The sequence below is a fragment of the Antennarius striatus genome, chromosome 16, assembly GCF_040054535.1.
Source record: "Antennarius striatus isolate MH-2024 chromosome 16, ASM4005453v1, whole genome shotgun sequence".
Taxonomy (NCBI): Eukaryota; Metazoa; Chordata; class Actinopteri; order Lophiiformes; family Antennariidae; genus Antennarius; species Antennarius striatus.
In genome coordinates, this window is record NC_090791.1 from 6,049,307 (window position 1) to 6,188,520 (window position 139,214).

Consider the following 139,214-nt stretch of genomic DNA (forward strand, 5'->3'; position numbering starts at 1 on the left):
GGAGAGGTTAGGAAAGTGCCAGTAAGAAAGGTTGGGGGGGGGGGCAAGGAATTTATGTCCCAAAGTTATTTTTAAACCAAGAACAGGAACTCTACTGTTGACTTCCCAAACATTTAAATGGTATAAACGGAGTCAAGCTGAGAAAAACAGACGGCGAAGATAAACACAAATGGTAATACAGCTGTCGAGGGTGTCATCCCATATTTTACATCACTAATACATTCCTGTATACATGTGTTAGAATACAGGCTTTTCGTTTAAAATCATTCATTACAATGGGATTCGGCCAGTGAAGGAACCCCAAATTTCAGAGTAGGGTCAAGAGTCAAAGTTGGCCCAGAGAAAATATGTCATGTAATAAATTTTATACCCCCAACTATAAGTTTAAACCCTACATGCACCATAGGCTCAATAAAGGATGACATGCATTCAAGAATAGATTTGAAGCTCAACATAATCTGAATGAGAGTCAGTATGGTCATGAAAAAATGATGAATGCTGAACATTTAAAAAATAAAGATACAAGGAATATAAGATACCATAGCAGATAAATTACTGGGTCACCAGTGCTAATAAGCTTCTGGTTAAAGCCTTCTTAATAACAAAACACTTTTCCACCGGGTGTGCCAGTGTGCGGTCTTGCAAAGACTACACACCCATCAATTAAGGTCTCCTTTGTCTGAAGCTCAGCTTCATTAAGAGCTTCATGAATGGCTTCAGATCTGTGCAGCCAGGATGCAAACGGAGGCCGCCATTCTGAGAACGATCAGGTGCAGCAGTTACACTGATCCCAAGAAGTCGTTATCTGTCCGGACACGCACACTGGTTTACAGTTTTGTCTGCGTCACAGAATATCATTTCCACTTGACCTCTGACCCAGCTCATCAACATCTGTGACGAGGGAAGTCAGCCTAAGCACGCACTCCCGGCCCCGGCGCCCCTGATGGGGTCAAAAGAAACTGGGTCACCTGTACCCGTACGCATCTTTCTGATGCTACCCACCCCACCAACCACCCAAGGCTTGCAAGGTCACACCCTCCCATCTGGATGCCCCCCTTTCCTTCTGCGTCGTCCCCCTGCCCTCCCCTCCTAGGTGTCACAGAGAACACCCTTGTTCCAGCCTCTCGGCCTCTTTCCACCGGGACCCCTCAAAAATCCCAGATATCCCTGCAATTTCCGGTGCAATGTTTATTTGGTGGTGAGAGGGCTTGGGGGTGAGCTGCGTTGAAAAAAGAGCCTCACTCACAAACAGTTTGGGCTGCGTTTGTGGGTAAACATGTGCAGGAGGGGTTTGTGAAGCAACTGGTGTGAAGGACTGAGGCTCATGTGTTCTGGTCCTGACACAGAGATCCCACCTCAGCAGGGACACAGAGTACCACTCTGTTCAGGCCCCAACCGCCACAGCCCAATAAGCATACCCCCCCAATCCTCCAGTGTTCTCTGCACAGTGCCCTCTGCTGGAGATCTGAGGATATGAGACCACTGAGACCAAAACAAGGCCTGAAATAAACATCACTCTCAATAAGTATTAATGACTATATCAGTCAAACGTTGACGTATCAAAGTTAGTCCAGGAGATTCATGAAATGCAAGCAACACTTCACAAGATTTTAACTTTCTTGTCCAACATGACACACAGTTCCTTTCATCAACACAACACCTCATGATCAAACGTTGCAATTGCAATTATTTATCTGTATTACTTTAAGTTATTTGTACCTATTTTAAACATTTAGGCAAAACTATTATCATTTTGAGTTGATGAGTTGAATTTCTGTCAAAGACGGATCCACTGAAATTTGGAGTGGATCCAAATAATGTAATGGATCCTCTTTTTTTTTCTGGTTCTTTAACGTTTTGAAAACTTTGAAGGGAACTATTAACCATTATGATAACAGGCATTGTAGGACTGTTGGGCCTCAGTGAGGCCATGTGCTGCCTACAGTTCCCCTGGTAGTTTACAATATTTATGTATGACATTATTTAAATTATTTATATTTTAAGTGTTCAGATAGATAGATGTGTGAGCAAATGTGGTTGCGAGCACATGGTACCTCTGATCAAGGCTATTGGCAAGGTGGTTTGTGTTATCTGGTAGGCGGACCAGAGAGGGTGGGCTAGATCTGTTTTATTATGAGAGAGTTGAGGCGCAGGTGCATGTTGTAAAGAAGGACGGGTAAGGTTGAAACAAGGATAGGGAAGAGACTTTGGAGGGGAAAAACAACCACAGCAAACAACAGACAGTAAACAGGAGCACAGATAGATGCTAACAGCAAGGTTAGCCAATACAGGCAAACCTAGACAGATAGATAGATAGATAGATAGATAGATAGATAGATAGATAGATAGATAGATAGATAGATAGATAGATAGATAGATAGATAGATAGATAGATAGATAGATAGATAGATAGATAGATAGATAGATAGATAGATAGATTTCTATAATGACACAAATATCTGAAGCAAAACAATGAAGATTGATTGTAAAACGTTCAACCCTTTCTTAGTGTAATTTTTCTTCTTGTCCATATTTGTTGTGAGCTTGACAAATGATCTCCCTAATCTAGTGCAGTGGGTAAATGTACTTATTTGGATACTTTTACTGACTATAGATCCCTTAATATTGAAATAATACAGGAGTTTGACCCTTTTTTTAACCACATCTTCTAGGAATCAGCCCACCATGTACTTTCCTTTTTGACCATGCGATGGCGCTACTCGCAAAACCGCGATCATGACAAGTTATTAAACGACCTTCACAACGTAAAACACCAAAGAAGAAGCACCTCGTCGCTCCTTGAGGCCAAGATCAACGCTAGCCAAAAAAGGTGAACACAAAAAACGTTTTACATCGCTTATATTTCGTTTATAATTTACGGGATACTTGAAAATGTGATGGAAGTCAGTGTGGCTGGAGTTTTTGTGAGGCGCGACGACAGGAAGTGCCGTCAGTATGGGTTTGGAGGAAGAAAAGGACGAAGAGGACAAAGTTATACGTCACGTAAATGTTAACAGAGGAAGGAGCCGGTAGCTACGCAGCTAGCATAAGACACAGTGTAAACACCAACGGAGTCAGTGAGAAGCAGGCTGGATTTATTCAATTAGCACTGATAAGAACAGTTCTGACTGCAACACCTACTTTTAGAAGTACTATTATGTCAGAACGAGCTGCTGTTAAGAGCTGGGGGCCAGTTACAGGTTCTAAGATGGGATCTTCCTGTTAGCTTAAGTCGATAGACTTCTTAATAACAAAAACAGTGAGAAATTTGTCAGAAAAAATGCGACTTGTAATCACTGAGTTGAGTACAAGGTACTGTCGATGAACTTTAACCTTTATTATGTAACAAATTGTTTTAAAGAAAACTTGAAAGCCTCCATTAACTACAGTACGCACAAATCTAAAACAACTAATAATCTTTAATTTCAAGTCCTGAAGGGTGAATTCAAGCCCTCATTTTAACCACTGAAGTTATCATATGGAATTATATTTACATATTTTTCAACAAAGTATGGGTGTGGAGAGCATGGACATTTGCTGGTTCACCTTTTGCAACTTATTTCTTATACAATATAAATATTGTGCATTACCCTCGACACAAAGTCTGAATTTATAATAACCTTTATTGACTTTGATCTTTTTGTTCTTTTGTCTTGTAATTGACACAGATGGCTCAGAGATTTCTCTTGCGTAGAATTTGGACGCTTTCGACGAAAGATGTCCGTTGCCTCCCAGGATCCATTGCCATCACAGCCACCTCTTCTTTTTCCACATCCTTGAAGCCCCCTGCAGCCCGTGCGTCCTTCCTGTCCCCCTCACACACTGTGCCTTGCAGCCATCCGCACATCTTGCATCGTGGAGTATCTTTCAATGTTCAGGATGATGACGATTTCACAAAGAAAGTCCTCAACAGCGAGCTTCCTGTGCTAATTGACTTCCACGCACAGTGAGTACCTCAGGGACGGACAGCTGTAGATGACTTATGCCACATCACCTGGACAATCTGACTGTTAATGTATTTACACTGAGGCAATGCGAGGAAAAACCCAATGTTATATTTACGGTGCAGTAACAGTATGATAATCATCAATATATGGTATTTCTCTATTATTATTAATAATATTATTGGTATTATTATCAGTAGAGATATTTCCAGCATAAGCCTTTTTTATTATTCAGACTCTTTACGGTGGAATCAAGCGGTTATTTTTAAGTGGAGGTCTGAGTAAAAAATAAGTAAAATAAACTGTCTCATTTTTTAAAAAGAAATCAAAATAAAAAAGACATGTTTGAAGCTCCTGTTTCTATAAGGATTGAAGTTGAGCTTGGGCTCATTGAATGTACGGACAGCACGAATAAAGAAGAAATGTTCTTGCAGTGCCAGAGTTTTAAATGGAGAATTCTGTCTTAAGATAAAGTCCTACTGGGAACTAATGCACATAGACATTGTTTTTGCCACTTTTTTGCTCATGGTGTTATTTATTGTCTTTCAACAAGGAACTTAAACTAACAAATGTTGGTCTTTTTAAACCCACTTGTCAGAAGAATGTTCTTAGCTGAAAATTCTTTGTCAAAGAGTGGAATGTGACAGAAGAATCTTGATATTTCTTTTTCCCCACTGTTTTTACAAACTTTGTGTCAAAACTTGAAGACAAATTCTCATTTATATTTCAGATATGTTTGCAGGTAGCCTTCAAGATATATTCAACTTATGAACAATAGTAAATGTAAATGTTAAGTAATTACAGTTATGTAGGTACCGTGCTGGTTGAACCCTAAACTCTGCCTTCTCCTAACTGTCTCTTTTTAGCTGGTGTGGTCCCTGTAAGATCCTTGGGCCGAGGTTGGAGAAGGCTGTTCAAAAACAGAAAGGCCGTGTGACCATGGCAAAAGTTGACATCGACGAACACACAGACCTGGCACTCAAATACGGGGTGAATATTGTGTTGTTCTTTTCTTTGTATGAAAACTTTCTTCCAGGCCATAATTTGTGTCAACTTTGCCTTATAACCCGTCTCTTGGTCTCCTCTCAGGTGACTGCTGTCCCGACAGTCATTGGCATCAGGGGAGGTGAGGTCGTCGGCGAGTTTGTGGGGATTAAAGATGAGACTGACCTGGATTCGTTTGTCAGCAGAATCATTGGAAAATAAAGCAGCTGTTTGTACTCTGCCATTCACCACCGTTAACGGTTCTGTTTTATGTGATTGTGACACAGTAGGCTGCCCCTAGCTGCTGCTGTGAGCCCATTAAGCAACAGCCAAATGAAAAAATCGAACTTAACCCCAGCTGACAATCTTTCAAACACTCACGAACCATCCCAAGACATCATCCTTCTGCCGTTTCTGCTGTCTAGTGATGGTGATGTGCCTCCATTGCCAGTACATGCTGAGCTGCATTCTGCACTTGATATCTCATATATACTGACAGCTCAAAGGTTCTATCCTTATTTTCGAAGCAGCTGAGCCACTGTAAAGGTGTCTTATGAAAGTTTGTAGAATGGACGATACACCTCTAGACTGCATTAATACGTTTATAACTTGAGCGATGAGCGAATCTAGTTTTAGTGGTGGAGAGGATTTAAGTTCAGACCTTACATTATTGAATGAGATCTCTGACAGTGTTACTGTAGTTCAGGCTTTGACCACAGATTGGTGACATTTCTCAAGCAAAGCAATGGTTTACACGTCACGTCACACCTTTATGCCTAAGAGTGTGAGGAAGACGAAGTTCTGTCTGTTTCAGGGTGCAGATTGAGAAACTTCTGTCAAACAGGAATTGTGAGAATGGGTTGAAGCTTATTTACCAGAAATAGAACCCAGTGAAGTACAGAAATAAAGGAATTGAAAGATGTTTCTGATTTCAATTGTGCTTTTGTCTGTAGTTGGAAAAAAATTGTCTGGTGTGCTGCTCGATGTTGCTGAAGTTAAATTCCTGTCAGGTCAAAAACACAAAAATAATTTTTGTCCTCAATGATTCACAAATGAAAACCTTTTTTAATTTCTTATTAGCAAATGCAAAAGTTCCTATCAAACATGTTTTACATGGGCACCATGATTCACAAAAAAAAAATTGCAAATGCAGTTGTGTTCAAAATAATTCTGGTCCCACATCACTAGCAAGATAAATCACCGCAAGTAAGCTTTTAGATCAGGGGTGTCAAACTTATTTTCACCAAGGGCCATATTAGCATAAAGGCTGTTCTCGAGCAAGATGCAACTTACAGTATAAATGTAACTCAATGTAATGCAAAATAAATGCAACTACTGCTTAATGTTAAATCTGAATTTGTTAAGTATTCAAGTTACAAGGATCACAGTTGAACAGAAAAAATATTTGCTTGTTTCTCTATTATGACATAAATCCTTTTAATTTGTAATGTTTTTAAACCCACAGAACTCCGTCAGTCGAGGATCAAACTATCCAAGTGAAAAAGAAAAATGACATCAAACACAAGTTAGGACATTAACTTTGTTTAAAACGTTTTTCTCAAAGTTAAAATGGGCTTACTGAATTGTGAGAAATCTAGTTCTTGGTCAAAGCACACTTTTGACCTATTTATTTTTAGACACTCTTTATGTTCTTGTGGGCCACATGAAACGATGTGACGGGTCATATTTGGCCCCCAGGCCTTGAGTTTGACACGTGTTCTAGAATGTTTAGTAAAGGTGTAGGGATCCAGCAAACCCAACAGGAATGATGTACATGCTGCAGATTCTGTGAAAGAATCCGCAGCATGTGTTCATAAAAATAGTACTGCTGAGTTCAAAAATGATGTCATTGTTTATGTGGGGGGAAAAAAGAATGGTGTTAAACAAGTGGAACTTACTTGAAGATCAAGGCAACTGATGTTGTAGATGCTGGCTGTGCATTTGTCTTTGAAAAACAGTAAAATGGGTTGTTCAAGGCATTGTTCAGAAGAAGACTGTTCTTTGATTAAGAAGTGAATAAAAGAGGGGAAATCCTGTAAAGAAGTGTAAAAAACGGTAAGTGTTCAGGTAAAACGATATCAAACGCTTTGAATTGGCAACCAAAACCAGAAAGGCGGGAAATAAAAAGAAAACGACTATTTGAATGGATCAGAGAATAACCAAAATGGTAAAGGCGCAGCCAATTATCAGCTCCAGGCAAGCTACGAGCAAGGAGCCCCTGCAAAGACCCATTATCAAAAAACAGACTAAGGGCCACAGACTGTTTCTCAGACGACCCCCCAAACACCAAATTCAAGCCACAGAACAAAATGAAGACGGTTAAGCATGATGATGCAAGCATCATAATGGGGGGATGTTTCTCATATTATTGTATTGATCCCATTTATCAGGGATCGTGGATCAGTTTGAGTCCAGAATACTGGAAGTGGCCATGCTGTATACTGAAGAAATGCCTTTGAAATGTGTTCTGGACGTTCACTGGGCATTTCAAAAATCTTAACTTTTCTTGTTGTTTCAAAGAAGTTCTCAACAAAACAAGTTTGTTATAGTGTACTTCCATGCAGAGTGAGAACCTCACAGAGGAATGTCTTATCAACAGGTGGCACAAAGACGAGTCACCTAACTCATAATGATTTTTAAACCGTAGAGATCCAGATCACAGGGTTTTTTTTAAATTGCAAAATATTTGGGAAAACCTATTTTCATTCTGCAGAAGCTCATCACACACCGTCCTCAGACAGGCAGTAGGACTGCGTTTCTATCCAGGCTGCTTAGACTTTTATAGATAATGCAGAAGGAGAAGCACGGTGCAGACTGAGCTGATGTTGATGGGCTTTGGCTGAACCCTCTAGAGTATGGAACTTTTTTGTTCACAAATAAATGAAATGTTTTGCAAGCTCAAACCACTTTTTAAATAACTTTATTCTTATTAGCAAATGCAAAAGCTCCAATCACGTAAAACATGTTTTACAAAGGTACCATGACTCACAAAAAATGTATTTGCAAAGACATAAGCAACCGGCTAACATACAGTGCCTTAAAAAAAACAAAAACTTTTAATTTAATTTATTTTTTTCAATTTTTTTGTTTTTGCTTTTTTGTTAGTTAAATATTTCAGAAGGTCACAATTTTGGAAAAATTCATTCAAATGAACACAAAATGAATATTTCTTTGTATTAATTAAGGTAATTTTTTTTTATTGAAAACCTGTATCACCTGCATGAAATGGTAATCACTTAGGTTCTCATTTGCTCTTCTTTTTTTTAAAATGGTGTGATGTGTTGCTTTTTGACCTGTTTTATCCTACTACCATCTATCAGACAGATGTCATTTATGTGACTGAACCGGTCTGGGTGTGGTTACAAACACAACTCAGCTTTACAAAAAAATATGGCTTCATGATTTAACAGAGTGGAAATAAATTTTTCACATAAATACACATCTGGGGTTTTTTTATAGTACTAGTTCTTACATTGATCCTCGCTGATGCAATGTTAACATGTTTCAACAGAGAAGGAATGAAGCAATGAGCTGCTGGTATGAAGTTCATTCTACCAATCAAGTTTAAATCACACTAATGTTTGGGATGTTATTAACAAGTACTTGGTCAATATTGTGTTGTTCAGATAGATAGATAGATAGATAGATAGATAGATAGATAGATAGATAGATAGATAGATAGATAGATAGATAGATAGATAGATAGATAGATAGATAGATAGATAGATAGACAGCACTAACAGGACATATACTAAACTAAAATGTAAACAGTATAAAATAGAATAAAAAGTGAAAGTGAAGATAGCAGGAGGCCCACATGGTGGGTAAGGTACACCCTTCTTACATTGTAAGAAGGTTTTACCTTACTTAATGTACTTCTTACATTAATGTACATACTGTACTTAATGTACTTCTTACATTGTAATTATTGTGTATGTTCGTATATTTTGCCGCTCTAAAAAGAAACTACACGCCCATTGTCTGCTGCCTTTATATAATCGTCGTTCCTTGCTCCCCAGTCTCTACTTGTGTCGCTGACATTGACCTGAAACGACAATGAGCTCCAGCGGTGAAGTTATCGCCATCGAAAGTGAAGATCACTTCAATGATGTTCTCCACAAAAACCAGTTTGTTTTAGTGGAGTTCCGGGCAGAGTGAGTACCTCACAGAGGAATGTCTTATCAACAGGTGGCACAAAGACGACTCACCTAACTCATAATGAATGTGTGTGTGTGTGTGTGTGTGTGGGGGGGGGGTGCTTTTTAAACCGTAGGGATTCAGATCGCAGTTTTTTTTTAAATTGCAAAATATTTGGGAAAAACTATTTTTATCCTGCAGGGGCTCATCGCACTCTATACAGTCCTCAGACAGGCAGGAGGACTGTGTTTCTATCCAGGCTGCTTAGACTTTTATAGATAATCCAGAAGGAGAAGCATGGTGCAGACTGAGCTGATGTTGATGGGCTTTGGCTGTCAGTTTGACATTAACACTTCTTGATAGGGTTGAATGACCTGTGGCACCAATGAGGGTTGATATGATCAATGTTTTAAATTTTTAACTAGCTGATAATGATCCGCTTTAATAAACACTAACATCAGTTCTACCCATCTGTTCTCAGCTGGTGTGGTCCCTGCAGGATGATGGCTCAAGTAGTGGAGCAGGCTGCTGAATTTTTCAAAGACGATGTTGTCATTGTGAAGGTTGACTGTGACACATTCTCAAACCTGGCTCAAACTTACAACGTGAGTCATACTAATATTGATATCTGATTTGCTCAATGAACATAACTCACGGGAATTTAATCTGATGTGTTTTAAATGTTATGTTCTCTAATCTTGTTTTCTAACTCGTTATTTGTTTTTTGTTGTTTTTGTTTTTCCAGGTGATAAGTATTCCAACAGTCATAGCCTTCTCAGGCGGTCAAGTTGTCGGTAGGCGTGGGGGGTGTCTGCCTTCTGAAACGTTCAAGTCTTTTATCAACGAGATCATAGGCAAGAAGTAACAGCAATGAACCACTTAAATGATGCTCATTGTATGATCCTGGTGCAGTCATACTGTTGTAAACGTGAGTAAAGTGGAAAATAAACCTCTCTTCATGAAACATGAAACGTGTAGTTTATTGGAGACGCTTTAAGTTGGCGAGCTGACAGTTGTCCTGTAGTTCGGAGAGTTATCCGCTAGAGGGAGGCATTGCTACACTGTGAGTACCCATGCGTCACTTGGAACCGTCATACAATGGTGAGAAAGGACAAGAGAATGTGTGTGTGTGTGTGTGTGTGTGTGTGTGTGTGTGTGTGTGTGTGTGTGTGTGTGTGTGTGTGTGTGTGTGTGTGTGTGTGTGTGTGTGTGTGTGTGTGTGTGTGTGTGTGTGTGTGTGTGTGTATGTGTGTGTGTGTGTGTGCACGCGCGAATGGATGAATGCCAAGGGGATGAGAACTTGAATTTTAAAGCGGTTTTCAGTGAATAATGTTCCGTAAAGCTCCAACTTTCAGCATAGGCTCATTGTTTGAATGTAAACTTCTTCTTTTTTATTTCTATCTTCGGAATCAGCCACCATGTGTCTGATTTCATTTGTGCTTTTGTCTGTAGTTGAAAAAAAATGTCTTTGTTTTCCTGCTCGATGATGCTGAAGATAAAATTCCTGCCAGGTCAAAAACACACAAAACCTATTTTATAAGCCCTCAACGATTCACGAATAAATGGCATGTTTTATAAACTCAAACCATATTTAAAAAATATATATATATTAGCAAATTAAAAAGCTATCAAATAAAACATGTTTTACAAGGGCACCATGATTCACAAAAAACTGATTTGCAAACACAAAAGCAACTGGCAACATACGGTGCCTAGAAAAAAAAAATTGCCCCTGGATTTGTTTGTCACAGTTAAATTATTCAGAATATCAAAATGAAATATTTAAAAATCAAAATTCAAGTGAACACAAAATGAATATTTCTTTAAATTAAAGTAAATTTGTTGTAGAAAACTTATATCACCTGCATCAAATGGTAATTAGCACCTTAACCTACTTGCTGGTTTTAATGGTGGAGCCATGTGTTGCTTTATGAGGTGTTTTTACTACTTCTATCAGACAGATTCCGTCTATGTGAATGAACAGGTATGGGTGTGGTTACAAACACTGAACTCAGCCTTACAAAGAAATAGAGATTCATGATTTAAAAAATGGGGAATTAATTCTTCACAAAATATACATTTTAACAGTACTATTTTTTTTTGTAGTAGTAGTAGTTCTTACATGGCTCCTATCTCTGATGCAATATGAACATGTTTCAACAGAGAAGGAATGAAGCAATGAGATGCAGGAATGAAGTTCCTTTTACCAATCAAGTTTAAATCTTTGGACACAACTGTTTGAGTTGGGGGTTTTTTTAACAAGTTCTTGATAATTAGTGTGTGTTGTTCTGCTAATGTTTGTTCCTTGTCAGCTAGGTCATCCTTGTAGTTGAATCCGGTTTTTCCTGCTCCACTATGCGTTATTGCATCAGTTTTTTATTTTGTGCCGTTCTTAAAAGAAACTACACGCCCATTGTCTGTTGCCTTTATATAGTCGTCTTCCTCTATGATTGTAGGATTGTGTCGCTCCTTTCTTTATACCAGTCTCTGCCAGTGTCACTGATATCGACCCCAAGATGAGCTCCAGCGGTGAAGTTATTGTCATCCATAGTGAGGAAGAATTCAAAACAAAAGTCCTCCAAAGCTCCAGTCTTGTCATAGTGGACTTCTATGCAGAGTGAGTACCCCACAGAGGAATGTCTGTAAGGGACTTTTCTTATCAACAGGTGGCACCAAGACGAGTCCAGGCTGTTTAGACTTCTTCCATGAAACTATTTTGTCAATAATCCAGAAGGAGAAACACGGTGTAAACTGAACTCTGCTGAAGAGCTGCTGATGATGGGCGTTGGCTTTCGGTTTGACACCAACACGTCTTGATAGACATTCAAGAAACTCTAGTGGATTGATTTGCTCAATGTTTTAAAAATCTTTAACACTGACATATGTTCTGCTCATGTGTTCTCAGATGGTGTGGCCCCTGCAGGCAGTTCAGTCCAGTATTAAGGAAGGCTGGGAAAATGTTCAAAGACGATGTTGTCATTGTGAAAGTTGACATTGACGAAGTCTCAACGCTGGCTGACACTTACAGTGTGAGTCATCGTAATATTGGTATCTGATTTAGTTTCAGTCAATGAACAGGAATTTAATCTGATGTGTTTTAAAGTTGCATTCACCAATCTTGTCTTCTAAGTCGTTATTCGTTTTGTTTTCAGGTGAGAAGCATTCCAACAGTCATAGTCTTCCAAGACGGTCAAATTGTCGAAAGAAAGGAGGGGGCTATGCCTGAACAGGCTTTGACGGCATTTATCCAGACGCGCATTGGCAAGAAGTAACAGCATTAAACCACTTAAATGATGCTGATTGTATGATCCTGGTGCAGTCATACTGTTGTAAACGTGAGCAAAATGGAAAATAAACCTCTCTCCACTGCGACAATACAACCTTGTAACATGAAACGTGTAGTTTATTGAAGGAGCTGACAGCGCTGAACGAGCTGACAGTTGTCCTGTAGTTCAGAGAGTTGTCCGCTAGATGGAGCCATTGCTACACTAAGTGCCCACACGTCAGTTCAAACCATCATACAACTAAGAAAGGACAAAAGAGTATGTGTGGGTGTGTCTGGGTGTCCTTGGTCAGTCAAGGGGGAAGAGAACTTGAAGTTTAAAGCTGTGGTTTTCAGTGAATATTGTAAAGCTCCAATTTTATTTTTTTTTAATGTAGAGGACTTTTTTTTAATTTTTATGTTCAGAATCCACCAAGACAGTTTGATTTTATTGCAGGATGAATTTGAAATTCTTGTCAGTTGACAAGGAAATTTTCAAATTAAAAGAAAAGGTTGCAAAATTTCAAAAGGCACCTTCCAGGGCAGGACAGATGTGCACATAAAATGTATTTTTAGTCACGCCTTGCTTCCAAAATGAGTTTTCACTTATAGCCATGGGCATGGAAAAAGTGGAAATAATAAATCTCCTTAAATAGCAAAAGTTAAGTGCTGGATTGTTGTATATAAAACGTTTCATAAAGTATCCAATAGAATTCGAGTTGTACTTCAGAATTATGTCAATATGTCAGGAAAATACGTCAGACGGATCAGACGGCGATCCAATATTTATACCCGTCCTCACTTTGTATGTGACAGTATGTTGGATACTCTAAAAAAAATTAATAAATTGGATCTAGCAGCTCCGTTCAACAAGGAGATTTAATGTTTTGAGGAAGTATGTACTCAGTGTACCTGTTTTACTGGGAAGTGCTGCAATCACTGTGTGTGTAATGTAGATATGAGGCCACCTCAGAAGAATGTGATCACATAAGGCTGAACAAAACAAGAGGACACCTGCGTCAAGACAGTCCCAATAGTCCTAATTTCAGCCTCCCCTCTTCTCTCACGACTCTGACTGAAAAACATGCCTGCTGCTGCCTGCCTTTCCATCGTGGGGTGTGATTACCGAGCCCACAGCCGACATAATCATAGCGAGGGCCTTTAGACTGCTTATTAAGCACACATCGTCCGACAACTTCCATCTGTACTTTTTGGATGAGATGATGTCAGATGAAGATGCCCTGAGGCAAACAGTGGTTTACTGAAGAGGAAAAATTCCATCAGCTTAACGTAAGCAGGTGTGTGACCCACATGTAAAACATCAAGTGTCACATGAAAGATGTTATTGCATAGTTTTGGGATCTCTGGGAATGCATGACAACACATTATGTCAATAATTTGCCACTTTTAACCCATTTTTACCTCTTGTGAGGATTCCTATGTGGTGGTGGGTGGTCCAAGCATATAATGAGTAAACAGATATTAACTTTCATCAACAACTGGGTTATGATTGCACTTTACTGGGTACTGGGTCTGTGATGAAGGCAGAGAATAAACCTTTTATTCTAAGATTGAATTCATTTTGACAAAGACAATGGTTACTGATAACGTTCTTTTTATTTAATACTACCAAAGCAGTCACTCACTGGCCTCAAGGCCTTCTGGTTTGAATTAATCTGCCTCATAGCCTCATCTTCCCCATGCTGTCTGCTCATACTCTTCATCAGCCTTCAGACAGGAAGGAGATGACTGGATGACGACGACAAGCTCCAAAGGTCCAGGAACAGTAACCCTACACCTCTTCCGCCAAAAACAATAGACCACACCTCCATCATTGCGCGCTCTCTCTCTCTCTCTCTCTTACTCAACTACTCTTGTGACCATATAAGGCAAAAAAAAGCCAGGGGAAGCCAGCTTCCCAGCACGCCGGCTGCTGCTGAAAACACTGAGCCGAGAGGCAGGGTTGCAGATTTCTTCTATGGTGACTCAATTTGCCATTATCAGAGTCTGGAACTGTTAATGGTTACTGTGTGTTTGTTTGAAATCAGATCATTTGTGGCTGATCCAAATTCTTTTGCCATGTGTGCTGAGGTTGGGGAACACGGGAGAGCAAGTAACTTCTAACAACATCCGTTCGGTGTTTACAGTAAATACATAGCTGTGTTTCTATTTGAAACATGCTGCACTCCACATTGTTAGGTCTCCATTTTGTTCCAGACACATACCAACCTGAGGCGTACAAAGCAGCCTCTGTTGCTGTGTGTACGCTTACCTGACCTCACCATACTGACGTTGCACATGTTAGACGTACTAAAGATGACGCCTGTTGAATAAGAAAAAGTTTTGTGCATTCTCCCTTTACTGGAAATTCCTGACTGTTCCAAGCCAACATGTGTCTTATCACTCCTTCCTGTGTACTAATTGCCACGGACAAGAGGAAACCAGGCAGACGGAAGCAGAGAGGACAACATTGAGGATAAAACGATTTAAAATCAGTGTAATCTCATTGTTTTGGTTACCTTAAAAGTTGTAGGTGCTAGATATTTATATACATAACGTTGCATAAATTATTTTTGGTAGCGTTTGTACATGACATACATAAATATATATAAAATGACACACATTCTCAAGCATCAATAGACACGAGTGACAAGGTGAAAGCGACTAGTGAGTTAACATGTCACCCTTTACACACGCCGTCATCGAACGAGGTCCGTTTCTCTCCGATTGGATGATATCATGACTTTACACACCCTGAGTCACAGACAGACACTCCCTGCTGCTATTACAGTCGACCGAAGGAAAAGAGAGGGAGACTAGGTCATGGTGAGAAGGAGAGGGAGGGAGATAGTGAGGTCAGAAGTGTCCATATTTGGTAATTCATGCCTGCGCTTTAATTCCACCATTCTGTCTGTACCATGCTGTTTGTTTTGTGTCTTTTGTTGTTTTGGACTATTGTGACAACCACAAGATTTTACTGTTGTTTGTGAAATGTGAAGCTGACATCTGATTTGAATTAAAATTTGTCCTCAGTGTGGCAGGTTGTCATTTTTTTTTCAACCCTATTCACCCCCCTCTTTGACGCTATTGGCATCTGTTGCTGCTCAGTTGACCTTTGACCTCTCAGTTGAAATTTTGTATATTTCCCATTCATCCAAGAGGAGGAGAGAAGGTGAGATTTATTGAATTTTCCGGGCAGCCATGCTGAATGTTCAATGTTTGGTCTGTCTACATGTGATGCCCAGCTGACAAACGTATAGGAAAACACACATACGCATTCCTTTCATAGTGACACATGGTGTACGTAAATCACATGTTGAACAGAAAATGGGATTCTCCAATATTTGTCAGAGGATGCCAGTCATGCCTGAGGCCCTGTTATGATGTGATCTGAGTGAATGGGTGTAAAAGTTGACTTTTGTGTTGTGTTTACGTCCCTGATAGAGATTTGCATCAGGTCTCGTCGAACACAAGAGCATCTGCTTTGCATTCTGGGTACCCCTCGTTAAATGAGGAAGGTAGGTCGTAACATGAAGGGGTCAAACTTTCACTTGTTTGACTGAATAACCTTTAGAATTCCACAAACTAGAGGTTTGCAACTTTTTCATCACTAAATATAGATCGTCTTGTTTTGTACAATGAAGAATAAGTAACATAATCTATACAATCTAGCTCTGACACACTCCCTCAGTGACTGAATATAATCATGTTATTTATTCTTAGCAGTGCCACATAAAGAAATAGCATCTCGATGCAGAATTAGATTAGTGTGAGTTGTTTGTCTTTCTAAAGATGGAGTTTTATGTAATATTTACTGAGAGGCCTCTTGCAAGAATATGAGATATGATTAGAACAAAGAAAATGGTTTTTAAAAAAGCATGATGTCATATTATATTTTGAATAAATATAATAGCCTTTTAAAGTGGTGTTGACATTTTAAATGTATTTCTTCCTTTTAAAGTAATTTTTCAAAAACTTTTTTGAACAGTTACCAGTTTAACCTCTTCTCTGTGACTTATTGAGTGATTTCAATGGTTAATAAATTTCTTGTTTTTCACTAAACTAAATAGACTAAAACATATACACACACACACACACACACACACACACACACACACACACACACACACACACACACACACACACACACACACACACAGTATTTTCCGCACTGTAAGGCGCACCTAAAACCTTTCAATTTTCCTTCAAGTTGAAAACTGTTCATTCTCTCTGCTGCTTATTTGTGGCTCAGTGCCTTCTGTTCCACTTGGCAAACCAGTCTCAGGTCTCATCTGAATCCTAGGAGAAAAACTGAAGTAAACATGTTTTGTTTATTTGTTCAGTTCCACCTCTGATTTTGGCAAATCTTCCCATCTCATCATCTATCATACCAGGCCCACTTTCTGTGTATCATGTCACCACCTCATCCTCTCTCATAAAAATACAACTTTTCTCATTTTGTACATTCAATTAACTATATTTTCCAGTTATTTCTTGCCTTGAATTTAATTTCAAGAAGAGCAGACAAAGGGATTCCCTCCACACCTGTCATCTTGGCTGCTTACACTTCATAAAACAAGCCAGCTCTTACTGAAGCGCCAATAAAAACACCTGCAAAGAGACAGGTGTATACCTCCATCTTATTAATGAGATCCTTCCCTGCAGCGGTTCCCACGCAGTATGAACATGCCTGCTCATGAATCTCGGCTTACCAGTTTTAGTGATAGGAGCCTGTTGTGCTGCACTGTATGTTGTCAGTTAACTTGAGCCGACTGTTTTTCTGAGAGAGACATTACTACATTTAAGGAAATACAAATGATCAATTGAAAATACAAAAATCCGAACATGTGAAATCATGAAACATAAATTTATTACAAAAAATTACATTCTAAAACACTTACTTCTCTGTGGAAATGTAGGAATTATTTTAGTCCAGACTTGAGTATTGTAATGTGTTCTTTATTTTGCACGTGTTGATGTGTATTGACGACAAACTAACTGCTTTCACCGGTTTGTCCATCCTGATACAGCCATCCCTTTTCATGAAGAAGAGGACGTGGACAAAAGAGATAGTGAATCATGAATAAAAAAAGGAGTGGTACATTGGCTGAAAACATCGCATAAGCCAAAGCACACAGAGCAGCTAATGATCTTTTTATCTTGCAAAGCTGTCTCTTGTGTTTGTCCCACATATGCTTACATTGAGCCATTACAGTAAAATATTCTTTGAGTCCTTTTAAGTTCTTCAAAGCGAGAATTAAATCCCATATCTGCTAATATCCACCCAGTCAGACAGTAAAACTTCATCAGTTTGTGACCCTGTTGTACTCTAGAATCACTTGCGTGGATGAAGAAAGTACATCAGAAAACACTCATAAAAAATAGTTATTAAAAATACTGTTTTTATAATATTGGAATGGGATTTGAGCAGAAATGCATTTGTTTTGAAGCAGACACTGCTCAGGTTGATCCTGTTGACACATGAGGAAGACCCTGGATGAAGCGTTCCATTCTGAGTGTGACGGGTACTTATATGGTAAAAAAAAATCCTTAGTATGCACATACCTTTCTCATTAAACGCAGCTTTATCTGTACCCCCTCCCTCTGTTCAACTCTTTCAAGTTCATTTTTTTCTGCGCTTTTTGCCCTGCCCAGTGGCAGGAACAATTTCTGTGATGCACGCCGGGAGGACAATATAATTGGTCGACAATGTGTCAATCATCAAAGCGTGGCTGCCATTGGCTGTAGGGGCGGTACAAAGCCACCGGGGCCCACCTTGCCCCAGACCGCACCCCTGCTCCCGCGGGTTCTGCAGCTTGTGAAATTAGGCGAACCAGTGAGCAGCTCGTGGAGAAGGGAGGGCAGACGGCAGCAAGGGGGAGTAAAAAATATAGAAAGACTGACTGAAGTAGAGAAAGGGTGGGAGGAAGTGAGCTCTGTAGTCCGAATTCAACGCGAAGCTGCTGTCGGCTGGAGAAGTTGGACTCAAGCGACGCTGACTGAGCCACCTGGTTGTTGTTAGCCACATCCTGAAAGGCGTCCTGCACCCCAAAAAAAACAAACAACAGGTATTATTTTTGAGTTATAGGTTTTTGTTCACCATGTTGTCTCAGGGGTGTGTTTCGTTACTCATTCAATCTGTCCGTCACTCCAGCAAGTGCAAGTGAACCAGGAAGCCCGTTTGCTAGTTCGCTCCTGCAACTTCAGCAACCGCACCGGGTGGGGCGGAACTTCCTTTGAACGGAGTTTTTGTATTTCAAAACAGGCCTCGTTTATCACGGTTAGCAAACATTTACACTCTTGTTCTCAACTTTGTGCGGCGCGCGAGACGGAGGTCGTGAAACGGAGCGCGAGCGCACGAGAGGAGCTGGAAGTCCTTTACGGTAGAGACAGGAAGTGATTCGCTTGAATGAGTTGCAGAGTCGGCCGGTGAGAACTTGAAGAGATTAAGTGTGCCCCAAACGTAAGAAAACTAAATTAATTGTGGATTATACTGCGGGGCCGTCTGGGGAACTGGTAAATGTGTGATTACTTGACGTTTGGGGTGAACTTCTCGGTTTGTAAGCGGTTAGAAACGGACGATGTGTGTGGCCGGTAACATGTCTGACTGCCGTCATGACGTCATGCGGGTTAGCGGTGGGCTGCGCGTTTCCGCCGAAGTTCGATTGAACCGTTGCACTTATTTCTATTCGGTCTGACTATCTTTATTCTTTAGTTTACCTTGAGCAGGTTTCAAGGGACCAATCCAAAAAAATTATTAATAATAATAAATTAACGATCTCCATTTGCCCTGTGATTTGGCTCACTAGCACAAACTTCATGACCCTCTTGATGAAACAAATGAATGGACAAACTTAAGTTGGAGTAATATGAATATTAGTAACATGTAAAATTGCTAAGGGTAACTTATACATGAACAGCGTTCATATTTGAAAAAATAGAGGAATCGAGAAATAATCATTTAAAAAGTTTGAACTCTTCATAAAATAAAGACTTTGGCATTTGGGTGTCTCTAAAGAACACTGTTCACAAAGTTTGACTTGTAGCGTACTTTGAGTGAAACTCTACAAAATTTGGAGATAATCAACAATACAGATAGCAATTTACAGATGTAAATAGGAACTGGTTGTTATATCATTAGCCCCATTCTAGCCAGTACGATTCCTGAAAAGTACACAGGAACGCCTGCTGAAAATGACCAGGCTTGTCCTGTAATTACAGTGCAGTGCAGAATTCTAACTAGACTGAGCATTTTTCATGTTGAATTTAGGGGAAATATTAAGCAAAGTTTAGAACATTTGGTTTACAATGTACGGGATATCTGTTGTGAACTTTATGGTGTAGTTCAGTTTTGAATCTCGGAGCTTTAATTTCGGAAAAATAAAATTCTGGGGGGAAAAAACTCGAGTCAAAACGGAGAGGTGGAAATATTCCTCTTACATGATGGACAGACATAAGTTAATGTTGAATACACAACCTAAACCAATGTAGCTGAATGACATGTGTGATTTTAAAGTGTAAAATGTTAAAATATTTTGAATTAAGGAATAAGGATGAAAACATATTTAAAGCAACATCAATTGATTAAAAAAAAAATCCTAGGTTACCGAGCCTTGATGAACTCAAGTTTAATATTTGCAGTCATTGCATGAAGGCTTGCAGGAAATTATGTATCCTTATACAGAAGCATTTCCTCTGGCAACACACTTGATATTTTCATTCCTAGGAGCAAATCTTGGACCAGTATTTTTGCAATCTCAAACTTTCCTCAGATCTGTCTCATTAGACATATTGAGGTTGCATCATTGTACCTCCACACAAATGCTGTGTTCAGTCAGCACAGTTCGTGCAGTTATGTTACATCACATTGTTTGCAGTCTCATGAGCAAACAAACTCTGGTATGCTCACACCATCTACTCATTTTAAATATGGCAATGTGTGCTGCTTAGTATTTGCAACAAATTTGAGGCATTGATCTCTATCCAACTCACCTGGGGCTCCTCCACCTAAACCCATTTGTGTACAGTAAGTGTTAGGTGTAATTTCACAGTAATCAGAAATATATGTCTGCATACATATAAACCATTATTTTGCAACTTTGCCATAGTTAATTGTGCAAACGATTGTAAAACTGGAAATTGAAACTACAGTAGCTGAAATGTTCAAACTGACAAGTGTGGTAGATCTAGATTTTGTCAAGCCTTTGATCGTGGGGAAATTTCTCTGAACAATGAACCCAGTCTGTCATGGAGCAGACCTTGTGTTATTGCTTTTGAAAGATGGATCTGTAAATACCTAGCCTTTTTAAAAAGATATTGGATGACTTGTGCTGTCTTATAATATTTTATTGTGTTTGAATCATGAATAAATCACGTTACATTGTGAAACAGTGCGTCTGGAGGCAAGTTGTTCTCTCATGGTTTCAGAGCCCCCTGCAGAGATCATTACTTTCCATCATTCATGTGTCAGCAATGTCCATACTCAAGGCCCTCTGGGAGAGTTTTTGTAAAGAAGGGTAGACAGATCTAGAATAGAAACGTGAACTGAGCACTGGTATGCAGTTATTCTGTATTCCCAAAGTTAAATAGATGCTTGATTTGTATTGAAGCACAGCAAAATGGATTATTTAAAGGCCCCCTGCTTTTGTCCACTGTATGCAACGCTGTATGGCCCACTGCAACCCATTGTTATCATCTGATCAAACATCAGGTGTTCATTTTTCGTAATGTGTGACCTTTGAATTAGATTTAGTGGGTCAGTTTTTTATGTCCACAGGGGAGAAAGGGAGGATGGCACAGGCAGGAAAAAAAACAAGAATCACCATATTTAATCTAGAACTGCAAACTTAAGCTGCTTTAGCAAGAGAATATTTAGAAGAATAGTTTACACAATTGTTTATGCACCAGTAGTCTCAGCTTTTATATATCTGTAAGATGGACAGTGTAAATTTTCTTTGCTGAATGCACGACTTGCGTGGTTTCTAATAATGTCACTCATGGATGTTGCTGATTACTGATGTTTTACAAAAATGCAAATCCTAGTTTCCAGGGCAGTACGCTGCTATTCATGTAGGTAAAACATTTCAATTCAGGTTAAGATTCTCCATTAACTGTGGCAGAGATGAACTCACCAGCTCTCAGTGTATAATTTTAATTTCGCTGTATTTAAAACTGGATGAAAATTCACTGGACTTTCCGTGATATGGTCAGCATCAAACACAAACATGCTAGATGTCAAGTCAACTTTTTTATTTTAGATTTTGTTTATCTCTCATGGTTTTTATGAACCACACAAAAAAGTTGCTTCAGTTAGACTAACTAAAATGGTCAACACAATGTCATACTGTATTTGGTATGGATTTTCTCAAATTTCACTGCTCCTTCTTTCTGCCATTTATATTCTTGGTGGTCTTTGTTCTGTATCTGCTCTCCTTCATTTCCCCTCCCCTTGCTCCTTTTCCTCTGCTTGTGTTTTTTTGGCACCAGCCCATCCTTTCCTTCATCCCCCTTCACAGTGCACACCTGTAAGGTTCAATAGAACCAAACAATACCAGGAAATGGTTGTGCTCTGACTTGGCTCTGACTTGTTGAGATGCCAAGGCTGTTGTGATAATTACGTGTTACCCAGATTATGCTTTCTGGTCAAAATGATGCAATGCTTAATAAATTACTAACCTGCAGTCTATCCCTCTCCTGGAGTTCCAGTTTAATGATTAGATATTTCTCATAAAATGGCTGAGAAAGCTCTAAAACGTGATTGTGAAAGAGTTTTTGTCATATTTGCAGTCGGCAGTTTTTGCAGTAATTGCCTAAATACGCCTCAGTGTAAATGCAGGGTATGCACATTAGAAGTAAACCCATACTCATCACATAATAACCCTAAAACAGAAAGGTGTTGATTGCTATAAAGCACAGCTGTATGCCTGTGTATGCCAGAAGATGGACTTTGTCCGTTACTGGGTGTGTGTGTTCTGCACACCTGGTATGCCTCCATAGAGAAGTTGATAGTACTTGGGAGATTGTGCAACATATTAACCAGACACTTTCAATTAATTTTCATTTGTTGTGCATTTGGAAACAGATTTGTGTTGGTCCAAATTTTATTGCACAAATGGTCAAGGTATGGGAGCTCCATGAATACAAAGTAAAGTTCAAATGCAATGGCCCTATAGCCTCCGTGATTGTCTCTGGAGTGTATGAGTTTGAGATAAAGTACATGAATTAAACAACCCACGCAATAAGAGGAAGACGGATATGTCAGTGCTGTATAGCATTAGGATGGTAAACGGTATGAAAATGCATAATCAGAAGTTAAGTACTGACAGATTTTCTTCAAAGTTAGATTCTGGCAGCATTCCCTAGAGAAATCTCGTTGTCAAACTGAATGTGCATCTTGACTCCCTTTAACATTCTTTCACTGCTAAATCGGCGATGCATGCTATCTAATGGCCAATACTGCAGGGGAGTTGTAGTAAAAGGTGCCAACTAGATTAATACCTTTTTTTTTCCCCAAAAAATACTTTGCCAGTAGTTCATTTTGTTTAATCGGAAAGTTGTTTGTTTGATAGCTGTGGAATTTGATCTATGACCCTGCAATGATGTGCTCATCAGGCCAATTTCCAACAAATTAAAATTAAATTAAAAATTTACTCCCGACATTTTGCTTAATATGTCCAGTGAGTTGAACCTCTGACCTCCATTCGACAAAACAATGTTAAAGCAAACTTTCTAAACAAACAAAGGAATAATATGTACATATGCTTGTCCAGCTGTGCATGGAAACCAGTTTTTCCCTCAGAAATGGCTCGGGTCAAGTCATCAGACATGGTTGTCCTTTTCTGATGGGTGCATGCTTGACCCGCAGTTCCTGTTTGTCTTTCTTGCTGACTCAGAGCATGCTCACAACATTTAGCTTTTTTGAAACATACCTATATTTAAGATATTTGGAGTTTGTGTGTTTGCTTGCTAGAAGTAGAAACGACCCATACTTTTCAAAAGTTCAACGACCTTAACATTCAGGAAATGTATTTACCTAAAGGTGATGGGTGCTCGTGAAGGAGTAATTAACAAATAGATGTAAGAAAATGTTTGGAACCATTTGGTAGTAAAACTTGTGGGTCTGAAGTACATAGCATAGGTTAGAAACTAGAATTGAAATCCAGTTATGGCAGGAATGTGGAAATTGATGCAAGTCTGTCATGCAGTGTGGTTGTATTCCAGCAAGGGCTTAATTTACTTCTTGGTCCACCGACCTACACAGCATGTGCTCCAGAAAACGCCACCTTCCCTCCTCCTAAAATGCATCACACATAACTAGTTCCACAAATGGCAAAATAGTTTTCGCAGTTTGTCATTTCCTCCCCTCTCTCTCCCTACCCAACTCTTTCCACTTTCAGAGGAGGAACAAGGCAAGTGGGAGAATCAGCTTATGAGCCCGGAAGGATGTTTGTCTGACCTGGTACCTTTTTTAGCCCCTCTTTGGCATCCATTTTCACAATTACAGCAGGCAACTTAATATTTGATACATCACTGGGCTGTGACAGAGATGAAAGTGGTAAAGCCAAGCACTAGAAATAGAAGTTCCAGTATTTCTTGGAGAGGGTAATACAAACACAGAAGCCCAATGGACCAGAGCACAACATGACATCGACAGTATGAGCGGGACAGCCGAGGACCAGGAGATGTGGCTCCACTTAAGTTAATTGGGATGTTGTGATGGGATGCTGTTATTGATTTTTCTGTCGTTCTATTAATATTCCTGTCAATGGGGCAGCCGACGCGGCACAGCTGGTCTGCAAGGCTTTGGCTGTGCACGATCATGCTGTGGTGGTTATCAACACCCCTGGTGCATACAGTAACTCTGGGAGAGGCAGTGAGGTGGAAAGGAATGAGAGGAAGTCTGACTGAAGGATGGATAGCAGGCCTTGGTTTTATAAAACCAAGGCTGACCTGCTTTCTAACTGGACAACTGGAACAGAAAGGCTGCGCCTCTTCTGTCCTCGTTCCTCCTCCGCCTCTTTCACAATGTCTTGGCTATTGCATTATTTCCTCTTTGTAACCACATTCTTTGCTGTGACTAAAATGGGCCTCCCCTCCTTTTTATGTTGTTTGTTCTTCCTTGTAAAAGTAAGCTGTTGTTTTGATAGGAGTCTGCTGTCTGTATTTAGATTTTTCACATTTTTAAATGATAATCCTTTAAAGATATCTCATTGAGCTCTCAAAGTTCAGGGATCTTTCCTGTGGGTTGGTGTTTTAGTTGACTTTACATCCTGCCAGATGCTTTCAGTTAATGATTAATCCTTATGAATGTTGACAAGCTAATCTCACCACAAATAGGTTTCAACAGATTAGACAGTGAATGCTGTCATGGTCTGGCAATGTTTCAGTGTGACAAGAAATCAAGGATGCGCAGTTTCTTCCAGGATTATGGAGTGCTTGGCAGTTAGTGTTAGGATTACGGTGCTTCAACCAAGGTTTTTTTGCATGAATGCAGCCTATCTTATCACAAAGTTATCTCTTGTATCTCTTGGCCTTCCAAAGGGATCGATTGGGCAGTTCGTTCTCCATTCCCTTGAATATAGAACAGCACTTGTAAAACTAGAATGACTGTTGAAGTAATTTTAGTCCTCATGCTGCTCTCTGGAGAGATTGACTTAAATGTGTCACTAAGCAATCTGTCTCAAATGTGAGACTGACATCAGCAAGATAATCATAACTGAAATGCTTTGAACAGGTAACTGTTTTCATCATAAGTTGTTTTTCAAGAAAAGAAAAAAAAGTCCCACTGAATGGGTTTCAAAAATCTCCATTGGTTTCTTGCTTTCATTGTTTTGTTTAAAGATTAACGAAATGTGAGTTTTGTTCTGCTCAGTTCCAAAAAAATTTTTCACCACTTGTCACATTTTATAAACGAAACTATAAATTTTGTAGATGAGAAGATTAAGTGATGATAGAAAGAATTTTCCATGACCTTAGTTCAACTGTCAGAAATGTATTATCATAGACCGTCTGATTTATAAATTGAAATGTAAACATATTACATTGTATTCTGTAATGTAGTTATGTTCTGTAGTGTAACGTAAAGAGCAAGCAATGCAACACCACAGGTTTGGGCAGGTTTAGCTCATCCTATTTCACTTTTTGTTTTGCCAAACAACAAAGCTGCAGGGTTTAGCAGGCATGGGTCATATTCAACCGTATGGGGCCGAATGATCCAAATGTGCTGCAATATTTGAACATGGACTCGGTGGAGCTGAAGATGCTCAGATCTGTTCAGTTCAGAGCAGCCACAAACGATTACTTTGAATAATCGTTAATCACAAATTATTTTTTGATTAGTCAACTAATCGGAACATACATCTGCTAACCCCGATTATCACCACTGTCCGTGTGTGTGTTAAGGACAGAAAGACAGAAGCAGACGTTTGGAGAACAAAGTTGTTTTTTTAAAAGACATGTTGATGATTTTAGTCAATATAATCGTAACTCAACTACTCTTGGCAGCCATAGCTATGGTACCGCTGTGCGGTAATGCTGATGGTCTCAGACTGGTGAAACACCTGGATGCACATGTGACCTACCAATGTAATGGTAGTAAGGAGATGGCAAAAACAGAAAGGCCAGAGAATCGAGTCCAAGAGATGGGAGATATAGTGGATAGAAGACAGAAATTTGTGGAATTCCTTTGCTCCGTGTCTCTCCCTGATAAAGGGTGAGTATGGCAGGAATGTGACCCTCAATAGGCTGGATAAACAGACGGGTGGGGGTGGAGGGGGTGTCTGAAGGCAGAAGGAGAGAGGAGCCAGCTGAGACGTATAGCAGTACAAATTTGCCCCACGTTCTGTTACAGGATGGGGTTGGGGTCCTGCATGAGTTTGGAAGCAGTGCGAGCAGTGATGGACGTCAGCTGTAGTGCAGCCTGACAGTGGTGATGGAAGACGGGGAAGGCAGGGGTCATGAGAAGAATGACGCTCTCTGCTCTCTTTCTCACAGATCAAGGTTAATGTGCTGGAACAGGCAGGGCTAACATGACCCTGTTAAGCTTTTCTCCTCCCAAGGGTCTGTCATCTTTTCAAAATAGCAGAGGTATTCATAGAGAGTTCTTTTTGTCAAATATTTAATTGAATTTGCATTTCCTTTATCAGAATTTGTTAGTGTGGCATCAATAAGTTTAACATGTTGTAAATTTCCCTTGGGGACAGATCAAATATTTTGAATTGAAGACATATGAAGCAGCAGCATATGACTACAAACTGCAGCACTGGTGGGCCAAAAAGGGTCCTTATTACATATTTGGTCCATCACTAGAGCCAGAAAAGTTTCATCATTCATTTGGGATGGATGCATGTTAGCTGCAAAAAGAAAAGTGCAATGGAGCCATTTTAAAGTGATCCGTATACACCAAAAGAAAACGTATAATTTTCCATCTGAAAACAAAGTATCATTATGTATTAGTGTAAATATTTAAACTATGGCATCACATCTAAACTAATGCACTACAATATGCATTATGCATTTTGAAGTTAGTTTAAAAGTGTCAGGTATGTATGAGAATATTCAAATTCAGTTGTCCACTTCCTTAAAACTTATTTCCATATTGAATAAGAAAAGTATTTTTTTTCCTGCATTGTTTTATTGTTGTACTTGAGTGCTTTGCTGTTCTGTGCATGAGAATTTGGCACCAGGACCTTGTCCCGCCGGACAACATTGCAATGTGAAATTATTTCCAGCTAATACATCGGTCATGATAAATTCAAGACGCGGCTGAACCTGACCTTTGCAGCATTTTCCCAAGTGTACATGAACAACAAGGCAAATGAGCCTCTTTGAGGCAGTTTTCCATTGTAAGGGAGGGAACACTGAGTCCAACAACCCTGATGGTTCTAGGAAAACGGTGTCATGCTTTGGAATGATAGAGATGCTAAAGTCTGGCGCCACGATGTTGGTGGCAACACATGTTCAGTTACTTGCCTTGAGCCTTTCTGCTTCAGCTTAAGCTGTGTTAGCTTAGTTCGATGACTTTCCTTGAAACTGGTAAGACATGTCTAGTGACTTTCTATATTGACTACACTGAATACTTATTGTTGACAGATGGTTTGTTGTGTTTTCAATGGGGTATTAGAAGGGCATGAGCAGAGGTTATCTATGTCTATCCCAGATATTGTGTACTAGCAGCGTGTGGCGTTTGATATTAAATGTTTGCACTAGGCATTTAATGTGAACTATTTGTTATGGTTCATTGCAAGCTTTATGAGTAGCTTAATATATTTGACAATTATCCTACGCCCAACTGGCTCATTGTTCATTTGTGGAGCATGTTGACTTTCTGAAAGTTTTCTAGCACACGTGCCTACTTGATGAATACTTGTCTCATTTCCAGGAGAGAAACCTTTGGGAAATATGGAGATCTGTACCTGCACTGTGACAGATTCTTTTAAAACATTAAAATAAGTGGAACTACAGAACACAAATTCAAATTTTGCTTCAAAGCTGATGCTAATGCTCCCTGCTTGCATGAGGTGTGAAGGCTGAGGTTTTCCTCGCAAAGGTTGGCTCAAACTTCAGAGAAAAACACAACTTGTATAGAAACTAATTTTAATTTGGTCCTGTGTCCAATGTCCTCATTAGTTCTTATCTTGTTTTGTTTTATTTAAGGAAGACAAATATTTTGGTCTAGTCAGCATCAGTGAAAAGTACTGACATTCTTTTCCAGGACATGAAGTTTAACAAAAAATCTTTTTTTGGGTCATTTCACTTTTATTTCACATCAGATTTAATCAGTACTGGTGAAACAGGTGTAATAGTTAGGAATACACCTTTTCAGAAAGTGCATGGTCTTTTGGTTTAAGGTTGAGATTCAGACATTGAACATGTTCTGATTTGCATATTACATTTGAACCACACCTGACTCCAAGCCAGCTAGACGGTCTTCTTACCTGTTCAGTGTTTGACTGCCTAGGCAAACTTCATCAGCGGAGACTCACAAACTAGTTGAACATAAACAAAGACATGCTCCGTCACGGGCTTGGCACCATTAAATAGGTCGTTGTTCGAGCACTCTGAAAAACTGGAGGAACGTGTGCTGAGAAATTAACTCTCTGATCTCACGCAAATGATTCTACCTCATTGTCCAGGTTGTTCAGCAGCTGGATTTGATCAATCATCCAGAGTTTGGCCAAAAACAAACATTCTACCTTATTCGACGTGGTCATGTTATGTCCACCTCACACATATTTAGGTCTGGTGGATCAGTCTTCCTGTTGTACATCTCGTCAGTGGTGAGCTTGGCATTCCTTAGTGTGTATCTATTTTCAGCTACCCTGCCTTTTCTGACATATTTAAACTATGCTAATTAAAGTACATGACTGTGAAACAGATCATCAAAATTTAAAAAAAGCAACTTGAATAAAGAAAACTTTTGAAATTATCTTGTCAAAAAGCAAGTGTTTCACCTAATACTTGAATAACCAGAAGGAATAATGTTGGCTCCTTAGAAACAAAGTGCCAAAATTAAATAATTAAAAATGGCAAAAAATTTTGTATCCAGGTTACCTTTCCAGTATGATAATAATTTTGAACATCTCATAGTTCTGTATGAAATACTCACAAAAATGAAAGAAATCAGGAGTGTCCAACATATTATCACAGGACTATAAAAGCTTGATTTAAGAAGTGAAGATGGGTAAGTATGATAGGATACCAAAGTAAATCAGGTTGCTATTTTGTAGTCTGGTGTCTGCGTGCCAGAATTGTCGATTTTCAGCTTCCCAGCTGTAACCTCAGAATTTCTTCTGTCTCTCTCTCTGAAACAGCCACAATGTCTGCCGCAGACCAATTCCTGTATGTGGACCGTAATCTGGTCACCAATCCACTGGCACAGGCTGACTGGGCCACCAAGAAGCTGGTATGGGTGCCGTCTGAGCGCCTGGGCTTTGAGGCTGGCTCCGTGAAGGAGGAGCATGGTGATGAGTGTTTGGTGGAACTGGCAGACTCTGGAAAGAAGGTCAGGGTGAACAAGGATGACATCCAGAAGATGAACCCACCCAAATTCAGCAAGGTGGAAGACATGGCTGAGCTCACCTGCCTGAATGAGGCCTCTGTGCTGCACAACCTGAAAGAGAGATACTACTCTGGGCTCATATATGTGAGTAAGAAAGTCATGAAGCAAAATATTTGCTCAAACAACTAATCAGATCAATTGTCTTGCTCCCATTGGGACGGTTGAAGTATATCTTTTTTACGATCTCTCCACTGTCTGGTACAAAATAATCTGCCTTGGTACGTCTGTAAACTGATGATCTAGTTCAACCTTGTAATTATTTCAATAGAGTTAATTGAGAAAAACCATTGTGTACAAATTGGCACTGCAGAGAGTATGTACCCATAAACATACTCCCATTTACTCATGGGAGTATCTTTCCTCCCCTTCGTCTTGTGTTTTTCTAGTCTTGTTTGCTCTTTGCTCTCCCTGTTTGTAGTTATCTTGTAAACGGGAAGCTGCAGGGAACAATGCAATCTAGAGGGGGAGATGTTTGGGCAGGGAGGGGCCTCAGAGTCCAGTTTTGCAGCAATGGACATGGAATGTAAATTGTGTTGTAACTGCTATTACTCCCATCATAGTTTATTTATCCCCACATCCTCAGTTGGGAGTACTTTCATCTCTTTTGGCTGTGTTGGTGTGACACGGTCACATCAACACGGTCATGCCCCTCCTCTGAGTGCCTCCGGGCTCTATAGTCTCTTAAGTTGACACACTCTCAAGGGAGGCCTGATGTACGACAGAGAGATTTGCCCCAGACTGATGTTGGAAGGGCAGCAGAGGAATGTAGCACAGGAGAAAAATCTGAATTATGGTAGGAGGAGAATCTTGTACAAACTAAATGATTCAATGGAGTCGATTAAAAGTAACAGTTTTAGTTTTTGCCTTCAGGCAGAAATAGTTTAACCTAATAGATCTGATAAATGGCTCCAAGAACCAGTTTGAAAAATATGAGGTTAACAATAAGTTTAAAACTGGGAAAGGGTGGGGCTAAGATTACATAACATAACAGGCCGTTAAGAAATTAGAATTCATGGGGAACCTTCAGCTCCAGTTGAGAATGAGAAATATTCTTCATGGTATTTAAACATGTTACACATAACATGCTGGACTACACTCAACATGTGTGCCAACATGTAGAGTTAATTTACCCCCCGACCCAAAAAAAAGTAAATTTTAGGATTTATACCTGTGTTTCGTGTGCTTCCATGTTAAAGTGTAAAAGCTTGTATTGTGACACCCCTGTTTGTTCCCCAGACGTACTCTGGTCTCTTCTGCGTTGTCATAAACCCCTACAAGAACCTGCCCATCTACTCTGAAGAAATTGTTGAAATGTACAAGGGCAAGAAGAGGCATGAAATGCCACCCCACATCTACGCCATCACTGACACATCCTATAGAAGCATGATGCAGGGTGAGTTGTTGTAGATCTGGCTTTTATGCACGAGCTGGTACAGAGAGAGTTTGTCCATTTTTAAATAAGATGGTTCCAAAAATTGCTGTAAGTTAGTTTGAACATGTCAGCAGGTGAAATAGATCCAGTGACTGTTGCACCCATGTGTTGTGCAGAAACAGTCCAACTAACAAACTGCTCCAAGGCTTACATTTGTGGTTTTAGAAAAATGTCCTGTGAAAAGTTCTACTTCCTAATCTAACGCAGGTTTCCTGTGTTTTACGTTTGTCTTTCTTTTTTGGACCTTTTTGTGTTGCTTCCTGTAAGAACTCTCCTCAGCTTGGCTGAGCTGTTTTTGAGGCATTTCTTGCTGAACATCGTTGTCAATGAATCACACCCATTGTCCCATTGGTGCTCTTTTTTCCCTGTTCTGTTTAAGCGTAGTGTTTAGACTGCATTATGGGAAACTAATTAGCCTCTTAGTCAGCACTCAGCAGCACCTCTTTTCAGAATCAGGAAGCCGGATTTTAATTTCCGGTCTGTAGCCACTGTACTTCCTGAATGCATTGACGTGATAACATTTGTTCACTTGACTGATACTTGCATATCTTCTCTGCAGATCGTGAAGACCAATCCATTCTTTGCACGTGAGTCAGGAACCCATGCATAGGGATTACATAACATTGCAGTCGCAGTTTTATTTGTCAAGTGTTGATTATTTTTCCTATGTTTTCGTTTAATTTCTCTAAATCATTTGTCTTTTTTGTTTTTCTAGAGGAGAGTCTGGTGCTGGTAAGACTGAGAACACCAAGAAAGTGATCCAGTATCTGGCTCATGTGGCCTCCTCTCACAAAACCAAGAAAGATCAGGTGACTATTGACTCGGTATAGTTCATCCTGCAAAGCTTTCTGTTATTCTATCATACCTTCCAAGTTATGCCTTTTATCTTACGATTCCCCCGTCATCTTTCACCTCACTCCCAGCTAGTTTTATATCATTCATTTTGGGGAGAAACCATCCTGAATCATCCAGTGCTTTTATTTTGCCGGCCTCAGCAGTCTTTCCTCGTGACGTATCAGTCTGATAGTGCAGGAATTACATTTTTAGTTTTAAATTGTTCATTTTCTGCTCATGTGTTGTACAGCTGCCCTCAAAGGAGGAGAAATGGTCCAGATAACATCCTGACAAGAGCAGAAAAACAGTCGTGCAAATTTTAAGATGTCTGACATTGACAATTTACATAGAACAGAAGGCCTAGGTCATTTGTGATGCAGTCGGTCTTGCTGATTTTTAAATAAAATTTTTTATCTAATCAGAAAGAAAACTTATGCTACCATTTAACCCCTATGAGACGTGTCAAACTACTGTACCTGCACTATTGACACTACTGTTTTTTATCCTGTGAACACTGATAGACGTGACACCGTGGAGTGTTATCAAAACGTCTCACGTCTTTTTTTTTTAAATTAAAAAATTTTTTTTTTGAGAATTTCATATTTTTCTCTTCCCATCAACAGAGCAGCTTGGTCCTGTCACATGTGAGTTAACTCTCTCCCTCCATTCACTCACTCTTACTCCCCCATCCGCTTCTGTCATCACCTTCCTCGTCCTCCCTCCCTTTCCCCTGGCTGGAGCACACTGTTATGGGATTCACTTTGTATGAAGGGCAGAGGTGACGTGTCTTGCCAGCCAAAAGGAAATATTGAGGAAGTTTATTTGCAGATCAGTGGCATCTGTGTGTGTTCCTGTGAAAAAGTCAACCAGACAATAGCAGGGTAAAAGTAGGGACCTGCTCTTGGGGGGGGGGGGGTTGTTTTGCATCATTTTGATCTGTATTGATATTTTGTCTGGTTGACATTTTCAGAATTTGTATTGCTAATGTTTGTACTGTCCACCTCAGTCTAAAGTTTGACTATGCTTTTCCGTTTTAAAATGCTTAGCTGTGTGCATTCATGAAAAATTACAAACGCAGTCAATACACTGCAAGTAGACATTTATGTCTACATAAATCCCAGTTTAGTCTCCTTAATATAAAGGGAAGTCAATGGTTTTCAGAGGTCCAGTGAGAAAACAGCATTCCAGATATAAATTAGCTAATTTTGGTAACTCAAGTCGTTGGAAAAAAGCTGATGCAGATGAACATTTGCACTGCAAAATGTTGACATCCAAAACCTCTAATCATGAAAATGTGCTTCAGTCATGAATCAAGATAGTGGCACCTTTGGGCTTTCTTTTGTTTTTCCCCGATGGACATGAGTGTTAATCAGCCACATGTGTTAAAGAATAGGACTATAATTCTGTTGTGTGGTTTGTATGTCTGTGCAGACACCTGACTGAAAGCCAGGTTGGGTTGATGGAAGAGGTTTAAAGTTGTGTTTGAAAGATGGTTTGTGCTTGGGGTTCACAAGTTATTCTACTCTGGTTAACAGGTGACGGGTTACTCTTGAGGGGTCATGAGGTCTCTGGGTGTTCCCATATTTTGGCACTAACATGATATTGTGTTGGGGAAAAAGGCTTTGGGTGTTTGTATGTATTGCTGCTGTGTGTATATGGCATTCCTCTTTTTATCACATTTTTAAGTGTATTGTATTCTCCATGTGTTCCTTCTCCTGAGGTGTAAGTATGTCAGTCACATTAACACATTTATTTAAAAGAAGCCAAATGTAGTCAGTCAGCAGTAGATCAGACGTTTTCACAATCCGCCAGAGTGAGTCAACAGTTTTAGAAAGTGATTAGGGTTTTAAGTCTGAGTCAGTGGTGTCTTCTTGGGCTCAGTAGCAAATGGGAAGTTGATAGTTGGCCTTGTTGTTCTCTATCTTTCCATCAGGGGGAGCTGGAGAAGCAACTGCTACAGGCTAACCCAATCCTGGAGGCGTTTGGAAATGCCAAGACAGTCAAAAATGACAACTCTTCTCGATTTGTAAGATGGTGTCACAATTTGTTATTCAGACTCCTTAAATGCCAGATTTCCAACAGTACAGTTTTTCATAACTGAAAGTAAATGTCCTCCCCTTCTAGGGAAAATTCATCAGGATCAACTTTGATGTCAACGGTTACATAGTTGGTGCCAATATTGAAACTTGTATCCTTGAAACCTTCAGTGTTTTTGTTTTTTTAGTTGGGATAATTAGGGATTTTGTCACAGACTAGAATCAGTGTTAGTAAAGTTATCCTTGACTGACTGATCACTAGACCTATTGGAGAAATCACGTGCCATTCGACAGGCCAAAGATGAAAGGACTTTTCATATGTTCTACTACCTACTCACCGGGGCTGGCGAAAAGTTGCGCAGTAAGTTATATTACAACAGTTTCTTTAAACCTGAGGATTTGGACAGTATTGACCACATATGATTTGTTTTAAAGGTGTCAGACTTACTCCCTGCAAAAATGTATAACCTACCTCACGTAGACCATGTTTTTCTCTCAGGTGAACTCCTCCTGGAAAATTACAATAACTACCGCTTCCTTTCCAATGGGAATGTTACAATTCCTGGACAACAGGACAAGGACTTGTTCATGGAGACTTTGGGGGCCATGCAAATCATGGGTATTTCAGAGGAAGAGCAGATGGGTAAGGTGGAGAGAAAAGTACTTTTTTGTCTTTTGAGTGCCTTTGAATCACCGTATATTGTATAAACTATGCTGATGCTTCTGTTTGTGCAGGCATGATGAAGGTAGTAGCCTCTGTTCTTCAGCTCGGCAACATGAATTTCAAGAAGGAACGCCACACAGACCAAGCTTCCATGCCTGATGACACAGGTTGGTCAGATCTTAACCAGAAGCCGGCTAGTCGGTATTGTGCTGCTGATAAACCAATCATGTGCAGTTACCAGCAGCAGGGAGACTTGTCAATTAATAACTTTCTCTCATGTCTTACAGCTGCCCAGAAGGTGAGCCACCTTATGGGCATGAATGTCACTGAATTCACCAGGGCCATCCTGTCACCCAGGATCAAGGTGGGCAGAGACTACGTCCAAAAGGCTCAGACCCAGGAGCAAGCAGAGTTTGCGGTGGAAGCCCTGGCCAAGGCCACATATGAGAGGATGTTCCGCTGGCTTGTCATGAGGATCAACAAAGCGCTGGACAAGACTAAGAGACAAGGAGCCTCTTTCATCGGCATTCTAGATATCGCTGGTTTTGAGATCTTTGAGGTAATCAAGTGAAGGGAAAGTGTATGTGATCTGTATGTACATGTTTTTATTTGAGCTGTTAAGTGTTCCTAAGCATTTGTCTCTTGTTTCCCACAGTTAAACTCCTTCGAGCAGCTGTGCATCAACTACACCAATGAGAAGCTGCAGCAGCTCTTCAATCACACCATGTTCATCCTGGAGCAGGAGGAATACCAGAGGGAGGGCATCGAGTGGAGCTTCATCGACTTCGGACTGGACCTGCAGCCCTGCATTGATCTCATTGAGAAACCTGTTAGTTTGGAAACCTTGCTCACCTGTTCCAACTTTAATTTTCCACTATATGAAAAGCATTTCTACTTCATGCAAGAATTTTTCTCTGGCTGTTTCTGCAGGCCAGTCCTCCTGGTATCCTGGCTTTGCTGGACGAGGAGTGCTGGTTCCCTAAAGCCACCGACAAAAGCTTTGTGGAGAAGGTTCTGCTGGAGCAGGGCTCTCACCCCAAGTTCTTTAAGCCGAAGAAACTGTCGGATGAAGCAGATTTTTGTATCATCCATTATGCTGGCAAGGTAAACATGAGTTTAGAAGGCAATTTCTTTAGTTTGGTCTGTCATGAAAACAACAACTTTTCTCACATCCATTTGTCTTGGTTTGACTTTACAATAACTTTAGATGACCTGAAGATACGAGAGTCACTTATGATTTCCTGTTTTGTGTTTTCCTCAGGTGGACTATAAAGCTGATGAGTGGCTGATGAAAAACATGGACCCCTTGAACGACAACGTGACTACCTTGCTCAACGCGTCCACTGACAAGTTTGTGTCTGAGCTCTGGAGGGATGGTGAGTTGAGGCAAATGTGGCGTTTGATGTGGGAATAAATTTCTTTTTGGCTTTCCTGTTCCTGTTTTTCATTACATGGTGTTTTTTTTCTCTCATTGTCTTGTGTGTGGACCTTTGTCTTCACCCTCTGAAATCCTACTTACTGTTTACGTCCATTTTTTCCTCTGTACGGTTCCATTTTTGTTATTTTGATTTGCTGGATCTCAGAGGTACAGAATTGTCAGAGAGCCTATTTTTATCTACGTTTTCCTATTCTGCACTCAGACTCAGGTGACAAGGTTTCTTTTTAATTTAGTTTTTCCATTTTAATCCTCATTTTGGTTGTCAACTTTCCAAAGTTTCTGTGAGTTATTTTGGTGTTTGGTTTTTTTTTTAAGCCAGCTGTGAGCAGTTACAAGATCTTCTGGTCATCTTACCACTGTATTCTTTGCCATTGAACTCTCCTTTTCTCCCTCTGTGTATTAGTGTTGTTTGGGGACTCCTGGTGTTGGTCATGTGTACTTCAGCGATGGGTATATACTGCATGGGTTTGGTCTTTTTGTTTTTTGATCACCACAAAAATTCATGCCCACTGCAACCGCCAAAGTTTGTCACCCTCCTGGCGCACATACACATTTAATGTAGCATTACACATAGTTTGCACTTCCAAGTACAAACTGGTAGTGTTACCAGCTGACCAGCCCTCTTCCACTCACTGCACTTTATAACTTTTTTTTTTTAAAGATGTGATGGTGTGTTATTTCCCCACGCTTCACTCACTTTTTGTGACTCCACTCTTACATCCGACTCTTCCCGTATTCACTCATTGTTTGTGGTGTTTTACTGGTCCTGATATCATGAACTTCTTCTACTCTCTCCTGGTCTTGTGTTTACCAGGAGGAAGTGGAATGACAAAGGTCATATTCATTCTCCCTTGTGACATGCATTTGGTTTGACTTTGCCTGGTTTGAGTACACAAATTATTAAATGAGAAGCTGGTAACTTCATACCTAATGTTTTCCTTTTTCTATTTTCCTCTCTATCTTTTGTCAGTGGACCGCATCGTGGTTCTGGATAAGGTAACTGGCATGACAGAGATGCAGAGTGGCATGAGGCCACGCAAGGGCATGTTCCGCACTGTGGGTCAGTTGTACAAAGAGCAGCTGTCGAAACTCATGGCCACCTTGAGGAACACAAACCCCAACTTTGTTCGATGCATCATCCCCAACCACGAGAAAAAGGTATTAGAAAAATGTCTGCCTCCAGGATGGTGTACAATTAACCATGGAATGAAACCTGTGTAGAAACATGTAAATGAAGATAGAAACACCTACTCTGCTTGGTGTGAAATTTACTCAAGCAACTCTACCGAATTGATCTGAACAGCAAATTTTGCCTTTTCCCAAGGCCGGTAAACTGGATCCCCACCTAGTTCTGGACCAGCTGAGGTGTAATGGTGTGTTAGAGGGCATCCGTATCTGCAGACAGGGTTTCCCCAACCGCATTGTCTTCCAGGAGTTCAGACAGAGGTAATAATTAAATCGTTTCTTGTCTGTTCCTTTTTCTTGCGTGCAGAAAAAACTAAAATCCTGTCTGCCCATTTCAAAGGTATGAAATCCTCACTCCTAACGCCATTCCCAAAGGCTTCATGGATGGAAAACAGGCCTGTGAGCTGATGGTGAGCCAGCCTCCACAAGTCTTCGCTTCCTGCATACTTGTCCATCGGCAGTGTGAATAATCATTTCCTGTCCTGTACTTCAGATCAGAAGCCTGGAGCTGGATCCCAACCTGTTCCGCATTGGGCAGAGTAAAGTGTTCTTCAGGGCAGGAGTCCTTGCTCATCTGGAAGAGGAGAGGGACATGAAGATCACAGACATCATCATTAGTTTCCAGGCCTGGTGCAGAGGTTATTTGGCCCGCAAGTAAGGGATCTTTCCTTTTTTCTGTGACTGATGTCTGTGTAGGTTCTCAGTTATCCAGGTCATGGTTATCCAAAGCTGTTTAAGTCAATCCTCTGGACGTTAGTTTTTGAAGACGTTCCGTCTTCAAAAACTTTAACGTCCATTGGATTGACTTGATCAGTCACAGAATCCAAAGCGGTTTTAAGATCCTGAAGGGTAGCTGATACATTTATCAGTATAATTTAAACTCAGGCTTGTTTTATGTGATGTAGTGAACTGTATTTGTAAGAAATCTACCTCATTGAATTCTTTATCCCTGAGGAAAATTTTCAAATGACTTGTTTATTGATGTCATAAGGATATCAACAACACGCTAAGTGTGACTGTTTGTCTATGATATTGTCTTGCAGGGCTTTTGCCAAGAGACAGCAGCAGCTGACTGCAATGAAGGTGATCCAGAGGAACTGTGCTGCTTATCTTAAACTCAGGAACTGGCAGTGGTGGAGGCTCTTCACTAAGGTGATCCTCAGTCTTCAACATGATGTCCACCAACGTTTTGTTTTTTTCTCCTCATCTCAAGCCCATTTTCATGTCGCAATATCTCTACACTTTTGTCCTCAGGTTAAGCCTTTGCTGCAAGTCAGCAGGCAGGAGGAAGAGATGCTGGCTAAGGATGAGGAGCTGAATAAAGTGAAGGAGAAGCACTTGTATGCTGAGCAGCAGCTCCGGGATATGGAGGAAAAGCAGCAGCAGGTAAACGTGGAGAGAATAGCTTTAAATCTTCAGTTCCATGTCAAGAAACTGGAACTCTGCCCTTTTACATCACATTTATTGAAGAGTGCAAAACATTTCATATTAAGTGGTGTAACATCTTGTTGCCCTGCTCGTAGATGAATGCCGAGAAGATGGCCTTGCAGGAACAACTTCAGGCAGAAACGGAACTGTGTGCTGAGGCTGAGGAGATGAGAGCCCGTCTGGCTGCCAAGAAGCAGGAGCTAGAGGAGATCCTTCATGACCTGGAGGCCCGGGTGGAGGAGGAGGAAGAGCGTGCTTCTCATCTGTTGTCAGAGAAAAAGAAAATGCAGCAAAATATTGGTGTAAGTATGAAAGGTTTACTCACTGTATACAGCCATAAAATTAAATACTGTAAAAGCAGATTTAATTTGCTTTTTACAGTGCAACTCATACAACAGTTTGATTTGGCTTCCCAACCCTACTTGCATTTATCTGTATGCAGGACTTGGAGCAGCAGCTGGATGAAGAGGAGGCAGCCAGACAGAAGCTCCAGCTGGAGAAGGTCACCTTGGAGGCCAAGATGAAGAAGATGGAAGAGGATGTTATGGTTACAGAGGATCAGAACAACAAGCTTAACAAGGTTAGGGTCAAATTAAGAGAGCTAGTAACTACATCTCTGCCTGCTTTAACAGCATCTCTCATTTTGCCATTTTTGAACACAGGAGAAAAAGTTGCTGGAGGACAGGATTTCTGAGTTCACCACCAACTTGTCAGAGGAGGAGGAGAAATCAAAGAGTCTGCAGAAACTCAAGACCAAACATGAAGCCATGATCACAGACCTGGAGGGTACGAGATCACCAGCATAACATTATAGAATGCATTGCTCCTAAACATGATGGGGTTTTCTCAACTTGATGCATGTTTTTAACTTTCCAACTTTCTTCCCCACCGTTAGACCGCTTGCGCAGAGAGGAGAAGGTGCGACAGGAGCTGGAAAAGAACCGGCGCAAGCTAGATGGTGACTTCACTGAGGTTCAGGACCAGATTGCTGAGCTCCGTGCCCAGATTGCTGAACTCCGTGCCCAACTTGCTGCAAAAGAGGAAGAGCTTCAGAAAGCTCTGGCAAGGTCTGTAAGAGTCATTACTTTACTAGTGTTACCCAGTCCATTAATCAGTGCTGGTATTACAAGTTATTTTTATCAAACCACGACAGATGACGACACTTTGGATCAGAACAAATTGCCCACACACATCTCTATGCGCTAATTTATGTTTACCTGCTTTTTCAAGGATTGAGGAGGAGGCGGCACAAAAGAACCTGGCCCAGAAGAAGATCCGTGAGCTTGAGGCACAGCTCTCTGAACTGCAGGAGGATTTAGAGCTGGAGAAGCAGGCCCGTATGAAGGCAGAGAAACATCGCCGGGACCTGGGAGAAGAGCTGGAGGCCCTCAAAACAGAACTGGAGGACACTCTGGACTCCACTGCTGCTCAGCAAGAACTAAGGTTGAAATTGCAATCTAAGAATGGCTACACCCGGACTTTGACTCTCAAATCATGCGTATTAATATTAACATATGTGCCTTCTGTTCAGGGCCAAGCGGGAGACGGAGATGGGCCAACTTAAGAAGACTTTGGAAGATGAGGCCAAGTTTCATGAGTACCAGGTGGCTGAAATGAGACAGAAACATTGCCAGGCCTTTGATGAGCTCAATGAGCAGCTAGAGCAAGCTAAGCGGGTAATTATAGACCTTTTCTAGCATTAATCCAACTGTTTTGATTTCTCCATAATCCATCTTTAATCATTAATACCTTTACCTGCAGAACAAAGCGTCCATGGAGAAGGCCAAACAGGCTGTTGAGTCAGAGAGGAACGAGCTCAACATTGAGGTGCAGACACTGATGCAGGGTAAAGGAGAGTCTGAGCATCGCAGGAAGAAGGCGGAGGGCCAGGTCCAAGAACTGCAAATCAAACTGGCAGAGACCGAACGCCAGAGGATGGAACTGGCTGAGAAACTGTCCAAAACACAGGTACAGCTATTTGGTTGGCACTAACAGCTACTTATATCGATTATTGCTGTCTGTTTGTTTTCATCTTCACATAGTTGGTCAGTGAAGAAAAGTTTTTTTGCTTTTAATCTTCCTATCTGAAGTGAAAGTGTCTTCTGTTAAGTGACTCATTTGTTGCTCTGTTTTCCACAGAATGAACTGGAAAGTGTGAACGTCATGCTCAGCGATGTGGAGGGCAAATCCATCAAGGCAACGAAAGACTGCAGTGCTGTGGAATCTCAGCTGCAGGACGTCCAGGTATGCCAAGATTCCTGCCTGTGTGGATCTACTTGGGTTCAAATATAGAGCAGTTGGTGATTAATGAGAGATTGATATGTTGGGTGGGAATTATGTAAATTTAAAAAATGTTACCTAGTTGAAAAGGATTTTGATAATTGACGATTTGTATTCACTGATACGAAGGTAATGAAACTGCATCCTTAACAGTTTAAAAATAATAACCCCTAACTTGATTTTAAAAATGTCAGATGATATATACAATTCTTCAGTTCTAAATATTAAACTGTCCAAATGGTCACATGATTCACCTTTACTTGTCCTTGCTTACAACAGGAACTCCTGCAGGAAGAGACACGTCAGAAACTGTCTCAAAGCACTCGTCTGCGGCAGATGGAGGATGAACACAACAACCTCCGAGAACAGTTGGAAGAGGAAGAAGAAGCAAAGAGAAACTTGGAGAAGCAGCTTGTAACCGTTCAGACTCAGGTAAGAACACGTGGAACAGGTGCTGACTTACTGTAGGAAATGCAGCGGAGCAGAAATCTTCCTCAGCCATGAATTGCTGATTGATGCCACCCTTTTACTTGCAGCTTAACGATTTGAGGAAGAAGGTTGAACAGGAAGCTGGTTTCCTGGAGAACGCCGAGGAAGGGAAGAAAAAGATTCAAAGGGACCTTGAGGGAACAAACATGCGTCTGGAGGAGAAATGTGCTGCTTATGAGAAGCTGGACAAAACCAAGACGCGTCTCCAGCAGGAGTTGGATGACATGATCATAGACCAGGATCATCTGCGACAGATTGTCTCCAACCTGGAGAAGAAGCAGAAGAAGTTTGACCAGGTTAAGATGGTGTCTTTATAGCTTGTTTAAATATCAAAGTGGGAGACTCTGATCTGTGAAACTTTTTCCTACGTAGATGCTGGCAGAGGAGAAGAACATCTCTGCTCGCTACGCAGAAGAACGTGACCGAGCTGAAGCTGATGCCCGCGAGAAGGAGACCCGCGCTCTGGCTTTAACCCGTGAACTGGACACTCTGATGGACATGAAGGAGGAACTGGACCGTAACAACAAACTGCTGCGGGCTGAAATGGAGGATCTGGTGTCCTCAAAGGATGATGTTGGCAAGAATGTAAGTCTGGAACATCTTTCCTTAAAAGATCGGCTGGTCTTGGTCACACCCGAGTTTCCCTCAAATCTTTTTACCTGTTCTCACAGGTCCACGAGCTGGAGAAGGCCAAGCGTTCTATGGAGCAGCAGCTGGAGGAGATGAAGACTCAGCTGGAGGAGCTGGAGGATGAGCTGCAGGCCACAGAGGATGCCAAACTGCGTCTGGAGGTCAACATGCAGGCCATGAAGGCCCAGTTTGACAGAGACCTGGCAGGGCGTGATGAGATGGGCGAGGAGAAGAAGAGGTCACTGATCAAACAGGTAGTTTTATGTAAACCTTTCAAAGAGATTGACGTTAACAATGCTGTCCTGCAGCTGCAAAATGTTTTGGTCTAGTCGATGCAAAGTGGCTGAAATGAATTGTGCACCGTTCAGGTCCGTGAGATGGAAATGGAGCTGGAGGATGAGAGGAAGCAGCGATCTGCAGCGGTGGCCGCACGGAAGAAGCTGGAGCTGGACATGAAGGAGCTGGAGGCAGGCATTGACATGTCCAACAAGACTCGAGACGAGGCCCTGAAACAGCTGAAGAAACTCCAAGTGAGTCACTGTTTGAACATCAGTTCAACAAAAATGCTGCACTCAAATCAACTCGGTGAAGTATCTCAGTGCTGACGGTGTGGTTTCTTCTCTTAGGCCCAGATGAAGGATCTGATCCGGGAGCTGGATGATACTCGCATGTCCAGAGAAGACATCCTTGCTCAAAGCAAGGAGGCTGAGAAGAAGCTGAAGGCCATGGAGGCTGACATGCTCCAGATGCAGGAGGTGAGCAACTTTTTCTCAACTGTATTCCCTCATTCCTGTTTTACATATAAGCTGACATATTATTCCTCCCTGCAGGAGCTGGCGGCTGCAGACAGAGTAAAGAGACAGTCTCAGCAGGAGAGAGACGAACTCCAGGATGAGATTAACAACCAAGCTGCCAAGAGGTAAGACAAGCAGTAGAACTGTCAGCTGTTGGCATCAGCTTTGAAAACACTGTTCTGTATCCAACTCTCATTCACACTTGTGTTCATCTTAGTGCTCAAGTCGCAGAGGAGAGGAGACGCCTGGAGGCTCGCATTGCTCAACTGGAGGAAGAGCTGGAAGAGGAGCAGTGCAACACTGAGCTGACCAATGACAGGCTGAAGAAGGCAATGCTGCAGGTCTGTGGAGATGAATCTTGCTGGTTACCGTATCGGTTTATACCAATAAGTTTATCCAGGTCGATTCTTTGAAGTTGTTGAATTTAAATGGGTGTAGTTAAGAGGCAGATTTTTGTTTTTATGTAGACTGACCAGATGAATGTGGAGCTGACAGCGGAGCGCAGCACCTCTCAGCGTGTGGAAGGCGCTCGTTCCCAGCTGGAGCGTCAGAACAAGGAGCTGAAACTGAAGCTGCAGGAGTTGGAGGGAACCATCAAGTCCAAGTACAAGGCCAATATGGCTACCCTGGAGGCAAAGATCGCTCAGCTGGAGGAGCAGCTGGACATGGAAACCAGGTGAAATCTCACTTTGCTACATTTCTGATGACTTTGTATTTTTTGCAGCTCATTGTGTTTACAGCACTAGTTAATTTTCAGATTATAAACACAAATATAATAATAAATCCAGTTGCTCTTTAATTATCCAATAATACTAACCCTACAACCATGTATGCCTCAGTTCAACAATAACAGGGGCCACATTTCTGCGTTATGAACACTTTTGCTGTGGATACCCTTGGATTAGACTCTTGAAGTTGACACTCGCTGGCAGCCTTTGGATTTTGTGCTTTTAGGCTGACGTCTGTTGTGCTTTTACTCAGGGAGAGGCAGGCTGCCACCAAACTTGTGAGGCGCACCGAGAAGAAACTGAAGGAGGTTATCCTGCAGGTGGATGATGAGAGACGCAACGCAGAGCAGCACAAGGACCAGGTCAGAGGTTTTCCTTCACCATCCTTGAACTGTCAGAGGACCGTTAAATTGGATAATCCTGCTAGTGAAATTCTTGTAGTGCCAAAAAATTTTTTCCCCCAAAACACTGGTATGAAATTTTGGGACTCGTCACCGGATCTACATCTTCCTCCACCTGTGTCACGTTATAGGTTGACAAGCTGAACTCCCGCATGAAGCAGCTGAAGCGTCAGCTTGAGGAGGCCGAGGAAGAGGCTCAGAGAGCGAACGCCAACCGAAGGAAGCTGCAGAGGGAGCTGGAGGACGCCACAGAGTGTGCAGACGCCATGAACCGTGAAGTCTCCACTCTGAAGAGCAAGCTCAGGTAGGAAGGACCGTAGATCTCCAGATTACCTACACAGATAATCACCCTATTGTACTGTGTATAACTGTACTGAGTCATTATTTTTTATATTTATATATTTTTTATTTCAGACGTGGTGACTTGCCTTTCCCCGTACGCCGCTTCCCCCGCACTGGCGTGGAAAGCGACGAGGAGAGCGAGCCAAAGAGCGAGACCTCTGAAACCAAGCCTGAATGAGCAGCGATGCCTGACTCTTTAGAACTGCATCACAAACAGACCCAAATTCACATATGAGCAAACATTACCGTACCTACTGAAGAGGGAGGAATACAAACACGAGAATATTGTTAGAGGTGAATTCAGCAGATTCCTCCAAGTTTAATCCCACCGTGGTCTTTTAAGGCTGACAGTCTATGCATTATAACTTTCACACATGCAGATGTTGATAAAGTGAGACAATCACCATAATTGCAAATACATGTTATGTTTGGGCCAAATATTTTTTCTTTGCATCTGTCAAATATTTTTATAAGGAAACATTCCAGTTATTGTAGTCCTAATTTAGGATCTATTTTTCTAATTGAAGAAAGTAAAGAGAAGTATACTTAAATGAAGACGGATTACTGGAAGGGGACCAAAGTAATATCTCAATCTATAGAATTGTGCTTTATGCAGATGATTTTATAATGGTTAAAAATGGAAGCGCTTCAAGTTTATTATACACTCGCTCTTGCCTATGTTTATACTCTGACGTGTATTCCATCAGTTATGCTGCAGTTAGTACTCACGACTACGCTTTTGACTTTAATGATTTGATGTACACACACTTCACGTGGAAATGTATAATTGGAGGCAGGATTAAAGTAACAATTGGAGACATGCTGACACACACTGAAGGTGTTTTGAAATTTTGCACTGAGATGAAACTTGGACATAAACCACTGCATTTGTGTGTTTCATTGAACCATTGACGGAGAAGCCTGGAGGTTTTGGAGAAATGTATTCATATAGTGAGCGCACAGACTGCTGACACACTTAAGGCCTTAAAAACAACTGCAACTTACTGGGCATGGTAGCTGGCATTTGTCAGGGTTTGTTGATTTTTACTTATTACATGTATGTTCATGTTCAAGGTGTAGTTTAAAGGGGGTTGTGGGGTATCTTTTTACTCACAGCACACACTGTATTTCCGAGCAATGCTTGTAGAGGGAGGAGTGGTTGAGTTTACCAGAAGGCAGGTTCATCATTGTAACCTACATACACTGCACTCTTGCTGATCAGGCTTCATATGAACATATGCTTTAATACATGGTCAGACATTGAGTAGATGTGTTGGATGAACAGCTGTCAGGATGATGTAAACCCCTTAAAGGCTACGCTCGGGGGCGACTTTTAGCTCACACTGCTGGGAAGTGAGAGGAATGTGTTGTTACTTTGGGGAAAAACAGCTCACAGTGCACTTAAAAAAACAAAACTGAAGGAAATCCAAAATGAAACTGTCCAAAAATTCCTCTATTTGTCAACACTTCTTGAATGGAAATCATGTTGTGACATTTTGGTATTATTGCAATTAAAGAGGCTTTCTAAACTGCAACGTGTTGTCCACCTGTGGTTTTTTTAAAATTTCATACTGAGGTTTGTTTTCAGGAGCTTTTAATGCTGAGAGTCTAAACTTGGAGGCTCTGAGGGTCAGATCATGTTTATGAACTTCCGTCTTGTCGCCAGCAGGGGGCAGGCAGACCTGAGGCAAGTTAGAACCGGTTTCACTGTGGGGGTCGTAAGTGGTAAACAAGGACGTGGAAATTTGGGTGAGAACTATTTATTAACCGTATTTTGTTGTTTTGCATCACACGTGGGTACCGAACTCTGCTTAAAGCAGACTAGAAACAAAATGACCAAGAAAACCAACGTGGATTAAAGAATAGAATGAGAAGCTGGCAATCATTATCTTCGACAACAATCTTGGATCACTTTTGTTAGGCCTGCAAAAACACAAGTTGACCGTCAACCCCCCCCATACTCGAATAGATGCCATCAGGTTTTTAAGAGGCAGAAGATGATGAAGGCTCCAGCGGACTTGTGATGATGTGAAATTATTTGTTTTACAATAGGAGTGTTTTAACTTTTCAAAGTAGAATTTGTTAACTTGTATTTTTATTTGAGGAAAATACACAGAAACGCACGAGGACGCTAAATTTATCGGTTATTCGCATGTCTTTATTTTTTCCATAGAAACATTTTAAAATGTTTTCTTGCGGGAGTTAATTCTGGGTGGGTTGAGCCAAAAGTTGTGCAAGCATCAGCTGCAGTGGGCTGGGTCGTTAGAGTACACTTAATTGGTTAATATTCACCTTTGTTCAGTCATTAGCCAATTAAAAGCCAAGGCTGCGTATATGGGCGGGAGCTTGTCACTGACGTCACAGGACGGAGCCGGAACCGGCCGGTTTGTTTGTCTGGAAGAGGAACAGAGGAACACGATATAGGCACACGTTTAACGACATCTGGGTTATTTTTAAGCAACTAATTTTTTTCGACGGAAGAACAAATTGACTGCGACAAAGCATTTACGTTTTACCTTTTTTTTCCTCACTGAAAACGTCTTCGAAAATTCAAGATTACTTGGGGATCAGGCATTCAGTGGGAAGAAGACTTGAGTCCAGGGTAAGCAACATAGGAACACACCTGAATTATGTTATGTCATCTTTTTTCAATTAATCTGAATTTTTTAATTCAGATATGCTTAATGCGTTGGTTTTGGGTTTTTTTTAATACATGTGATCTGACTTTTCCCAATGTGAAAAGTCAGATCACAAATCAGGTGATGTTTCTCCAGCTGAAATCACGAGTGGAGGAAAAGATCAAGTGGGTTGTAGTAAAAAAAAGACACAAGGATGGAAATTTAATGAATGAATTTGATCCTGGTTTTGCCTTCTTGCCCTCAATCTGAGCGCTGAAGGAGTTTCTGCTGTCATATTAAACACTGCAAGAATGAATGAAGGTGTCACTATTGTACTTTTGATAAGGAGCCAATATATCAATGACATTGTTCTTTGATTGTGATTGCGGGGTCGTTGCTGTTGCTGATGTTAACACAGAGATTTTCAAATTCAAAAATCTTGATTTGTCCCCAACAGGCAATTGAAGGCACATAAAACAGCAAATTTTAATACACAGGAAGCCAACACTAACACATACACAATAAACAGATATGTACACTGTAAAATGTGACTAACCAAAGCAAAAAGATCAGCAAAGCCAGGACTTTAAACCACAACGCTGCATTTAAAAGAGAAGACGTGGTGATACCACACATAAAGGAGCCCCTATTCTGAATGCATCCTTCCACATGACGCCAGAGCATCATGTCCTGCACAGAGACACGTTGCTGTAGTTCACATCTGCGTTCACGTGGAAGCTAGATACATCCTAATATGTAGCGCAGTGATCTTTGTTTCGTTAATGAGTAGCTGTGCGTTTGTGTCGTGGTCACAAATGGGAAACGGCGTGTAGGTCATGTGATCTGTGTAGTATATTTAACCTGCTGGGAGTCATTTGCTGCCTGATACAGACAGAAGGACCGTGAACGTAGCTCATCAGAATCAGAGGCCAATTCTTTCTGCTGTGTTTTGCTTTCGAAGGGGTGGAAACGTTCCAGACTAACAAAGACATCAAGAGGAAAAAGATCTTCCAAAACAGTCATGGACATATCGCGGGTGAGTTTCCAGTTTGAATTTTCTTTTTCTTATTGTAACAGTTTGAACACAAGGATCTTTCCCATTATGGCCTTTTGAAATTAAGTTGGGGCATCCTGTCTGATGATCACCGAGTATTGGTGAAAAAAGTGTTAAAATTCCCAGAGAAAAGTGACACTGGCAGGAGAGACGTGCTCTGAGGTGTCTCATTAAAGACAATGGAGAGTGACAGCAGGTGTCAGGGTGGGGGGGTTAGGGGGTAGGAACTGCCCTCCGATTAATGATCAGTGTGTTGGATTAACACAGTCACCTCTGGGTGAGCGGTAGGATTCATATTCTTCAGCAGACTGGCTGGTGCAACATGAAGTGCGCTCTTCATCAGTGCTCTTCATCGCATAAACACCAGTCTGACATTCAGCATCTATAGTAATACAGTACTATAATAATATAGTATGTGTGCTGCTGCTCAGGTGTACAGATGAAGATCTATTGTAAAATATCATTAACAGAACAAAGAGTTAACATCTTATAATAACTAGTTATTGTGGAATTCATGTTATCGGACATTAAACAGTTAACTGGGTCATTAATGCAGTAAGTAGCACAGTATGTACTATGTATGCACTATGTACTGTGACTGGTTGTATAACTACATACATTGAGCTGCTGGCTTATCAGTAGCGTCAGGAGCAGCTTGTCAAGAACGCTTTGATTACTTAACAGCGCATTTTATCAGGAATTGATTCATTTAAATAATTTGTGTGTACTCACACTTGCCACCAAAGTTCATACTATATTTATTCCTCCCCCCATAGACCTACCCAGCTGTCAAGGCTTTCCTGTGTGGCTCCTTCAGTGGGACATGTTCCACCCTACTTCTCCAACCTCTCGACCTGGTGAAGACCCGTCTGCAAACTTCACAGTCTTTGCAGAGTGGATTACATTCTGGGTGCGTGTGTGGACGCAAACACACACACTGTTATCTCTGCATTGATTGATTGCATCACACGCTTTCTTTTCATTGTGGCAGTTTGGAGTGTGACTTCCAAAATCTGCTTTAATAAATACCTGAGCCTCACTGAAAACCTCATATAGCACAAGCAGCTAATGATCCGGCATTTAAATCAGGTTCTGATTGCCTTTCTGTGTCCTGATTTCAACATTCTTCTTCCAGTATGGGCAGAGTTGGGATGGTGACTGTGCTCCAGAATGTGGTGAAGACAGAGAAGCTGCTGGGCCTGTGGAAAGGGATTTCACCGGTGAGTGCGTCTCTTAATCACAGTCCCTCCATCGTCATGTCTTATTTAAATTTTTGAGTTCGTATGAAACAATTTTCAGACTTCTGTCCCCTTCTCTGACTGTGCTGTCATCCATTCAATCCTCCAGTCCTTTGCTCGAACCATCCCAGGAGTGGGAATCTACTTCAGCACATATTACTCCCTGAAGAATCACTTCTTCCAGGACAGAAACCCGGGGGCTTTTGAGGCCGTGCTGCTGGGAGGGGGGGCACGGACTGTGGCCGGGGTCTGCATGCTGCCGGTCACCGTCATCAAGACACGCTTTGAGGTAAGCAAATGTTATTCATTATAGATGATACCAAAATGTTCCAGAGTTTTGGATGGTCAGGTTTGATCTTTTGGACCGGCGTCCATGTGATATGTTTTATATTTTTATATATTACTTTTTCTTTTCACTGTTATCTAGTGGCAGATTCGATTTTTTAAATTTTTTTATTTTACATGTAAAGGATGAGTAATTTCGTGAGTATTCTCTGCTAATAGGGCAGAAGACAAAGAGACAGAGCACAGGGCTGCTAATTATATTTCAGGGAGCTCTGTGTTAGTGAATTAGTGCAAAAAACAATATCCTTAGATGAAGTTTATTTTATATTCTTAGGAAATTCAGTATTTTATATCCTTTTCATGTGAGTGAATAACAACTTGAACGCTCATCTGTGTTATGTACGCGTCAAACCAAATGTATGTGTTTTTGTGTTTCAGTGCGGCATGTACAATTATGGCAGTGTGGCCGGGGCTCTGCGCAGTGTGTGTCAAACTGAAGGTCCTGCAGCGCTGTACTCGGGGCTGATGGCCACGCTCCTCAGAGACGTTCCTTTCTCCGCCGTCTACGTCATGTTCTACAGCCAGACCAAGGCCCTGTTGCCAAAAGGTAGGAGTACAGCCAAGGGCCATTCAGCAATTATCAACCATGCATGTAATTATTGACAATAATGAGTAGGATGTGATTGTGATCAAAGTCCTCCTGTCTGTCTTAAAGAAATCAGCCTGTCTCCCTCGGCCCCCCTGGCGATTTTCAGCTGTGGAATCTTGTCGGGAATATCGGCCTCCCTGATCACCCAGCCTGCCGATGTGGTCAAAACACATGTTCAAGTGAATCCACAGCTGAGAACAGCCGAGGCTATCAGATATATCTATTTGGTAACCATCACACTCCTTGTACCTGGATGAGTGACAGCATGGTTTTTTTACTCAGTTCAAAAGCTAATGTTTTAACATCTGGTGCCTTTCCCTCTCAGGAACATGGACTCCAGGGGTTCTTCAGAGGGGCAGTTCCACGGGTGCTGAGGAGGACCGTGATGTCCGCCCTGGCATGGACGGTGTATGAGGCGATGATGACTCGCATGGGGTTGAAGTCCTGAAGAGGAGAGCTGATGAGAAGCAAGGAGAGCTTGGAGCCAAGTGACCAGTGAGGAAACAGGATTGAGCTGATAAAGCACAGAGGAGCCTGAAGATGTCTTTAGGCAGAAGTGCAGACCGTTGAGAAGAGCAAGGGAATGCTCGTGGTCTAAATGACTAACATGCACATTAACAGAGAGGAGCGCAGGATTTGCTCCATGAGCAGGATTCTCAGAGTTATAGGTAAAGATCTAAAACTAGAGGTATGCTTTGTACCTGAGCAGAAATATTTTTTAATAGTAAAGGTATGCTGGGAAGTTCTGTGAGAAATGACTAACACATTAGGAATATTTCATGTTTATTTATTTATTTTAATTAATTTAGTTTTTCTTTTTGGACATGTTATTACAATAGACTTAAGACCTTCATCACATTTGCAACATAAACAACAACGTCCAAAAAAAAAAAAGGGCTGAAGCGCCATGTGGCTTACCCAGAATCAACAAAGACCTCTCATTGCAATATGTTGTCAATCAACTCATACATACAATTTAACATCTGATAAATTTTGGCCATATTGTTCTTTTAAACCATCCATTCTGTCCCGATAGATGTATGTGTCTGCACACATGTCTAGACAGGAATCAGCTGGAGTCCTTGTGTCTTTTTTTTAACAGTTGTGGATTTTATACATGAGATCTTATACAGTACTGCTGTGACACAAACAATGTATTTTATTTGGACCATTATAATACATGTGAACCACATTGATTTTATCACTGTAGAAATCCATAAATGCCTCTCCAATGACACAGTGTGTACTTATATTGTTATATTGCTTTTCTGAAATTTTAAAATGTGCATTTATTTTCTTGATGTGTGTTTGTATGTGAATATTTTGATCACTGTTAACATATTCTGCATTTTCAAAGACAATAAAAGTGACCAGTTTTATCTGCTTGGAATAGGAGGAACATGTTATTTTTTTGTGAATGACTCAAAAGAAAGTTGCCGCCTCACATGACCCCCTGGCTGACCTCTGAAAAGCGTCTGTGTCATGATATTCCCAAGCTGGACAGTTAATTAGTGCCCTACTTGTATGTGAGTGCAGCTACAGACTCTCAGCAGCATAAGATTTAATGGTTTCTGTTATCTTTATTGGTCTGATTGCAGTAGTGTAAACCGATATGCAGTATTCCTTCACAAAATTAGAATGACCAGTACAGAATGAGTAACCTCTCTATCCTTGGTGAAATATCTGATCCTGTACCTTGTCACTTTCCTCTGATTAACTGGATGGGAGATAAGAGTGACTTTCTGATGTCATTGTGGTGCAAGACTACCAAGCCCTTCCAAGTGATTAGAGATATATTGCTCAGCATATTGTGGCAGACAGCCGGAATGCAGAGGCCACAGACTGAAGCTGTCGTAAGAGAGCAGCAGTAACAGAGGTGAGGACCGTGGTTCGAAATGTTCAATAAAAGTAAAGTCTGTTGATGCCCGTGGTCTGAGTGAGAATAATAAGTCAATATTGGGATAATATCTGCAAGAAATGTTTTTGCATATTGGATGTTAACAACCTTGAACTCTCCCAGAATACAACTCTAAAAACAAGTGAAAGAGGACTTCAACCCCATTTAACCTAATTTTTGAGATCCATCTGCAACTGATCTTAAATGTTAAGTCTGAATCAACATTATTACTGTGGTCCTGTGTATTTGTCTGTTTCTGCTTGTTGCCCCACTTGTTGAATATGTATCTGACGTAATTTTAGAATTATCGTATAACTTCATGACTTTATTCTCAAATCGACCTGTCATTGAGTACATGTTGTGACCCTTTCCTGGAACTCTTTATCTCTCGCAAATATAGTTGCACCACCGGTCAGTCCTTCACCGAGAAGTCAGCGTCTCAGCATTATCTTAATATGGTCTTTCCATCTCCTTTGTCTTAATATGGGATCCTCATCCGACCAGGTGGCCGAATTGAAGCTAACTCGTCTCATGTCATTCTGACACATAGCAAGAGCACCTCCTAGTGGCGAACTTTACAAACTACCCACGTCGGTTGATAACCGACCAATCACATGCTTGGAAATTTCGTATAAATATTACGTCATTTCCTCCCAGCGCTCTCTTTTTCACCGTTTGGTTAGACCTCCATACGGCGTTGTTTCGTGGTGAGTGTCTTCCTGGCCGTATTTTGGTAGTAAACGTTCTTATAAAGTCAGATATTCGATATAATGACAGATGTAAACTAAATCATGGCGTAGGGCACGACAAATTTAATCTATCACGTCTTTATCATATGAAATTATCCCAAAGAACATGATGCTAACGTTATAGCTAGCTTCCTAGCTTTCGACACGCGCTCAACTCGGTGTGCCCCTTGCGCCTGATCAGAATTACGTGTTAAATGTTTCAATTGTAAATTTCCTGAAATCACAATTAGTTGTAATAGTAGGCAAGTTGTTTTAAAAATTGTTTGACGGCAGGGCGATGCGCCTTCAGAAGTCCGAAGGCCACTTAGTTATGCACGTTGGCCTTAGAGAGGGACGCCTAAGCCTTGTGAGCTAACGCTGTCGTGGATGAAACGTGTCCAAATCAATTCAAAAGTTATGACATTAAATAAATGTGATGTTGATTCATAGTTTACACGATTTAACTTGTTCATAAACCGGACATTTTTTGACAACTATTTTCCATCCTTTTCCCAGCTCTCCCATCTCACTCGTAACGCAGGGAAAGTGGTCACGATGTCCGGAGGTCTGGATGTCCTTCAAATGAAGGAGGAGGATGTGCAGAAGTTCCTGGCTGCAGGAACCCACCTGGGAGGCACCAACTTGGACTTCCAGATGGATCAGTACGTCTACAAGAGAAAAAGTGACGGTAAGGGAAAGCTGGTATAACAGTGTCATGTGAACCTATAGATTAAGTCCTTTTCATTACAATCATAATATACATCAAGAATTCCTTTTCATGGTATGGTCCTTTCTCAACCATCAGGTGTGTACATCATCAATCTGAAGAAAACCTGGGAGAAGCTGCTGCTGGCAGCCAGGGCTATTGTTGCCATTGAGAATCCAGCAGATGTGTGTGTCATCTCCTCCAGGAACACTGGGCAGGTAAATGTGTAAACTATCCTTTCATTGTACCGCAGTAAGAGCGGATTTACCCATTGGGAAATTGGATAATTGTCTATGATATGCACACTGTTAAAGCCGGGCACTGACGTCAGTGTTCCGGTGTCGGAAGTGTGCGAGAGTGAGTGGGCCGGGTTTTCGCTAACACCATGAGGACTGCTGTCCCATGACTGGGGTTTGATAGTGACCTGTGCCACAAGTGGATTTGTCATATTAGTATCCCTGTCTTAATATGTGTGTGATCTTAAATATATCTTGTTCTTCTTACCCACTCTAGAGAGCAGTGCTGAAGTTTGCCTCTGCTACCGGTGCCACCACCTTCCATGGTCGTTTCACCCCTGGTACATTCACCAATCAGATCCAAGCAGCTTTCAGGGAGCCCCGCCTGCTGATTGTAACTGACCCCCGTGCTGACCATCAGCCTCTGACAGAAGCTTCCTATGTGAACATCCCTACCATTGCCCTGTGCAACACTGATTCCCCACTGAGATACGTGGACATTGCCATTCCCTGCAACAACAAGGTGATCAAATGAACAGACTTACCTTTTTTTATCCATTCTTGCACACCGTTAGAGCCCGGCGCTGTCCTGTCTGTGTAGTGCGGGGTGTAGGATGTGTGCTAAATAATATTGCTAGACCTCTAGGCTCTCCTCTCTAAACCACACAGGGAAGGATATAGAAGTCTTGCAACAATATGGTTGTTTAGATCAACATTTTTGTAGCACAGGCAAGAAGATATCATAGTATATTTTACTGATTTATCAATGTGACTTTTGCAGGGTCACCACTCTGTGGGTCTGATGTGGTGGATGTTGGCCAGAGAAGTTCTCAGGATGAGGGGAACTATCTCCAGGGAGCACCCATGGGAGGTCATGCCTGACTTGTACTTCTACAGAGACCCAGAAGAGGTAAGACAGACTGCACCTTGAGAGATGTACACTGGCCTGTGTTTAGAGGGTACATCAGTTAATTTATGCTAACGCACATATTCTCAACACAGATCGAGAAGGAGGAGCAGGCTGCCGCTGAGAAGGCTGTTGGAAAGGAGGAGTTCCAGGGTGAATGGAGCGCCCCTGCAGCTGAGTTCACCCAGCCTGAGGTGGCCGACTGGTCCGAAGGTGTGGCTGTGCCATCTGTGCCCATCCAGCAGTTCCCTGCAGGTGTGTTGTCTTTGCACTAAAGTTTATCCTGATTTCGACCTGACATTTTTCACATATTGGTCACCTTACTCTGCCTCTTTTTTTTTTCAGCTGCCCCAGCTGTAAAAACAGGTAAGGTCTTTTTTGTTAGGCTCTATGGAATTTCAAATTGTGGGACAACAAACTTAATTGATTTCTTTCCCCTCCTGCAGAGGACTGGAGTAGTCAGCCTGCCACAGAGGATTGGTCCACTGCTCCCACTGCCCAGACATCTGACTGGGGCGGTGCTGCTTCTGATTGGAATTAAAGTGGCAAGGGCAACAATAAAGTGGTGGATTTTTTTACACCTGACTTTGTGTTTGCGTTTCATTTGATAGTTCAGTTCGCTTTTATGTTCCATTCAAATCAAATATGCAAAGATAGTTTGCTGCAGTCAGAATTGTACAAAGTAAAATACTTCCATTCAATGTTTGCAGCAGGAGAGAATTTGAAGTTTATGAACTCGAGCAAACGAACAAGCTGAAAAGCATTCAGATTACTATACTATAAATAGTGGAATATATGAATGAATGGACAGTAATGTCATGAAACAAGGTAAGCCTGCAGATGTACTGCTAGCTCTGCTGTCTGTACCAGGAGTTGCTATTGAGGACATGCTAACTACTTTCTTCAAAGGCCTTCAAAAATATCAGACTGAATTAAATGGCAAAAGTGTTCAATTAAAGACTATAGTTAACTGGAATTGTGCATGTCATAAAAGTTATCCAGTATTTTTGATGTATATTTAGTAAACTTTGACATCAGCATGTCATCACATGAATCAGGATGACAGCATTAATAATTATCACACTTGTAAACAAAAGGTCATATTTTAGAAATTGTAACCAAGACTTGTTTAGTATAATGCCTGGTTTCAAAACTTGTCAGGGGAACCATAAGAAAGGCAAAAGTAGATGGGATAAGCACTGAGAGCAAGTATGTCTTGTTTTTTTCCACACAAACATGAATCCCTGCTACTGCTGTACAGTGGGTTTCAGTGATTCCAAAAACTACAACCGCTATGTTTAAATCCAACAAATGACCCGTGACACTTGGTATTCATCTACTTAAATATGCGTTCTCTAAATAACAGCACCTTTTTTTATCATTTGAACCATTGTCATTGCAACAGCTCCCTCCATTTTGTTAGTTGATAACCTAAACATTCATTTTAACTCTGATCGTTTGATGTGGAGTAGCTCAGTCCACAAAGTCTTGGGCTGTGGATCATAGGGCGGCTGGTTCAAGGACCCATGTGGACCAAAAATTTCTGAGTATGACAACGTCAAGAACTCATATTACTCAGCCATTATAGCAAATGACAGGGTGCCCAGAGAGGAACTTTGGTATTGTATGAGGAAGTCTGGAGTGGCAGAGAAGTATGTTAGAGCGGTGCAGGACATGTATGAGGACTGTAAGACAGGGGTGAGGTGTGCTGAAGGTGTGACAGAGGAGTTCAAGGTGGAGGTGGGACTGCATCAGGGATCAGCTCTGAGCCCCTTCTTGTTTGTTATGGTGATGGACAGGCTGACAGACGAGGTTAGACAGGAATCTCCATGGACTATGATGTTTGCAGATGACATTGTGATCTGCAGTGAGAGCAGGGAACAGGTGGAGGAGAAGCTAGAGAGGTGGAGGTTTGTCCTGGAAAGGAGAGGAATGAAGGTTAGCCGCAGTAAGACAGAGTACATGTGTGTGAATGAGAGGGACCCAAGTGGAAGAGTGAGGTTACAGGGAGAAGAGATCAAGAAGGTGGAGGATTTTAAGTACTAAGGGTCAACAGTCCAGAGCAATGGAGAGTGTGGAAAAGAGGTGAAGATGGAGTACAGGCAGGATGGAACGGGTGGAGGAAAGTGTCAGGTGTGATGTGTGATAGAAGAGTTTCAGCTAAATGAAAGGAAAGGTGTACAAAACTGTGGTGAGACCATCAATGTTGTTTGGTCTAGAGACAGTGTCACTGAGGAAAAGAGCTGGAGGTAGCAGAGATGAAGATGCTGAGGTTCTCTTTGGGAGTGACCAGGAAGGATAGGATCAGGAATGAGTACATCAGAGGGACAGCACATGTTAGAGGTTTTGGAGATAAAGTCAGAGAGGCCAGACTGAGATGGTTTGGACATGTCCAGAGGAGAGATAGTGAATATATTGGTAGAAGGATGCTGAGTTTTGAACTGCCAGGCAGGAGGCCTAGAGGAAGACCAAAGAGGAGGTTTATGGATGTAGTGAAAGAGGACATGAAGGTAGTTGGGTTGAGAGAAGAGGATGCAGAAGACAGGGTTAGATGGAGGCAACTGATTCACTGTGGCGACCCCTGAAGGGAAAAGCCGAAAGGAAAAGAAGACATATCATTTTATGTAGTTATAATTATTATTAGTAATGAGAAAAACATCTTTAGCTTTAGGAATGATGGCGTTCATTTTTCTGAATTTACACACAACCACGGTCCTTAAATACCCCACACGTACAGTCATTTCCCCTTGTAGTGAAAGGAGGTGATGCGTTCAGGATCCGGACATCCCGCCTGTTCTGAACAATCAGCTTCACCACATTCGCGCTTGTTTGTCAGGTGGGCGTGCTCAAGCGCTCCTATTGGACGGACGTCGTTCCATTTCCTCCCCGGCTTCCGCTTTCTTTTCATACGCACGCCCAGCCACTGAATAATGATAATAATGATCAAGATGGCTACGACAGAATCATTCTTACGGTAGCTGTAGCTAACCACCAATTACATGGAAACACTCAAAACTGCGTTTTCTAGATTTTTAAGTCCCTCGTAGGTGACGGGGTCGGTGTCAGGGATATTACTACATGGATTAATAAGGGCTAGAAGGAGATAAACGTGATCGCGTTGTCTGGAGCACTCATTCTGAGGAAGCTAACTAGCACCCCCAGTAGCTAGCCGCACTAGTCGACCATCTCCGGGTTCAGCTTTCCAGCCAGCGGCGGCTTAGCGGAGTGCGCTCCCTTTTTTATTTTTGAGTGCCTGGACTCCAAATGGCCGAGCCGAGGAAAGTGCCGTTCGTCACCATCTCATCCTTCAACACCTCGCCGCCGACTCCGGAGTCCAGCAAGAAACGCCGCCGCGAAGATGAGGCCGCCGACATCACTTTTGGGAAAGATGGAGGTGGAAGTGCCGCCGCGATCGGGTCAGGAGGTGGAGGAGGTCTGTTCGGTAACACGAAAGCAGCCGATGCCAAGATCGAGGAGGCGAAACCCACCGTCCGCCTCAATCTCCCGCTGACCGAGCCAAACGAACGAGCGTCCGCTGAATTCAACTACGGGGAGCTGGTCAACTCAACTCTCACTCAGGTAGGAGAGGATCGGTTCGGATCCGCGGTGTCACCGGAAGGGCCTAACCCGGCATCGCTCCAGGACGGCCGCTGCGCCCGGTGCGCCGATGTCCCCCTCAGAGATGTTATTATTCTCAATAAAGAGTTTAAAGTTTGTTCATATTGCACTGATTCATATTGTCATTATATGGATTTACTTTATTTATCTGATAAAGAGTAGATAGATTCATGGAAGTGCTGCGTGAAGCGGGCTTTAGGATAAAATGTCAAGCTGCGATTATTTATGGTTGCAATTTCTCAAAATCTGGTTACTTGAGAGAGAAGAACATTTATGTGACAGATCCTGAGAGAATTTTAATTTTAGTCACTCCAGAAATAACAGCTGATCCTGTAAAACCCTCACTGTCTGGTGAACTTCATCTCAGTAGGATGTTACAGATGACTTATTGTCCCTGCTCACATCCCATCGGAAGACGTGTGTGAATAGAGTTGGTCAAGATTGATCACAAATACTTTGCATTGATAAGCAATTTTTACAGCTTTGATACTATTAATATAAATATATTTTATACGTATAAAATCGGTTGATTCATTCCCACGTCGTTGTACTCGTCCATCTTTTCCTCAGGTAAAGCATGCAGGTTCAACGGTCCCTAAAGGACTCACTCCCCCCCTTGACCCCAGTGACCCCTTTGCTGATGACGACAGGGAGAGGCGGGAGGTAGAAGAGCTGGCCAGGAAATTTGAGAGCAAATATGTGAGTGTTTGTAATCTCAGGAGATACATATATACTATGAAGGTGTTTTTAAAACTGTAACTGTGGAGGTCTAATGTGTATATTTGAAATGTTTGTGGTCGCTGCGTTTCCCTCTGTTTGCAGGGTGGAGCCCCAAAGAAGAAGAAAAAGGACAGAATGCAGGATCTCATTGATATCGGCTACGGCTACGATGAGACCGACCCTTTCATAGACAATTCAGAAGCTGTGAGTCCCTATTTTCCACACATTACTCATATATCATCATATATATTTATTAATACTAAAAATTAGTAATTATTTATAATCAATCCAAGGATCTTGTGACTTTTTATTTTTTTGTACTGAAACTGTTTGCAGGAATCAGGTGTAGTGTTGTCCACATGATCTTCATTTTATCACCACTAGCTACAACATTACATCCCCACACACATTAGATCCTAAATAGGACGTATAGTTTATTAACTTTAGGTTATGTTGCGTCATCACACTGAAAAAGTAACAGCATTTTATAGCATTACTTTTTTGAAGTTGTCTGTTGGTGGCTCATATGTTGGATTATTTTAAATAGTAACCCCCAAAAAAGTGGTTGTGTTTCTCGGCTCTGGCTGAAGGTTGGTGCAGCACGCCGCAGCAGAATGAAGATAACAGTAATTATACTTCTCTCTTGGTCTCAGTATGACGAGCTCGTTCCGGCCTCTCTCACCACAAAACATGGAGGTTTCTACATCAACACAGGAACACTGCAGTTCAGAGCAGCGTCAGACTCTGAGGAGGAAAATGCAGGGACGGAGGATAATCACTTCAAGGTAGGCTCTCTTAACAGTTAGTTAATTATTCATGCAGGCAAACTGTTCAGTCAGTAGTCAAATATATCAGTGTTATCAAAATGATGGTTGTATGACTCTACTGAACCAAAAGTTTGGCACCTCTGTGCAGAAAATTAAAGATGGTGAGGAGCGGGCGATGAAGAAACACAGGAAAAAGCCAGATGGTGGAATTCTGGAGGAGAAGAAACCCAGAAAAAATAAAGTACCAAAGCCCGGGTGAGCTCTCAGTTTGACTTCACTGGTTTCTCGGGTTTTTATTTAATGCGACGTCCAGACGTCGGTGTGACACTCAGGTTAGTGATGCAGACTTTCTTTCCATTGTGTCTCCCGGCAGAGTTTCAGCCCTGAATGTTCATCGGCCCGAAAAGAAGAAGAGGAAGAAGCTGATGAAGGATTCCATCCACCTGGCCAACATGCTGCGTCGCTTCACCAGAGAGAAGGAGGAGATGCGCAAGAAGAACCTGGTTCCAGTCGCTTTGCCACGACTCACCACCAAAGTGCCCAACGCCAACAGTGCACTCATCAACACCCACCCCAAGGCTGCTGGCAACCACGACTGCAACATGGCCGACCTGACATCCGACCCCGCCGTGATGTCACTGCTGGGCTCGGCCAATAACGACATCCTGCAGGACATGATGGGTGACCTGGACTTTGGGATGCTGGACTCTCCTCAGCCCTCAAGTCCAGTGCAGGGAGAGAATGGGTCATTTGGGATGGGGCCTAAAGCAGGGGCCAGCAGAGGGCCTCCGGGTAACGTGATGACGCCTCCTCCTCTCCCCTGTGGACTCCCAGGACCGCTCACCAAACGCATTGAAGACCTGAGAGCGGTACAAATTTTTTACATTCAGGTTTCAGATTAATAATTATTTTACTTTATTCAGATTCTCTGTTTGATTAGTTTGCAAATGTCACAAAGCACTGAAAAATATGTATCAAACTTTCCTAGAAAAAGTTAGTGAACTTTATTTTTTTTAAAAACTAATGGAGAATGTGAAACAAGTGAATGTTTTATAAGTTATTAAATGTTTAAAACGATAATCAGTGACCCTGATTCAGAAATGCGAGCAGGATCGTTCAGGCCTTTGCGTCTCACGCTTGTCTCTCTGTGCAGGCTTCCCGTCTGTTTGATGAAGAGGGCAGAAAGAAGTTCTTCACGTTGGACATGAACAACATCCTGCTGGAGTGAGGACCGTTTAGATCCATTTTTTGTCTGACTGGTGTGAATCCCCCCCCCCCCGATAAATGTCTGATGTCTCCCTGTTCTGTTCTGTTCCAGCATTGAGTTGCAGGTTCAGGAGCAGCCGCAAGAGGTGCGTTCGGCCGTCTACACTCACCTGGAGGCCTTTGTGCCCTGCAATAAAGAGGCTCTGCTCAAACGGCTGAAGAAACTCAGCCTCAACATTCAGGTGTGAGGGAGCATGGTTATTCTGAGACGCGAGGATAAGACAAAAAAAAAAGATGCTACTGAAAGTCAGACACAAAAAACCCCCCACACATTATACTAAAATAATTAACAACTGAGCCTTAGAAGTTGCCTCCTATTTCAGAGAGTCTGAGCTAAAGTCTTTGTTTCCGTTGCTGCTGCAGTCCTGCCTGCGTGCTCCTTATCTGCCTCTATATTTAGCGTCTGTGTGTGCCGCCCTGCATATCCGCGTTCGATTTCTGACCGTGATTTTCTGTCTGTTTCCTGTCACTCAGGACGACCGCCTACGAACGCCGTTACTGAAGCTGAAGCTGGCGGTTTGCAGCGTCATGCCGGAGCAGATCGCTCGCTACAACATGGACTGTATCGCCAAAGTGGCAAAGTAAGAGCGCACGGCGGTGGTCCTCATTTAGAATCGGAATATCACATATTTATATATCCATATATACTCCTGTGTGTGTGTGTGTGTGTGTGTGTGTTCCTCTGCTGACAGGCAGCAGTCGGAGGAGGGAGAGAAAAACGGCTCAGAGGACGACGATGAGGAGAAACCAGGGAAGAGGGTGATGGGGCCTCGAAAGAAGTTCCTCTGGGACGACAAACTCAGGTCGGTTCCACGGAGGAAAGCTCATTACTGTGTGTCACCTGGGGTGATTGAGTCCTCACTGTACCTGTGTGTGTGTGTGTGTGTGTGTGTGTGCGTGCGTGCTGTCCAGGACGTTGCTATGTAACCTGGTGCGGGTGAAGCTGAGCTGCTATGAGCTCGAAGGCAAGAACTCGCTGTCTCCTGAAGACTACCTGAAAGCCTTCCTGGAGACTGAAGTCCGGCCTCTGTGGCCTAAAGGCTGGATGCAGGCCAGGTGTGTGTCGGCAGGCGTTTGACCCCTACGACCTCAACTCGGTAAACTTCCTCCACGGTGACGTCTGTTAACATTTATGTCTGTCGGCAGGATACTGTTCAAAGAGAGCATCATGGCTCACGGCCATCTCACCGGCTACACGTGAGTCACGTGATCTGATATCCGCTGAATTCCGATTTGTCCAGCTTGTCCTCACTCGCTTCTTTGTCCTTTCAGAGCGAAGAAAAAGATGATCCCCCCTCCCAAGCCCAAGCCAAAGGTAACGCCAGAGATGGGTTTGTTAGTGATGTCACTGCGTTCGCTTAGGAACCCGTCGATGTTACGTGTCATAATCGTGTTTCTGTCACTCGTCCTTGCAGGAGTCCGTGTGGGTTCCGAGGCCGGTCCCCCCAGCGGGGGCCACCCCCTCTCCCGCAGCCCAGGTTTCCAAGCGACCGCCTCCGTCGCCGTCCGAACCCATCTGTCTGGATTCCCTCGACGACGATCTGAGGACTCCCTCCCTCGACTCCATCTCCCAGGCCCTGGCCATCCTCGGTAACGCCGCCAAGGGCCTCGCCCAGGGGGACAGCCCCCCCTCCCCGGACAGAGCCAAGCCCTCCAACAACCCCTCCTCTCTCCTTTCCACGCCGCTCCTCCAGCAGCAGAAGAAAAACTCCGTCAGCACTCCCAGCTCCGCCGCACCTCACTTCATCTCTACCTCTTCGTCTTCCTCCACCCCTCTGTCTCGGCCCCCCTCCATCAATCCGTCCCCTCTGCCCCTGGTGAGGGTGGATGGGATGGGGGTGATCAAGGGCTCGGTTCAGGCGCACAGACACTCGGTGCTGAACACTCAGAGGACTTTGGGTTCGGGTGTAGCTAAAACCAACATGCCTGCCTCGGCGTTATCTCCTAAGCCACGCCCACCGCCCACGGCGTCCCCGCTCGTGCCCCCCGGAGCAAAGATGGGCGTCTCTTCCCCCCCTTCTAGCCTCCTCAAAGGCAGCAATAATAACAAACCCAACAGCGGTGACACTCTCATCATCACGTCGTCTCAGTCCCGGCCACACGTCCTCACGTCCCCCTCACACCTGACCCCCAAAACCTTCCAGACGCCCCGCCTCCCCCAGATGCAACAGAATAAGTCGTCCCCGTCCACCCCCCTCTCTCAGGCGCTCGCCGGAGTTCAGCCCCAGCCTCAGTCTAACTTCATCACCCCTATGCATGCCACTCTGACAAAGTCCACGCACAGCAGCATCCCCCCCATCGTCAAACTCACGCCCCGCACCCCCAACCCCGCCGCCACCACGACAACCTCAGTGTCCCCCGCCGTCTCCCAAAGCCCCAGGTCTCAGGCAACCCCCTCCATCCACCACTACTCCCCCAAAAGCGCGGTAGGTTTCCGCCTGCCATTCTCAGGTGCCCAAGCAGGAGCGACCAAGCCGGGGCAAAGCGGCTACACACCCCCCAGCGGCCAGAAGACCCCCACCATCATCAACAACAACAGCACCACCAGCACCAGCCTTATTAACACCATATCCATAAGCAAGCATTCAGGATCCAGTGCCTCCCCCACCACGGCCTCTGCCAACGCAGGCCAGCGTCAGAGACCCGGGGGGGGGACAGCTCAGGGGGCCAAGCCGGTCGTGTCCGTCCCATCGTCGTCTGTCTCTTCTCAGATGTCACAGGTCAGTGCTGCCGGCCTGATCCCGGAACCATTAACAGGTGAAGGGGCATTATTGTATTTGTGTTCATCTTTTTCTCTCCGTGTTTCTGCTCAGGTCTCTGCTGGAGGCGGCAGCGGTCTGCTGGGCGCGCCCTCCACTCTTCCCCTGGGGTTCGGGATGCTGGGGGGCCTGGTGCCCGTGTCCCTGCCCTTCCAGTTCCCCTCGCTGCTAAACCTGCCCCAGCTGGGCGCAGCGGGCTCCAGCTCGACCGCCAGCGGCTCCGCAGCCAGTAGCAATGCAGCGTTCTCCACTCTGACTCAGAGTGAGTGACAAACACACACACACACACACACACACACACACACACACACACACACACACACACACACACACACACGTCTCCAGTCGGTGGCAGCTGCCAGATGTGGATTAGACCGGTGCCGTGTGCAGGATCCTCTGCTGTGTCGTGTTTTTTGGGCGTCTCTGTTAAAGCCTCGTTTTGTGTCGTCTCACAGCATCATGTTTGATCACCGTATCGTGTGTCCAACTGTGATTTCTCTCCCGTTTGACATGATTTCATTTTGTTTGCTTCATTTCCCCCCCAAATTTCTCTGGTTTTCTGCGCTCCTTTCAAAATTCTACCGATCCTGTGTTGTTTGCTTTCCTGTCACTCACGTTGTCTCCTACTTCTATCTGTACCCCCTCCTCCTGTTTGGCTGTCATGTTGCCTTCACACCATCCTGCTCCTTTTCTTTTTTGCCCCTTCTTTCCTCCCCCATCTCAATTGGCATCTGCCCCCCCTCCCCCATCCTTCCTCCTACTTGTTCCCCTGTCCTGTCTCCTCAGATCTGTATAAGAGTCTCCAGTCAGGGTCTCAGGTTGCTCTGCCTCCTCACTTGCAGCTCGCTTTCTCAGGTAATATCTGACCCCCCCCCTCCCCTCCAAAGCCTGCGCCACTTGCCCCTTCCCCCCACCCCCCTTTATCTCCTCTGATGTGTCTGGTGTGCTTTGTCGATGTTGTCCTGTTTGGTCTAGTCTCGTTCTGTTCTTCTGCTGGTGACCGCATGCCTTTTTATGTCATTTTATGTCGCCTCATCTCTGTGGCGTCTGACGACGTGTGTTACTCCTCTCCAGACGTTAGTCAGAGCCAGGGAGGAGACGCCAAGAGGAAGAATCTATGATTCAACCGGAACTCCACGCCCAGCGGCCGATCACCGATCGATGACGTGTCGGGACGAATCAGGATTGGAACGCGACCGACGGACAGAGCACTCAACAATCGGCTCGACTTTTCATGAATACCACAGTTAAAGTTAACTTTCTCAAGCAATTTCATAATTTTTTAAAATGCTATTCATAGAATCGCTAAATGACATTAGTTTGTCAATGTTTACAAGACAGACCTCTATCACTGTGGACAGGGAGAGTGAATGGATGGCTTCTTGGAGAGTGGCCGTGTGTGTGTGTGTGTGTGTGTGTGTGTATACGTGAGGCTTTGAGTCGGGTTAATGGGATTGAAGGTGTGCCTTTTGTACGTGTCCCTCTCTGATGCATGGTCAGTGTGTCTCTTTGGTGCTGTTTTTATCATGTAATTATCACTGATACCTGTAAGAAATGTAAACTGCAAATTGACTTTTGATCTTTTTTCAATGAGAGCTGTACAACTTTTCATTGTACATGAATTCTGGAATGAATTCCTTTCTGTACAGAACTGAACCTTAATTAAAAAATCCCTCCCTGACTCTCTTCACCCAGACCAGCTAATAAACGGAGGCACAGCACACATTGAAGGGGCAGTGTACAGTAGATTTAATGGGATAACTGGATTTAGCTGAGAAAGCAAATTCAAATATAACGGATATCAACACAACCCAGACATTAAAAATAAGAAAATATTTAATGATCATTAAGATGTTTCTGAAATACCTTTACACACCAGATCAAATCACCAGAGTCCAAACAAAGAAATAGGCAAAAAAAACAAACAAACCACAAATAGAAAAAGATCTCCTTCTACGCAGGTTGTGAGACTGAAGGATCGTTTGAACTGGCAGTCTGAGGTCTGGATCTGAATAACGCTGCTTCTCGTCCACCTTGTGGGACCTACTTGACTAGAGGTCTGGTCTTATCGTCATCGCCACACTGGTGGGCTTTATACTTTTTGACCTCAGCCATGTACTTTGACCAGGCATCGCTCTTGCCCGGTTCAGTCTGCTGTGGGGTAAAAAAGAAAAAAAGAAAAAGTTGATTACAGGTGCATCGAAAAGGACAAATTTCAAACCAGAGCCCACTCACCTCCCTGTCGTTTTTCTGCTTCTTGGCAACCACGCCGGTCTTTAGGAACACGCCACCTCTGCGCCTCCCCACCTGGGTTAGGGGATAGAAGACTGACACCGTTACAGGAGCCCTTGCTGACGTCATGCCAATGAAGGAGACTACACCAGAGCTGACCACCAGCCAAACCATCAGTGAGGAGCATCCCTAATCTGGACTGCTTTACAAACATCACATACTGCCAAGTGTTTTTAACAAACTACTGAAATACAGCAAAGTCAGTGGCATGTGTGTGTAAAAATGTTGGCCATTTACTAAAATGTAAAAATGTTGGCCTTTACTTCTATCTCATCTTACAACTGCTAAACCCCTTACAAAGCTCGTCACGGGAGGGGGCTTCTTTTCCACTGATGTCCCTTGATCGGTGGCTCTCGCTTCTCCACCTGTTTGCTGCAACTCCCTTTTCCTTTTCTCCTCCTCCATCTTTTTCTTGAACATCTCCATGAAGCTGCCGTCGTTGGCGAACACGTTCCCCCCGGGCGCCGGGGTTTGACTCGATGACGCCGCGGGGCTGTTGGAGGAGGACGGGGACGCGGGGCTCCCGCAGCTGGAGTCGCTGCTGCTGCTGCTGCTGCTGCTGCCGCAGCCGCTGGTTTGAGGGTTACTGTGAGCCCGTTTGGGATCCATGTCTCCTGGGCTTTATGTTCCTCCACAGAGTCCAGAGCCTGAAGGGTCCGAGTACAGGAAGGGGTGGCTTTGTTTCGAATGTAGCCTGCGATGAACACGGAAGCTGGAGCCCACCCGAAACTGAGCATTAAAAAAAAAAAAAAAGCTAGTTTATCAAAATGTACGCACAGTCCGCTTCGGAACAAGTCTTAGGGCGAAATGGAAGTAAAATACGACGGATGATCCGCGGCGTGACTTCTCTTTCGCAGACAAAAACAAAAGCAGGCGCTAGTTCGAGTGCTAGCAGCTAATGTGGCAGGCTAATGCTAGCTTTAGTAAGGCCGCTGCAGACAAACAAACTCAAGGTAAACCCTCGATCAAGCGTGGGTCGCGTTCAATTACGACAAGAAACAAAACGGTACTATACAGATCCAGTATATGCAGCAACAGACAACGGCAGCCGCAGATTTTACTGTCGATTATCCATGGCTTTCGCGATCCTTTACTCGCTAACGGCCATGTTGGTTTCCCAGCTGTGACGTCACAATATAGCTTTGTCTCCCCCTGGTGTAGCGGAAGTGGAACAGCATGTCATTAGAGGTTCCACGTAAAGAGCCACGTTTAATGGAACGTTGTCTATTGTGTTTAATCGACGTCAGTAAATCACATAACTTGTAATTGATTACCAAATTTTCGGAGTCTGGACTGGCAAGAGGAGGTGCCAGTTCACCTCCGTTATAAGCTGCTCATTGGGCGCACCAGGAGGTCGCTGCTCTCCACTCTACCTCCCCATCACTTGCATGCCTACAGTCCACTTGTGTGTGTTACGGGCCTGTACTCGCATATGCAGTATATACGCGTGTGACTACTGTTCTAGGATGGAAACAAAATTTTGGGATGGAACGTAAAGTTCATTTCTATATTATTTGAAATATAAAATTCAATTATGACAAGAAACTAAACGGTACTATACAGATCAAGTACCTGCAGCACAGACTAGGCTCCGTCCACACGCTACCGGAACTTTTTGAAAAAGCAACTTTTTTCACCCCGCATTGAAAAAGATTCGCGTCCACACGACAGCGTTTTCGAAAAAAATCTCTGTCCACACGTATCCGCATCAGTGCGTTGATCATGTTTATAACCAGAACAACAGGAGAGAGGACCGGGACGTGTAGAATTTCACGCCGTCATTAAATCACATACCTGGAGGACGACCTCCATCACAGAGTTCTCCACCAGTAGACGGCGCGTACCGGTCTGACCCGGAACTGGCGCCGGCGTCTTTGGCGAGGAACATGAATGAATGAATGAATGAATGAATGAATAAATAAACTTTATGACTCATAAAGAAAGAAACAGACGAAGAACTATTCAAACTCAGCATGTTCATCAACGCATCTTCAACGTGGAGCTGTTATACGTCAGAAACTAGCCGGTTTTAACTCCGTTTGTACATGTAGACACGGGTCACATGCATGACGTCACAGCGGGGAGCCGCAGCGACACGCCCCCCGGATACAAAAACTTGCGGATGCAGACAACCCAGACCCAGCGTTTTCAAAAAATGTCACCTTCGCCAGCGTTTTCAAAAAGTTGCGTTTTCGTTCCGAATATCTGCGTTGTCGTGTGGACGGAAGGCGTAACCGCAACAAAAAAGTTGAGTTTTTTCAAAAAGATCCGACATCGTGTGGAGGGGGCCTCTGACGTACGGAGATTTCACTGTCGATTGCTCATGTCTTCTACCCATGATCCTTTACTCACTATCTACTTTACTGATTTCCACCCTTCGCGCCATTAACTCCCTGGTGGTCTAGTGGTTAGGATTCGGCGCTCTCACCGCCGCGGCCCGGGTTCGATTCCCGGTCAGGGAATGATTTTTGGGGTGGCAGTAGCTCAGTTCCCTTAACTGGTGAACGGTGGGTTTCCGGCTCAAGACCCACATGGCCTCGAAAAAATTCAGATTACCGGTATGTGCCAATTAATTTTAAATTCAGTATGATTTTCAAAATAGAAAAACTTAAATTTTATATTTAATCTTAGACATGTTTAGTTTCAATCATATGCAGGGTTGCAGTGTTTTGCAAATAAAGACTTTTACATTTTATAGACTCCAAACTTTTGTTACCTGGTTTAAACTTGTTTTGACCATATATGGGTGTACATAAATTACAGAAATTGTTTTTCTGTAATTGAATATCAACCCATTTTACTAGTTCCTGTGAAAAAAAATAACTGTCTTCTATAATAGTTGCCTTTAAGTTGCCGGTTTATGGTCGGAGTAGACTCGAGTATGACAGGGTGGTATATTTTTTGCAGAAAACTATTTTAAATCAAATCCTAGGATACATTTTCTGAAGCTTCAAAGTTAGTAAAATTGAACAAAAAAAAATCTGTTTCTCGCATACAGTTTTTGAATATTCATTTTTGTTTGTTGTTTTACAAGATTTTATTTGGTGATTGTCATCTGGTCAAATTTAGCCAAACCAAATGAGACATGTTTGTAGAAAGCGGTGATAAACAATGATTTCACCAGTTTACTCAGCTGCTCAGGCCTTTGCACAAAGGACGTGAGATATGTGACTCATTGACATTTAGAGAGCAGAAGAATTCAAATGTCTCCATAATAGAGACCAAGATGATTTAATACGAGCCAATCCTTTCCCTCTCTGCTGGACATCTTTTAACACGTTAACGTAAAAAGCACACCAGACCTCTTATCTTCAGATCCCATTTATTCGTAGTGCAAAAGGTAGAACAACGAACTAATGTGTAACTTGCTTCAGATCCCTGTGTGAAGTAAACAATGCTCTCATCTACAAGACCAGTGGTAAAAACAAACAAAGTCAAAGAGAACCCCTTCAAACCATGCACATGTGGCACAAACACTAAACAGCATAAATATGAACTCAGTAGAAATCAGTAGCAAAATATATGCAAAGAACAGCAAGACTGGTCTGCAGAATTCAGCATCAACACTCCCAGGATGAAGTCAGTCACAAAACAGCAGCTTTGACATGGGACAGAATAAAAAGAACTACATCTGCTGAAAAGAAAAATCATCCAGCATTAAAGATAAAGACAGATGTAGAGTTAATAAATGTGTCACCTAGTTCAAGTAAGAATCTATACTCGCCTCTCACTCTTGTCAATTCCAGTTCATTTAAATGTAAATGAGGGTTAGCAGCAGTGAACAGCCAGCAGTCGGATTAGTGTTTTCATCAATATGGACTGAATACCATTATGTATTTGACAAAACATGAGGGCTTCAGTTGCTAAAATTCACATCAGTTAAAGTGTTGAGTGCAGTTACTTCCTGCCCACAACAAACACCCTGTTTCAATATTTGGGAAGAAGGAGAAAGAAAAAAAAAAGGCAACTTATAAAATCCTGCACAGTTAACACAGTCGTCTGATCATCAACCTGCAGTGTGATCTGTTCCTTCAGTCACATCTCAAATTAGACAGAAGGTATAGATGTCAAGATCTAAACATTGCTTCACAGGAAGTCTTCCTGTCTTCTGTGAGGCACTGGACAAACCCACCCCTCTAGGAAAAGTGCTTTGGCTTTTCTTGTGAAACTAGTTAGTTATGAAAATGAAGCTTAGAGAAAATAATTAAAGTGAATAGAAAGTGGAGTCAGCTTAAAGTCACTGACACAACCTCATAATTCATATCTTTTCAAGGTCCTTCATGTTAAAAGAAAAAGCTCACGTCAGAACAAAAAGACAAATAAAAACTGTTAAAACTCAAAATAAATGAACAAAACCAAGGAGCTGTGCTTTAAATAGTTACACAATAGAAACTGCAATACCTAACTAACCCTGACAAAATAGTTGACATTGCAGCCAATCATATAACAAAATATTTAAAAAGGGTTTGAACAAACAGGACAGAGTCCATGAGGCAAGGAAATTAAAAAGTCACCTTAAAAGGTGAGACAGCCTCCTCTCAGGCGCTTGCGACTCCTCTTCCTCTAAACAGACCTGTTTCCATCACCAAAGAGTTCAACACAGCAGTGGCTCCTCTGGAGCGCCACAAAGAGACGCTGTACCATTAACAGCCAGCTGGGAGCAGTAGCAGCACGATGAATACTCAGATTCAGTGAAGGCAAAGCGGTACGGGGAGCTCAGATGAGGTCTACTGGGGGTGAGTTCCCTACTCGTGTTTGCTCTCCGGCCTGGACGCTTTTATCTCGGATGATATCTTGTTAGGCCTCTCCTGGCGTTGGTGGACTGTCTTTGCTGAGCGAGGAAGGACATGGCCTGGTTAGAGGGAGCCAGCCTTTCTGCAGAAACCTTTTGATGCAACGCCATCCCCTGGAGAGGTGGACCGAAGGAATCAGGGTATAAACATCAGCAGAACCACCCCCCCCCCCAAAAAAATCATTTTTTTTAGCATTAATCTTCTGGCCTCAGTGCATTCCTACACTCACCATGTTGTACCAAGCGCTGATGATGAGCTTCTCCTCCTTGTCGTGTCTGACCCGGCTCTTCTCGAAGTCGTGCTGCACAACAGAGATAGAAAGTGACGCATTGGTACCTCTCAGGAGCTGGGGCAACCTAAACGGTCTCATGTCAGAGGTTCGTACCTCCAGGTGCTGGATTTTTCTCTCCTTCTCCGTCAGTTGGTTCTTCAGTGCCTGGATGTCAGGTGTTGCGTTCACTGGCTGCTTGGGATCCATAGTTTTGATCACCTGAAAACAAAGCACATAGGTGTAAAGATTTAAAGCCATCTTTTTTTAAACACTCAAAATCTGGACCCAGCGAAGAAACCTGGATAAATCGTAAACTGTTCTGCTCAGTGTCACCAGTTTGTCTCCACACACACTGATTCTCTTGTATCTAATCCACTCAGATCGATTCTCTCAGAGGCTTTGGTGCTGATATGACAGGTCAGATTCTGGACCAGTTGAAAATATGCAGATGTGGGTCTGACCGGTGCCAACAGTACGGGACTGGCCACAAAAACTACCCTCACAGGCTCACCAGTGGCTAGACATTAATCAGCTGTCAGCCTGGTGTGTCAGGGCCCGAAGTGAATCTGACTGAAGTGAAGAAATTAGTCAGACTTCACTCGGCTGAAAAACAAAAATACAAAGCAGCGCCCCAACAGCTACTCTGATGTGTAACATCAGAGATCGCCCTCACAGTCAAGACATTTCAGAGAGATCTGTTCAGGCGCTCTGACCGTTCTCGCCCTCTCCACGTAGAGTTTGTATCGCTCCTCCATCTGCTTCATGTCCTCATCCTTTTTCCGCAGGGTCTCCTGCAGCTCATCGATCTTCTTTGCCACTGAGAGGAAAACAATTGGGAAAAAGTGTTAAAAAAGAAAACAGGGAACGCTGGCAGGTGAGGGAACAGGCAGCCAGAGACGACCTACTGTTGCTGTCTGCTTTGGGCTCCAGATCGTCGATGACTTCTTTCTTCTTCTGGAGATCTGTGTGAGCTTCATGGAGCTTCTCCCTGCATCGATTGTACATTATGAGGGTGTGAATTCACCACGTTTGAAACCTACACACACCATTATTTTGAAGGAACACAATACTCACAAATGCTCCTCAAGTTTTTTCTTCAGTAAGGATGACTTTAAAGAAGAAGAAAAAAACATTTCATTAAGAGGGAACACACTAGGCTTCCTAACCGGCGTGCACGCACACACACACACACACACACACACACACACACATGCAGTACAAGCTGTGAAAGACCAGCTGTCAGAGTTTAATCATAGTCCAGTTGGGCAGAGGGTGGGCCGTACTTACGATGGCCTGATTTTGGCAGAGTTGATCAATGGGGGCAGGCGGGGAGAGACAGAGACAGACAGAGAGGGGCAGTGTTAACCATGAGTCACCACAGCAAACGGGTTAAATTCCCACACATGTATGAAAGGAGGAGAGCGAACTCAACAGTTCAACCACCACCTGCTTCCATGTTCTCTATGCGCCATGCAAAAACTTAACACCCCCAGAGCTGTACCGCTGCCTCCAAAGAGGCACGAGGTGAACCTTAACAGAATCAGGCAACTGCTTTTTGGGTTGCAGCTGATCTCTAGGTTTGCATAGATAAAAATAAGAAGCTATCTTTGTACAAGATGATCAGTTTGATTCACAAACATTTTCTCAGTCTTAGAAAAGTGATTTGTAATGAGGAGTTTCAACGACGGTGGAAAAAAGGGGCTGAGAGAAGGGAGGCCCCTCCACTCACGTCTTCGTTCCTGCTGTCCTGCTCCTGGAGGCTCCTCTGGAGCTCCTCCACCTGGGAACGCAGCTCTGAGATCTGATGCAGGTTCAGCCTTGAGGAGGGACACAGATGAAGAAGGGTTAACACAAAGGGCGCTAAAAGACCAAACGCGGGGTGAATCATCTGGAGGCGTTTCCAAGTCTTGTGCGGATCTCTTGGACATCTGCCTCAAGGAGCGCGTTGCCTGGCTGCTCGCGGCTTCCCTCCACTGAGCATGCTCAGTCCGCTCCTCTCCTCCTGTCACTGTTGTCGAGGATGCTTCCCACACCCTGAGCCTGTTGTTGCATGGACACACACACAGTCCACCCACATGTCCACATGCCCACAGGCATGCAAACACACAGTCAAGGGACAATCTGGCTCTCTGCTGTCTGTCCTCCAGTCCAGCCCACACAGCTCACTTCAGCACACAGTCCAGAGGGTGAGTTGACATTTAGGCAGATATCACTCCTACTAGCAGCCAAACAAGCCGTTTAATGTCCAGGAACACACAATATGGTGGCCTAGAAGGGAATGACAGCTGAAGACTTCACATACAGAACATTCTTAAATAGACACATGTACATAAGAGGGTTGCAGTCCAACTGGTTTCCCAGTATATAACTTGATTTTGTCTTTACAGTGAATGAGTTCTTGTAGAACTATTGTTTTCAGGTCCTACCTGTAATTAAGCCTTAAAACTAGAGATTACAGTTGGTTAAACAAAAAAATCAGTTTCAGTTTCTATTTAAATGTTGGACACGTGCTTTACTGGAACCATTTTCCTCGCCTCCGGTGGTGACATTCGTATGGTTAATACTGCTTGTACATTTAGGGCGTGACGATTACTCCCCCACTTAAGCCAACATGCTTTAGTTACACAACACATCCAGTTACACGATCACTTTATCAGTTATCACTATTAATATGTGACCTGAGAAAAAGACAAGCGTGATCCCAGATAATTACTAGAAAGGTTCTAAACTTTGGTTTCCTCCCACGCTCTCCAGTTTGGTTTATATTTAAATTGGGATTAAATTTATTACAAACACGTACTGCCCTACCTGTTGTGAGTCTCCAAGCTGTTCTTGCTGCGCTGGGCGTCCTCCAGCTCAGCCTGCACCTCCACCAGTTTCTGCCTGTAGGTCTCCTCCTGGATGCACAACATCTTGTTCTCACTTTGAAGACGCACCACTGTCTCCCTGACAAAAGAAAGCCAATAATGAGAAGACAGGAAGGTTCGGGGGGGGGGGGGGGGTAGCAGAGGATAGATTAAATTATCCAACATTAGAGTCGTTTAAGGCCTGAAGCGTCGGCCCAGCCCGTCTGACAACGCCCAGGCCAAATGTGCAGCCTTGACATGTGTTGCTATTTCAGGCACCGATTGTTCCTTGTTCTGTGGAAGATGATTTTTGGCCACGAGGGGGCTGCTGACAGTAACAATGCACGTTGTCACAGTTTTAGAATATTTAGAATAAATCTTGAGAATAATAATTTTTAAAAAAAAACCCTCATCTGTTATGCTTAAATTTAGCTGCTACGTTCACAGTAATCCCCAACGTCGCTGCTTGGAAGCACAGAGAGAGCATGAGGGACGTACTTGAGCTCCGTTGGCATGATCTCTGAAGCCAGGTTTCCCACGGCGACGGCATTGTCACACAGACCTCCTGCAGGGAGGAGGGGGGGGGTTGTAAGTTATTAAACACGTGCATATATTTCTACTGACCCTGCATTGCTCCAAAATAAGATTGAAACACATGAGCAATTATGCAGTTTAGTCATTCATAAAGAAGTACAATATATCATCTTGGAGTGGACGTCAGTGTTTAATGTCTCTGAGACAATGACCAATTCTACATTATATTTAACCCTCCACTATTTTTGGTCATTTAATTTTCCACATCGAATAATTTTGAAAACTGTTAGGACAGAAATAGTCTCGTTATATCCTCCAACAATATTAAGATTGAATTTCAAATTATTTCAAAGATGTTTATTTCCACCACTTTGAATAAGCATGTATTTTGACATGATTAGAAATGGTGGATTAAATTTGAAAAACAACTGTGACATAACTTCATTTTCTAAGTTTATTGGGAAACATGTTTTTCTCAGATCCCTCTCTCCACCTGTTCTTTCAGCGCTCGTCCATCCTGCTGTCAGAATCACACTTGAAAATAAAAGTGGAGAGGAGGCAGAAGATGGAGACAATTGTGTTAGAAGCAGGAGGGTTTGTTTTGATGGAAGAGGACAGAAGAAACCAAAATCGGAGTTGTGACTAACTATCTGTACATGTTTAATAATCTGCGTCAATCTGCGGAGACGTCCTGTGTCCTCACTCACCGGCTCCGCTGAGACACCTCTGTTGGACCTGTGCGCATCGCAGCTCGTCATTCGTCTCCCGGAGCGTGTCTCTTTCTGAGATCAAACGCTTCAGAACAAAACACACATAAAACATGGCCAGGCTTCAGGCTTCTGTATCTCAACACACGACTACCTCGTCATTTAAATGTACACTTCATGCCAACACAGTGTGCGTTTCTTAATCGCCCTACAAGTTACCGAGGCCGTTTATCACTGTCAGATTGCAGGAGGTGCTAGAAAAGACGCAGGATGTGGGAGTCGAAAGAACAGAACCACGTTTCCTGTCACAAGATACTAAAACCACACCGTTATTCCTGACATAAAATAATAAATAACACTTTAGTGAGCATCCTTGAGACAGATTCTTTACACTGATAAAACTATAAGTGGTGCGTTCTCATCACTTTCGAAACAGCTGAACTTTTTTACCCAAACTCACTTCTTTATCCTTCAGCAGTGAGTCATACTTGTCATGAAGGTTCTTGTATTCAAACTGCCATTTCTCAGCTTTCATGGCCTCTGCTGAGTGCTTGGTGTGAAGCTCATGAGCCTGAAAGTCAGAGCAGTGGAGCCGTCACTTAGTCTGGAGACTCACAGTCTGGTTGCTTTTCAGCATCAGACATCAGCATCCCTCTCCCTCCCTCCTTTTGGCCCCCGGCTCGCCTGTCTCTTGTAGGTGTCCAGCTGATTGCGGACGGCGTTGGCCCTGCGGAGCTCCTCCTCCAGCTCGCAGGTGCGCTGCATGTACACGGTGTTGCGCTCCTCCAGGAGGCGCACCTGTCTGCGCAGGTCTCCCAGGTCCTCCAGTTTTCTCTTGTACGTTTCCACCAGGGCTTCAAGCTGGTTCACCCGGTCAGATGAGTGCCTGAGGGGGAGGAGAGGACTGTGTGGGAGGCACCGAGCGGCAGAACAGAAATACAACTCTGACAGCATGTCCGTGTAGATATGTGTTTAAGCTCTAAAGCCAACAACTGTGACGCAAACCGGCATCAATGCACGAAATTCACATTTTTTTCATTGTTGTTAGCGAGGCGCTGGATGAACGTCTGTGTGTGGGCAGAGTGGGAGCATTTTCTGTGAGCGTAATTTAATATTAGATGAACTGCTGCTTAAAGGAAAAAGGGCTGCAAAGAATTTGTTTTTCACCAATGAAAATTCTCCCCATGTCTGAGCTCCAAAATATTCATATACACTGAAGATATAAACCTTTACAATTGTTTTTTACAGCCATGACTGGCTCTGTAATTATAAGCAAAATGTTTTTCAAATGTTTTCTGCTGCAAGAAATATGCTAGTGAGTATTTATCACCCCCCAATTAGGGCTGCAACTAACAGGGTCTGACTGGTTGATGAACAACTACTGAAAATCTACCTGAGAAATTTCACCAGGACATTTTAAGAGGTGTTGGGTGTCAAGAATGAGCAAGATAGAAGGGCAAATTTCTCATGACTTTTTTTTTTTTAGCATTGGGGAGATTCGCTGGGTTTAATCCATATTTTAAAAATCAAGTAAAGATAACATATGTTTGGGATTGTTGGCATTACTGAATCATCAAAAAATGTTATAGCTATTAGATGCCAACATTCGTTTTAAAAAAATTCTCTAAAAATTATACCTTTAAAATCCTCACATCAGAAGTTTAGCTCCCGCTGAGCAGGATTATCTCAGTATAAAGTCAGTTTAGGCTGACAGGAGGCCTACACTCTGGCTCCCACATCAACTCCCATTCCATCTCACCTGAGGATGTCCATCTCGTCTTTCAGGGCCTGGGCCTCCTGTGCCAGGCTGGTCAGGTCCTCGTTACGCTGCAGCAGCTCTGTCACCTCACGCTCCAGCATCTCTGCTCGCACTTGCATGTCATCCCTGCTGTTATCCAGTCTGAGACAGATACGGTGGTTTGTGAGCGAGTGATTGGTGGGGTTCAAAGAAGTTTTAAATGATGATGTCTCATGGAACAGTTCAACATATGGCATAAATATCAAAACCTCAATTGCGTAACACCTGATAACTCATGTCACCCTCTGTACCTGTAATTCTCCTCCTGAAGCTGCTCCATCTGACTCTGCAGCAGCAGAAGCTTCTTCCCAGTTATGGCCGTGGTGGAGGAGTCCAGGGCGCGACTCAGCTTCTCTTTCAGGGAGCGAGTCTCGGTCTGTAGGGATAACTTCTCCTCCAGAGCCACTGACAGCTGCAGAGGAAGAGAGGAAGATGTTACGGAGCAAAGATAAAGACTAGGAAATCAAACCACGAACTGCAAAAAGAGAAGTGGTGGAGACGCTCCGAGCGACGAATAAAAGGGAAGGAAAAGCAGAAGAGATTGAAAATTAACTGGAAATTCCTAAAAACGCATCCAAACAGTAACACTCCGGAACACCAGCACGAACAAATAAAATCTTTCTAAGAAAATAAATTAGAGCTATCGTTTAAAAACAGAAGTACTGACAGAAAGAAACGTACCACTTCTCATGCTTACGAGACTTCAGCTACATGCTCAGTCAGAAAAAAAAAGTTGTCAGCTGATGTGCAATGGTCTAAAAACCATGCAGCTGTCTCAATAGTGAAGTTGTTAGCACTTCCCTCAGGGACATATGATTTTCACGATATAAATAGATGAATATATGGAGCACACTGACGGACAAATGTTCCTTCTTCAGACCACTGGAGTTGGTTTGGATTCAGACTCACTCCAAACATTTGTGTGATACTTAAATAATCTAGAATTTCACTTACCTGCTGGATATCTTTCCAGTTTTAATACAGTAAAACCCTTCTCTGAACTTTGAGGACAGATTGCATGTTTTAGCACAGAACAAGAAGAGTAAAGAGCTTTCAAAACAACACAAATGACTAATCCCTAATGCGTGGGCTCAGCCAGTAAACAAACAAATGGGCTGAGAGCAGTACAACTTATTGTTGGCAGCTACATCACTCCAAGGCATTGTGTCAGTTTTATCTTGATGTTATGCAACTGGTGACTAGAAGGTTTCAAAATGCTAAATTTGTCCCTTCTCTTTGAGCCGCCTGTAAGAAAGAAAAAAAAAAAAAGCAGAGCAACAAACAATGGTTCAGGCAGGCTAATCAATAAAGGCCAAAAGAGCAAACACACGTTTGCTGAAAGATTTCATTCCTCTAAAAGCTTTTCTGACAGTAACAGTTGTTCCATAAAGAGAAGACAAACATACATTAAAGTTACATCCTCCAGATTTTCATGGCATTAAACCTGGGTTTTGGAGCCATTGAAAATATTCCCTCTTATCAACTCTGTATGAAGTGATTTTCACTGTTAGTGACATTCTGAATGTGCTAAGCTACAGAAATCATCATGAAGAAATTAGGAAAAACAAAGTCACATGTCACGCGACAGGCTGAACACCTCCAACTCAGCAGCTCAGAGCACGATGAGAAAAAACCCAATCACTGACTCACTTCAGCGTTTGGTTGGCTTCACTGCAAACAGACACCAGCTGCTGATAACAAAGTGAATGTTTCAGTACTGCCCTTATCATATATTGATGTAGTGGTGTTTGTGAGCGATGTCCCTGTATCTGTCACAGAGACATCTTGTGCTCTACAGGGTTTATTTGATCTGGCTGCAGAATAAATTTGGAAACCCCTTTCACTGACACTGGTTGATCTCCCATGTTGTGTCGTGTTGGTTTTGATTATTTCAATTAATAACTTGACTGGAAAGAAACTTCCTCCTCCAGGCTGCAGCTGCGAAAATTGAATAGTTTGAAAAAATGATCTAAGAAATAAGATGAGACTTTTTGGTAACTTTAGAAGACTTTGTGCTGGTGAAGAAATTAAGCAGCAAACTGGGAAGAGACAGAAGCAAGGCTGTTGTGTGTGAGGGACTGAAGAGAAAGTCTATGGGAAACATTGGCCTCAGAACTCCGGGTCCCCATGGAGTTAAAATGAACTTGCTGTTAAGGTGTAAACTAATTCAACCAGGTCTAAATCTAAAGTACAATAATTTTAAGGCCTCCGACAATATTTTCCAGAGATGTTGACCTAATGTGGTGAACTAACCTGATGTTCCAGATCACGGTAGCGCTGGTTCAGATCCTCCTTCTCGTCTGCTTCTTCACTAAGAAAATAATACTTCCTGGACTGCAAACAGACAATTGATGAAGACATAGTAGGAGGGAGCCAACATTCATAAAAGATTACGGGAAAACACAAAAGGAAGATGTAGACCGCGCTAAGGGGAAAGTGTTGATTTACCTGGTAGTCAAAGTCCCCGTAGGTTTCTGGGCTACCTGGTTCAGAGGAAGGCTCCTTGGATAAGAGCTAAAAGCATTCATTGAAAAAAATTAATGCAAAAAAAAAAAAAGGCACCTGTTCCTGAAAACACATTTGGTAAATCCTAGAACAGTTTTTGCACCCACACTTTGATGGGTGCCAGAGAAGCCCTAAACATATTCTTGAAATATGTCAGAGAGCGGAGTCTCGCTCTTTTCAGATTTAGGCTTATCCGGATTTCACTGATTGTGAATTAATTGTGACTAAGAGCACGGATTAATGCAAAGTAGAAGGAACCAGGAAGATAAGAGAGCCTCACTCACCTCCTGAATGGCTGTCATCACAACATGCTGGACCGATTCCTCGAGTGTCATTATCTGCTGGATTTGCTCTGTGTTCAGGAGACGGCAACAAAGAGTAGTGAAGGTGCAGCCAAAAGCAGATTAACACAAATACTCTCCTAAAAACAAACCGAGGCCGATCAACTGGTATTTTCAGACACCCGCGTTCACTGAGCTCTTATTCAAATAAACAATCAGTGTTTTTTATAATTTGTATATTAGGCTTTAATTTGGGGCATGTGGTCAGTTCTTCAACTGGTGATGTCCCGACTGGCATAAAGTCAACCATGTGACTTGACTTTGAGCTAATCCTACAAGTTATTTTCACGTACGGCTGCATCTTCTTACTATTTCACTTGACAGCACACATTTTACCTTGTTTCTTCTCACAGCTGACAGCACAGCCCAGAACGAGCTGCACCAGCTTCCCCAGTTCAGTGACATCGCCCATCTCTCCTATGAGATTCACATCCGGCAAGTGTTCCTCTGATATCTGATGACCCAATGCCTATTTGTGGAGTTTGTGGAGATTATGGGATTGAGCCTTGAGCACATTTAATCTTTATAAATATGTTGCAAAGTTGGAAAAAGAACAAAATCTTACATCATGGTAGTATTCCAGCATGCTTTTAAGAATTTTCTTCAAGTTGCTGACCTGAAATTTTAAAAAAAAGTAGAGGAAAACGGTATAAGAAAAAAAAAAACCCCCAGAAGAGTTACAGTAGGTTATTCTGCCATATCCTCCTCTTGTTTCACAAATTACCTTGAGGCGCCAGTTGGCCCCACTCTCCTCCTTGATCCTGCCCAGCCATGTCTCATTAAACCAAGAGGGGTCTCTGTTAATTAGAGCACAACAGAACTCTGGTGATGACAAGAATGACACACCTCTGGACATCAACTGGGGCTACAGGGCAATGAGGCCCCGTGCCTCTCTTCTGTAAGCACAATCACATGAGCGTAAAAGTTCATTTAAGTTGTAGAGAAATAACGCTCTGATCAGGGGGAAAAAAAGAGAATCAGTTCAGCAGTAGGTTGCAGGGAAAAAAAATCTGTACCATATTTAAACTGTATTAATTTTCACAGATGGTAGCCATGTGTAGCTCTTCCAAGGTCACTTCATGGTATACCACAGATAAGTAAATCGCAGCAACTAGTCAGTGTGTGCTTACATTCTGTGGAGCACATGTGCAATGGCCACTCCACTTGCTAGGTCTTGCTTGCTGTTGCATGAAGGCACCTGAAATGTCTGTAACTGTGGAGGGAAAAAAAGACAGAATATCCATTAAAATGAAATATTTCATACACTTTTTACACTAAAACAGATGATGTTGATGGGTGCAGGTTTACTCGTGGGTATTTCATTTGTTATTTAGCAAAAGCCTTCCAATTTGACATAAATGGTCCAACATATTTTAACAAATAAATCTGGTAAATAATTACATAATTAGCTGAAAACAAACCTTGCCTGTAGATGCAGCACCTAAATGACACACTATCAGCTGCTTGAGGACAACAGGCCTACTTAGCTTAATTTAAGGCTATGTCTTATTCCTGGGTCTTTGCGTTAGCTTGTCCGTGCAGACTGAGTGGACAGGTGCTAAACAGACAGGTGTACCCCGGGTTTTAAGACACCTTAATGTCACAGCACCACTTTAATAACTTGCTCGAAGTTTTTTTTAGCTTTAATTCGGTTAATATGTGCAGATGTCCCGGTTCAGTCTTACGTAACAAGGAGCATCAGACCGACAGTGAACTTCCAACGCACTTACCTTCGCTTCTTAGCTAGCTAGCAGTAGTTAGCTTCCAAACATGCAGGTTTTATAACACCACAGTTAGCACAAACTTGACATATTAACACGTCAACCCATTTAAAACAATAAATTTACTTTCTTATCGATAATGCAAGGCATTTATTTCTCACAGAACGTTGTTTTTTTTTTACACTTTCTCTGCCGACGCCTGCTGTCACCTGTTCACCGGGGTTCGGTTAGCTTGAAGCCGGGCTAACATCAAACTTACCCACGTTAAGAGTGAGTCACACAACTCCGCTTTGTTCAGACTCATCGTGTCGGGCCCGGCCAAAAAGCAGCAGCGTAAACAAAGAGGCGATGGATGAGATCTGGAGACTTTCTGTCCTGAAGTTTCTAACCCACACCTGACACTTCATACGTCAGGCATCGTCCAGCCGTGGCCTCCAACTGCAGCTACCCTGAATCGCTTTTCGCCTCTTGTCACGCAAACGGGCTTCCGTATTAAGAGCGTCCCCATGGAAACGGATTATTTTATGGGTCAACTTGTCTGGGAATAACAATAATAATAGTAGGGAAAGCCTATAATGTCTTTTGTGCATTTTACAGGATAATAAAAATGTTTTTATCTTAATCTACTTGACCAGAAAACAATTAATAAAGCTCATAATCTCAAGGGAAGACAGGAACAATAACAGTAAATGTCAGAATAATTTAATACTGAACACAAAAGAGTAACACTGACTAAGAACTACAACACGTGCCATTATAAAATCCGATGTTAGGAAGTTGATTTCTTCTTAAGATGTCATCTGAAATAAAGAAGATGAGCACTAAAATAAAGTAAAAATAATTAAATAATGAGTAAAAAAAAAGGAAGACATCATCTTAAATTAACGTAAAAGACTTCAAAACACCCCCAGATATCCAAAAAACATCAAAACAAACAAAACAAGGATCCCCAATCACAGGGCATTTAATTGAAGATAGACAAAAGTATTCCCTGGATTATTAATGACTGAGGGAAACACGTGATCCAATGCTGTATTTATCTACTAGCATTTGGTACCAGAATTCTTAGATATATGCAATCATAAATAAAAAAAATGTACTCCACTGTTAGTCAACATAAAATACAAGCTTTAAATTCTCCAAAAATATCTGAACATCTCCAAAAAGGTTTATGGTTTGCTGGCATGCAATCATCAATTTGTATTGGTTATTTGCATTTCTTGTTAAAGTCATCATTAAAAAATGTTCGATTATGAACATTTTAAAAAATGACATGAAAACAGATTTTATACCAGAATTTCCCCCCCAAAATTGAAACACACCATTCCAATAGGCAGAAGATGTGAAAAAATGTTGTCAGCTATTGTTGAGTTAATCTCTATAACCTTCATCTGAGACAAAACCAAGTCCCAGAATGAATCTAAATTAGACTTGTAACCATGGAAGTGACAAAATAAAAGCTACTACCTAATGTTATGGAAGACTATTAAGCAGTTTTTTAATCATGATGAGGAATCATGTCTAAGATCCAAAAACATAATTTCTATTCAGACAAATACATCAGAATAACCCCAAACAATTTTCTGCACAAGACAAGACTAAGTGGAAATATATCAAAACTAACGGCGACCACTTGGAAATCTTACACTTTCAATGAAGGAATGCTTTTTGATATGTACTGCAACACAGTTCTTATTTTTTAAGGCTATTTTGAGGTCAAAATCAGTAAATGGTGTCCCACATCACTGTTGAAGGCCCCACTGGTTTGTCAGTGTACTGTATTATTCAAAGTTCCTTCAAGCACCACTGGATGGCTCTATTTAACGGCTATAGGAACCAGCTCCACTGTCTGCCTCTGTGTCATACTGTATTACCCGTGGCAGGTGTTGTGAAACATCTCTAATATAACAGGATGAGCCAAAAGTTGAGTTTAAAGGGGATATATAATAAATTCATTTCTTCACAGCCAGTATTTTAAATCTAATATACAACACATTCCATTCAATATTCCACACTGACTAACCAGACGGTCCCTAGAATGGCAACACATTGACCAGTTCACACTAGTTTGTGGTTTACAGCCTATAAGGAAATGTTAGCAGGTTTCTGTCAGAAGACTCTCTCACACATGCTGTCACTCACGTAGTCGCTCTCCTCAGTAATCTGCATATCTCCTTGTCCACAAGTCTCCTTCCTGCATTTTTGTCACCGTCACAAATCAGACGACGTTGACCAATCACAATACACTGCCCACTTCTTCCTGTTAGCTTTGGCAAACACAACCAGTGACTGTGTACCACATTGCCCAATGTGCTTGAACACCTGCACACAATGGTGTATCTCCTGTCCTTCCATCCCTCTCAGTTTGAAACCAGTTTGCTCACAAAACTGCCTCACATCTGGCTTTGCCATATTTGTGTGGCCAAACTTCTTGTTTTCTTAGCCAGAGGAATGTTCATGTTTACCCATTCTCCTTCACTGGCTGTTATTACACCTCATGTCCCGATCACACTGATACGTACTGACATGTCTCAGTTGTTTAGAGTTGAAGTTTGATTATATATTTTTACCATTCCATTTAGTTGTTGTCTTTCAAATTTGTTGTTCTGTTCTGCCATTGGAAGTGATCTCTTGAAATTGCAGTCTTCAATCCAGGACAGTTATATGAGGAAAAGCTGGATTGGGGGGGGGGGGGGGGGGGTCAGATTGAATAACTCCATTAAGACACCTGGAAGGAAGTGAGGTTTATAACCCAGAGGGGGGACAGAGAAGTTAGTCACCCGCTGAGGGATAGGTCAGGGCTGACTAATACTTCAGTGGAGGGAGGTGTGGTAGGAGCTCTGGCAAGGCAAGGCTCTAACGGCGGCTGACTATTTTTGGCAGGCTCCTCTTCCTCCACACTAATTCCTCTTTTCACCCCTTCTCTCTTTCCTTATTCCCCACATGTGTTTCCTTCCTGAAAGTCAAAAGGCTTTACTTCTCCTCTTTTCCAAGCCCTTGCTGACGCACTTACGCCCCTCTGGGGGAACTAGAGAGGGTGGAGGGGGAGAGTTTGTAGCTAAGATTGAGTAATTACTCCTTTTTTTTTAAAGTTTGTGGTTTTCTTCTTTGGAAAAAATAATATACAAGTTCCTTTTGTAAAAGCATATTTAGATGCAAACTAATAAGACTTATAACCTTGATGACGACTCGGATTTCTTTGTCAAGAGAACAATTCATCCAAAAAGAAAAATCCTCTCCTCTTCAACCCACATGAAAATGACTGCGTGCAGATTGTATGGCGTAATCCAGGTCTTCAGAAGCCCCATAATCCCATTTTGTTATCTAAAATCTTAGCTGTGTCCTAAAATCCTAGAGTGTTATGTTTCCCATCGAAGGATGGTGGATCAGCTTGAAACACAATAAATGGATCATCAGAAACAGAGAATATTGTTGCTGAAGGTGCTGGGTGAACTTCCAGCTATGAAGTAATCCCTGCAGGATGCAGTGATGTTTTCATCTGGGTGCGTAGATGGTGCACAGGCTAACTAAGAGGATACGATGAATTTCTCAACTTAAAAAAAATATGCTAATATCTTTCAAATACATTAGAAATCTCAAGACTTGGGTCTCAAAACTGTCCTGTATGGGCTGTAAGAATTAAGTTACTGTATGGTTTATTTCAGTTGTTTCTTACGTTTTAAAACAAGTCCCCATCTTATTTGTCATTTCAAAGAATGCTGCGACAGGTTTTTGTGAAGTTCCACCCAACCTTTAAATAGCTGGGAGTGTGATAAGATAATAACTAATTTACCCTTTTGGGTGAATTGTTTATGTAAAATACACAATGTTTGTGCAGAGTTTGACATTAAAACTTTAAAAAAATTTTACGGTGACCTCACACCGTTATTCTAATATGCATATGTCAGCACGAGTTCATGATATTAAAACTGTTTTGGTCTTCATAACTTTAAAATGTTCAATAAAATTGAGTGTCAGGTTTTTGGGAATTATGTATTCAGTAGAATTGAAGACATAAACGTTCGTCAAAGCTGTTGTTCGATAAGATTTGACATAAACAACAAACTGATATGTAATAGAATCCCGACTGTGTTAAAAATGCAGGAAAACAGCAAATAATGTTTAAAATGCTGATTGTTAACTATCTTGATGAATAAGTAAACTTCTACGTCACATTTCATTGTACGGGCCCAAATTAAATGTAATGTTTGTCTACCATGTTAAGTTAATGTGCGAATAAGCTAGGGTGATATAATACCTTACTGTATGCATTTTGAACGTATGTTCAGCATTAAAGTAATAGCATAACTGAATAAACACAAGATACTGATTGATCACTTTTGATTAAAAGTGATCTTTCACTAAAAAATACATTATTGACAACCTGATTAACAAAATGAGTTTGGGGAAAAACCATTTGAGACAAAAATTGTCTGACCAAGTAGAGTATTTTTGTTTTAAAACATGTCTGGAAGGGGAAGTACTCCTCTGTGTGCGTTGTTTCCCCATTTTTCAAGTTATAGTTCAGCCACAGAAGTTGCCATCATATTGTGAAACCCCACTCCCTCTATAGGTCCCAACATTCATGCATATGAATAAATGATGATATAGACTGCTGCACCTTTAAATGAAAGAATGCCAGCTATGTGCGGCTTTGCCCAGGCATTTGGAGCTGGAATGTGTTGGAAGCTGGCAGCGTTTGTTTTCCCCTACAGCTTTTCCAGGTGTTACAGGGGGAGGAAAACAAGCAAACCGCAGAACAGAGATGGACGGGAATTAAAAAAAGAAAGAGGGTGAGGCACTGCAGGTGACAAACACCCAGGAGTGTGATCAGAAAGCCCCTCTCTAGACATGAGGTCACCCATGCTGTCAGGACATGTAAAACAGGAGAGAAACAAGGTGAGATTTATGGCCTCGTCTCCTCCCTCGTTCTCGAGCTGTGGATTCATGTCCTCTGTGGGAGCAGGCGGTCGATAAAAATCTCACATCTGGAATCCAGCAGGGAGTGCACAGTTTGTCATACATGCATGTGAAAACAGTCCGTTGACCCATGGAAAAGGTGTCAGTCTTTAACTAGTCCTGGGATCCCAGGTAAGCAGCATGTGAACAAAGTTCTCTGACAGTTCTCCATCGTAGTTCAGCCTCTGTGGTGACTCAGATTGTTGTGTCTCTGATGCCTACGAACAAGAAGGTTTCACTCAGGCACTAACTGACCCTCATGTTATTGATCTACTGTAAGTCTGAACATGACTCATGGCAGCAGCAAAAACAGTCAAGCCCCTCTCTCTTCAGGATTGACCCACTGCAACGTCAAGCCAGAGGAGGAGGACGAGGAGGAAGAGGGATTAGTTATCTAAGAACTGGCACCCCTAGAAGAATTAATCATCGTTATGGCATCTGCAAAACAGGTGTTCTCTGCGTGCTTTTACTCTCACTCCAGACAAGTTTCAATTTACGTCTTGATTGTCTTTTTGACGAGCCCCCATCTCAATGTCTACCTTTCTCTGTCTCTGTCTCTGTCTCTGTCTCTGTCTCTGTCTCTGTCTCTGTCTCTGTCTCTGTCTCTGTCTCTGTCTCTGTGTGTGTCTCTCTCTCTCTGTCTGTTTCTGTCTTTCTCGGTTTCTCTTTCTCTCTGTCTGTTTTTCTCGGTCTCTCTCTCTCTTACACAAACACAAACAGGCAACACATGGCCGGTGAGATTTGGAAGGTGAGTCATAGAGGCCTGCTAACAAGTGCCTCTTCTCAGGGAGAGTCCCTCCATGTGACAGGGTAATAAGGGCCGATGCTCTGGAGTATATCAGGTGCACCGCTCCTCTGGCCAATGTGAGACTGTCATTGGTTCCTTTGTCTACACACTCGCCATAAAAATTGTGCCAGGTTAGCAGGACATAGAAACAAATCAATGTAAATATTGTGTATTCTCTGATGGACATATTTTAGAACTGTTTTACAAGACATATACAGTCGTGCTAGCGGCTCTAGACCAATGTTTCAAGTAAAACCCAAAACATGCTAGATTGACTGTGCTAATATGATAATAAAGCTATAATGTTTACCCTTTTACCCCTTTCTACTTAGCAGTATACACACTTATAAACAAACACCAGACAGAAAAACGGAATTTACTCTCTGGGAAGTTCTTATCAAATATTCATGCCACTTTGTCTTTCACAGAAGCCAACACAATTCAGCTTCCAGGGATAGTAAATCTTTGAGGAACCTAGACTTATGAGAAATAAATGATTTCGAGAAAGAGGATACGTTTTAAAAGTCCCACTTTAATTTAAAATAAATATACAGTTGTTACTGTCTTAACATCTGCTTTCCTAACTCTTACACAATATTTGTACTGATCTTGCACACTGATGCCCGATTACATGTTTGTTTTCTCTATTGCCATATAATGAGAGCAGTTCGCTTTGCAGTCATCATATATCATTTTCAAATACTACCTTTTGAAGTGTGGCTTTAAGGAGTTTGAATATTGTATTATTAAGTGGTCATGAATGCAATAATTACGGTACAGAACTAATAACAGGTTGGAGGCACCACTAAAACCTGCTCCTCCCAGCACATGTTCACAAACCAGCGAACACACCTCAAACACCCACGATACACTGCTACAATAGTGGAGCGTGTAGTCTGCTCCACATGGAAACCAGCCAGGTGTAACTCTCCTCCACCCTATTTGTCTTTTCAGATACACACTACACACCCTTCATGAGAATCTCCTGTCCAACAGTGGTGCTGCTCGTGAACCTGGACTTGGTGCTGTGGTCACGCTGTCTGTAGAGATGCTGACAGTGTGGGGTTAACAAGACTAAGCTTGTTATTCAAATAAAGAGAAGCGTCAATATCAATACTACACCTAATGAGGTAAAATACTACAAGGTGGTGATGAGTGTAAGGGCTTTCTGCCCATGTTTGAAGTGTAAAAGCATTTTTTTTTCAAGTCTTTAGAAAAAACTAAAATGTAAAGATTTTTGCTAATTAGTTTGACCACTGGAATCATTATGGCTATTATTAGGAGTAATTCAGAGCTTTGAAAGTAAGGCTGTGTGAAGACAGTCCCTTAACCATTTTAGAAGAAATAGCAAAATTAATAACAAAATATTGGAAATTTACTAAAAGACAGAAATTAAACCTATATTTATTTTTCTAAAATTTTAAAATACAGTATATTTCTAATGAAGATTCAACCATTTTAATTGCTGTAAATTTGCCGTTGAAGGTTTTTACTAAACAGCCAACAATAGCTGCAGCCTTTCAGACGCCACCACTCTTCATTGTTTGCTGGGTGTGAGACCAGATTCAAATGAGATTTCAATGCATGCCAAAAAAATAAATAAATAAAAGAATTAACCACACCTTCAGGCCTTGCACAACTTCCCTGTTCTTTTGGTCGGCACACTAAACTCTCAAACACACCCAGACAACCTTTACCCTTCAGTCCCTGGCTCGATCCTCTGCAGTCAGCCTAGTTTAATTGATGCCCTTCTGTAAGAGGCTAAATTACACAACTAGGCTCTGAGGGCTGAGAGTGGGTTGTAGACGGTGTCCTGAGTGGAGCAGCGGCCCTTCACCCAGAGTGACACTCCACCTGACTCAGCAACACAGACACACTGTTTACCAGATATGTCCACCGCAATCAACACAGCTGCATGCGGCCCGACTGTCATTCCTCTGTTGACCTCACCGCTGAAAGCAAAGGGAAGACCAGCCTCACATCGCCTCCTCTTTTGTCCTTCCTCATTCACATCAGGGTGCATCCACGACTTAGGCACGACGCAAATACCTAATCATGCAAACACACAGCAGCGCACGGCGGAAGCATCGGCATAAATTACTGTGCTGCACTGTTAAAATCAAGTTCATTTGACTGCACACACTGCACAGAAAATCTAAATAAAAATCAACTCTACAATGAAACAAAGTCAAATTAAAATGAGATGTGTTTCGTTTTGCATATATTTCACAAGATTGTAAATTATAAACTCCGATGAGGTAAATCCAAATGCTCACATTTGCATTAATATTTAAAAAAACAACAACTTTGCACATGATTTAGGGCAGAAAAACTATTGTGTGTGAACTATTTCTAAAAATAATTCTTTGTGAATTTGTTTTTGTGGTGTCTATGTGTTTTTATGTGTGTGTACAGTATGAACACTGGTCCACTTGCAGCTAACTAATATCATTTTAACACTGTCAGCACAAAGCAGGCCTGGCCTGTCTCTCTGAGACTGATCCCTTCAGACAACCTGGACACAGGTGAACTAGCCGTTTCTTCAGCTCACGCAAACGGGTGATTGACGGGCTCCTCCGCTGACTGACACGAGGTTATGATGATGATGATGATGACCTGTGAGAGTGAAAGCTGCTGACCCCACATGTTGTCTCATCTCCTAAGAATCTGTTAGCCAGTGTTAACCTGCGATCAGCTCGTCATGCCTCTGATCTCCGTTTAGCAAAAATCCTGCTGGTGATTGAGGAGCTGGAGTTGGACTGAAAGTGCAGATTGAACCTCTCTTTGAAGTAAGATGGTTATCACAAGGTCAGCAAACAGTAAAGATATGAAGCCGTGGAGCGCTGCAGCTACAAAGACATGTACACAAAGATGCATTGATTGCACCTGTGGTGAGGGAGATAATTACAGGAGAGTGACTCAAGGTTTGTTTTGAAAGGTGTATGAAAAGGGAGTCTTCATGTAGGATTACAACCCTGTTGAAGCATAAAACTCATGACCTTTGAACTATTGCTGTGGGGTCACAGCAGCCCCTCAAAGGACTTGGTTTCCACTCCCAGCTACACAGCTGTGTAGCTCACTGATGAAATTTGAAGTTTGTCAGAGAAGTTGAAAAGTTCAGTGGTTAAGTTAAAAAAAATGTGTTTGATTTTCTATAATAACTATTTTTTAAAAACAACTTTAAATATAATTCACACATTTATCAAATTATTAGTTTTGGTTATTACTGTTTGACTTTGTCCTTATCATTTCAAATGTGGACTGGCTGAAAGATGGAAAGTGATATTATGATAAATTATGATAAATAAAAACCCTAACTTTAGCCTAACCCAAACTATTGCACAGCATAAGATTCATAAGGTCTGCCGATTCCCCCTCCAGAGGATCCACCCTGAAAGACCGCATGAGTGTATGACATCGTCATGACATCATCATGACATCACCTGAAACAACTGTAGGAAACAAAACACCCCTAAAGACCCCTGGGAGTCCATGGATGTGGAAAAAGATGGAAGGAGCCATCTGCCTCTGACAACAGACGTCATTCCTAGGAACATGCTTGCGATGATGTCACTAACTGTCCACACGTGAGGTTGCATCATCACACACAGCTCAGTTTCATTCGCTGATCAGCTCTGGTTCAAAGTTCTGACAGACTCGTAAACCAAACATTGAGTGTAAATCTCAGGTTCCACTGGAGACAGTCCCCTCTCTGTGGGGAACACTCATCAGGGTGTCCACAGTGAAGCTGAGCCCCTTCAAACAGAACGAAGATCTGTTGTCATTTTTTGCATCTTTAGTTGTGAAATTTTTCCGTTAGTTGCTGTGATGTTGTGGGTCATCTCTGGATTTATTTACCAGTTCTACATCGTAATTAAATTTGGTCTTCTTTGTCTTAAAGTAGGTAAAAACAATTGATTTTCTTGCAATCATTCGGGACTACAGCCCCGTCTGGGTGAATTGCAACCATTTTTGTCAATCACTAAGGCGAGAGTGAACCGCTGTCCATCACACAACATTCTCACTGGTTCCATGTAGATTCAATACCATAAAGAATGAAAAAGTGCTTCTGAACAGAGAAGGACTGTGGCTTAAATCAACGTGGTCTATTAAAATCCCTTTAAGAATAATAAAAATAAGCAGCTCATTTAAGCTGATCTACTAATTCCCTTCTAGTTAACAGTGAGTTAATAAGACGTTTGGTAAACCCCAACCCCACCAGTGTAAATGACTGGTATTAATGGTCTGGCTATGATTCAAAACAAAGGCTTATCTGTTTCACAAGCCAGTACTCCAGCTATTCATGCCTTCTCCCGCGCTGCTAACAAACTTTCAAACGTTCACCACACATAATGAATCCCGTTCAACGGGATTGGCCCCCACAGGGAGGGATGAAACAATCCAACAGACAAACATTAACCCAGGCCCTGACCCCACCGCTTGTCAAGAAGATGAACGTCTGAGACGGGAGGAAAAAAAGCATCCCACTTCCCGTAAACCAGTCAGGGGGGAGGGAGGGGGATTTTGGGAAGTTTAGTGAGTCATCACTTTTTCTTTTTCTACCGTTGCTCCCCTCCTTTGGCTTCACAACGTGGAGCTTGAATACCTCCGTGGCAGATTGCCCCATCATGCTTTCAATAGACCCTCTTGAGTTTTGACAAGTGCCTCACATTGAGCGCCGCTGCCAGAGTCGCAGCTGTCTGCACGGCTGTCACCGTCATACGATCTCTTTGTTGGTGCGCACTTTGAAACTCGAGGAGATAGCAAGTTAAGACTGAGAGCATGAATAAAAAATAAACATGCAATGACTTGAAACCGCTGCTGGGTTGGCGCTTCAGCTTTCAGCGTTCTGTGTGAATGTGGATGTGTGGAACGGTTTCTGCGATCAGGTCAGATGCAGTGGGTGTGATGACTCAGTGGATCTCTGCTATCATGCTGGGGATTTATTTATTTCTAACTTCATCTTGTGTGACAATAACATGCTGACAAATGCTCGTAAAGTGATGACAGGGCTCAAATTTAGGAGCTTTTACAGCAGTTTTAGGAGCACCCCATAATGGAAAGTGTTTAAAAACTCATGGAGAAAACCACAGATTTTATTGCTGCACTTTCTACTCCTATTTTTATGTCAGCTCTTTTGTGTGACCAGTCATTCGCCCCTTAAAGCACTTTGTTCCACTAACTGATCATCGACATCATTTTGCGGTTAGGGACTCACCCCAGAGAGCCCCACCCCCCACCCCCACCCCCTGCACACACAATAACACCCTCCACCCTTCTATTAGGGGGCCGTCTAGCTCCTGGGGCAGAGCCTCTCGCTCCACTGTTCAGTGCTACGCAAACACATGACAGTTAATGACAGACTTCTAAAGGATGATGTCAGCAGCCGCAGCACAACAGCACACAACAAAAGCGCAGCCATCCCACTCTACCCTCGAACCCCCCCCCCGTGTTGACCTCATTTGATTGATAGGTCTCAGTCTTACTGGGCTCTTTGTCCCACTGTGGCTGTTGTGGTATGTGGCACATGTGGCTACGATGCTGCTGCTGCTGCTGATGGTGACTAAGAGTGACTAATGAAAAAAAGATCTCTGCTGCAATTAAAATGTCATCAAGCACTTGATATGAAGTAGAGATCTTGTGGACTTCGACAGCAGATTTTTTCACTTATATTGGTCTAAGACATCTATTTTAAATCTTATTTGTTAATTTGCCTGAATGGAGTTAGGTAACCCCCAGGTGAAAAGCAAATAATAAATGTTGTAATGCAATAACGTTTTAGTTTTTTTCTCTAATTATATTAAATTTAGCTTTAGTTTATTATACTGGATTTTTGAAGTAAAAAAGCAAAAGAAATAATTTCCTCTTGGGTCTTAATATAGTTTTATATATATATATATATATATATATATATATATATATACACACACACACACACACACACACACACACACACACACACACACACACACACACACACACACACACACACACACACACACACACACACATACATATACATACATATTTATATATATATATATATATATATATATAATATAGTTTTTAAAAATGTATTTATATTGATCCATAAAGTAACATTTTGTTGAGACATGAAATATTAAAGGCACAGCGGTCAGAGGTGTCGCCTCACAGCAGGAGGGTTCTATGTGGAGCTAACATGTTCTTTCTGTGCTTGTATTGGTTCCTTTCATAGTTAAAAAAAATGCACATGCAATGTTTGATGGTGACTCCTTTGATGACCTGGCAACCAAGCTTTCACTCCAGACATGTTGTGTGTTTATTCTTCCCCAACGGTGTGTTTGAAGTTAATGAAGACCTAATGGGGTGTTAGTTTGTTCCACCTGAGCACTAAAACAGGCGTTTTGGTGAATGTGTGTGTCGTTGTTGTAACATGTAACATGTTTGTAGTTGAATCCCCGGGGGATTCAACTACAAAGTGGCAACAGGAAGTCTGTTTTTTTTGAAGAACTAACACAACTTTAATTCTCACGGTGCATCAAGCTTCTTAATATTTATGAAAATGTCATTGTAGAAAGTAATGTTTACAAAGCTGTATGTGTGTGTGTGTGTGTGTGTGTGCTCCATGCTGAGATGCTCTAATGTGACATATAGGTCATATATATATGTGTGTGTGTGTGTGTGTATATATATATATATATATATATATATACACACATATATATATATACACACATACATATACATACATACATACATACACACACACACACACACACACACACACACACACATACACACACACACACACACACACACACACACATATATATATATATATATATATATATATATATATATATATATATATATATATATATATATATATATATATATATATATATACCCTGCTGGGATCATAAGCTGGCCAAAGGAGGAGATAGAAGCCACAGACATCAAGATGAGAAAGCTCCTCACCATGCATGGAGGTTTCACCCCAAGTCCAGCATCCTGAGGCTGTACACTAAGCAGTAAGAGGGAGAAGAAGGAGGCTGAGGACTAGTGAACATCAAGACCACTGTCCAGGATGAGACATCAAAAATCCAAGAGTACATCAGGAAGATAGCCCCATCAGATGAACTGCTCAGTGAATGTCTTAGACAGCAGAAGCCTGAGGAGGAAGAGGAGGAGGAGACAACATGGAGGGACAAGCTCCTACATGGCATGTACCACTGTCAGATAGAGGAAGTGGCTGATATCAAGAAGACCTACCGATGGCTGGATAAAGCTGGACTGACAGACAGCACAGAGGCACTGATCATGGCAGCACAAGAACAGGCCCTAAGTACAAGGGCAATAGAGGCCAATATCTACCACAGTAGATCTGACCCAAGGTGCAGGCTATGTAAAGAAGCCCCAGAGTCAGTCCAGCATGTGGTAGCAGGGTGTAAGATGCTCGCCAGCTCAGCATACATGGAAAGGCACAACCAAGTAGCTGTGATAGTGTACAGGAACATCTGTACCCGGTATGGACTAGAAGTACCCAAATCCCAATGGGACATACCACCGAAGGTGGTTGAGAACGACAAGGCTAAGATCCTGTGGGACTTCAGCTTCCAGACCGACAAACAGCTACTGGCTAACAAACCGGACATAGTGGTGATGGACAAAGAGCAGAAGAGAGCAGTGGTGATAGATGTGGCGATTCCAGCTGACGCCAACATCAGGAAGAAGGAACACGAAAAGATTGAGAAGTATCAGGGGTTGAAAGAACAGCTGGAACAGATGTGGAAGGTCAAGGTTAATGTGGTCCCCGTGGTAGTAGGTGCACTTGGGGCAGTGACCCCCAAACTGGAAGAGTGGCTCCAGCAGATTCCTGGAACAACATCTGAAGCCTCAGTCCAGAAGAGCGCAGTCCTAGGAACAGCTAAGATACTGCGCAGAACCCTCAGACTCCCAGGCCTCTGGTAGAGGACCCGAGCTTGAGGATGACACACAGATACCACCCCACAAGGGTGAGAGGGACATTTTTATATATATATATATAGGTCATATAGGTCATATGGCTTCGTGCCACTTGTCAGGCTCCATTTGCAGACATGACAGTAGTTGTTAAGATGTTAGTCCATCAGCAGTAATAAACACACTTTATATTAACAACAACTGCTAATATATGGCAGTCCGAGGTCCCCTCTCCTCCAAATGTATTTGCTTTATTCATTTATAATTAATTTTTCATTTTATTCATCAATGAGATTTTTATTCAGTGGAAAAACTTCCTTTCACTTTCTCTGGGTGAAACAAGTAGCTGCTTCTTTGGTATCTTCACATACAAATGAGCTCGTATCGAGTTAGAAACACTCCTCCTGTTCCTCAGCGGTTGTACATAAGCAACTTTTGCTTCCAGTAAAAATAAATAACTCCAACAGCGCTTTTCTGAATGTGTTCCCTTGTGCATAAACTCACATTTTTAACTAATACGCTCATCAAAGACCTTTGGTTTGAAATGAAAAAACCTACAACCTCGACTTTGATTTATGAAAAACAAAATCTGTTACTTTTCCAAACCTCCTGCTTGTGGTTTTCCTAGCACTGCTTTAGCTGACTCACTGGCTTAACTACAGCGGATTTCCACTTCCACTTTGGCCCGTTCTTCTAAAACACTATAGAAAAAACAGCGAGACGGGGAAGGAACGGAGGGAGGAAGAGAAGAAGATCTGGAAGCCATTAGAAGCTGGCAGCTGGGGCTTGGAGTGGCTGATTCAGAGAGGGAGAGAGGAAGAAAGAGAACATGGGGATATGGCACATGATTGCTCTAATGAATTTAATATCTTTGCATGTGCGGGTCATTAATACGGAGCCTTATGATTTAGCAGCAGGGAAGATAAAGAGTATAAGTCGCTTTCCAGAAGCAGTCGTTCCTCTTACCACCTCCTTCTGCCCCACCAGCATTTCCCCCAGAGAGTAATTAAATCTTATCTGGATGGTTATCAATTCTTTTTAATCTGTTATCTGTTTTTAATGCTTCCTTCCTCTCTAGGTATGTGATAACACACACACACACACACACACACACATGCACAAATGCATGCGCACACACTTTCTGTCAACCGCCATCATTTTCGTACAGCAAGCATGTCTTTAAGGTGTTTTTTTTTTTAGTGCTATATTGAAGATAAGGTACAAAAACTGACTGGCCCTTCCCTGAAACACACAATGAATACCACCCCTATGTGTGTGTGTGTGTGTGTGTGTGTGTGTGTGTGTGTGTGTGTGTGTGTGTGTGTGTGGGTGTGTACAGGCAGATTGTACAGGTACAAAAGTTTTCAGTTGGACCTAACATTCAGGTTGTATTCCACACAGAGGTTGACGTATACGTAAGTCTTCTGGCGCATTCATCAAAGTCAACTTCCAGGTTAGGGTCAGCCACAGGAAGTGACAGAGGCTGACCATAAATAGAAATCAGTCAGATTCCACAGGAGTGATTCCCGTATCCTGTGCAGAGCGCTGGTTAAAGAGGCCCCGCGCCTGCAATGAAGACCACAGTGGGACTGGGGGTTTTCAGCTGTGACTCATCCACATGAATTGAAAAGGTCTGAGCGACTCATCCGACGCTCAAACACACGCTCTGACATATGCAAATGATGTGTACTCAGTCGTGGTATACACAAACACTCACAACAACGAGAGTTTAGACCACCACCTGGTCAACCAGCGGCGGCTCCTCCACCTCATGAGGCCGTTAAGTAAACCCATTCACACAGATCGCGCGTGTGTGTGTGTGTGTGTGTGAACGCTGTTTTCATCGGTAATTTGCCTCAACATACAGTATTTTGTCAGCGTGGATCAACCACTTGAGCTCCATGGTGAACCACAGGTGGTGTGTGATAAATATAATACTCTTATGTATTTATATAACTCATTACCTGCTGTCAGTCAGGGTTTGGAGCAGTTTTTCTTCTACCCTCATCAGTCACACCAGGAGCTTCACAGCCTCCTCACCTCTGCTCTTTCACGTCACCTTTTCTTTTTCATGCTGTTGTTCTCCCCCCCTTCCTTCAAACGTCTCTGGTGGTCTGACATCATCACTGCGGTGGTCTGATATCCGTGTGGTCCTCCAGGTCGACAAGGGGAGTGCATACATTAAAGACAGGGGGGCTGTCACTCTGATTGTGAAAACAGGATAGTCCTGCTTGTAAGATCCCTGAAAGATGGGAAAAAGTGATCATTTATGCAGTTCTGATGGTTGTAGTTGTAAAGATGCAGTAATGTTTCTGGACTGATACCACACGTATTTCAGCTCAGCCTTTGCTTGAGATGATAATTGCAGGACCTCAAATCAAGCTTTTGTTTACAATGAACTTAAAAAAAATCATTTACAATCAACTGCAGAGCAGATTTTCCCGAAATCAAAGAAATACAACTGCCAACAAGCACCAGAAATAGGAAAAAAAAGAAGACGAGATGAACATCAAAAAAAGTGGAAACCCAAGAAACCTGTTGACTGCAAAATGGAAACAATCAAACGTTGTTCCGCATTAAAAGAACAAAAAGAAAAAAGTTCTTTTTTTTCAGTTTGGCTGGAAACCCCCCCCACAATCAGACAAATCTGAAAACCTCTATTGATCATTTTGCATGTAAACAATAAAATGTTTTAGATGAGTTAAGCTCTATCCTGTACCAAACAACACGTCTCATAGACTGGTGTAACTATTTGAGGATAAACGCAGCTGACAGTCCAGAAACTGAGCTCAGAATGATCAGTCAGGGCTGATTATCTGTGTGCGTGTGCGTACTTGTATCTGTTCACATCCCTAAAAAAGATGGTCAGGGTTCACTGAAGGTAAAAACACAGCTCAGAACAGATGTTTGATGTTCAGGTGACAATTTAGTGACTCAACAAATCAAAAGTTTCTCGTCTGACAGGCAAAAACATGAATATTATTTGGTACATGTTGATGAGTTTTTGATTTTCCATATGATTCCTCAAAACAAATCTCGGAGGTGGAATATGAGCATGACTGTGGGTCTTGAACAGAAACATATCACTTCCCTTCATTATTTTTAGACTTGGTCATTGGCTTTAGCCAGGAATAACTTCTTATGGTCGGATGCACTCATGATCTTTGCTTGGTGAAGCACCGAGGGATGTTATGTGTGTCGAACAGAGGCAGAGTGCCGTGATCGCCTGATTTGTCATCACTTTATGTCATCTTTGTGATTTTATTTAACCGAGATTGATTTAAATTATGACACACAATATGTACGTGTGAACTACACTTCTACAGACTGTCCTGTAGTACTGTACACTAACGGTGATTCGGTGTGTTGATGTATGCACGCTTTGAGGCCAGTCAACACATCTCATGAATGTCTGATGAAAGCATGGAGCAGCAACAAGTCATGTTCAAATCTGCCTTCCTCCGAAGTCCCATTCTTCTTAAAATGTACAAACTTATCGATGTTGAGGTCATAGCTTCCCTGATTTGTGGTCAGATGATTGAGAAATATCCTTCAGTGACGTGCATAACTTTATTTTGATGACTCGGGTTCTGATAACTCCTAGAGGTCGTGACAAATCCACTAGTGTCTTAAAAAAGGATTTATTCCAGATAATCGCAACGGTGACAGAGCCTGAAGAGCCTGATGAAGAATGAGCACTATTTAACGATGTAAGCTGTTTGTTAGCATGGTTAGCACGTCAGCGTTTTAAAAAAAATTATAATGAATTCTCTAACTAAGGAAAACTTACAGATCAATGCTTGTCGTTCTATTTCATTTTGATTGATAATCTGTCGGCTGGCGATGGCAAACAAAAATCACTTGATTTAATTTTGACTACCTTTGATGGTTTCACTTAAAAACACCAAACAAAAATGAATATGTGACTTCCACTTCTCTATTTCCTGTAAAATTTCAAGATTTTTTAAATCGCACTGAAAGGTTACAACACTTTAACACAACGAGTCCTGAGGGCAGACACTTTGATCGCTGGCATGTCTTGTAGGAATTTGGATCTGGGTCTGAGTTAAATGAGAAGGACCTGTCGGGCCCTGCTGGAGTTATGCACTATGCCCCTCTCTTGATAGGTGATTCATTAATTTTGTTTAACCCTAGAACATGTATGGATCCCATCCTGCTAAGATGCATGCGCCTAAGAGCAAACATCAAACTAGCTCTGCTGAAAACAAGAGTGTCTTCGAGCCGGAATCCTGCCACCAGAATGGGTATTTTTGGGTCCTTGTTGTTAAATCCATTGTGAACGCTTTTGTGGAGTTGATCAGTAAAAGCAGAGCAGAAGTGAAAGTATGAACGGCTGCAATTTAACAGGAAGATGGAAATATGCAAAGATAAGATAAGGGGAAAATCCACAAAATGTGTCTCTGTTTAGTTGGAAACTCTCCGTTGTGTTCGGCTCCCTGGGGCAAGAAAACAAACACTCCAGCGTGGCTCTCAGTCTTTTGTGAAATGTTATATTATGCAGTTAAATGAAAACCAATACATGACACAGTTACATGAAGATCGGATGAAAGATTAAGCATTGTGTTTGGCATTCCAATCCGCGATCTGTTACCACGCATCTATTGTTCTCCTAGAATGTGTGTGTACGTATGTGCGTGAGTGTGAGTGTGTGTGTGTGTGTGTGTATACTCAACCCCGAACAGTTTTAACGGATTCTTGTTTGTTTTCTCGGCGCTAGATCAAAGTCAGGTGGTCTTAAATGAGCTGTTAGGGTTTTCATTGTATGTCACCACTGAGTAAAGACCTGGAGGAGAGAACAAGTTCTTTAATGTTGCTCCAAGAGTCAGCCCATCAACTTAATAACACCATTTCACAGGTAAGATCCATGTCAGCCTGCATGAAAGTCATTCTCACTGTGCGGCATAAAGCTGTGCATGGTAATAAGGTAATAAATCTGGGTCCAACCAGTTAATTTAGAAGAAATTAAAAGAGCGCAGCTATTCTCAGTGGCAGGATCGGATTATGTGACGATCCATATGCAATCTCTCTGTGCCAGGGGAGAAGACAGACGTGGCGTAGAGATGGCAGGAGAGGAGACAGAGGGATTAGAGTTGAGAATGAGGTGTGGGGGTGTGTGAAGAGGAGGAGGAGGAAGATGGAGAGGGAGAGGAGGGCCATGGGGAAGAAAAATAGAAATGTTGCCAGGACTCCAAAGCTTGTCTGTCATTCGGTGCGTCAGTCAGCCTATTCCCAGGCTCAGACGCAGGTACAGAATCTGCGCAAATGAGGTTATATATACACACAAACGACGCCTGCACGCATGCACACACACACACACACACACACACACACACACACACACACACACACACACACACACACACACACACACACACACACACACACACACACACACACACACACACACACACACACACACACACACACACACACACATTTTCTCACTCCATCATCTCAAGCTGGCTGCTGGAAATATCCTTATTTATCCTCAGTCACAGTCTAATTAGATTCCACCACCACAGCAATACTTCTCCACATTTTCTTACCTCACTCACTCACACACACACACACACACACACACACACACACACACACACACACACACACACACACACACACACACACACACACACACACACACACACACACACACACACACACACACACACACTCGCGCTGCCACACACTCCAGACCTTCTGGCTGTTTCCCTGGCAACAGCTGCTTCCTGATGGTCTGTCCGTGTTGCCATGCAGGGCGGCATGGGTGACGCTGATGGTGGCAGCAGCAGCTCAATAATGATAATAAAGTGGCCCTGAAGTACCCATTAGGTGTGTTTGCTGCCAGCAGGATGTAAAAGCTGTTGCTATGTTCGTTTTAACACTAAAACTCGGTGACTCAGCTGAAAACTTTTGTCTGAGACAGACGTTTGAAAATTATCAGCTCATTCATTTATCAGAACACATTTAAGGGTTTTAATATGTTCTCCTACATGTTCTTTAATATGATCATGTAGGTGATAAATGCACAACAGGCCTAAACCAAATATAGGGCAGGATAACTTTAATTTTTATCCCCAAAAGAAAAACATAAACCCCCTTAACCCAAGAGGCCATAAAAGAATGAAATTGGAATGGAATGAGTTTCCACCTAATTCATGGTTTATTTTACAAAAAGGGTAATTGAGGATACGGAACAGGGCAAAATGGCTTCACTCATGAATTTGAATAAAATTTGTACTGAGTTGGTTTACATTGTTTAAATAAAGATTTTTTTTCTCGTATCTGTGTGACTGTATTTTTCATGTGTCATCAAAGAGATGTTAATTATACATAAGTTAAGACAGTAATAACAGTAATCAATCAGAATTTTGCAGTAAAGATTAATAAGGGCTCATTACTTGGCAAGCAACAGGTAAATGTTCATTATAATGACATGCAGAAGCTTATGAATAATTTAAAGCGATTATATTTTAATGATCCTCTTATAAACCATTCATAACCACTCAATAATTTTAGCATTTGATAAATACTGTCTATTTCTAATATTACCTCACAATAACATTCTAGTAACTCTCCTTGCACTTTCTTGAGGAGAAATTCGCTAACATGTTAGCACAAACACGACTAACACTTTAACTCATGTGTTTCTGAATTTGGCAAGGTGATGAATATTAGAACCAGCCTGTGAGCTCATGACGCACCTCTCTTACTGTGGACAGCTCTCACAATGTGAACGAACCTAACTCCTGACATTCCTTCCTTTGCCTACGGTTCGCTTTAATAGTTCACAAATCCTTCAGATGTCACATGGATTTGGGTATGACATACTTACATATTCTGCTTGCACGAGCCTGAAGGCTGCTGTAACAGTGCTGTTATAGAAGGCTGTTTCATCCCATTAACATATCTGCAGGATTTGAAATCACATGGTGCGCCTGACCCCAAACTGTTGCGTGGTGACTAATGACAAGATGACAGTTTGAAAATAAGAATCTATAAAGTGCTGGTGCACAGAACAATCTATATATTCTAATCTAATATTCAATTTAAGCATAACTCTGATGCAGGAAATTAGACCACCGTTATGCTCCTGCGTTGTAGGCCAGAGAATGAGATGTAATGATGCAAACCTGCACAATGAAGCATGACGTAAGTAAGCTGCACATGGCGCCGTGTAATTGTAGATGTGTTGTCTTCAGCTGTGTCGAATGCAAATTCAACGGAACAAATCATCAAATAGATGCAAAAGATCTGCTTCGCATGATTTGTTTTCTCATACATTTTTTTCCTAAACAGATCATCTTCCGTAAATTTCATCCTAATTTTAAAAAGGGCACATCAGCATTTCTGAACAGTTTTGCTCTTGCATGTTTTCCACTCGGTGTGTTGTCACCCACACTTTGGCGACCAAGTGGAGTTGAGAGTCTTTAGTTACACATGGAGGCTTTGAAGTAATTGTGTCTTTGTGCAGCAAGAAGCCATAATGGCTTGTTGAAGCATTCCTGGCGTAGTGGAATGCCACATCGTTCTCAAATGGTGTTTGATAAATGCCTGGAATGACATCAAAAATTGCTCCTGCGGCGTTTGTTTAAACAGGAGCCCTTTGACAAGGACGACCACAAGGTTCTGGCAAGAGGTGGAGGGTGGTGTGCTCGTTTCTCACAGGAAACAATAGCTCCTGCTCAAGAAGCGTCTCAAGTTCACGGGTGCATCACTTGGTAAACAGTGAATATGGGTTATGTGTCTTGTTCCATGTTGGCCTGCTGCCCTCCCAAACTGCAACCCGTCGCACGATAAAAGACAAAACAGCCGAAAGAGGGAAACACAGAACGACTTCAAAGGTGGAGAAGAATTTCTTTAAACACGGTTCTCCAAAGACCACATCAAACACTGGGGGAGGCAAATGGGTGAGGGAGGGTGAACGCTTGAACATGGATGCATGAAAGTGCGTGTGTGTGTGTGTGTGTCCATCATAGCACGACACAAAGTTGCATGGAGGATGTGCAGCTCCATCCCAGTACACTGTAAAACCTACAGTTACAGTCGAATCTGAGCAGCGCTCTACTCTGTGTCATGCTGCAAACAGCAATGCAATATGGGAGAAATAATTTAAAGAGAATCCATCTATTCAAAAGCAAATAGACTGCAAAAATAAAACTGGTTCAGGTTTAGCTTTTCCATCTGAGAGGGAAGTGTAATGCTGGTGAAGTGTGGTGTATCAGTAGCCTCTGTGTGTGAATGGGTGACTGCTGGCTGCTGTGTTGTAAAGCAATGAGTGGTCAGTCAGATTATAAGGACGTTATATAGTACAGTCAATTTATTAGTAGTATTGCAGTAATCTTCCGTGGGTGTCATCACAGCATGCTGATTATAGATTTAAATCAAACTGAAATAGTGTAAATGCACCGTAGTGCCAAAAGTATTTGCTCACCTGCCTTGACTTGCATATGAATGTACAGTAAGTGACGTCCCATTCCTAATCCACAGGGTTCAATATGACGTCGGTCCACTATTTGCAGCTATTACAGCTTCAACTCTTCTGGGAAGGTGTTCCATCGGGATGAGGTCTGGACTCTGTGCAGGTCAGTCAAGTTCCCCCACACCAGACTGTCATCCATGTCTTTATGGACTTTGCTTTATGCATTGGTTCACAGTTACGTTGGAGGAGGAAGGGGCCAGTTCCAAACTGTTCCCACAAAGTTGGGAGCATGCAATTGTCGAAAATGTCTTGGAATGCTGAAGCAGTCAGAGTTCCTTTCACTGGGACTAAGGCGATGCCCAGCTCCTGAAAAACAACCCCACACCATAATCCCCCCCTCCACCGAACTTTACACTTGACACAATGCAGTCCTATAAGTAACGTTCTCCTGGCAACCGAGAACCATCGGTTCTCCACTGCTGTAGAGTCCAGGAGGCTTTACACCACTGCATCCAACGCTTGGCATTGCACTCAGTGATGTACGGCTTGGATGCAGCTGCTCGGCCATGGAAACCCATTCCTTGAAGCTCTCTGCACACCATTCCTGAACTAATCTGAAGACCACATGAAGTAATGGACTAGGTTGGCAACCTCTTCGCACTCTGCACCTCAGCATCCACTGACCCCGCTCCGTCAGTTCACAGGGGCTACTACCACTGCGCGCCTGAGTTGCTTGGAATTCACCGAGCTCCTGAGATCAAATCATTTTTTCACAAATGTTTATAAAAGTAGTCTGGATGCCTGGGAGCTGGAGTCGATACACTTGTTACCATGGAAGTGATTGGAATCACCTGATTCTGATAATTTGGGTGGGTGAGTGAATGCTTTTGGCAATACTGTATCATGTATGCAGTAATTTACCGAATATCCAAATAATATATGTAACAATTCTAAAATACTATCAAAAATTACTGTCATAAAACATCCAAAACAATTACTTACATAAATCTTACAATGAAAAGTTTTGCAGTGCAGACAAGAAAAAGACGCTGTCAGCTCCGATGAACAGTTTGGACTCTTTGTGTGTGTGTGTGTGTGTGTGTGTGTGTGTGTGTGTGTGTGTGTGTGTGTGTGTGTGTGTGTGTGTGTGTGTGTGTGTGTGTGTGTGTGTGTGTGTGTGTGTGTGTGTGTGTGTGTTTGTCTTCTCGTTCTGGGAGGCCTCTTCAGTATCCAGAGAGCTCTTCAGCACAGCAGCTGCCAAGAAGACGATCAGAGGGTGGCCTCGCAGCCCACACAAACGCTCACGCACACTCACCCTGCCGCATCAGGGCTGCCGTAATGTAAGTACATGGCCACACACACACACACACACACACACACACACACACACACACACACACACACACACACACACACACACACACACACACACACACACACACACACACACACACACACACACACATTGCACCAAACACTTTGTGCTCTTTTACAGTGTATAAACCAGGGAGGATATTGATTGTTTTAAACAGAGCATTTACGACGCAAACGCTATTCCTAGGGCTTGGAGTACACCCACACACATTTTCCCCCATGACACACACAGACAGAAATGCACAAACAAGCTGCAATACATTAAAAGAGACATTCTTGACATTCCTGTGAAACCCTATGGTCTCATCTGCAGGCAAAGCTTCACAATCACTTCTGATTTAATGGCCTCGTGTCAGACGAAACGTGACCTTTGTCCTGTTTTAACCAGACTGAGCTGTGGAGCTTCGGACCTTCTGGCTTGGCGTCTCTCAGTAACAATGGTTCTGCTGGAAAAAGTAAAGCTACTTAAATGGAAACTGTGTAAAGTATTCCAGTCAGAGGTCTGTGTACTGTCTGACCCTGTGGCTCCCGTTCTTCCTTTCTTTTCATAGAGTTTTTCCTAATTCTCTGTTATTCCAGCGCTCTGGCAGACGAGTCCTTGTGGGTCTGTTTCCTTCCTGTCGGCTTCCTCTCATCGGTCTCTGCCTGCCTGTCCCTGCCTTTCGGCTGTCCATCTTAACATCTGTTTGTCTTGTTTTGTGCTTGTTTCTTCCTGGTATAGGTCAATAATATTGTGGTAATGTTTTATCTTTGTAACGACAAAAAGCTGAATAAACTAACACATGTGAAACCAGATATCGTGGATGACGGTCCTGTTCCCTCTTGCGCAAAATGCCCCAAAAAAAAAGATAAGAAGACAGCTCCTGAAAGACTAACACACACTAACATACACATACACACAGTCACACTTCTGGACAATTAAATGTGTCCAATTCACCCAAACTCCATGTCTTTGGAACTCAGAGGAAGTTGGAGAACCCAGACAGAACCCACACAGACATGGGGAAAATATACAAAAATAAACAGAAAAACTCCACACAGAAAAGAATTGAACCCAGAACCTTCTTGCTGTGAGGTGACAGTGCTACCCACTGCACCACTGTGCAGCCCTATACTGTGCATTTGAATATAAAATAAGCTGCGTATCTTTATAAATGCCCATTGACAAAAATAATAAAGAAAAAACAATAAAGATTATTGTGAAGGTGTTAGTATGTGGTGTTACCCCCCCCCCCCACTTTACAGCCACTGTGAGGTCCTGCCACATTCACTTCCTCCAACATGAGCTGGGATGCGTTGGACACATTTTGGATTTTATTGCTGGTGCTTTTAAAATTCTAGTGGTTAATTATCAAATTTAATTCCAGCCACGTCTTTGAATTTGTAACCGAATGTGCTTCAGGTCATAACCTACCCACCCGGGTTTTCTGTGACATGACTGTTAATTTCCACCTCCTAGTTCTGCTAGAGACATGCAAATTAACAGATAAGTAATAACAGTCACAGATGTTATACAGTTTACAAATACTTTCTCAATTCCATTACCTATTTGTGTCTATATTGTAAACTTTTCTGTGGCAGATGATTCCGTTATCCTGTTTTCCATATACTTTGTGTGTTGGCAAAACAACTTTTTAATTTGTGTTTTTGTGAAGAAAAAACTTGTGCCTATGTGTGGGTGTGCGCTCATGCTGTGACACTTTGATAAAATTATGCAAGCATTGAGGCCGCGCTGTCTGCAGAGCAGAGGGTGAGAGGGGAGAGGAGGAAGGGAGGATGGGGTGTGAGCAGGGCAGCACTTTGGAGGAGACGGTAAAGTCACGGGAAAACAAAGTCGACTTTGACTCAAACTTTTACAAAGTCATCATGAAATGATGAAGGTAGCATGAAAAAAGATGAGTGAATGATAATCTGTACCTAAAAAGGTACATAATCATTGTTTACATGTGTTTGCCCCATGACAGCCATGAGATACATTCACACGCTATCCTGTCTTTGTGTTTACATGACTGTGGACTCTTTTCTTGTTTGTGATTGTTTGTGATCGGACTGCAAAGTGTTGATTTTTAGCAAAACTGAGAGTAAACATGCTGGCATTTGAGTCTAGCATGAAACAGAAGTGCTTTGAGTTTAACACTAACAACAGAGGTCCAGTAAATCAACCATCTTCCCCTGCTGAGGTTCAAACATTTAGATACCTAAAATTGACGGGATTTTCATTTTGTGCTAGACTGAAAAACCACTTTTTGTACAACAAATTATTTGTGAAAATCGGCAGTTAAATGTTTTTCACAATACCAGGATAAATATGTACTAAGTGCCATAAATTCTTAATTGCTAAATTTTCATTGTGACAAAATGCCCTTCTCTCAAAGTAAAAGGCTTAATTCAGCTGAACAGTCACTCACAATCATATCGGTATCCTTAGGGACAGAAAATGCAAGAGAAGTGGCATCACATATCTGCCACTGCCTCACACACCATCACAAAATACATTTAGTTGTGTAAAACGTTTCATCATAGGTAAGTGGTTTACTCATAATGACAGAATTTATTTCTAAATGTATAATAGACCAAAACTGTAACGTTCAAGCAACATGTCTACGTATATGCTTGAAAACAGAGCTGTAAACATGCTGATAAACATGTATGACTACCTACACGTGCAGACGTGAGTCCACCTGGCTGTGACTGACAGGCCCCAACTGGACTGGGTCTGTTCCAGTGTGGGCCAGCTGGTGTTGACAGTATAAATTAATTGAGTGTGTTATATATAAAGACTCGGGCTGATGATTTAAAGTGTGTGTCATCAGAGGGAGACATACCAGTAAACAAACAGCTTTACACGAAATGACACGACATTAGCGTTGGTTCGCAAAGTTCACTTTCCTTTACAGTCCAAGTGTGACTCCGTCCAGAATCTCACCCAAAGGTTTTAATTTTTTTGCCCCGTTCAGCGCTAATGTTGCTACATATAAACAGTGCAAACAGATGATTGTTATCCATTTTTAGTTTTTGCACAAGAAAACACCACAGTTGGAGTTCTCATGGGATTGTCGGAGTCGTTCTGGTGGAGGCTGGAAACATGAATGGAATCTGAGGAAATAAAATGTGATAGGAGAACTGGAAGAGAAGGACATCACTTAGAAATATAAAAACTTTCCTTAGATGGACGGATGGATGGATGGATGAACGGACGGACAGACAGACGGACAGACAGACAGACTAAAAATGCTTGACACACAGATAAATGTCTTTATATGACAAATGTAAAATAGACCACAAAAACACTTCATTTGTGAAGAACTGGTGGGAGTAGGAAAGACTGACCAGTGGAAAATGAGACATTAATAATCTGTACGTCTGTGTCCTGTGACGGAAGTGAAATGCTGAGAGCCTATCACGAGTTCAGTCACTACATGCATTAATGTTTACATTTATTGTTTTGCCATTCATGACTTCCGCTGAAATAAATGACAAAACAGAGGCAGGAATACACGCCAACGCACGCGACCGCAGGATGCAATCAGAATTTGAACATCCTCTCTGCCCCCCGAACATCCTGTGTGACGACCGTACCGGTACAGGAAGTCATGTCTGTGAGGAAGGAGACAGAGGTCATCTGGGACGCGGGTACACTGCTGTGAGCTGAATGGGGAGAAAAATGAGGCAAATATTGGAATCAATACTAACGGAATTTAAGTTGAATACAACTTCCTCCCCCCTGCCATATGCAAGCTGCCAGCTGAAAAGTGTCTGACAGGCATTAGATGGCATCCATTCATTATGAGACATTCATCTAGCTGATCAAATGCGCCGACCTGTGAGAGAGACTCACTACTAATGTGATTAGGTTGATGCTGCACATGATTCGCCTCAGGACATTGTTCTGCTCTCTGATCCTTTTTAAATGATACACGGATGTGGGCGGACGGCTAGCGAGCAAGTAGAGACGGAGGAAGAGGAAGAAGGGGAATAAAATGAGGGGGGGGGGTTTGTGCATGCAGGATAGAAGAGGCACCTGCTGGGTCCACATGGCTTTGAATGGCCCAGCTTAAGTGGTTGTACTCACGCATGCATCAGTCTGAGCTCTGCTCCCACTGTGAGCAAATGTGGTTGCGAGCACATGGTACCTCTGATCAAGGCTATTGGCAAGGTGGTTTGTGTTATCTGGTAGGCGGACCAGAGAGGGTGGGCTAGATCTGTTTTATTATGAGAGAGTTGAGGCGCAGGTGCATGTTGTAAAGAAGGACGGGTAAGGTTGAAACAAGGATAGGGAAGAGACTTTGGAGGGGAAAAACAACCACAGCAAACAACAGACAGTAAACAGGAGCACAGATAGATGCTAACAGCAAGGTTAGCCAATACAGGCAAACCTAGACAGATAGATAGATAGATAGATAGATAGATAGATAGATAGATAGATAGATAGATAGATAGATAGATAGATAGATAGATAGATAGATAGATAGATAGATAGATAGATAGATAGATAGATAGATAGATAGATAGATAGATAGATAGATAGATAGATAGATAGATAGATAGATAGATAGATAGATAGATAGATAGATAGATAGATAGATAGATAGATAGATAGATAGATAGATAGATAGATAGATAGATAGATAGATAGATAGATAGATAGATGTCTTCAACCCACAGAAACATCTGTGTGCGGATCCACCCGCAACTTCACTCCACATCTGCTTATCTGTCAGTCAGCACTCATCCAACAGCACACGCACGCAAACACGCACGCACACACACACACACACACACACACACACACACACACACACACACACACACACACACACACACACACACACACACACACACACACCAAAGTGAGTTTTCTGTTTAATTTCTGAACTTTGAGACACAAGCCCATGTATTCACAAGCCTTTATGATTCATAGACTTCTGAATGGTCTTGGTCTTGGCAGCTGAATAACTTTAAATGGTAAACAGCTGGAGTCTTCCTCTATGTGAGAAACTACAAAGGCTGATCTGAGAAGTCCGTTATCAGGTGACTGCTTAAATACGAAGCCAAATGATCGCTGATGCCAGCCAAGTCTTTTCTAAAAGTTTCTTCAACATCTGACACTGAAACTCTTGACTTTCATAGGGTGTTGTTTCGTGTCAAATCGATGAAGAGAGATGCTCTAACAGTCACTTACACCACATCTCCATCTCAGAGCGTCAATGGGAGTACAACTCTCGTTTTTGCTCACAGCAGAAGAGAAAGTTGACGGCTCCCTACAGCTGGTCTGTTTCATTGAGTACTCCGCTTACATTTATAACTTAAAAGAAAATTACATGAACAGATACAAATCTACTTAAATCTCACCAGATTTAAGTACATTTCATCAGAATATACATGATTATTGTGTTTTTGAAAGTCTTTCTTTCTGCTCTGTTAAGCAGGAAGGTAAGTCCCCCATGGAGTCCAGATACTGGTGGTGGCAGTGGCTGATGATGATGATGATGATGATGATGATGATGATGATGATGATGATGATGATGATGATGATGATGATGATGATGATGATGATGATGGGTAGACCTACCTGACAGCATGAATTTGTTAGATTTTAAAGCACAAAAACAACATGATGGTAATTATATTGACTTACATGAGGAATAGTTTTCCTGATTAATTAATCTCTCAAGAATGGAACCGAAGGCTTAGATTTCTTCCTCCATGTAAAACCACTTTGTGTTTGTTGGGAGTCTAGTGGCTAAAACTATGAGGGTATAAAATGAATCATTGGAATTGAAGTAAAAAACCTCCACAGCTGCTCACACACCAACAGTGTACCTGCATGTGCGTTTGCTGTGCAGTTGTGGGGTAGCTCTGTGTGGATGCAGCATGAGGAGAGTGCTGGGGGAGACCACCTACACTTCCACCTGCTCTGCCTTTTAGAAGGGCCTCTTCAATCACACGGCTGGGGTCATTATGGATGCGAGCCTCTAGCTGCCAGGCATTGTTTAGCTATTTTTGTCCTCGCGTTTTACAGTGCAACATTGAGCAAGAACCCCATCTAAACATGTGCTTCACAGCAAGAGTGGCCATGACAGGAAATAAGACTCTATACTGTATATCAGACTCTTGTTTTTCAAGTGGAAAAAAAAAGCAAATCTGAGGTGAATTTGAACTAAGTATTCCTTGAGATCGTAGCACTGAATATGTTCCATTATTTCAGATGATAAAATGCATGGAACTCAAAGCAAACTTCTCTTCATTATAGAGGTAGACGTGATAATAAAGTAGGGCTCCTCTGACTCCGTCCAGACTGACACAGTGATGAGTAATGACATAGCAGTGATCTGTTTGACAGGCACTGTGAAAATGACTAAGTTCAAACTTTCAGAGTGAGATATGAAGGGTAATTTTTGTTCTTCACTGAAGGGAAAACTTCTTGAAGGCTTATTTCTACGCTAAATTAAAGGACATTTAGTAAACAGCACATGTTTTTCCTGTACTCCGTTACATAGGGATGGAATCAGAACCTTCAGTCGAATGGAGGCTACATTCCGTCTTTGGTGGGAACTTACACATATTTTGATTTAACGGGAGATTATCTTGCAGACTAGCCATTTCTCCTGTTTCTATCTCATTTATGCAAACTAGCTGCCTGCTGCAGCTTTACATTCATTGTGAAGAAAGACAAAGATTTTAATCTTTTCTCTAACTCAGTGGGACAATAAATATTTTCCAAAAAAACTCCAAATACTCTTGTTAGAATTCATGCAACTTCACAGTGTTTTCTTGAAGTTTTGCCACCAAATTAGCAAAGGTACCCTTTTCATCTGAACCCGTAGTAAACAACTCTGCTATGCAAAACAATTAAACGGTGATTTGTGACCAAACAAGACCATTAAGTTGTGCATACAGAGTCAACATTTAGAACAGATCGTCCTACTACTACTTAAGGTAAACTACATTAAATGCAAGGTAATTAGCATACCACATAAGAGACCACAAACTGCTAATTGCTCTGCTTGTGGTAGAGTCTGCCTGCCTCCACCCTGAAGGACCTGCAGACTGCTCTTAAAACTAACCTCAGCCATCCTGCACGAGATCGCCCTCCGAGCTCAGCGCACGCAAACAGTAATTGTCAGATGAGAAGTGATAAGAAAAACATGTCTGATAGTAGGCTGAGCTGAGGCACGGGGGCCAATGTTATGTGTTTGTTCAGTTCATGCCGTGCATGAGGTGGTGCAACAACAAAAGTGGTTTACATATGTGAGTAAGAGCATGGCTGTAAGCAAGAGTGGAGTACAGTGTCTGTGTTTGTGAAATGAAATATGTGGGTGTTTGTGGGGGAGTTGGATGATTTTTACAGGCACTGATTCACTTGAGGGCGTCCGTGTCCAGGCTTGTAGAAGACGTTCTTGGTCTGGGCATTGGGAATGGTGCTCAGTTACAGGATCACGCAAAGTCTCCCTGAGGCTTAAGAGGAGTTGCCGACGCAGGCAAAGTCAGAAAATCTGCGGTCTTTCATGTAGACAGAAAAACTTGCATGTGAGTGTTTGCCCCCGGAAACTGCTGGCAATGCATCTTTTCTCTCAACTCTGCCCAACTCGAGACAATCCCAGCGGATTTTTATCACTGACAAAAGTAAAAGCACATGTGTGTTGTGTGATTGATTGTGTAGCTATTTGTTCGTGTTACTTAACAAGGTTTGAGGGCGTGTGTGTGTGTGTGTGTGTGTGTGTGTGTGTGTGTGTGTGTGTGTGTGTGTGTGTGTGTGTGTGTGTGTGTGTGTGTGTGTGTGTGTGTGTGTGTGTGTGTGTGTGATATAAAACTTACTCACTCCGCTGTCATCGACTTAAACTCTCTACCCCTTCATCCTTCATGACCGGTGACGTCATCCAGCCAAGATCAAGTTTTATCCCCCTAGAGGGATTCCCTGGTCTGACTTTCCCTCCTGTATGACATTCTGGTGTCTAGCATCGCAATGTTTACTCTGTTTATTTGGACTCTGAATGGGAGGGAAACCAGGAAGCAGAACAGACACTGAGGATGAGACTCAACACAGAAACAACCACAGAAGGGCAAAAGAGGAGAAAGGAGTTGGGCAAAATATGTGTGATCAGTCACATACACAGACATCTGATTAAAAAGTATTAGTCATTGGTAATGTGGGCTGCAGTGGGAGTGGGAATGATGGAGTAGCCACTGTTAAAGCTAGACGGGAGAGGTACAACAGCTTTAGTTAATTTACATCAAAGGTGTCAAACTCAAGGCCCGGGGGCCAAATGTGGCCCACCATAGAGCCATATTGTCAGAGTGTTGAAAAATAATAGGTCAAAAATGTGGTTTGACCAAAACTACATTTCCCACAATGCAGTAATTAAGCCCATTTAAACTCAGATAAAAATGTTTTTGAACAAAGTTAATGTCCTAATTTGTGTTTGATGTTGTTTTTTCTTTGTTCTCTTGGATAGTTTGATCCTTGATTGATGGAGTTATGTGAGTTTCATAACCTAACAAATTAAAATTACGTTTGTAACTTGAATAAGTAATAAATTCAGAGTTATTTAACATTAAGCAGTAGTTACATTTATTTTACATTGCATTGAGTTAAATTTAGTGACATTTATTAGTTACGTCTGGCCCTTTGAGGACAGCCATTATGCTGATGTGGCACTCTGTGAAAATGAGTTTGACCCCCCCCCGATTTACGTGATTCTAAAAAACAAACATGAGGTTTTGCTGACCCCATGACAGCAATAAGAAGCATTTCTTTCCTTTTAAAGATGATTTAAAGGCGACCCTGCAGGTTTGGTTTTCATCTCCGTACCATGTATCCAAAACAACAGACTGTGCTAAGCTCATTTAGGGAATGGCGTGTGCTGATGAAGTTGTTGTTGTACAGGGTTTTGTGGGATGTCGGGGGATGTGTTGTCTTCAGATAACTCTGCTTCTAATTAAAGTCAAAGCCATGTTTTTACCAAGTGGCAGATACAGAACCAAGAACTGAGCCAGAGCCACACCCCGACTGTGAAAAGACTAAATGTGAATCTGACAGTACTGGGATCAAATGTGTGTCGACTCTGATGGAGGAAGAGGAGTTCATGATGTTTGTTTTTAATTTACCACTTTAAGAGGGCACAGATGAAATGGTAACTATTTTAAGAAAGAGATAGAAAAGAGACAGAGAGAGAGAGAGAGAGAGGAGGGGGGAGCTCTGGATTCAATTATTCCCTTCTGGTTCTACATCCTCACCCCCAACCTCTCCTCTGATAAAGCCTTCTTATGCTACAGGCTTTCTGGCATTTAACTCACAACTCTGAATTAGACAACATCATTAAGAACACATTCTGGATTCATTACTGTGATTGGATGCTCCTGTGCTGATAAATAGAGAAAGAGGGTAGTCAGGAGGAGGCCAGGATGGACAAAACAATGTTGAGTGGAGCTGTGGGGTCCAGCCAATCACGTTGACCGCTGGCGCTAACAGCAGTGACCCCTACTTTTGACTGACTAACAGTGTTTTCTCGTCATCTTGCTGTCTGCAGAGCGTGGCCCGCTGCTTCCTGACTCATGGATCCTAAAGGGGCGAGTTTCAGGTTCACCGAGCAGGACGGACACGGGACGTCGCGAAGGGGACCTCAGAGTCCCATCAGGTAGCACAGTGTGCGTGACAGCATGTTGCTACCCCCCTCCTCGCCTATTTCACAAAGAAGCAGGCAAGAAATAATGACGAGGCTGATGCACACAGAGATCACAAGTCTCCCAGGGATGGATAAAGCAGTCATCTTATTTTTGACTCAAAAAATTATCAAATGATTTGACTTGACAGTTAGGTGACAGTGTGGATTTCAAGGCTTGCATTGAAAACCAAGATTAAAATCAAATACAGTACTCCAGTGATGTGATGAAAAAATGTGTCTCCAGATGATTGATGTACAGATTTTCCACCTCAGCTCATTTGGATCTCACTGTGTTGTGCATGTCCTCAGCACGCTGCCATGGGCGTAGGCGCAGTGTTTCTCCCTCCAGCTATCTCTCGTCATAAGAACGGCACAAGGTTGTTGTTTTTTTTAATTTGCATTGGCAGTGTCTAGAATACGTATCCATCACTGCTTCTGATATGTCTGCTGCTGTGAAATCTGTCAAACATACATGAGATATGGTGTAAATATATATTGCTTAATATTAAGAATTTAATGTTCCATCCACTGTGAAAGTTATATATATTTTGTTACCTGACTGTACTCGTGTTTTACAATAAGCACTTTTTCATGAGACTCAGTGGAAGGATGGGACATAGGAATGGAAAGAACTCGGTAACATGTAGCCCAGATCCATAGAAGTAGATCCAGTAACTTTCCTTAACATTGTGAGATGAGATATTTTCAAAAAATGTCTCCATAATTGCGCAAAACGCTATTGAACTGATTTCCAGTGACTCTTTATTGAGGGATGGGTCATGGGTCATGACAATTAAACGGACATGCGGAGGCTTGCTCAGCCCTAGCGGAGGTGTACGTGCTCTGCTGAGTGTTTTACAGGTACTGGAAGATGATTTTTTTGGGTTTTTTTGCAAGGGAAGGGTCTAATGAAAATATTAATGTAATTTAATTTTGTGTGTAATTGTTTTATTTGTCTATTTATTTTATTTGTTTTTATTTTTATGGAAAGAATTAAAATAATGCTCTTGTACGCTTGCACAATGTGACACGCCTTGTCTGTCATGTTACTGATGGTGAGATTAGTACAGGACAATGATATGATGTCAAGAAATGAGGCAATGCATCACATGCCCTCTATTTTTGCTCATCCTGTGGTTGAAAGTATTATAGAAACGGACTTCAATGTTCAGAGGAAGCTGGACCTGAGCTCTCGTTCAGACTTTTGGATCGGCACCAAATTGTACATAGTCGTAGATTCCGACTGAGAGAGGCCTCCAAAATGACCTCCATCATGGCTGGGGTACATGTTTCTGCACCAGACCTTCAGAATCAGATTCCATGTTGGGTAGGTAGGTTGAGGGCCCGATTTCCTGTAGTGGGGCCTTTGCTCACATCCCAGCACTGTGCGGCCTGACCGGCATGAGCCAGATAACACCAAAACTGTCAGACGTGGAGAACGTTATGCTGCCCGCATGCAACATCCTCCAGTACGACCTTTTTAAGGGTGGGTCAGTTATGGTCTGTTGAGGCGTAAATCCCATCAGTCACCTCTGGGACATCATGTATGTTAGCATCCACCGCTTTCTAGGAGTTGACTGACGCCCTGGTTCTGAATCCAGTCTTCAGTGAGTTAATGATTTTGTATTCCATTGACTGTATCAAGATTATTTTGTTCTCAACTAATTATACTATGGAATTAATTTTAAAGATTTTCAACTGGAATATTTCATTCATTCAGATCTGGGGGATGTTCCCTTTAATTGTTTTTGAGCAGTGTATATTGGTTGCAGTCATGTCAGACTTCAATCAGGCATCTATGATTTAAAAGCTTATATAAATTCCATCCGTCAAATTAGTGACACGCAAAGGTTGAACAACATCTCCGCTGCCAGAAACAAATAGGTCACTGTTGTCTTTTTGGAAATAATAGAGTGGAGAAGGGGAAAACACCAGCAGGCCATCATGTGATGTTGACGAGGATGATAATGATGATGTAGATGATGATGGATCCCTCTATTAATAGACGATAAAGTGACCACAGTCACAAAGGAGAACAGCAACGCCATGCATGAGAGGTCCCATTATGTCCAAATGAAGGAGTCAGCCACTCTGTCAAGAGGGCACTTTACAAACAAACCTCATTTGACTGAGCGCGTCTTTCTCTCTCCCCTTGCCTGCCCGCGCTCCCGACGCTAACCCCGAACTCCTTTCTGCTGAGTGGGTGTTTGGAGGAGTTGTGAAGGTCAGGGCAAAGACTCTGAAGTCAGGAGAGCTTGAGGCTTTGACCTCTGATTGGCCCCTAGCTGCCCGAGCTGCTGTGACTCACAGAGACGGAGCACCAACCAAACGGGGGCCCGGCATTGCGGAGACGCACACGAGAAGCAGGCGGCTGCCCGGCTCTAACAAAAGAAGAGTTGTGCAGAGGTGGGAAGGCACAATGGGACGGTTTAAGAGGAGGAGGTGAAGTGAGTTCGATCCCAACCATAAGCACCTTATTATGAAAGCCTGCTTTGTTGAGAGACACAATCTATATGGTATAGAAATTAAGGGGATTTCCCTGTGTGGAGGATATTGTGAAACTATGGAAGAAAATGCACTTTTAAAAGCGACTGCTTAATCCAGTTCCTGGGAATGACTTGACAAAATGTCAGAAGTCAGTTGCAAAGAATGTTTCATAAAAAACAAAACTTGCATCTTTAATAAAGGTTTTTCAAAAATGTAATTGAGTTGAACACAATAATTGCGCGTAATTAACCCCAATTGACTGAAAAATTGAAATTATTTTATTTATTAGTGTTTGGAGGAATTAAAACAGGTTTGTGTTTGGCGTTGGACAAAATAAACACATTACAAATGGATTATGGTGATAAGAGTGTTTTTATTTCATAACATCCCAGCTTGTCGGGGAGTGCCTGTGACAAACTGGAAAAGTACAGTACTTGTCAGGTGGTGCTGATGTCACTGTTCCTCCTGTGGTAACGCTTCCTACACTGGTAGAGCATTGAAGTCCAACGTTTGGGTGCATCCTGGTTGTGTCTCCTCTTCTTGACCATGATGGGCTTGTTGGACTTTCAGTCCTGCTGTGTTTGCAGGAGAAACATCACAATATTTCACTTCACTTAGTGAAAAGCATTGTCACGGGGAGTCAGAGATAATATGTGTTTAGAACAATCCTGTGGAAACCTGCACTGGAGGGGTCAAACTTTCATTAACAAAAGCAAAAATTAACATAATAAATTAGTTATGTTTGATATTGTGTTTCATGCAGGAGGCATCTCTAATGATGACAAAAAATCTGTTCATTTTACCTCATTTCCTCACCTCACGCAGATGTTCCCATTGTGGTCAAAAAACAATTCTCCCCCTGTGAACAATCCACACTAAGTATGCATGTTTGTTCTCACTTGCATACACACACACACACACACACAACACACACACACTGTCATCCTCAGGCATCACCGTTCCTAAACTCAACCCCTGAACAAGAGCAGGTAACATTCGGTTGGTTTTGGCACCCGTCCACATGAACCCAACTGTTCAAACGGAGACTATTGCCAAACAATTCGTCCTGCCCTGGAACTCTCTGAAAGCTTGCCCTAGAAAATATGCATATAAAAAAAACAAAACTTCAACGCAAAATCCTGGAGCTGTTTCTGGCAATAAATGGGTCTAAAAAAAAAAGCGGAACTCTTTGGATGGAATTTCTGGCCTTGAGTACACAGAGCAAGTCTAAATCTAAACAGACTAAACAGAGAGGTGACTGACTAAGAGGTGACTAAGATGTCGGCCACATCTTTTTTTTTGTTTTTTTTTTGCAAAAAGCTGAAATGTGATAACTGTGTACGACAGATCGCCACATTTCATCGTTTAAAATCTGAATCCATCCAAATTCACAGCATCATGGTTAATAATTAATGGGGTGATTAATTGTTCAGGACAAAAACAATGATGCATATTAATGTATAAAACATCGTACATTTGTTCCAGCACTCACACGTTTCTCTTTCCCACTGGGTTGAGTAACATGAGTGGATTCAACCAACATTTGTCAGTATGGCACACTGCCACATCAGAAGTGTTCCAGTAAACAATCACCACTCTGGACCCTGCGCTGTTGTGCTTTGCCAAAATGTCACTGGGATTGTGGTCAGCCTCCACCATAATGCTGAATAAAACTAAACCCAGGCACAGCGGCAGAAACAGGCAGCTGCACAGAGAATAGAATTTATAAGGGAGGTGGCAAAGTGGAGACACAACACTGCCAGGAACTGTTGTTTTCCTCTGTTTATTCATATTCCCATGGATACTGACAAAAAGGCATAGAATTAAAATGGTTGCTCTGAATACCAGAGAATTACCTGAGATAAGGCCAATATGATCCGGCATGGACACCAGAAGTCCTGTCATAAAGTTGGAAAAACTCCTCTGCTTTCTGGGACAATTTTTAAAACAGTGTTGAGTAACTTCTGCCCTAACAGGAAAACTCCCTGTAGGCCTGAAAATGATAACAGGATCTGTCAGAGCAAATATCTTTGCATGCTCTTTTCTCAACAGGTACATGTTGTTACAGGGTAGCTGCAACTGTTCACCGCCACGGGGGAAAACATGTTGAAAGTCTGATCCTGTCCTGTTCTCCAGCGCCGGACTCAAACACAGACATATTATGAAATATGGAAATTATGATTTTTAATATTTTAGTGAAACTTTTTATAAAAAATTCAACCATGGGATTTCACCAAAGAAGAAAATAAAAGCCAATTAAATTACCTGAAAATAACTGATTTCTAACAATAGAGTATTTATAATACTAGAAATACTCGCATTTACAGATATATTTACTAAATTTTGATACATCCGTGTTGTTTTATTGCTTAATGTGGTACATTCATGATTAATTGATTAAAACATTAAGTGATCATCACATTTTTAACAGCAGACAACGTGATGTCTATAAAGTGAAAAGCTAAAAATCCCAAGTCTGTTCATTTAGTGTTAAAAAATGACAAAGAGAAGCAGCAAATTCTGACAATTAAGTAGCTGGATGATAAGGAAATGATTAACTGATTAACACAACAAAATGCTTAACAAGTAATCTTTGTACTGACAAATAGAGTGATCACTTTCAGCTGCTCTGTCCTGAAGAACACATTTGCAGCCTGATGGTGTTGATAAACTAGTCCTTGAACTCATCTGACAGAGCTGCGGGGGAGGTTAGGAACCACGGATCCTCTGGTGTTTCTCTATTTTATTATTCAGTTGTATGATCCGTAGGCTGGCCTCAGCTTTATCTGTGAAAAACATTTGTTGTTGATGTGTTTCCTGGTATAAACGTCGCTGAACACGATCATACATTCATCCCTCAGGTAGAGACGACTTAACCGAAGCAAAACATTCTACCTGAGTCGTTGTGTCTGTGCAGGGATATGGGATACATCTGTGGAGGCATTTGTGTTTGTGTGGGCGTTGGACGAATTACAAACAGGAGACAAAGGTTCCCTTCTCCACGGCTCAGACAGGTGCACTATTGAGGAATCACATTTCTTTTGCGCTGTACTAAGTAAAAACCACAATACTTTAACCTGTGCGGCAGAAACAAAGATCAAAAGGTTACTCAACTTCCTCCTGCCTAGATTTATCTCATGTAGGACATTATTTTTCTTATTTTTCCACTTATGACCACAGCGGGACTCGGGCAGCGTGCCCAGCATCAGCAGTAACTCGCAAACCTTCTGTGGAAAGAGGTCTGCTCAGTGTTCTGCATCCCTAAACATCATCACAGCATCACTCCAAGCCCTTTATGGCTCCTTGGCTTAAATGAGCGATGATAAATAAGAAATGAAAACACACATCACTGTTCTTGTTTTATATAATTTTTGAATGTGAGATGACATTTCATTGACATTCATTCATTCATTCATTTCAGTCACCGGCAGTTTGCTTCTGGTAAATGAGAAGTCAGATCTGTTCACACTGATAACAGATGTGAGGAAACTGGTATTATCTGTTGAATTGAGCAATTTAAACTTTTAAACTTTAAAACATTTCCTCCCGGTTCACCTAACAAACTATGGGGTTTGAATACATTCACTTTCGGATTGGGGAAGGTTTTCTTTTTCCTTCTCCTCCCTGCTGAGACAGAAAGTCCCCACCTCAGTGCTCATGGGGTGAGTTTATGCTGGAGCGGGACTGCTGCTGGAATGAAGCCGGGATGGGCGTGGATTTCCGGGTCTCCTCGGGAGGAACTGCAACGCCACCATGCCCATATAAGGCCTGAGGACTTCCTCTACAGGACGGACCATAATAAACATCACAGATGTCATTTTATATAGACTGATTCTTATCTGAAGGGGTCTGATATCTTCTGGTGAATGATGGGAGACATACCCGGAAAAAAAAACTTGTTAGATTGGATGAAATTAAACAAATAAGGGCGCGTTTTATTTTCATAAAACAACATGGGTGAGTCAAATAAAAGCCCACATTTGCTCTAAGGATTGTCTCCCCTGCTCGGTTAAACAGTAACCCCTCATCAGCTCCACAGAACCGCAGAAACCGGAGCGGGCTCCGGTATCGCTGACACCGGTCTCCTCCTCGGCGCGCTCCCTTTGCCTACAGGCTTGTTTACAGTCGCCTCTTCCCGACATTAACGTCACACGACGTGGAGCGCGAAGGGGGGCGGGGAAACCGAGCTGCACAGCCAATCAAAACGCTTGACTGCATGCGAGTCCACGCGTATATATGAAGGCATGTACTGGCCTTTTTCTGAACACACCTCAAAAACGCACCGAGACCGGTTCGACCTCCGGGAGGAGTTGGCGCGCAACTTATTTCTCTGACAGGATCGCGAGTAGAAGAACGACCCCGACACTGGAAAAGACTTTTTAACCGCTGTCACTGAACTGAAGACACTTTTTTTTTTTTGGGAGGAATCTTGGACTCTTTTTTTTTTTTTCGGAGTGTGATAATTTTTTTTGGCACACTATTGCAAGAGACGACGAGCGCATGCTCGCTACTGTCACTGACATTTGTTGATTGTCCAGAGACTGTGTTTCTATAAGCAGCTGGTAAGCGCACTTTTCCTACGACTTTATGTCTACAAAGATGGAACAGCCTTTTTATCATGACGACTCTTTTCTGTCGGCCTATGGCCACTCAGATGCAGCAATGCACGACTACAAACTGCTAAAGCAGAATATGAATTTGAACTTGACAGAGCCCTATCGCAACCTGAAATCCCAGCTGAGATCCCAGACAGACCTTTACCAGGGGGGCCAGCAAGACGTGGGGTCCCTGAAGCTCGCCTCCCCAGAACTTGAGAGGCTCATCATCCAAAACAGTAACGGTGTGATCACCACCCCCACACCGGGTCAGTACTTCTACAACCGCGGCATCACTGATGAGCAGGAGGGCTTCGCCGAGGGGTTCGTGAAAGCCCTGGACGAGCTGCACAAGATGAACCAGATGCCCCCTCCGAACGTGTCCATCGGAGCCGGTGGAGTTACAACATGTTCGGCGGCGGCGGCCTCTAGTGTCTTCGGCTCCGCCTTGCAGCCAGAGCCCCCCATCTACACCACACTGAACGCCTACTGCCCGAACACGAACCTCTCCTCCGCATCCAGCTACCCCACAGCCACCATCAGCTACTTGCCGCCGCACCAGCAGAGCCACCAGCAGACCTCAACGCACCCGTTCCAACACACCCTCCCCACCTCCGGGCTCCATCCGCAGAGGCTGGTCGCCCTGAAAGAGGAACCCCAGACGGTACCTGACCTCCTCAGCAGCGACGGCTCGCCTCCGATGTCTCCGATCGACCTGGAGACTCAGGAGAGGATCAAGGCGGAGCGCAAGAGGCTGAGAAACCGACTCGCCGCCACCAAATGCCGGAAGCGCAAGCTGGAGCGCATCGCCCGGCTGGAAGAGAAAGTGAAATGTTTGAAGAACGACAACCAGGGGCTCTCCAACACGGCGTCGGTGCTCCGGGATCAGGTGGCCCAGCTGAAACAGAAGGTCCTGACGCATGTGAGCAGCGGCTGTCAGCTGATGCTCACCAGCAAGATGGAGGCGTTTTAAAAAAAGCAGAGACTGATGAACTGAAAAGTAATAACACTGGAGTTCTGCATGAGCAGCACCTGGACGCCCCCCCCCCCCCAGGCTGGTGTGTCGTCCACATCGGCAGCAACACGGGGCCGAGGGCTGGGTGTAGGCAACTCTATAGATTATTAAGCCGAAAGGACTGATCGAAATGGTACTTCTGGATGCTGGACATCACTCAAAAGACCATTGAACCCTTGGGACCAGGAAAGCATCCAGACTGAGACACTTCGCAACGCAGCGGGCAATAAAGGCCCTGAAGCCGGGTTTAATAATGATAGAAATGGGAATGATTATTGTTGTACTTTTTTGTTTTTTTGTTGTTGTTTTTTTTGCAACTGCTATTGTCATGCAATGCTGCATTTATTCATGTGTAAATTATTTTAGTTGTCCGGTTGATCCAGACAAACTAATGATGTCCGATGTTTACACTGTCTTTTTTTTTTTAAAATTTTTATTATTATTATTTGTGACGTGTATTTAAGTAAAGTGTCTTAACATGAAACGGCAGCGTCTGACGTGAGTGTTTGTCGGTGTATCAGATGAAAACACAGATGAAAAATATTCCACACATGTTTACAACACGAAGGAGTGGTTGTTTCCATAATGGTTGCCATGGCTCTCAGTCAGAAAACTCACAAAAACACATCCTGGTTTCTGGTCCTTTACGCACGGAACGTGACCCGCGTACGCAGCCCTTTCCTCCTTACGCACGGGCTTGTCCATATAAGGGCATGTTGGTTGAACGCGTCGTCACATGGGAGGCTTTCTGGGAACCTCCGCCCCGGTTTCGATCAGCAGTTTCTGCTCCTTTCTCGGTCCGAGTCGATAAGGTGTATGAGTTTTATGAGGGTGGTGGAATTTCCTCTTGTTATTACGCAACTTTTAGATTAAGCTGTCACACAAATGAACAAAGTACAATCTTGTTATCAGGTTAATAGATGACCTGACATGAAGTCGCCAAAAAAAAACAAAACATTTTAATGACTCTCTGGTCAGCATTTTCAGACAGAATAAACTAAGCTGTGTAATTAACCAGCATAAATAAGTAATATATTACTTCTAGACCGATGATCAGGACCTGTAACACAAGTTTTGACTAAAATTAATCCACAAAAAAAAAAAAAAGCCGCAGACATTCTCAAATCTGCTAGGGAACGGTATGTCGCTGTCGCTCATGCGTGAATACATATCTGAGGTGCCAGTGTAATTAAAAGATCGCACACAAGAGGAAGTGACAGTGGCTTCAGGAATGCCGGGGGCGTCTCAAGATGCCACGCCGCTTGGCAGAGCAAAGAGAGTGGGCGTCCGGAGCGCGCAGGGAGCATCTGTGTGGATGGGATGGAGATGTGTGCGTTGCCAGCTCCAGCATTCTGTTGGGACGCATCACAGACCAAATATGTGCCGCACCAGGGGCTCAAATGGTTGGATAAAGGGGAGGAAAGTCCCGCGTTAAGTAGACGCGAATGAGTCATTCTCCTTTCATTCAGGGGTCAGAAAACGTTTCTTTTGGCCCAAATGAACAAAACAATGCTGGTAATGAAAATCTGAGGTGTAGGCAAGAGATAGAATAGGACCAACTACTCACCATTCAGAGTTTTTGCGCTTTTGTTGTGCACTTAATTATTTTTAAAAAAAATGTTTTTGTGACGGTTGACCGAGAGAGAAGTTGTACACAAGCAAGTATTAGGGGATTTCAGCCCTGTGCAAGCAATTTATGACGTGCAAGTAAACACGACAACCGGTCTGTACTTAAAAGTGTCATTATCTCTCCCAGTACTCACGAAAACCACTTCAGAAGAGACTCGCAGTGGAGGCTGCGGCGCAGAGCGCACTCTCACCTCAAGCATTTTTGGAGAGGAATGTTTTATCCTCTTTCATCTCTATTTAAATCACCCAATTTCCATCAATAACAACTCCCCTATTATTTAGTTAGCATGAACGTGGAAACTGAAGCACGCCTACACGAGTTCTCCCTTCATGTGACTTTTGTTTTCTAAGGGTGAAAAACCCACATTTCAGGGGATGTACATTTTTAGCTCAGCGCCTGTTTTGCTCAATCGACAGTTTCAAATATTTACGACAAGCATCATTATCAGTAACACGGACTGAAGGAGCCGAGTGTTTCATTTTCCCCATCAGATATTCATGAATATTTATGAAATGTCATCAAACTTAAAAACATCTCTCCCGCACTGACACGCATCACACGCAAAGGAACACTTTTAAATATCACCACGGTGTCTCCATTTACGCACACAGCGGGTCTACTTATTAGAATACGCGCACATAGTTATAAAAAAACAAAAACAAACCTAACCCAAGCCAAATGAAGCCATACTGGCTCTCCACACGCCTCAGCCCACAACCCACACCGAGTGTCTGTGGGAACATCTGTGATGCGAACCGGTGACGTATGAAGAGCTCTGGGTGGGTTTGATTTTCCTCTACATGAGCCCCCTCCCACAAACACAGGCCTGATTCTCTCACACATTCTCTACCCTGTCTTCTGTTATCTTGTCGAGAAAGCATGAATATTCCTCCCACCTTGACCATCTGAGATTCTTACAGAAATCACAAGTTGTCTTAGACGGATAACACAGAGCCGGTTTGAAAAGGAGGTGTTTGTTCTTCATCTGGTCCAGTGTGACCAAATTCATTCAACGTTTGAACCATAAATATGAGGTTTCAAACAGGGTGACCTGGATGTTACGGTTATGTGTGTTTTTAATTTGAACATGAGCAGGTGTGAAGATTCCACTATGAGGTCAAGTATCATTAGATAATCAGATTATTCTGATAAGATCATCATCTGCACGTCAAAAGCCATTAAATTCAGGGCGTCACAGCCATTTATCTCTACCGGAAACAGAGGTAGCTTCTATTAAGTAATGGTCACGTTGTGGTTCAGATTGGTTCATCATCGTTTCAGCAGAACTCAGGCCCAGAAAGCAGCAGTGTGCTGTTGGTTCGGTGGGTGAGTGTCGCCATCTAGTGGAATAAAAGTAAAACTGCAGCTTGAGTTCAATTGTTCCTTCACCTCTTGTAATGAAGGCAATAAACTACCAATAATCCTTTATTTAAAACACATTCTACTCCACTTTATATTAGGAAAAATATTCTATTGATCTGCTCTAAATTTACTTTTTTATTTTAACATTATTTAACGGAAAAAAAAGAAGTCCCATTTAGTTGCAGAAAACTCTTTTCCCAGGGAGTCCCAGCCAATGACTCACTATGACTATGACTAATCTGCTCTGAGACATTAAACATGCACACTCTATAGTCATTGTAATCTACTGTAAAAATATGGTGTAATGTATTTAACAAACTGTCTGCTGTTATTGCTTATACAGGAAGACTCCATTCATTATTCATCTTTCAACAGTAAATGTGGCTACCTGAACCTGTTCCTCAGATTATAGGAAATATGAGAAGAAAGAGGGGGCGGTAATATCTTCTTTCATTTGAATGACTCTGATCTAAAACACATTTTTAAAAATGTTTTACCGTACCAAAAAACAAAATCTATTAAATGTAAAGAGAACTAGAATGACTTTCAACAGAACCCATGTGCTGCTTTAATTTAGATGGTTTACATCCAAAATCTATTTTAAATGCCTCTGATGATTATTTAAGTTTATTGGGTTAAAATCTGGTGGGTCCAGATCTTATTTAGATTAATACCAAATTAAAACCATTCTCATAGATACCAATCCACTATACAGACCTGATTTATGATTTTAATCATCCTCATGTTTTGTTCCTGGGTAGGTAAAAAAAAACAAAAAACAGTAACATTGAACAAAGTAAACAACACTATCAGTACATTTTAAATGTATTGATTGTAAATTTAATGTGTCCCTTCCCCAAGTCTCGCTCCCCCACAAAGTTTGATTTATAAGAATAAGTGAGTTAAAGATAGTGAGAAGGAAACCAAAGACAGACAGTCTTTTAAACTTTGACCGTCAAGCTTTAGCCTTGTAGGAATGAAAGAAGAATATTATCTCATCCACTTTACAATTAGTTTTAGAGTTGGCCTTGGAAAAGGTCTGGAGTGGTACTGAAAGGAATTAAAAAGATAAGCTCATTTAATTTATGTCACCATTCGTCCTATCAGCGGAGTGCTGACATCCTTGCATCAGCCTGGATGTGTTCAGCCTCTCATTCTCTCTCAGATGACGACCTTCACAGAGGACAGTTTATTAGCTAACATCATCAAGTAGCTTGGCTTCGCTGTAGAAATAGCTTGCAGACACATGATGGGGCTTCATCGCCTGTCCTCTTAAAATAAAAATGTCATGCAATGTCTGGCTTCATTAAGATGATCAACAGCTCCTCTTGGTTTTCACCTGCAGAGGGCACACATAGTTCCACTGAGGAACCTCCCCAGTAAAATCTAAATATGAGTCACTTTTTATGTGACTAGATAATGGATCATTATGCTGATAACCTCAGTATTGTCGGTTGTTCTCAGTAATATTCACGAGAAGATTGGAGTCTTGCTGTCTGTTCAGCTCCAAAGACTTTCCGAGGCCAAAAGGCATTTATTATGAAAGCGACTGCATAATAGCGCTTAAATAAATGGATATTTAAATTTAAGGCTATTTGAATTTCTCCCTCCAAGCAGTAGTTAGGAAAGGGTGAGACTGAGTACTGACTGTCAGCATGGGAGAGAAGACATGTTTGTCAGGCTGTATCAGTAAATTGGGGGCTGACAGTAGTGAGACGACATTTCATAGATACTCTCTGCCCCCATAATCAGAGCTGGATGTTTTGACATGTCAACCATGCAGTTAGATTTTGTCAGTGTGCCAACATGCAGCTCTCAACGCCGGTTTCTGGGCTTGATTTAATCCGTTATGGACTTGAAGAATACAAAAATATATTCTTTGGCTAATATTACTCTTTCTTTTCCATGAACTGAGGATTTTAAAATATAATTGGTAATATAAGTGAAGAGTTAAGCATTATTTTTACAACTGTTTCTGAAATGACCCCCCCCCCCCTCCATAAACCACCCCAATATATCTACAGTAGTTTTATTTTAGATGACTGGTGGAACCTGGAATGGAGCAAGAAATGAAACTCCATGCTTATATATGACAGGTCTAAGAAATTCCTAATGAAGTAAATAAAATATAGTGTGTCCATCAACAATGTGGCCTGCACAGAGCAGGTGTTCAGGGAGACACCCTTCAGTCCAGGAGCTCCTTGCTCTCTGAGCACAATTGTGTTATTTTTGCGAAGCAGTATCATTTCAGGCTTCATGATTTGTCTTGATATTAAAGTGTTTGAATGCTGCCAAGAAGGAAAAAATGTCAACGCTGTTGTCGAAACGTTGAATTTATTGAGAACATAAAGCACAGACCAAACCATTTCAGCGAGCGCACCATGAATCGGACCAAGCAGCTTCCTTTTTTTTTTCTTTTTACAAACATTTACATGTAGTCGTGCCTTCCTCTAAAAACATGTGACGTTATAAAAGAAACCTCCGCAATAAATCAGTGATGCTCAAACTGGAACCGCCGTGGAGCTGGACCACGGCTCTGTTTCAGAATTAATTCTTGTGTTATGAAAGTTGTCCCTCTATAGTCTTCATCACACAGATCCCTAAAGCTTCAGTTAGTCACCCTCATCTTCACATACCTCATGATGTGCAGGATTAACAATATCACAACAGTAAGACTTGCAGAAAACAGCTGACTAATACACCGATGAGAATCGTCTAGAGGACTGAAGACAGTAGCAGGGTAGTGAAGTATTGATGCACATGCGTAATACTGTTATGTGTATTCCTTCTGTTATGGATGGCATGTTTGATTCATGCACAGCTACAGTAGGACTGATGATAAAAAGGCTGATAAAATACCTTCAAGACTAGAAAAAAGATAGTTATTTAAAAAAAAACCTGGTTGCTAAGATTGTTCAAATAACCCGTCAGACATTTCTCGGAGCGTCTAGACCTACATGTGATGCCAGAAGCAGCAGCATCCAGAAACTACAGGATGTGATGATAACGATAACACGAGCTTACATTTGTGTGGTAAAACGAGTTACATGAGCCAAGTTACGACTCGTTGTCAGACTATAGATGATAATCTCTAATCACACTGGTCTCACTCTCTACAAGCCGCTCCCGCTCCCCTCCACGTCGTCCACCATGATGGAACGTTTACGCAGGACCGAGTTGCCCCTCCTGCTGCCTCCGGGGTTTTGGGGCAGTTTGGTCTGGCAAGGGGCGCGGTACTGAGGCAGGCCGGTCTTGGTGGTGTCCAGCTCCTCCGGGTCGTCCTGCTGGGCTCTGAGGGCGGAGATCACATCCTTGTCCGAGGCGCTGAGGGTCAGGCAGCCGCATGGGCGGCCGCCGTCACCCTCTGCTCCCACGTCTCCGGCCTCCTCCAGTTCATCCTCCACCGTCATGAAGGCATCGCCCCACAGGCTCTCACAGAGATCCCGACCATGCTGGTACATCTACACACACACACACACAGACACACACACACACACACAGCTTCGTGAGCACCATTTTCTACAATGACATCTTATTTTGAGGTAAATGCACACTAGTTGTGAGGCTTCTTTCCAACATTCAACAAGTGTGACCTTTTTTATTCTAAGCATCCACTGGAAAAATTGATTCTGGTCTTCCGGCGCCATGAAACCAAACACCCTGAGCCGGGTGTTGGAATGGGCCCCGAACATCTGGGGCAATGCGGTTTTTATCTGCCACTCTTGCTCTCCTCCAGCCTTGAAAGAAAATGACCGCACAAGCCAAGATCTCCAGGTTTGTGAAGGACTTCTTGAAGACAGTTCTGCAGAACCTGGCGGAATGGGGAGAATGGATCCAAACTAATTGGAAAAGTCACGTCCAGCATCGCATGTGACAGTGAATTCATCCCAGCATTCAGTCTTTACAACGTTTAAATCTGACAAAAACCTCCAATTACTGCCGGCAGCAGCTGTCTGTTTTCTGGAGCATGATGAATCCCAATCTTCTCCAATAAAGACGCAAATACCTGGATTCAAGGGAATTTTGCTCAACGCTACAAAAGAAAAACTCCTCACAAGTCTGCATGGAATCTGCTTAACTGTATGTGGTGCAGACAAGGATGCTATGAGATAGATGGGGAGGCTAACTAGTCCAGATCTGGTGACACACATGACGAGCTTCTCTGTGCTTCAGCCCCCGTTTTCGTATCAGCGGTCATTAAGACGCAGCCAAATCTCCTCATTTAGTCCCACTGCATCCTGCTGTATTGTTCTCTCCTCCTGCTTATTGCTACACTCTCTTTGTATACCTCTCCTATTCTTCCTCTTCCTCTGTAGCACACCCCCCCACCCCCCCGCCGTCTGCTTCCTTTCATCCTCCTGCCTGTTGGGGATTAACACTAAGTCACACTAAGAAAAAGCTGTAATATGTTTACCGTGCTGGAAGGACAAAGGGGATGATGGCCGGTTCTCCCCGCAACATATACTGACTGTCTGACACCTAGGTCTGATCACAACAACAACAACAACAACAACAACACACGCGCACACACACACACACACACACACACACACACACACACACACACACACACACACACATGCACACGCACAGAGGAGAGGGAACATGTCCTTCCCCAGGCAGACGTGATTTGCTGCCAAAACTAATTCAGGCCGAGCACAAGTGGCTTTAGACAACACGGTGTGATTGAATAAGTGCGATACTGAAATGTCCTGCGGCCCCGTCCTGTCCTTCTCCTCCTTATCTTATTCAATTCTGCCCCTCATGGTACAAAACCCCCCCCCACAACATTTCCCCTGGTGTGGAAAGCAAAAGACAAAGAGGAAGGAGGCGTTTCATTGAGCTGAAGATAATAATTATCTTCATTGCAATCATGATCAGAATTAGATTTTCCACATAGCTGACTAGAAATGATCAGTGATGATTTATTAAACAGCTGCAAATTATGAATTCTCTCATGTGTAAAAGTCAGGTCTGACTTTTGTGATATTTCACAACAAAATATAAACACTTCAAATTACAGTGTAATTAAACTGAAACAGCAAACAAATCTCATTTATTCGCTCTGAATAATTTGGTCCTTCAGATGGGGAAAAAGGAAAACAATTTATTGTCAAAATACAAGTCGATGAAAAACTGCAAGAATAAATATGCACAAAGAAGATAAGAAGACAAAGAGGTTAGGGAATGAAATATTTACTGTGTTTATGTTAGAAATAAAACCTGAATTGTGATGCTGGTCTGTTCTAGCGAATGTTTCTGATTTGGAAATTTTACTTAAACATTTCAAATTAAATGAGGATGGAGTTACATTAAATGGAGATATAATTTATGGATCTTCCATCTCTCAGAAACAACTTTTATATCCTGTCACATTAAATAACAAACTTTTCTAAATGGCGAGTTTTTCACCAGTTGAAAAGGGGAAATTTTTAATTTTCTCTCTTTTCAATTTTAGCCTCCGTGTTTAGTGAACATTTGTGAGAGGCTGAAGTAAAGCTTTAAAAAGTCTTCACCCTTTTCCATATATGCTGTGACACACAGGCTGTAAAGTAAAATCTTTTCGAGGTCAAATAGCAGCATAAACACTAAACCTAAATCCATTACATGCTCGGTAATTTAAAGCGTATTTTATAAAAGCATCCAACACAAAATGCAAGCGTTTACACTCTATTCCCTGTACTTTCCCCTTTATCTTTACATAAGTACCCAGTAAATATTTATTATATATATTTACACCGTATGCATGTGTTATCCACACTGTAATTCACAAAAAACCACAATCTATTCTTCGAAGCCACCTGGTTTGGCAAATCACCTCCCCTCCATTAGACCAGGACACAGACATGGACTCTCTGCAGATTTAACCTCATTCCCACAAACTGTGGAGCAGAAAGTGTTTAATGCTGGCTAGCAAATAATCTCACCAGCGAATACAAAGGCGGAGCGAGACTCTCTCTCTGTGTGGGATTTTTGCATGCAGTGGAAGTGAATGCATCTACCTATATGTGCGCTTTTCAAATATATCAGCTCATTTCTATGCAAACTGTCGTCTGCTGTGGTAAGCATTTACAAATCCTGACTGTGTGTATATTTATTCTACACACATCTACATCGTCTTTCTATTTAGTGGGTGTAGTCTTCAGGAGCTGGAGAAAAGACAAATCAGGCTTTTTTCACTTCCTAATGAATTCAGGTGTTGTTTATCATTTCAGTTTGAAGCTGATTAGACTCTTCTACTTCCTGTTTTCATGACAGACGCGTCGGTGAATGTTTGTAGTTTTGCTTTCCTGTGCAGCGTGACTCAGCCCTGAGGTGGATTGAAGCTCTGAGAGCTCAGACTGAGCTGAAATCCCCCATCTTTCCCCATCCAAGGGGGAAAAACACAGAGATGAAGCTCTGCTGCTTTGGCCTCCAAAACTGTGGTGAGGATGGAGCTTGTTTGTTGAATGTGATAACACTCTTTCCTTTTTTTTCTTTTTTTTTTGGCATTCAGGAGCTGCTTAAATCAGTGGGAGCCTAATTTGTGCCATTAGTGGTGCCTCATATGAACGTGTGCCAATAAAAGCATACAAAGCACCAAAATACACACACACACACACACACACACACACACACACACACACACACACACACACACACACACACACACACACACACACACACACACACACACACACTATTCTCTCTTTGTATTTCCTCTTTTATTAAAAATATATCATTTCCAGAAATAATGTAATATCCACCAGAGATCCTTAATAGGACTGCTGTCTGGACAGGTGTGTGTGTGTGTGTGTGTGTGTGTGTGTGTGTGTGTGTGTGTGTGTGTGTGTGTGTGTGTGTGTGTGTGTGTGTGTGTTTCTTTTATTGGTGTCCTTCACTTTCCCCTTCCATATGACAGTGACACACAGAGAGACATGGAAAGAATATAGAGATAAAGGAGGAGAGAAACTGGAACAACAGGAGAAAAGACAGACAGAACGACAGACAGACAGACAGGCAGACAGACAGACAGGCTCTGCCCACTGAAGCAGGAGCAGTCCTTTCATGCTTCAACACTTTGCACCTCCCGGAGGCGTTAACTCTTCACTGACCACACAACACGTCTCCACGGCGATAGAAAGTGACAACACTCCTGGCCTGTCAACGGATTCAAACCCTTGACTTTTCTCCTGCTGATGAAAACCTCAGCCAACGCCTAACCGCCCGCTGCTCACATAGCACATCAATCCATGTTTGTGCTGACTCAGCTGTTCACAGGTCAGCGCTGCATCCGTCACAGGTCGAGGTCTTTAGGATCGTGCAGCAGGACAATATTGATGCAGGTCTATGAAGCTGACCAATGAGACAACACGACCTGCCTCGGAGTGCCTGAAACAGAGCTACACCTTGACTCCTCATTACCATAATCTCTTCAGCTGATGAGGATTCATCAGTCCTGTTCATGAATAGAGTGCAGAGCATAAGTCATATTGAACAGCAGTCTATTCTCCCTCTCAACCACTTCACTCCTTTAATTATAAGTGATTGTCTCTGCCCCCCCCCCCCACCTCCCCAGCAGCAACAGACTCATTCTGGAATGATCTACCCAACGGTGTCCTGCCACAAAAGTGCTGGACAATTATATTGTGATCTGAGTACAGAACTGGACCAGAGGGTTATGGTAAGGAGTTGATAGATTCACACCCGCAGTTGCCTCCCCACCTTTAGCTTTTTACTGCAATCTAATTCAGTGGTATGTTTTTGCTCTTGGTACAACACCGGATCCCACATTATGTCAGCGATCACTCAGAAATGACGGAAGCCTACCTGCTGATACTGAACACAAGTTCCTGTGCAGTTCTGTCCCCTGGGATCTCTGGCCCAGTTACGAGCGCAGGTCATGTCCATCCGACAGGCATCAAACCTGAAGAAACAAACAAATAAATAAAATATCTAGAATAAACATGACTCTCACCTGAATATTTTCTACTTAAGTTTCTGCTCTATACCACAGAATAGAGATTTTGGGAACAAGGGCAGTCAGTCACCCCTGGTGGGGAAAGAACCCGAGGTGGTGCTTTAGTTTGAGGTGGACTGGTGGACTGGGTTCACCTGAGAGGATGGAACCAAACCCCTTGTCATGGACTGGACTCTATCAAGACTCTGGTTGTTCTTCTGGGGGGCTTCAGTGCTCATGGGGGCAGTGACAGCTGACCTGGAGGGGTGTGATGCCTGAACTGTCCATAACAAACTATAAGGATGTCCATAAGTTCACTTGGCACCAACATGCCCACAGCGATCGACTTTGCTGTCCGAACTACAAACATGTGATCTAGACACTCGGGTGAAGAGAGACACTAAGACACTAAGGCTGTTTCCAATTTTGCTGGTAACCCCCCCCCCCCCCGGTGTCTATCAGTCAGGAGCGACATGTATTCATACACCAATTTACAAGAAGAGATTAATAAATGTAACCTAAGGCTTACTTGTGACATGCTGTCTGATCCTATGCTATTTGTTAGACCCTCTGCGACACATTACGATGTTGATTCACCAGCTGGTATTTCCGTTCTCTTACAGATGGACACTGATTTAGATTAAGGTTAACTTGGAAATGCGTTTGGCAGCCTCACCAATCACGACAGAAGCTGTGGCAGAGCGGAACGGCCTGGATGTAGGAGCGGCGGCGGGGATGAGGCCAACGCGCGGCGTCGGGGGAACAACGGTAAAAACACGAAACACGCTTCAGGAAGTCTTCACACCTGGGGAGGGAGAGGGGCTAGTTAGTGCTGACATGAGGGATGGTGTCATCTAGAATTTAACCTTTACTGGCAATGTGAAGGATGACAGCATAGAACAAAAAAGATTAAAATTACATTAAAATTTTAAAAACAGGTGGATCCAGATTTTTACTTTACTTAACTACACTACCACATCCTGCACCACTAAATTCTATATTCCGGACTTTTAGAATCCTTGGAGTAAGAACATAAAATTTGACATACAGTCGTCACAGAATGGATAAATTATATTGCACTGATGCTTCTTAAAACTGCACGAAAGCTGATTATTATTTTGTCTCTTTGGGACAATGGAAACAAGATTCAAACACAACATTGACGAGAGATTCCTATTTGCACAGCATTAGTGATTATTTGACATCTCCTCCCAACCAAACAAAAATGTAAGACCAACATTCAGTCTGATTTTAGTTCAGTGCTTGATGTCGACCATCTCCTGAGGAATATATCTGGCTCTTTGGCAGATAAATGCTTCACTTCCTTCCCTAACATCAGCTGCAACATTTATCTTTAAACTTGTTAAAGGTTGTACGCAAATATCTTAAAAATAGTTAGGCAAGACTGGAATACACTAAAAAGGTTGTCTTGGAGCCAAAAACAATGAGTTGAAAGCTATAATCCTGTGTGGAGCCCAGTCTCTCTGGAGGTTTAACAACCTGAGCAAGCAGTCACAGCATCATTTACTAAATAAAAATATTGATTGTGCGCTTCAAGGTGGAAGTCAAATAGTCCAGATCAGAAGGATGGGTTGGGCTTAGACTTACTGAGAGCTCAGCGGCCCACACTTGTCCCATGGCTCATTCTTATTGATCACAGTGGGATCATGGGAGATGTCCTGGATGTCATCCTCAGTGCAGCAGCTATCTGTCATCAGCAAGGACAAGCCAAGAATGAATCATTTCGACTTCATCTCCCCTTAATCCTCATGATGGGGATAAAAAACCTTTCCGCAGACAGTCACCCACTTTCAGCATACAGCTCACACCCCCTCAGGTGTGCTTCTGGACTGGGCGTGGCCTTGTGTTTGCCGTCTTGAAGACACACCCCCTCTGAGCGGGTTTCACCAATCAGAGCAGTCGCCAAATATGCGTACATCAATATCAGAGGGCGATAGTCGACACCCATCTCTGCCACTACCAAATCTGGAAAAGTTCAGCACAATAGATAACACACACACACACACACACACACACACACACACACACACACACACACACACACACACACACACACACACACACACACTGATCATATATTATATATAAAACATTCTATTTCAAGAAAATGAGCGAGGATGCAGACACATTTTGTTCTCCATGCAAAAATGTACATTAAAATCAGCTTGAATTTGTTTCCTTGCTTGGATTTTTAGGGCATCTACTGAATTAGACTGTTAGATTGAGGTGCTTGTGCTCCTGCTGTGTGGTGACCCAGTAGACAGGGTTAGTCTAATTAGGTGGGACCAGGCGCTGTGCTGAGCTGGGTGACATGCGTACCAGTTTAATCTGACAAGCGGCTGGTTGATGTGGAGCCTGCAGGACGCGAATGAGACAAATCTGTCCGGTAGGACCGCATATGTCTCCGGACAGGTCCTGGTGCCGCACAGCAGAGAGGTCCAGTAAAAATAACCCTTCCACTTTCACTAACCTGAATCAAGTCTGTAATTAATCCCGTTCTTAAACAACCAACCCACAAAATAACACGACTTATTAAAATGCTTTTTTTATTTTTATTTTTTTATTTAAAAGCGTCCCGTTAATTAACACAACGCCAGTTATCATAGTGTCTAACAATTTTTTTAAGAAATTGCGCAGTTGTCTGGAAGAATAATTAAATTACGAGGCAAAAAAACCTTCATGCGTTCATGTGGAGTCTATAAGCGCTCGTTAGTGACTTTACAATGACCTCAACGCACTTATAACGGTATTTCCTTCTGAATGAGTTTGCCTGGCTGTGTTGCTACCTGTCGGTGGGGTAAAGGATGCTCCGTCTCCTCCCTCCGGTCTTCTCCCTGTGCGTCTCCGGTGTTCCGGTGTGGATGGTGCGCCTGGTCGGTGCTCGGTGCTCCGGTGTCCTCCTCCGCCTCTGTCCGTGTGTGATCTCTGCTGCCCGGGGGTCGCTGCTCGCCACTTTGTCACCGGTTTATGCTGAGGGCATTTCAGTCCCTTCCACCAGCCAGCTCACCCCCTCCCTCTTCAACATGCTGGGAAGTCACCCCCCCCCCCCACACACACACACACTTCTCTCTCCCTCTCTTGCACGCACACAAATAGTAAAGACGCGTTAATCTTCCACTGAGATGTTTACCAAATCCTCCTTGTTGACAACCTTCCATGTAAGTATCGACGATGGAAAAACAAATAAAAGGAACAAATACCTAAAAAAAACCCCCAAAGAACACATAAACAGGAATGTAAAATAAATTTGTGCAGAATAACAGGCATGATAATGATTTGAATAACAACAGCTGAAATAATGACGATAAAATAGGGAAAATAGTGAGTCTATAGGATGCAAAAATGTATAAAATCAAATAATAACTGATATTATTATTATTATTATTATTATTATGATTATCATCATCATCTATTGGGACATTTCATGTTAATTATATGCACAAAAAATAGAACATAAAAAGAAGAATTTAATAAAAAAAATATTACGTAGACGCTCTAATAATATAAAACTAGTGATGCATTCATAAAGAGATAATAGAAATGAAGATTGATAAAATATGTCAACATTTTAAATATAGTGCTGTAGTGAGGAAACACAAAGGCAAAGATGAGTTTCATGTCAGTGGAAGGTAATATCTCTCTAAATAGTAACACGCAGAAATAACTTAGTTTCAAGCTTTCTTTGTAAAATTAGTGATCTGGTGTCCCTGATATCTTTAGGAAGGATATTCCATACTTTCAGGACATCAATTCCCTTCCTTCCCTTTCCTGATTTTCTTCCATCTCGTTTGGGATCCTCCAATAAACCAGCAACAGATGATCTCAGTGTTCACGATTGCAAATTGTGAATAAGGGTTAGCAATGTAGCTTTGTCCTGTAGCTCATTAAGAGCTTTGTGTATAAGGAGGATCTCCTTGAAGTAAATCGTTGATGCATCAGGAAGCTGAAACTGGACTAATGTGCTCTTTCCTAACGGCACAAGCTGGACCTATTTGGAATGATTTTGAGAGGATCATTCGCAGGTGGTGCTGAGTCACACCTGTCCTCCTCCGCCGTTATCTCCGTAGGTTGGGCTTCCCCCCCCCCCCAGATGACAGGGCTGGAGGAGGCTGAGATTTGATGCGTCCTGATGTGCTGAAGATGGAACAAAAGCATCTTTGGAAAAAGACATCCTGAACTCACAGGAAAGGTGTTGCAGTTTTCTAAAACACTCCCTGTTGTTTTAAAGAGTTCCTACTTTCATTTCACTCAGTCTTTTCAGTCGCCTGTGTCAGTGGACACACATGAAAAACAAGCCACAAGCTTCCAGCAAGACTACCAAAAGGTGTACTCAGTGAAATGAGCTCATTATTTCTCTTTGATTGCATTTAAAAAAGATCCACACTCATGGTAAAAAGAGGGTTTTTATGAACACATGTGTGCGGTGTGTTTTTAAACCTTGCTCCTAGTTTTTAATCTCACCGCGTTTGGAGCTGAAGTACCAACCTAATCCCTGGCTGTGTGCATCTCTCTCTCCATCCTCTGGTGACCTCCCAAGGGTTTTGGCCACTGAAGAGCAGATGGAAAGTGTCTCGTGGCCTAAAAACGCTCACATAAAACAAGACTGTGAAATTGGTGACATGCCTTTGACATTATTGGTTTCGACAACAGAGGACCACAGAGGGTAAACAAGGAAACCGAGAGACTGACCAACACAGGAACGCAGACTGAGGGCAATCAGGATCAACGGATCAGATTCTTGCTGTCCAAGCCCAACGATGAAATGAGGGCTCATGGTGACCCTGTTGTCCTCCAGACCTGTTTCATAACTGGTGAGGGTCAGCCCCATACAGCACTTTATTTCCTGGGTGAGAGCAGAGGAGCGAGAGGCAGACAAATAGCTCTCCATCTGGTAATTAGAGGAGGAATAACGATATCCTTTGTGTGAGAGCTATTCAGGGAACAGAAAGAGGGGACAAAGTGGGCCATCACTGCTCTCTGTGTACCCCTGTCACGGTTCTCATTCAGCAGAGTTGGTTCACTGCCGGCACTTGAGCCTTTAGGCTGGCCCTCAGCTGCCAAACAGTCTCATCTCACCGATTTCTACATGTTGGAGGTTGATGAGTTGTTCCACTGACCTTGTTTTGCAAGACACTGGAACTGCTTACGTGAAGTTTGGAAATTAAATGTGAGCAGCGATTGTGCAGGAGCACACAGGGGGTATCTATGCAGCTGCCATGTATCATAATGGACAGTAGAACTCAACAAGACAGAATCATAAAGCTGAAAATGGTTACTTAAAACCAAACTGAAGCAAAATAGAAGACGTATGAATGCACGGTTAAAATAGTCTGATAAAACAGGTAGAGTTGAGATATGTGGCTAATAGCTTTATTGTTTAACCACTGGTATAACCCACTGCCTGCTGAATCTGATGGAGACAGTCAGATATATCAGGAGGTTTATTTACATCCCATGCACAGACACCAGAAACTATAATATAAACTTTATTAAAAAGTGTAAAAACTGAAAGTCAAAGTCACTGAACTTTCCTTGACATAAATGTTCCTGGTCAAACACCACAATATCTCCTTATTTTTTATACTGTATATCTTAATGTGTCTCCTACATTGAATTATTGCTGTGTTTTTCATCAAGCATCAAATAAGGACTGAGACATTACAAGTCTGCACA

The 139,214-nt window shown here is 42.4% G+C and overlaps 11 protein-coding genes and 2 non-coding genes across 21 annotated transcripts; 10 read left to right on the forward strand and 3 right to left on the reverse strand.

Moving 5' to 3' along the window:
- Window positions 1-2,732: 2,732 nt before the first annotated feature.
- On the forward strand, window positions 2,733-5,850 carry txn2 (thioredoxin 2). Its single transcript, XM_068337905.1, has 4 exons — window positions 2,733-2,830; window positions 3,669-3,946; window positions 4,811-4,934; window positions 5,034-5,850. Exons 2-4 carry the CDS (start codon window positions 3,669-3,671, stop codon window positions 5,148-5,150), a joined length of 519 nt encoding a protein of 172 aa, XP_068194006.1. The 5' UTR covers window positions 2,733-2,830; the 3' UTR covers window positions 5,151-5,850.
- A 138-nt stretch (window positions 5,851-5,988) lies between these two features.
- Window positions 5,989-10,046, forward strand: LOC137610331 (thioredoxin-like). Its single transcript, XM_068337906.1, has 3 exons — window positions 5,989-9,082; window positions 9,547-9,670; window positions 9,811-10,046. Exons 1-3 carry the CDS (start codon window positions 8,985-8,987, stop codon window positions 9,928-9,930), a joined length of 342 nt encoding a protein of 113 aa, XP_068194007.1. The 5' UTR covers window positions 5,989-8,984; the 3' UTR covers window positions 9,931-10,046.
- Window positions 10,047-11,496: 1,450 nt separating this feature from the next.
- Window positions 11,497-12,468, forward strand: LOC137609845 (thioredoxin 1-like). Its single transcript, XM_068337180.1, has 3 exons — window positions 11,497-11,682; window positions 11,971-12,094; window positions 12,218-12,468. The coding sequence occupies exons 1-3, from the start codon at window positions 11,582-11,584 to the stop codon at window positions 12,335-12,337; spliced, it is 345 nt and encodes a 114-aa protein (XP_068193281.1). The 5' UTR covers window positions 11,497-11,581; the 3' UTR covers window positions 12,338-12,468.
- A 5,665-nt stretch (window positions 12,469-18,133) lies between these two features.
- Window positions 18,134-45,482, forward strand: LOC137609155 (myosin-9-like). Of its 3 annotated transcripts, XM_068335964.1 has the most exons (41): window positions 18,134-18,395; window positions 29,139-29,470; window positions 30,623-30,779; window positions 31,378-31,405; window positions 31,534-31,627; window positions 32,276-32,296; window positions 33,586-33,678; window positions 33,777-33,840; window positions 33,951-34,049; window positions 34,188-34,331; window positions 34,424-34,519; window positions 34,640-34,911; window positions 35,008-35,181; window positions 35,283-35,456; window positions 35,614-35,728; window positions 36,761-36,948; window positions 37,115-37,236; window positions 37,316-37,385; window positions 37,469-37,629; window positions 38,019-38,127; window positions 38,230-38,361; window positions 38,499-38,705; window positions 38,846-38,983; window positions 39,066-39,189; window positions 39,299-39,470; window positions 39,634-39,846; window positions 39,935-40,079; window positions 40,165-40,371; window positions 40,543-40,647; window positions 40,963-41,115; window positions 41,220-41,468; window positions 41,545-41,757; window positions 41,844-42,056; window positions 42,171-42,332; window positions 42,429-42,557; window positions 42,633-42,721; window positions 42,814-42,937; window positions 43,064-43,272; window positions 43,578-43,686; window positions 43,857-44,029; window positions 44,140-45,482. In XM_068335964.1, exons 2-41 carry the CDS (start codon window positions 29,144-29,146, stop codon window positions 44,243-44,245), a joined length of 5,880 nt encoding a protein of 1,959 aa, XP_068192065.1. In that variant the 5' UTR covers window positions 18,134-18,395; window positions 29,139-29,143; the 3' UTR covers window positions 44,246-45,482. The 3 variants fall into 3 exon arrangements, with proteins under 3 accessions (XP_068192065.1, XP_068192066.1, XP_068192064.1); XM_068335965.1 differs by lacking the exons at window positions 18,134-18,395; window positions 44,140-45,482 and adding an exon at window positions 27,338-27,360 and having other exon boundaries at window positions 43,857-44,033; XM_068335963.1 differs by lacking the exons at window positions 18,134-18,395; window positions 32,276-32,296.
- A 138-nt stretch (window positions 45,483-45,620) lies between these two features.
- Window positions 45,621-51,787, forward strand: LOC137609156 (mitochondrial glycine transporter B-like). 3 transcript variants are annotated; one of them, XM_068335966.1, is made up of 9 exons: window positions 45,621-45,816; window positions 46,623-46,669; window positions 47,647-47,721; window positions 48,516-48,649; window positions 48,875-48,959; window positions 49,087-49,266; window positions 49,701-49,869; window positions 49,978-50,138; window positions 50,237-51,766. In XM_068335966.1, the coding sequence occupies exons 1-9, from the start codon at window positions 45,705-45,707 to the stop codon at window positions 50,357-50,359; spliced, it is 1,086 nt and encodes a 361-aa protein (XP_068192067.1). In that variant the 5' UTR covers window positions 45,621-45,704; the 3' UTR covers window positions 50,360-51,766. The 3 variants fall into 3 exon arrangements, with proteins under 3 accessions (XP_068192067.1, XP_068192068.1, XP_068192070.1); XM_068335967.1 differs by lacking the exon at window positions 49,978-50,138 and having other exon boundaries at window positions 50,237-51,787; XM_068335969.1 differs by lacking the exon at window positions 46,623-46,669 and having other exon boundaries at window positions 45,758-45,816; window positions 50,237-51,762.
- A 597-nt stretch (window positions 51,788-52,384) lies between these two features.
- Window positions 52,385-54,970, forward strand: rpsa (ribosomal protein SA). Its single transcript, XM_068335970.1, has 8 exons — window positions 52,385-52,515; window positions 53,053-53,224; window positions 53,342-53,460; window positions 53,756-54,001; window positions 54,260-54,388; window positions 54,481-54,640; window positions 54,731-54,751; window positions 54,832-54,970. The coding sequence occupies exons 2-8, from the start codon at window positions 53,092-53,094 to the stop codon at window positions 54,924-54,926; spliced, it is 903 nt and encodes a 300-aa protein (XP_068192071.1). The 5' UTR covers window positions 52,385-52,515; window positions 53,053-53,091; the 3' UTR covers window positions 54,927-54,970.
- LOC137610398 (small nucleolar RNA SNORA62/SNORA6 family) lies at window positions 53,540-53,679 on the forward strand. Its single transcript, XR_011038490.1, has one exon. It is a non-coding gene; the product is annotated as a small nucleolar RNA SNORA62/SNORA6 family (small nucleolar RNA).
- Window positions 54,971-57,056: 2,086 nt separating the features above from the next.
- Window positions 57,057-65,236, forward strand: ubn2b (ubinuclein 2b). Of its 2 annotated transcripts, XM_068336805.1 has the most exons (17): window positions 57,057-57,964; window positions 58,574-58,702; window positions 58,826-58,927; window positions 59,377-59,508; window positions 59,639-59,745; window positions 59,864-60,359; window positions 60,644-60,714; window positions 60,809-60,938; window positions 61,231-61,337; window positions 61,449-61,559; window positions 61,669-61,812; window positions 61,903-61,953; window positions 62,029-62,071; window positions 62,172-63,476; window positions 63,570-63,777; window positions 64,302-64,370; window positions 64,590-65,236. In XM_068336805.1, exons 1-17 carry the CDS (start codon window positions 57,650-57,652, stop codon window positions 64,634-64,636), a joined length of 3,567 nt encoding a protein of 1,188 aa, XP_068192906.1. In that variant the 5' UTR covers window positions 57,057-57,649; the 3' UTR covers window positions 64,637-65,236. The 2 variants fall into 2 exon arrangements, with proteins under 2 accessions (XP_068192906.1, XP_068192907.1); XM_068336806.1 differs by lacking the exon at window positions 64,302-64,370.
- A 97-nt stretch (window positions 65,237-65,333) lies between these two features.
- On the reverse strand, window positions 65,334-66,930 carry trir (telomerase RNA component interacting RNase). 2 transcript variants are annotated; one of them, XM_068336808.1, is made up of 3 exons: window positions 66,105-66,930; window positions 65,751-65,822; window positions 65,334-65,666 (listed from the first exon to the last, which is right to left on the reverse strand). In XM_068336808.1, exons 1-3 carry the CDS (start codon window positions 66,414-66,416, stop codon window positions 65,559-65,561), a joined length of 492 nt encoding a protein of 163 aa, XP_068192909.1. In that variant the 5' UTR covers window positions 66,417-66,930; the 3' UTR covers window positions 65,334-65,558. The 2 variants fall into 2 exon arrangements, with proteins under 2 accessions (XP_068192909.1, XP_068192908.1); XM_068336807.1 differs by having other exon boundaries at window positions 65,334-65,669.
- Window positions 66,931-68,197: 1,267 nt separating this feature from the next.
- On the forward strand, window positions 68,198-68,269 carry trnae-cuc (transfer RNA glutamic acid (anticodon CUC)). The gene has a single exon. It is a non-coding gene; the product is annotated as a tRNA-Glu (tRNA).
- An 843-nt stretch (window positions 68,270-69,112) lies between these two features.
- On the reverse strand, window positions 69,113-81,775 carry hook2 (hook microtubule-tethering protein 2). Of its 3 annotated transcripts, XM_068336590.1 has the most exons (22): window positions 81,583-81,775; window positions 80,733-80,815; window positions 80,327-80,399; window positions 80,168-80,218; window positions 79,939-80,071; window positions 79,546-79,613; window positions 79,205-79,270; window positions 79,010-79,090; window positions 77,008-77,168; window positions 76,718-76,858; window positions 75,643-75,844; window positions 75,419-75,529; window positions 74,959-75,046; window positions 74,216-74,282; window positions 73,680-73,817; window positions 72,601-72,688; window positions 71,946-71,980; window positions 71,777-71,859; window positions 71,585-71,688; window positions 70,986-71,090; window positions 70,830-70,901; window positions 69,113-70,713 (listed from the first exon to the last, which is right to left on the reverse strand). In XM_068336590.1, the coding sequence occupies exons 1-22, from the start codon at window positions 81,625-81,627 to the stop codon at window positions 70,585-70,587; spliced, it is 2,124 nt and encodes a 707-aa protein (XP_068192691.1). In that variant the 5' UTR covers window positions 81,628-81,775; the 3' UTR covers window positions 69,113-70,584. The 3 variants fall into 3 exon arrangements, 2 of the variants coding, with proteins under 2 accessions (XP_068192691.1, XP_068192690.1); XM_068336589.1 differs by having other exon boundaries at window positions 80,168-80,399; XR_011038347.1 differs by lacking the exons at window positions 69,113-70,713; window positions 70,830-70,901; window positions 70,986-71,090; window positions 71,585-71,688 and having other exon boundaries at window positions 72,159-72,688; window positions 80,168-80,399.
- A 39,462-nt stretch (window positions 81,776-121,237) lies between these two features.
- Window positions 121,238-123,073, forward strand: junbb (JunB proto-oncogene, AP-1 transcription factor subunit b). Its single transcript, XM_068337310.1, has one exon. The coding sequence runs from the start codon at window positions 121,567-121,569 to the stop codon at window positions 122,545-122,547; it is 981 nt and encodes a 326-aa protein (XP_068193411.1). The 5' UTR covers window positions 121,238-121,566; the 3' UTR covers window positions 122,548-123,073.
- Window positions 123,074-127,898: 4,825 nt separating this feature from the next.
- rtbdn (retbindin) lies at window positions 127,899-136,531 on the reverse strand. Its single transcript, XM_068337991.1, has 6 exons — window positions 136,328-136,531; window positions 135,330-135,506; window positions 135,129-135,228; window positions 134,197-134,325; window positions 133,391-133,487; window positions 127,899-129,042 (listed from the first exon to the last, which is right to left on the reverse strand). The coding sequence occupies exons 2-6, from the start codon at window positions 135,487-135,489 to the stop codon at window positions 128,695-128,697; spliced, it is 834 nt and encodes a 277-aa protein (XP_068194092.1). The 5' UTR covers window positions 135,490-135,506; window positions 136,328-136,531; the 3' UTR covers window positions 127,899-128,694.
- Between the last annotated feature and the right edge of the window lie 2,683 nt (window positions 136,532-139,214).

Excerpts from the sequence above, each read along its gene's own strand:
- txn2 (XM_068337905.1), top strand. The coding sequence starts at position 3,669 with ATGGCTCAGAGATTTCTCTTGCGTAGAATTTGGACGCTTTCGACGAAA. Across the intron at positions 3,947-4,810 it reads CTAATTGACTTCCACGCACA|CTGGTGTGGTCCCTGTAAGA; the intron begins GTGAGTACCTCA and ends GTCTCTTTTTAG. Across the intron at positions 4,935-5,033 it reads ACCTGGCACTCAAATACGGG|GTGACTGCTGTCCCGACAGT; the intron begins GTGAATATTGTG and ends GTCTCCTCTCAG.
- LOC137610331 (XM_068337906.1), top strand. The coding sequence starts at position 8,985 with ATGAGCTCCAGCGGTGAAGTTATCGCCATCGAAAGTGAAGATCACTTC. Across the intron at positions 9,083-9,546 it reads TTAGTGGAGTTCCGGGCAGA|CTGGTGTGGTCCCTGCAGGA; the intron begins GTGAGTACCTCA and ends ATCTGTTCTCAG. Across the intron at positions 9,671-9,810 it reads ACCTGGCTCAAACTTACAAC|GTGATAAGTATTCCAACAGT; the intron begins GTGAGTCATACT and ends TTGTTTTTCCAG.
- LOC137609845 (XM_068337180.1), top strand. The coding sequence starts at position 11,582 with ATGAGCTCCAGCGGTGAAGTTATTGTCATCCATAGTGAGGAAGAATTC. Across the intron at positions 11,683-11,970 it reads ATAGTGGACTTCTATGCAGA|ATGGTGTGGCCCCTGCAGGC; the intron begins GTGAGTACCCCA and ends ATGTGTTCTCAG. Across the intron at positions 12,095-12,217 it reads CGCTGGCTGACACTTACAGT|GTGAGAAGCATTCCAACAGT; the intron begins GTGAGTCATCGT and ends TTTTGTTTTCAG.
- LOC137609155 (XM_068335964.1), top strand. The coding sequence starts at position 29,144 with ATGTCTGCCGCAGACCAATTCCTGTATGTGGACCGTAATCTGGTCACC. Across the intron at positions 37,630-38,018 it reads AGAGGTTATTTGGCCCGCAA|GGCTTTTGCCAAGAGACAGC; the intron begins GTAAGGGATCTT and ends ATTGTCTTGCAG. Across the intron at positions 39,847-39,934 it reads GCTGCTCAGCAAGAACTAAG|GGCCAAGCGGGAGACGGAGA; the intron begins GTTGAAATTGCA and ends CCTTCTGTTCAG.
- LOC137609156 (XM_068335966.1), top strand. The coding sequence starts at position 45,705 with ATGTTTATGAACTTCCGTCTTGTCGCCAGCAGGGGGCAGGCAGACCTG. Across the intron at positions 49,267-49,700 it reads TCATCAAGACACGCTTTGAG|TGCGGCATGTACAATTATGG; the intron begins GTAAGCAAATGT and ends TTTGTGTTTCAG. Across the intron at positions 50,139-50,236 it reads CTATCAGATATATCTATTTG|GAACATGGACTCCAGGGGTT; the intron begins GTAACCATCACA and ends TTTCCCTCTCAG.
- rpsa (XM_068335970.1), top strand. The coding sequence starts at position 53,092 with ATGTCCGGAGGTCTGGATGTCCTTCAAATGAAGGAGGAGGATGTGCAG. Across the intron at positions 54,002-54,259 it reads CCATTCCCTGCAACAACAAG|GGTCACCACTCTGTGGGTCT; the intron begins GTGATCAAATGA and ends TGACTTTTGCAG. Across the intron at positions 54,389-54,480 it reads TCTACAGAGACCCAGAAGAG|ATCGAGAAGGAGGAGCAGGC; the intron begins GTAAGACAGACT and ends TTCTCAACACAG.
- ubn2b (XM_068336805.1), top strand. The coding sequence starts at position 57,650 with ATGGCCGAGCCGAGGAAAGTGCCGTTCGTCACCATCTCATCCTTCAAC. Across the intron at positions 61,813-61,902 it reads AAAGGCTGGATGCAGGCCAG|GATACTGTTCAAAGAGAGCA; the intron begins GTGTGTGTCGGC and ends GTCTGTCGGCAG. Across the intron at positions 63,477-63,569 it reads TCTCTTCTCAGATGTCACAG|GTCTCTGCTGGAGGCGGCAG; the intron begins GTCAGTGCTGCC and ends GTTTCTGCTCAG.
- trir (XM_068336807.1), bottom strand. The coding sequence starts at position 66,416 with ATGGATCCCAAACGGGCTCACAGTAACCCTCAAACCAGCGGCTGCGGC. Across the intron at positions 65,823-66,104 it reads CCCCTCCCGTGACGAGCTTT|GTGGGGAGGCGCAGAGGTGG; the intron begins GTAAGGGGTTTA and ends CCCCTAACCCAG. Across the intron at positions 65,670-65,750 it reads AGCAGAAAAACGACAGGGAG|CAGACTGAACCGGGCAAGAG; the intron begins GTGAGTGGGCTC and ends TTTACCCCACAG.
- hook2 (XM_068336589.1), bottom strand. The coding sequence starts at position 81,627 with ATGAGTCTGAACAAAGCGGAGTTGTGTGACTCACTCTTAACGTGG. Across the intron at positions 75,047-75,418 it reads CACTGCTGAAGGATAAAGAA|CGTTTGATCTCAGAAAGAGA; the intron begins GTGAGTTTGGGT and ends TTTGTTCTGAAG. Across the intron at positions 70,714-70,829 it reads TCAGCGCTTGGTACAACATG|GGGATGGCGTTGCATCAAAA; the intron begins GTGAGTGTAGGA and ends CCACCTCTCCAG.
- junbb (XM_068337310.1), top strand. The coding sequence starts at position 121,567 with ATGTCTACAAAGATGGAACAGCCTTTTTATCATGACGACTCTTTTCTG.
- rtbdn (XM_068337991.1), bottom strand. The coding sequence starts at position 135,489 with ATGGGTGTCGACTATCGCCCTCTGATATTGATGTACGCATATTTGGCG. Across the intron at positions 134,326-135,128 it reads TGTGGGCCGCTGAGCTCTCA|GTGTGAAGACTTCCTGAAGC; the intron begins GTAAGTCTAAGC and ends CTCCCTCCCCAG. Across the intron at positions 133,488-134,196 it reads CACAGCTTCTGTCGTGATTG|GTTTGATGCCTGTCGGATGG; the intron begins GTGAGGCTGCCA and ends TTGTTTCTTCAG.